The sequence below is a fragment of the Onychostruthus taczanowskii genome, unplaced genomic scaffold (genome assembly GCF_017590055.1).
Source record: "Onychostruthus taczanowskii isolate IOZ18803 unplaced genomic scaffold, ASM1759005v1 scaffold97, whole genome shotgun sequence".
In the NCBI taxonomy this organism is placed as follows: domain Eukaryota; kingdom Metazoa; phylum Chordata; class Aves; order Passeriformes; family Passeridae; genus Onychostruthus; species Onychostruthus taczanowskii.
Window position 1 is genome coordinate 1 of NW_024507768.1, and position 125,580 is coordinate 125,580.

At 43.9% G+C, this 125,580-nt stretch overlaps 4 protein-coding genes across 12 annotated transcripts; all 4 read right to left on the bottom strand.

The window, feature by feature from the left end:
• Positions 1 to 36: 36 nt before the first annotated feature.
• LOC121348044 (nucleolar pre-ribosomal-associated protein 1-like) lies at positions 37 to 21,937 on the bottom strand (the record flags this gene model as incomplete). Its single annotated transcript, XM_041427189.1, is given in 19 exon segments — positions 37 to 103; positions 106 to 246; positions 1,130 to 1,991; positions 2,646 to 2,825; positions 3,365 to 3,561; positions 4,084 to 4,105; positions 4,376 to 4,492; positions 6,745 to 6,864; positions 7,708 to 7,820; positions 10,547 to 10,669; positions 12,966 to 13,110; positions 13,341 to 13,478; positions 13,940 to 14,135; positions 14,436 to 14,566; positions 15,253 to 15,378; positions 16,909 to 16,994; positions 18,133 to 18,229; positions 20,152 to 20,284; positions 21,786 to 21,937. Coding segments are annotated over 19 exon segments (3,146 nt in total), but the record flags the coding sequence as incomplete, so codon positions are not given.
• Positions 21,938 to 23,800: 1,863 nt separating this feature from the next.
• On the bottom strand, positions 23,801 to 24,348 carry LOC121347942 (collagen alpha-2(I) chain-like). Its single transcript, XM_041427000.1, is given in 2 exon segments — positions 23,801 to 24,067; positions 24,070 to 24,348. Coding segments are annotated over 2 exon segments (483 nt in total). The 3' UTR covers positions 23,801 to 23,863.
• A 1,072-nt stretch (positions 24,349 to 25,420) lies between these two features.
• On the bottom strand, positions 25,421 to 78,497 carry MAGI3 (membrane associated guanylate kinase, WW and PDZ domain containing 3). Of its 4 annotated transcripts, XM_041427074.1 has the most exons (22): positions 78,114 to 78,497; positions 56,244 to 56,360; positions 54,689 to 54,808; positions 53,047 to 53,256; positions 51,588 to 51,762; positions 50,717 to 50,796; positions 49,266 to 49,323; positions 48,143 to 48,237; positions 47,364 to 47,552; positions 45,412 to 46,011; positions 44,358 to 44,389; positions 42,469 to 42,622; positions 41,870 to 41,961; positions 39,995 to 40,187; positions 39,104 to 39,289; positions 37,178 to 37,363; positions 33,624 to 33,717; positions 33,414 to 33,534; positions 32,765 to 32,908; positions 30,476 to 30,614; positions 29,122 to 29,212; positions 28,582 to 28,711 (listed from the first exon to the last, which is right to left on the bottom strand). In XM_041427074.1, the coding sequence occupies exons 1-21, from the start codon at positions 78,433 to 78,435 to the stop codon at positions 29,163 to 29,165; spliced, it is 3,357 nt and encodes a 1,118-aa protein (XP_041283008.1). In that variant the 5' UTR covers positions 78,436 to 78,497; the 3' UTR covers positions 28,582 to 28,711; positions 29,122 to 29,162. The 4 variants fall into 4 exon arrangements, with proteins under 4 accessions (XP_041283005.1, XP_041283004.1, XP_041283006.1 ...); XM_041427071.1 differs by lacking the exon at positions 29,122 to 29,212 and having other exon boundaries at positions 25,421 to 28,711; positions 42,469 to 42,619; XM_041427070.1 differs by lacking the exon at positions 29,122 to 29,212 and having other exon boundaries at positions 25,421 to 28,711.
• A 22,763-nt stretch (positions 78,498 to 101,260) lies between these two features.
• LRIG2 (leucine rich repeats and immunoglobulin like domains 2) lies at positions 101,261 to 125,574 on the bottom strand. Of its 6 annotated transcripts, XM_041426974.1 has the most exons (19): positions 125,406 to 125,519; positions 121,484 to 121,565; positions 120,299 to 120,370; positions 119,736 to 119,810; positions 119,133 to 119,267; positions 118,468 to 118,611; positions 118,195 to 118,338; positions 117,280 to 117,423; positions 116,903 to 117,046; positions 114,693 to 114,773; positions 113,807 to 113,878; positions 113,611 to 113,679; positions 111,605 to 111,768; positions 110,035 to 110,355; positions 108,687 to 108,968; positions 106,975 to 107,424; positions 106,353 to 106,502; positions 105,170 to 105,451; positions 101,261 to 104,284 (listed from the first exon to the last, which is right to left on the bottom strand). In XM_041426974.1, exons 4-19 carry the CDS (start codon positions 119,804 to 119,806, stop codon positions 104,091 to 104,093), a joined length of 2,847 nt encoding a protein of 948 aa, XP_041282908.1. In that variant the 5' UTR covers positions 119,807 to 119,810; positions 120,299 to 120,370; positions 121,484 to 121,565; positions 125,406 to 125,519; the 3' UTR covers positions 101,261 to 104,090. The 6 variants fall into 6 exon arrangements, 5 of the variants coding, with proteins under 5 accessions (XP_041282908.1, XP_041282909.1, XP_041282907.1 ...); XM_041426975.1 differs by lacking the exon at positions 121,484 to 121,565 and having other exon boundaries at positions 125,406 to 125,574; XM_041426973.1 differs by lacking the exon at positions 121,484 to 121,565 and having other exon boundaries at positions 124,119 to 125,540.
• Positions 125,575 to 125,580: the final 6 nt, after the last annotated feature.

A 125,580-nucleotide genomic window follows, 5' to 3' on the forward strand; every position in this document is an offset into this window, starting at 1 on the left:
TCCCAGGACAAACAGCCCTGAGGGAGGAACACATACACTGCCGACCTTTCTTCATTCCCTGCTCTCTCCAGAGCAGCAGGAAGGCAGCCCATTAGGTTGTGCAGCCTTTGCATTCCAAAGGTGGCAACAGCTTTGAAAGAATTTGCAGTTTCACAGAGGCCTCATGTGACGCCCCAGTGTCCTGAATCTCGGCACAGAGCTCCTTCCACAGGGCTTTCCTCAGGACAGGTGTGACAGCCGAGACAACTGTTGGGAGAGCAGAAGGCACAGGTTCCACCACCTGCAGGTGTTAAACAACAACACACTAATCCCAAATCACTTTCTAATCCAGGCCCAAACTACTCAAGTTCTAGGAAATGATGCTACAGCAGCTGCTAGTCTGTTACAGAGAAATGCTACACAGAGGCTCACTTCTTTGCCCATCCTCTACTTCCCAGGGTGCTGACAAGGTTTTATCATTGCTTATCCTTGCAGGTAGAGCTACAGCCGGTCAATCGGACGAAGGAAACGATAAAACATTTCTGGGCAATAAGAGAAATGAAATTAAAGTGATCCTGTTCTACCCAGTTGAACCCTAACTCATTGTTTTGCTGGTAGAGATTTAACACACTTGTGCATAGATGTAATGCTGCTGTGGGTTTGGAAAGTTCTGGACTGCCATCTTAGGAGGGCATTACTGTAGCCAGCCCACAGCTGGAGATTTGTTTTAGAAGAAATTTTTGGACTCTGTAAAAGTGAAAGCTCAGGTTCTGCAAAAACCATCTGGCTGTGGCATTGCACACAGGTCTGTGAGAACATAGGTACGGACTGCAAAAGGTTTTCCCTCCTGTACTAAACCAAGAGAAGCACAATGACAGATTTTCACATGCACTAAGCACTAAATAAGGCCTTCTAAAGAGAAATCTGGGCAGCAGTAAGTGCATTTGGCTTCAGTCTAACAGCCAACCCTCAGAACAGCTCTTCACCTTTACTGCTGCAGAGGTGCTTCCAAGACAGTCCTTAGAGGTCAGATATCTAAGTTTTATCACCTTTATCTATTATGTAAAGATTCCAAGACCTCAAGGCCAGCAGAACCTGAACAGGGAATTTGGCCTCCTGAATCACAAGCAGAGCTCAGCAGTGCCTTTACCTGTGGAAGGTCGGCTGAAGCCATACTGGTCTCTGCATTGCAAATACACATTAATGAGTGGAAGAAAGCTCTCCATGCGTTTCCTGAGGTACTTCCCAGTGGCACTGCTCAGACACCAGAGCTCAAACTGCAGCAGATGAGTCCTGGAGTGCTGGATCAGCATGGCCACGATGGCCAGGGAGGTGTGTGAGCACTGGGCAAGGCAGTGAGCTTGAACCTCGACACCAACTGCGAGAGCAAGGACTGGCTCACTTTGAAGAGCCTGAAGGAAAACTTCCTCCAGTTCTTTGCTGGCTGATGATGACATCAATATCCCCAAAGCTTTAATGTGCTCTGTGGATAGCAGAAATTCTCCTTGCTGGGGATGCCGTTGGTAGCTGTCTGTAAGGAGCTTCACCAAAATTTGTCCATAGAAGTTTAACTGCTTCCCTTTTTTAGGGGATTTTTCAGATTTCTGATCAGTCAAGCTCATCTCAGGGAGTTGCAGCATGGTTAGAGTGATCTCCTTCAGCTGAGCTGCAGTCATGTACATGTACAGCTCCTCCAGCGCCTGCAGCTGGTGAGACTTCCTGAGATAGACCTGGCTTCTGTCCTTCCCCACAGTCTGCAGCTCTTCCAGGACGCTTTTTGTGATAGCTTCGAAATACTTGGACAACACGTGTCTGTGATCCGTTGTGACGCCCTGCACCATGGGGGCACCTGTTTTCAGCAGCTGCAGCACCCCGGAATTGAGGTGAGCTGACAGGAGCTTCACAGTGACAGGGTTCAAACCAGGCTGAGGAATAGAGTGCAGTTCCAAGGCCAGGAACCACCTCTCCAGAGTAGGATGTCTGAAAATCAAGGTGAGTGTATCCTCCAGTGTCTGTAACAAACAGAGGTAACAGTATCAATGAATGGATAATCACAGTGCGGGGTAAAAAAATCCCTCAAAGTAGACGGATAAAAGGTGTCGAACCAAATATTACAATTATAAATATTACAATATTAAAATTATTGAACATGAAATTGTCTACTAGCTGGCCAGAAGATAAAAAATATTAACGAATTACAAACACATAAATATCATTCTCCCAACATTTATGCTGTTATACTGAACATTCTAAACATGTCTAAGCTCATCTCCAGAGGAAAACTGAATATTCTAGGGTTCATCAACACATTCTAATCTCCACAAATTCACAGAACAGATGAAAGAGGGGGGAAACTTCACTCCTCAAGTACATAGTTTTCACAACAAGGCTTTACACAGGGCTGAGGGAATACATCTTTTTCTGCAAAGGTGATCTCTTTCAGGACCTCTCCTGACTGTGTTCCAGCTCAGGGGTGAGACTGTGGATGACGCAGCTGGGTCACATCTCCAGAGAGTAGTTTTGCAACTGCTGGACCACATGCTCTATGCTCCTAAATTCTCCTCCAAGACGTCAACACCACCTGTCTGTTCAGCAAAACTATTCCGATCTCTTAGGTAGTTTAGTTTCAAATTTAATAGGTGCCTCTGTATGAAGGGATTTGATACCTTGTCATTTGAAGGCACTTCTGTCATCAGAGACTCCTCATCCATAAAGAGATCTGACTCAGCCTGATGCTCTTCCTGCTTCTGTTGCTGATCCAGCTTTATTTGATTGCCACGGCACAACACGATGCTCAGAATGTCCACATAGAGGTCAATGAGTTGAGGACCCACAGTTTTACCAACCTATGGAAATAAAGGCATCTTGGAAGTCAAGAAAAGAGGAGAATGGGAGCAGAAGGGTAATTATCCAACAGGAATAGGAGTTAACTAAGAATTACTTAGATTACAACCTCTCCTTGGGGAAGGAACCACTTCCTTATGTAGAAACCTGATAAGAGAAGTCTCCGGCTGCCAAATAAATACTGACAGATTTTCATTTCTACTGTGACATTTGGAGTTACACAGGCTAGTGAATTTTACTCTTTAGAAAGGCTTCTCAGGGAGATTCAAGAGCTGGATTAAAATCTTGAGTTTTATTTGCACTCACATCCATGAGTAAGGTAACTCATGCAAAGTAAATCCATCACTCTTCAATAATCAGAAGAACTGACATTTGTTTACAAATTAGGTGCAGTTTTGCATGGTGCTGTGTAGACTCAGAGCCAAGTAGAGAAAAAAGAGCTATAGAACTGGAACCTAAATTTTAACAGCCAAGTCATTTGTACCTTGTACCTTAAAATAAACCAAATATAACCACAATATTTTTACAATATTGCTCTTACACTGCTGAAGTTCTCCACTGTGGATTTCAGGTATAGCAGCACGTGCTTTACTCCCAACAAAACCTGATCAGGTGGTAGCCAGGAAGCCAGGTCTCTCAATTTTGCCTGAACACCATCCTCCAGAAAGGTATTGCTTCCTCTCTCATACGCTCTCTTTAGCAAAGTGGTAAATACAGAATCCAGTGCCACAGTAGGTTCTTCGGGTCAGGGAAAAAGGGCAGAAGCACCTACAGAACTTCAATGCCCCTCTTGAGCATGAAACACCATGAATCTGCACCTCCTTCTGCTTGCAGGGCAGATAATAAAATTTCTCAAGGTAAAAAATGATAAATGGTAAGAGATTATTAAAAATGGATAAAAATGATGGCACTCTCACTCCTCCAGTAGAAAAGTCACATAAAACCAAAAAAAATCTGTACCTGTTCCACGTTCAGACTGAAGCAACATTGTATTCCTGGCTCCATGTGCTAGAAGCAGTTGGAAGCTGGGCAGGTTTTAGGAGGACAAGTTCCATATTACTTCTGCAGGATTCCATCTACGATTCCTGCTCTACAGAGACACTGATGGAAAAGATAAATGTCCACTGCAATTTGGCATCTAGATTGCTACCACAGACTGAGTCCCTGGGAAGACCGCACTGGAAATGAATCACTGGGCATCCAACATCCTGAAGAGTAAACAGGAAGTGTCAGCCTTCCTTCTAAAAGATCACATTTTACTGAGGTCTGATAATTTTGGCACCTAAAGAGGAGATAAAAGCTATCCACACATACAACACATACCAACAATGCTGTCATAACAACTGATCTTTTTGGATTTAATTTTCCCACAAATCATTTTGCTGTCCCTCCCACTGAAGACAAGAATGATGACACCTTTGTATAAAGAATCCTAAACAATGCTTTTCTCAGAATTAACTCACTGGTATTTGACAGGTTTCTCAACAAAATCTCTAGTTTCCACTAACACTGTTCTTCGCACTGTTTATCCAGCTAATTTGAACACTGTTACCCTTTCCAAAAACTGAATCACTGCTTCCTTCTGGTCTTCTTTTGTATTATCCAAGTGTTCCAGCCAAATTGAAAGTTCCTTCCATGTGTACTCAAACACTCCACTGTCACGCAAAACCTGTCCAGGAAACAAAGGGGGAGGTGTGTAAATAAAACCTCAAAACACCTAAAGTACAAAACCCCAAGAGATACAGATCTTTTTGCATAGTAACTTCATGATTCCTTCTTTTGGGAAAGAAAAGAAGATAAGCAGGTTGATGAAAAGAAGGATCTGTCACTCTCCTCACCCCCTCAAGTTCAAGAGGCCTTACTCCCACTCACTAGGGGGAGTTCAACTCCATAGTGGACAATAAAAGTCTTACTTCTATAATTTCTGGAAAGCAGGTTATACTGCTTTCAGAGGGTTGTACATCTTTATATCATCACAGGCAGAAAAAAAAACCTGCCTCAAAATACCCTGTAGGGGACATTTAGAAAACTACTGATCTAACATAAAGGAAAATCACTGCCAGATTAAACCTAAATCAGGCTACTTGCACATAAAACATTTAGGCAGACGGATAAACAGTCACGTAAATGAGCAGTGGGTTGTGACCACAGCAAGGTCCAGAGAGAAGTGCAAGTTGTGGTGAGGTAGACCCAGATGTACCACAACCAAGAGACAGGCCTTGACATATCTAGAAATTTTTCCCACTTTCCTACTCTCTAAATTCAGGCCCTGACCTCAGGCACCCAATCTAGCAACTTAGTGACCCTGTGCTCCAGCTCTACAAGCAAGAAAGGAGGAGGGAGAAGAGGAGAGGAAGGAATCAAAGTGACACCATGGTTAAACTCCCTGCCCCTATCCACCAACAAGAGAGGAAACCTTGCTCAGCTTCCTGACTCTGGCATCCACAATACATAGGATCAATCTGTGCCTTTGCTCCTCTCCACATACAAAATAAAAGCAAGCCATCACAACACATTTGTTCTACATTTACTCTGTGCACAACACCAGCAACTCTAAAAATAACTGCTGCTTACATTAATCTGACAGGATAATTCATTTAAATAAAGAAAAAATGAAGGAAAAAGGATTCATTTTAATATAATTGACTATTTTTGGCAGAGTCTTGAAATAGAAATGCACTTGCAACTCTCACAGAAACAGGCAGGAACAGAACGTGAAATCCAAAAACAAGCCTTCAGTTACATGGCACTGCGTAGAAAAATAAGTCCTTACCATCTATTCTTAGTAGCCTTTCTGCTGACATAACTGCCCTAAGTTCCCTGTTCCTGCACTCCCTTCAGAGAAAATGCAATGGACTGAAGTGGAAAGTGGACACAAGAACAAGTAAGGCAGCCCATGTTCCCACCTGGCAAAAGAAAAACCACCAGAAAAACAGCACATTTTGAGCAGGTTTTGGTTCAGACATTCATTACTGGGAGACCAAGAGAACCTGCCTTTAAACCCTTGCAAGGGTCAAGGGCAACAAAACCCCAATTCAACCACTGCTACTTTGGTCAGGGGGACTGAATATTAAAATGGTACTCTCTGATTTGAGCTAAATGCAAAGATTCAGTCACAAAGCTGGGTACAAATTTGTGTGCCACGAATACTGCAGGACACTGGATGAAGAGCCCTGTCCAAGGCCAGTACAGCTTCCTGGATTTTCTCTTGGCAGGACAGTTTGGTTGTATTTATTCCTAATGTAAATCTCTATCCCTACTCAGGTAACTAAAAGATGCCCTCTTTTAATAAGCTGCTAGAAGCAACAGCCTCTGCTGTCTTGTGGAGTTGTAGTTTTTCTGAAAAGTCAAATAACTAATTTAAATGTACATAAGGAGATTTTAATTAATTTTTAGGACAGAAAGTACTCCTGGCATCAAAGTTTGTATCAGACAGTAGCAGAGAGGACTATCCTTCAGGACCAGAGCAAACCATCTAAGGCTGGAGTGATGAAGTACAGATTAAATAAACAATGATAAAAAATAAACCTCAAAAATAATCTCTTCTGGATCAATGTCAAGACCTTTTCAGGCAAAAATTATATTAATTTATGACAGTGCCAGAAGTAATTCAGCCTAAGAGGGGGGGGCGGGGCGGGCAAACATTAAAGACATTTTCCTTACTCTAAAGACATTTTCCTTACTCTTTCATCAACTGCTGCAGGGATGTTAGTTCACAGCATTTATTTCTACAAAATATTTTGTTAATAGCCAATTATCTGACAGAAAATTCCAACAGCAGTCAAAAGAAACGGGAAAGGAGACTGTTGACCACACAACCATGCAGTAAAGGTATCTGCTTTAAGAAAAAATTTTACAGTCCTGAAATTTCAGACCAGTGTGATACAGTGAATATCCTGGTATTTCAATTCAAACGCTTACCTTGATGATTAACTTTTTGGTGGAAATTTTCAGATGAGTATGGGTACTTGTAACAAACATTTTCATCAGTAAATAGAAGACTGATTTTTCACCAGATATCTTCTCTGTCTCAGAGATGTCCTACAAGAAAAATATATTAAAATTTGTCTGCTACAGCAACACTGTACAGGACTATGCTGCACTGAGACTGACATGTAAGGTATATATGTTATTTTATAGACCTGCCCAAAAGTCCCAAGGCCAGAAACAAATGGGATCATTTACACTACTTTCCATTTAATGAGCCAGGACCATTGTACTCACTTGTAAAATGCTCTCCTGGAAAGTGGAAGAAGACAGTAGTAACAGAAACCCCAACTACTACAAGGACCCAAGACAAAGCACCTCCCTCATCAATCATATTTTACTGCCCAATCATTCCACATCTATCCCTGTTACAACACTCCATGGGTGTCTCTGCTTCCCCTCAAAGCCTGGTCCACTCCTTTCTCCTGACACGACAAGCAAACTCTTGACAGAGCTCTTATTTTAAAAGCCTGCAGTAAAAGAGAGAGCTGGGGCCTTGATGGTTTCCACTAATTATGGGGAGCATTAAAAAATGTTGGAATCTTCCTTGGGAAGGGGTGGGATGGCTCCCATCAGTGGCTCATTTCCCTGGTCTGCAACCTCAGGCTTTCCAGACAACGGGAAACCAGCACATTGTCACTTGTGCTCCTCTCCAGAGACAAAAAGAGCTACTGGAACCTTCTCCTGTGCTCACCATGGAGGTAAAAAATATTGTCCTTGTAAAAAACCTTTCAGATCAGAAGGGATCTTTCACCACTGCTAAGAATGTAATTCCTGTTGGCTTTACAATAGGGTCACCTCCTAAAGTGACTGGGCTAATTTAAAACTAGGCAATGCCAGATGGAAAGATTTGAGGACAACAGACCAAGGAAACATCAATTTGCATTAGCCGCTTACCTGTACTTTGAACCACGCAAATTTATTTGCGGGAAGTTCCAAAGCCACTTTCAGGATATGGTGCTGCAGAAGAGGAGGGACCTCCTCCCGCAGGCCCTTTTCAGTGACTATACCTGAGGTGTGAAAGCAAGAAACCAACTTCAGTTTGGTCCATCTTCCTGAAATCTCAGAATATTCATGTTTCAGGGTTTAAAACACAACTGCGAGACAAGCGGGAAATTCAAAGATCTTCATATCATGGGATCCCCAGACGTACTGCAACTAAGACTGGCCAACCCAAGGTGAGAATCCAGCCCTCAGAGGGAGACGCCATCACCTGAGCCCAACAGAAACCATTGGTTGTGCACGGGAATATAAAATCTCTTTTATCAGTCTCAGCAACCCTGAAAAGCTGTGACCTACAGGCAGTACAAAGGTTGCACAGGAAAACACAGAACTTAAAGTCAACAGGAAATCGTAATGCTCACACCATGACAATATTTGCCCCAAAGGAACTTGACACTCGTGTACCTCCCTGCACCACTGTTATCACCAGCACAGGCACAAGCTCCCTTATTCTGGTCACAGGTCAGGGAGCTCCTGCAGTGCCATCAAAACCTGACCTGCTCACACCTCACCTGTAGGTAAGTTTCATGGGGACATCAAGACACAGCTTGAGTCTCTCAGAACCTGTGTAGGATCTTTGTGGCCACATTAGAGAAACAACAAAACATTTTAAACAGTCACCACTAAGGCAATCCAAGAGTAAGACCAAATGATTAAACCCCACAAGCTATTTAAAGAACATACTGCTACAAGGCAGAGAAACATGGTGCCTTTGGTGTCCATGTTTCCATCATGAGGATCAGAAGGAGGAACAGAACTCTGACACTGACACATCTGAGGAAACAAAGTCTCATGATTTTTTTACACCATCATTATCTCTCTTCAAAATCAATACTCAGGCTCACTTCATTACATTTGTTTGAGAATGACACTTTATTTTCCAGTCTGTTTAACTTTATTATTTCATAACGTACCAAAGAGACCCACAAAGAGATCTCTGCCTCACAAAAACATGTCCTGCCTTTTGTCCAGTTTGAAGTAAGCAGAGCAGTGCAAGAAATAAAGGGTATGTGATGTGGTAAGTCACCAAGCACAAAAATCAATTAAACATGCTTTGATAGAGGGAGGAAAAACCTCATGAATGAGAGGTGATTTAGAGAGGGATTTTGTTCAAAGTCCCTTTTTCTCTTACAGGTTAATTAAGGCATTTATGTAACTCCCATCCTTACACATGCCAGGCCCTGCCTAACACACAGACAGCTGCCCGACCTGGGTGACCCACAGAGAGTGGTGATGCCCAATCAACCCTTTGCTTACTCCCTCAGTCTCAGCTGTACATGGTCGCATGGACTGTACCACAAGCAGTACTGGAGGAGCTTCCCAAATCTGTAAGGCATGATTTGCCCTAAGTGAAGTCATGCTGGTTGTCACCAACCACCTCTGTGCTTTACATGTGCTTTAGCAGAATTTCTAGGAGAATCTGCTCCATGATCTTGCCCAGCACAGAAGTGAGACTGACTCATCTGTAGTTCCTTGGGCCTTCCACTTTTTCCTTTGTAAAAATGAGGGCTGTATATCCCCCTTTTCCAGTCAGTGGGAACTTCACCAGACTGCCACAAATTCTCAAATATGATGAGTAGTGGATTAGCCTCTTCCTCTGTCAGCTCCCTCAGGACCTGTGGATGGATCTCATCAGATCCTATGGACTTGAGCACGTTTAGGTTCCTCAGATGGGCTTGAACCTGTTCCTCTCTGACAGCGGGCTCAGGGTCTTCACTCTCCCAGTCCTGGCAATTGCCTTTCCCAACCTGGGAAGCTTGGCTGAAGCTGCCATTGAAGGCTGAGCTGCAGAAGTCATTGACAACCTCAGCCTTCCTCATGTCCAGGGATGTCAGGTGTCCCTTTTCCTTCTGGAGAGGGCCCACATCATCCCTGGGCCTTCTTTTGTTGGCAATACACCTATGGAAGTGCTTCCTGTTGTCTCTGACATCCCTGGCCAGACTCAGTTCTAACTGAGCCTTAGCTTTCCGAACTCTATCTCTAGCTTCCCATACAATTTTCCCATATTCCTCCCAAGCCACCTGTCCTCCCTTCTACCTCCTGAAAGCTTCTTTTTTTTCTCCTGTGATTTTGCTCTTCAGCTCCTTATCCATCTTTGGAAGGCTCCTGGCATTTTTCCCCAATTTCCTCCTCCTCAGAACTCACAGCTTGGAGGTGGTCCTTGGATATCATCCAGCATTCTAAGGCCTCTCTGCCCTTCAGGGCTCTGTCCCTATTGGACTCTACCAAGGCCAAATCTCTATTACAAGATTTTTCAGAGGACACTGGCAGACTGAGAGGTGCTGTTCTTCATCCCCATCCTGAAATTTCTGTGAATTATCCTGTTCAAAAACTCTTTACCATTGCACCTAATAAGAGTTTGGAAATAATTACTGATTGGATTCTTGACCAGGGCTAGAAGAAACTTCTTTCAGAGCTGAAGATAAACCTTCCTCAGAAAGATTAGAATTCAAAGCCCATGAAGACCAAACACTTCCAAGAATATGACACACAGACAGGAAGACTGGAGTGCAAAGTAGTACTGACAGCTGGGTGTGGCAGAGCAGCTGTGGAATTTAACAGTGCCAGAACACTGCAGAAAAAGCAATAAATGCCAACACAATGGAGAAACTAAAACGGGCTACTTTTAGAAAACAATTCTTATCTCCACAGAAAAGCAAACATTCCCTTCTGGTGTGGACTTTGTAAACAGCCAGAGAAAATAGTGGAGGAAATACAAATACCCATCACATACCTTTTATCAGCTTGCTAAAATCAAAGTTGCTCTGTGCTAACATGTGGGGCACAACCTTCTGATAAAGACACATGACCTGAAGCAGTGCAGCTTTCAGAAGCAGCGTCTCAGCATCATCGGAACCTGAACAAAATGTTTCCGTAATTAGTTTCTTCTTTCATAGCAAGAGTGCAGTGTCACACTTCCATTACCCAGCATGAGAATTAATAACTGTATTTCCAGGAGATTTGCCTAGGCAATGACGTGCTATCTTCCCAACAAGAAGAATGAGAAAAACACCTGTGGAATCTCCAGTTTCATTCCCCAGCATTCCTGTATGAATACTTTCAAAACTAAATCTGCTTATTCAGTGCTTAGATTGAGAGCTGCCATTTCTAATTAGACCCAGAAGTGCTCACACATATAAAACACAACCTGAGGACCTGAATACTCGCTGTAAGAATCCCACCCGTCCCCGCTGCTGTTTAAGGCTGAACAACAGGACAAAGTGAAGGAAAAGATATGGTCATGCTGCTGATTTCTGGGGACACTACTTTGAGCTAGTGTCAGGTAGGTTTGGCTGGTGAAGTGCAGGAGACAGTGCACTACAGTTTGATGCAAATTTATTATTTCAGTCAAAAACTTCCTTCTTCCCTTTTCCGAGTAACACTTTCTCAGTGTAAGCTCCTGGCAAGAGGCAGACAACAAATACCAGTATGAGAGAAACACCAATAGCACTTAAGGCAACTGTTTACTTCCTAGGAAAAGCCATCTCAGGTTTCAGTTGTAACATGAGGAGCCATAAAAGCTACTTTTCATCCAGTCATTAATGAAAGCAATCAAAGTATATGGGCAAAAATATTTAACACCTGATTTTTTCTTATTTACTTGGTCTCCCTCACTGAGTTAGGAAGAACTGGATGAATGCCATGGATAAACTCTGTTTGCCCGAGTCTCAGCTCCCATTAGAAAAGAACTCTCTAGTGACCACAACGCAAATAAAGCTGTAAAAAGTGAACTGGGAGTAAGTGACACAGCATTACTACCTCAGAATGCTGAGTAACTACAGCTACAGCCCTACAGAAATTAGCTGCTTCACTGCTTTCCAAGCCTTGCACTGTCAGTGCCGACAACATTTTGCTGCCCAAAGGGAGGCACAGAAGGACAGCCACTGAAAAGCCTTTTGCTGCAGGAAATCTCTCTGTGGAAAATGCCCTGTGAAGGGTAAAACTGGCTGCAGATTAACCTCTAGCCCACAAGGAAAACTTCACAGGCAGTTGGCCCAGATACAGACAATCCTGAGACTCCTCATTCCCTGCAATGGAACTGTGGAAGGAAGCCCTTCGGGAGGGATGCTGTATTTGAGAGAGGAAAACTGAGGCCTTCACTCCATCCCTCTCCCCCTCTTCCAACACTCATAATTCCACCCCTGTGTTATAGCAATACAAGCATTTGTGCAGCCACAGTAACTAACTGCTAAAAAAAAGACCTCCTGGTAAAATAACTTGGACAAACAAAAATCTCTCAAAAAAATTATTTTTCAGGCATATCAGTCTCCCTGTCAGTTTTATTTTGTGGCTGTGAAACAGCTACTAGCATGGAAAGGTTAAGGGCAGGAGGGCTGAGTTCAACAAGAGGAACAGCAGAGCCCTGCACCTGAGAAGGAACAGCCCCATTCACCAGTACATTCTGGGGGCCACCCAAGCAGAGAGCACGTTGCCAGGGAAGGCTCTGGTGTCCTGATGTCAGAGAGCTGCTCCTTCCTTCCTCTCAGCACTGGGGAAGCCAAACCAGGAGCTTTGCGTTCAGGTCTGGACTCCCCAGAAAATGGAGACACTGGGGAAGAGTCCAAGAAAGGCTCACAAAAATGGTGAAGGGACTGGAACATCTCTCCTGTGAGAAATGGCTGGGACAGCTGGGACTGTTCAAACTGAAGAGAAGGCTCAGGGGCATCTTATCAATGCTTATGAGCACCTGAGTGAGTGCAAAGACAATGGTGCCAAGCTCCTCCCAGAAGCAGCTGGTGGCAGGAGCAGAGGCACTGGGCACAAAAAAACAGGAACACTTCCAAGCATCAGGAAACACTTTTTGACTTGAGCACCCACACAGGTTACCGAAAAGGGTTCTGGAGTCTCCATCCTTGGAGATGTTCAAAAGCTGTGTGAATGCGGACCTGGGTAACCAGGTTTAGGCAGAGGTATAAGGCAAGATGATTTACAGAGATCCCTTCCAGCCTAACCATTCTGTGATCCTGGCACAGCCAAGTCAAACTGCTTAATCTTCGAGTAGCAGCGGCAGCCTATATGTTGAACTCAGGCAATTGTAATGGCCTGAAGAACTGAACAAAGAAAAGGTGAGCAGTAAATACACAAGTGAGATCTGGATTCTGCTGAAGTTAAGGGTGGGAAGAGGGTTTCTTAACTCCATCTGCTTTGCCTACCATGCTGTTCAGCAACTTCTGTCTCGGTCACTGCCTTCACAGTGGAGACATCACCTTCCTTCTCTGCTGGGCTGCCGTTGTGTTTTCTCTCTTGTTTCAGAAGGGACTGCCAGACAGCCACTACACTAGTCATGTCTGGTAAAACCTAAAAGCAAAAAGGGTAAATTGCAACAGCTCTCCTTTGTAAGACAAAGCTCCTGTGATAAATACTTCCTCAAACACCCAACAGGAAGATTTGCTGCTCTTCACAAAGGTTGGAATTGACCTTGTCAGCAATCAGAGAATGACCTGAAATCAAGCACTGTACTTCCACTTCTGCCTAATGTAAGTACTGGAAAGAACATTTTATTGAAAAGGCTTCCAGACTGCTCTTACATTTAACCCTTGGGTGAACATTGTTCTGTTGCACACTGCAGGGACTGTTGTTACCATCACCACAGAAAGCAATCTGGGAAGAGGAATAAATTCTGAAATCTTAAAAGAATTGGAGATCTCTGGTTGAGCCTCATAGATCTGAAAGAAAGGAAACAAAAATTTAAGCCCCACTGATACAGTTCCGGAGATGTCAGCTTCTTCTGGGGAGCATTTTATGGAAAGATTTTTACTTGTCGGAAGTAATGGCAACATTAAATGGCAATTTTTATGCAAAAATGTTACAGAGCATCCTCCAGACTCTTACTCAACTAAATGGACCCTCTGTATGCAACCAGCATCCCTGCTAAAGGCCATCCCATTTCAAGAGATTCCAGATCCTACTTGCCCACTTTAAGCTAAACAAAGAGGCAGTGGAACACTCACAAAGGGCAAAAGGCTTTTCTAGTTGAGCTTTGATGTTGCTGCATCTCAAAAAATATGTCCCTGATACGATGTTTTCCTCTGTTTCTTAGACCAATTCCTTCTTTACCAGTTAAGTTTAAATGTTTATAGAGCCTCCTGCTCTGAGCATGGGTTTTTACCATCACCCACAATCTTACCTTCTTAAGTAACTTCATGTTGTCCATCCAAGCAGACTTCACTCTAGGAACAAAGGAATACTGGGTCTCCTTGAAGTATCTGTTCAATAAATCTGGGCACACTTTGAGAATATTCACCATGAGATCAGCAACCATTTCATCTTCTGTTGCAGTTTTTAAACCAAGCAGGAAGTGCAGAAGTACCACATTTCCTCCCCTGTTGAAGACAAAAAAAAAAAAAAAAATTTTGAATAAGAAATCCTTATTTTGATACTTTATATAGGATGTGAACTCTGCAGCTTCTCTAAGTGTTAACTGGAGGTAAGATCTCTCACCCTCCTGGCAGAATTTCTGAGTTTATACTCAAAGAAGTAAAAAAATAATTTACCTCCACATTTTCTGCGTGACAAACAGTGAATTAACACCACATATTTCAGGGCAAACAGGATAACTAGTGAGGTCTCTTTTGCTTCTAGCAAAATAATCCATGTACAATCCCAGCTGCCCAATGACTTACTTGCCAGAAGTTCCAAGACTTGGATCATGGAACGTTATGCCATGTTTCAGAGAGCAGCAGAGGTCCATTAAGAAACTATGCACAAGTTCTCGTACCATTGCTTTTCCCACCTCCTCAGAACCTTGAGCCACCTATAAAAACCAAAAATGAGTAAAAAAGGCATATGAGATTTGGCATCACAGATATCAGCTTCACTCTACATTTTATACGGCTCCTCTTAAGAGAAATACTAAAACAAAGTTTGGCTTTTGTTCACATTAAAAAGAGAAGCTTCAGGACTTGAAGGTCCCTTCTAACTGAAACCATTCTGTGATTCTACGATTCCATTAACCTTCTAGATCCGGAACAACTCAAGATGCCTATGGATCAGAAGGCTCTTGACAACTGTGGCTGGGAAATCATGAATCATATGACTAATAGGGACTGCCAGGAACTGCAAGAACTCAAAATTATTCATAACTGAAATGCATGCTTATGAATGGGGTTGGAGATTTGCACAGCTCCAAGCAGATAACTACTAGAAACATATCTCCTCCAAAGGGTGTTTACAGTACACCAGGATGGGAGTGGCAAGGTCATAAGCATGTGGTAGAGAAATACAAGAGGGCACAAACAAAGGTGAAAAATCTGTAGCCAAAATCCAGTGAGAAGCAGCAGAAGTTTGGGTTTTATTTTTAAATAGGCTCAGTAGATTCCTCTTCTTGAGCTCATCAAGCTCAGAGCAACTGGGAGCTGTTTCAAAAGCTGTGGGCTGCAAGAGGAGGGGAAATAAAGGCAGCACAAGGACTAGGAGTAACAAAGAAATAAATGGCCAGACCTTTAAATCCTCAGGGCTGACATCAGTAATCCCATTCCAACGGTACAGTGAAGCGATGTGAAGCAACACTTCTGCAGTGAAAAAACGCACCTTCTGTGTCTTGCTGATATTTTTGTTATGAACCACCTGAAAATGAGAAAAATGCAAACTCTTCTATTTATTGCAAGCTGTACAAAATCATGGCAAAATGGCAACACACATCATTCTTCTAGTACACACAGAGCTGGCTCTCCTGACCACAGCAGAAGAAAGGCTCTGCCTCTCCTGTCAACACTTCTCTCACATGCTCCTGCTCCACCCTGACCCCATGCTAACCTCTCCAAAACCTGCACATCATGGACAGGACAGATGTTCACATTCAACTGAAGAGCACAGATCACGTTTAGAGCATCACGGCCACAGAGCAGAACCAGGGGAACCCAGGTGTAGACATAGTAAAGCTTACTACAAATGAAGTTTCAATGACAGGGAATACAGTGGAGAAAGTTTCTCAAAAGTTCTTCTGCTGTGCTTTACTGCTGGCGTTGTTTTAATTCTCATTTTTCTTGCTAAGCTGAGTCATACAGCGTGCTGGGGTCCACCAATAATGCAACAGCTCATGATGTATGATTCCCAAAGAGGAAAAGCTTCATTTGAAAAACCAAGTTCCAAGGAGGTTTATTTTACATTTAAATGATAGGTTTTTTATTATCCTTGTTTTTCATGTTACTGCAACAGCAAAATGAAAGAACATTTTTGGCTTTAACTGGTCAGTTGATGTGGAGGATTTTGTGGACAGTTAGCTAGCTGACAAAGGTCATGCTGGAATAATACCATTAGTTAAGCAAGGAGACGAGGACAGGAGTCAGCAGTCAGTGTCCAAACCTGGCAAGGTCACTATGCCCTTGCTGCAACAGCTGCATGGGGGAGAGGTTCGTTAGCTAGAAAAGTGAAGAAAGGATAAGAAAAGCCCAAACAGAATAACCACAAGAATGTAGAAGTAGGTGTAGTTAGCTGAAAAGAAACTAACAAATAATGAGCACGCTTTTTGCAATATGCATTAGCCTTATTAACACTAATATAAATATGTGGATCTATTCAATAAACTTTTGAGATTTGCTGATCACTCATATTGAGTGCCGCCTTTCTCCCACCAATCTCAACAAGTTGAGAAAAGCCCGAGTCTGAAGCAGGCTCTTATGGCTACATTCCAAATTTGAAACTATTTTTTTCTTCATTCTCTCAACTGTTCAAGCAACAGCTACACAACATTGCTACTACAGCTCAGAGCAGATATTAAAAAGTCATAGATTCTGGAGCTAAAAACATTTTTAAAGAAATAAAATATATCTCAGGTGTAGCTGCTCTACAAGCAACAAAAGCACCCTACGAAAGAGGCGGGGCCCTGCTCAGAAGGTGACAGAGCACAGGAAAGGCAGCCCCACTAAACCAACTCTCACACCTTTCAGCAATTCCTGCTTCCCTGTTTTCAATCCTGAGGCAGTAATATAGCCAAGTTACCAACCTCCAACACCCATTATCAGTCACACACACTGCAGCAGCACACTGCCAGCAGTCCTAAGAACTGAACATTGTGTGAGAAATCACTGCAGAACCGTTTTCAGCAGTGAGGAAAATAGAAAACATGACACAACGCATGTCAAGGGTGCATCATACCTTAGTTCTCAGCGTGGAAAGTAGAAGATTGACAGTAGAAACTCTGTCTTCCTTTATTTCAGAGCGAAGAATAGTTGGAATGAAATCTAAGAGGACATTTCAAATGTTAAGTCAAAATGTGAAAGCTCTTTTCATACTAAAATACCTCAGGGATTTCATACCCATTCCTCTTCCATGTCACATTACTTATCTTGCTGTTATATTCCAGGATGAACCAAAAGGCAGCAATCAGAGTTCAGAAGGATGATGTGTCTGTGACTATGGTTATGAGCAAGTGATGCTGCCAAACCTACTCTCATCTTGACTGGCCAATTTGCCAACTTGCAGATTAACACTGCTATAGCATCTTTCAACTTCAAATACATTTTGGACCTCAAAATGCCATATTAAAATTCAAGTAATTTCATATTCCTCCCATTGAAGCACTTGTAATTGTTTCACTGAGTGATTCTCAAAATGTTTGGAGGTTCCATCTCCAAATGCATGCATCACCTTTTGGCTCACCTGTGCATGTCAAAGTTAGACAATTTTAGTTTATAGAGAACTTAGGGCTCTTACAGGGAAATGAAAGCCATCTGTACTGACTGGGCTGAGGTGTGCAATCCCCAGCCCGAAAGAACTAAACAACTGCCAGCACCTAAAGGAAATCAGCAGCCCTGGGATAGCAGGAGCAAGAGAAGTAAATAATTACAGCCAGTTCTCAGTCCCCCGCCATTACTTGCTGCCAGCTAGTGGCTTAAGGGCTTTTTTTAAACAGTATTCCTAGATCCCTTCTGAATTGTCTCATAGCTTTTCCAAGGGTCACAATTCACAGGGCAGAAAGGCAAAATTTTCTTTTCAAAAGAAAATTAACACAACACATCTACTGTTACTGTCTCATGAGCAAGGCTGGAGGCCATCAATTTTTATTATTTTTTTGTTTATTGACTCTATGACCTCTAAGTTTTATATTAGATTTACGGGTTTTTTTTATCTGTGTCAGCAAAAACTTTATTTTCGCAAAGTTTTAGCAGACAGCATATTGTTCTCAAGCAGAAGAGGCTTATTTACTACACTACCAAAGAAGTTTAAAGCTTTTCAGAAAATAAGATTAAAAATATATATTTTGCTTCTTTCTCATTAGTGCTCTCTACCTGGTTCACATTTTTAATTAGGTCATATTTATTATCACCTATAAATGACTGTGCCTTAGAAACAAAAACCCAACAAGCAATTATGAAGTACCTTTTAATTCCAGCACCTGTGCCAAGATTGCATTGTCACCAGCAATGAGAAAGGAGAGAGCAAACTGAATATAGGCCATGCGGACATCTGGTCTCCCCTGGAAACATAAAAATATAAAATTTAAAAATGTTGTTAGCACACAACTGCAGAACTGATACTGCAACTGCTGATTATCCCTAGAAGCACCATAAATGGCTACATGAAACAAATTCTATAAAAATGTTGCATGCAGCCAAAGACATACATTTACATGCAATACATCCACAGTGTATTCAGCTAAAAAACTTCTTGCATTAAACAGCTCACTTTTACATAAAAAGAAAAATGTACTAGTTCATGTGGTTTTCAATTCTCAGTGTATGAGACCAGGCCACAAACTTAAAGAAAAAGGAAACACCAACAGCCATTTCAGGCCAAACCCTGCATCACTGAACTTCCTCACTTATTCACTGCTTGGTCAGTTCACAAAAATGCCCACAAAAAGGGGCGAATATAAAACTACCAACTCAGGCACAGTGGAAGCAGTGAAAGCTTTATCTGTAACAGCACCATAGCATATGAACATTGAATCACAAAATGGTTTGAGTTGGAAGGGATCTTCAGGATCACCTCATTCCATGCCCTGCCATGGGCAGAGACCCCTTCCACCATCCCAAGCCCTGCTGCTCCCAGTCCTGTCCAACCTGGCCTTGGACACTTCCAGGGACGAGGCAGCTGTTTCTCTGGACAACCTGTGCTGGACAGCATCGTGACTCTTGTGGCCAAGAATCTCCTCCCAATATCTAATATAAATACACCCTCTTTCAAAGAGTCATCCGTCATCCTACCACTACACTCCCTGACAGAGCCCTGCCACGATTTACAATTTTTTTTAAACCTGCAGTGAAAAGTTAAGCTGCATGTAAAGAAGCCTGAAAGAAGATTCTAAGCAAGCAAAAGCTAAGGCAGTAGGGACTCATGAAAGGGTTGAAAGAAGAAATAAAAAGAAACAAACAAGATTTTGCTGTAAGCTTTGGGCCTGGTATTTTTGTGTTAAAAACTCGCCTCTGATAGCCAGCTGTGACATAATTTCACTGAAAGCTGTAGAAGTCTAAGACCTTTTGGAGGCTAGTCTCCTTGTACCTTACTCATGTATTTAAGCAGCTTGTGGTCAAAAGACTACACCCAAGCATTTAAAATTAAAGGTGGAGGTACTACTGCAGACAACTCCTGCAGTGAGATCAAAATCCATGGAATCTGACAATTCCGGAACTATAAAAGGTGGTTCCAGGGAAAAAGGGATGTGTTTGGTTTTCTGCCTTCCACTTGATACCTTTATAAAGTCTGAATTTTCATCTCAGATGGCACAAACCCAACATAAACGTACACATTCACTCTGCAAGTAATCTTTAAAATCCAGGAACAATATGTCAACATTGCAAACAATACTGGATTTATTATACACTTGCATTTGGAATGACACAAATATTCTTGTTCTAAAGCACTGGTTTGGGTCAATCCTGACTATTTTTAGCAAATAAGGGAGGGAACAAGAAATAGTTTCTTCTGGAAAAACAGGAGTGACTTTTTCTCTTCACTCACATATTTTTCTTAAGGATTTCCAGCTAGAGATTATTTAGAACTCTTGTTTACGTTTTCAAATGCAGTTACTCTGTATTAGTACTGGGCAATATCCCTTCTCCAACTTCATTTATTTCAGTGGGACCAAACTGCAAAAAAAATTACTAGTTTTCAGGAGTTTACTATCACTTTCACTCTGCTTTAGACATTAGCAGGGCAGTTCACAGAAACTGTACAGTTTTATTTCTCCATAGCTTGTTGGAAACACATAAGGCATTTTCATGTGTCCAGTTAGGCACAATCAAGGACTTCAGCCTGACACAGCACAGGAAGTGAGAGTTAAGCTCTTGCAGATGAAAATACAGCAAACATTGGCAACAGCTTTTTTCTGAATAGATAGCTAAAAAAGCTGGCAGAGCCATGGCATAGCATGCCATAGCATGCAGCACCTTTATTTACCTGCTTACACCTTCTTTTCAACAATCCAGGCAGGTACTTGTTATTGAAATCAAAATGACTATATACGTCCCTTGCTGAATCTGGGCCCTGAGCCACCATCGCTGACAGCAGTGTGAGGCACCCTCGGCTCATCCTGAAAAAACAAAGCAGAGGTAAACCTGCAGGCTATTTCCAGGATGATGGTTATACAAACCGCCAAACCAAGAGATTAAAACTTAAAGAGAAAATAGAAGAGAAGTTAAACAAAGTAATTATTTTAGGCAGTAATAACAGCAACTGGGAAAGAGGAGCGAGGGAAGGAAGGAGAAGGAAACGCCTTTTTATATTCTTCCCCAAAATTAAGCTGCAATGTGAGGCTGGATATTCCCTTTATAAAGTAGTTTAAAAGGGAGAAAGTGATGAAATGAACAACTCGAAGATACTTGTTCATGGCAGTGGAGTTGGACTAGACAACCCTTAATTATTCCATGACTCTATGAACTCCCAAATTCATAAAGGTTTGCCATTTATTTCAACAGGAATATATCAGGGCCACTACGCACAAGACTGCAAACCTCCTCCATTGTCTGAACAGCCACTACTATGAACAGATTTGTAACCTGTCCATCATGTTTCGGTCATGGACAATCTGTAAAAAGCCACATGATTCAAGCAGAGATCCCATCTAGACATACAGTAAAGAAAATACCTCTGCACATCAAAGAGGTTGCACAGAAAATGCAGAGCATCTCCCACCAGAAATCTGCAGCCTCCTCCGTGCAGGTTCTAGAAGGATTTCTCCAGAACCCGCAATCTTTAAACACTTAATCAAAAGTGCAGATCTTGCACAGCTTCAAAGTTTGTTTCCAGTATACCTACTTGAGATTCTTTGTCCCGTTAAAATGCCTGCTGCAATAAGATCAACTGTGCAGTGCAGGAAGCACAATTGTATCTATGAACTGGGAAAACACAGAAAGCTTTTTCACTTTTGCTCAAAGACTGAAAGATGAGTCACTGGCCTTGGGCAAGCCAATTTCAGTCTGTTTTTTTCTCTACTTTCCTCTTGCTCCCAGGTTTGTACTGAAATGTTTGACATTTGCAACTTCTCTCCCCTATTCACATGAGCAATTTTTTGGTCCAGACTAGATAACACAATTATTGAACAACGTAAAATGACCTCAGACTTAAGAGACTGAAAAAATTACAGAAGAAAAGCCATTCTGAAAGAGAAAAATCCATTATAAACATGGAAACTTGACTCCAAAAAACACAGGGAAATAAAGCACTCAAAAGCAGCTCTTTTTGCCATCACAGGAAGACTGCCCAGCCCTGTTCCACGCAATACATTTCACCCACAAATCAAGCAGCATTAAAATAACAGGACTCAAGGTACCACCCACGTTAGCTCTCACTAGGACAGCCCCAACTGATGAAAACTACAGCTTCAGGAAAGCATCCTACAGGACTGGACTGTTTGATGTGTCAGTTTCCACTTTGCAAAGATTCCCACAGGCAATTATTTTATGGCAAGTGGAAAAGGATTATTAAATAAAGATGGATTATTAGCAATAAGTCAAGATGAATTTTGTAACATCTAGTACAGTCCCTCCTGATCAATTGACAGAGATTCTCCACCAGAGCACAAGAAGACTTACCTGTGATTTTCAGAATACAAAGCAGCATAGACCAGTTTCATATAGGAATGAATCAACTTTTTGACAATGTTCATTCCCACAACAGAAAAATGTGAGAGGTCGCTGGCTGTCCTCAGTAAAATAGCTTCTAGAGCTTGAAAGATTAACAGCATCTGTAGGATAAAAAAATTTTGTTAATATTGACAATATCAGCTAAGACTTGAAATTATTAGCTGAGCAAACAGTAATAACCACCATTAATAAAAAGAGTAACCCCACTCCAAGAGGAAAGCTTCCACATATGAAAGTGACATTAACTTCTAGATTCTCTCCCAAATGAATGCTTCCTCTTTGAAAAGACCACTTCTGAAAGCACGTAGTTTCAAGGAATCAACGTTTCAAGAGACTATTTCTCCTAAGTGAATAACGAAAAATTAAATGTGCTGGAGAAAAACATCAGGGCTGTTCCAATCTTGCAATTAATTCCTGCCAGAAGAACTCAGAATCCATACAGCACTGGGATTGTGCCCATTACAAACATCAGCCCCTCCTAGCAATGGGATATTGAGGAAAGGCTGACACTGAACATTACAGAGACAAAAATGATACTGAAAGGCAAAGAACAGCAAGCGATGGTTAAAAAAGCCACACAATACAATACTACATTGTAAGCGGTAACATTGTAAGCATTGTAAACAATGCTACAGTGAAAGCAATACTACATTGTAAGCCACGCTGCACCAACATTCACAGTGAAAAGTTATTGAACTCTTTGTTCATTCTTCATATTCTGATGAGGATAAATTGTGTCCAACTAAAATAAGAAAAATTAAGTCAACTTCAGTACCAGTGGCTTCCTAGAAATACTGATGTATCAAGCAGATATCTAAAAACATTTACTTTCACTAGACTACTTTTGTTTTGCTTTCTTAACTGCTTCTGTTGATGCCCTTATTTCCTAAAAGGCCTTTTGATAACACTTAAAGAACCTTAACAGCTTCATTTGGACAGGACTATTGGTTGCATGTGTCATTCCGGCCGCCTCAGCCCGGGCAGCCGCCTCAGCCCGGCACAGCCGCCTCATCCCGGACCGGCCGCCTCAGCCCGGGTCAGCAGCCTCAGCCCGACACAGCCGCCTCAGCCCGGCACAGCCGCCTCAGCCCGGACCGGCCGCCTCAGCCCGGGCAGCCGCCTCAGCCCGGCACAGCCGCCTCATCCCGGACCGGCCGCCTCAGCCCGGGTCAGCAGCCTCAGCCCGACACAGCCGCCTCAGCCCGGCACAGCCGCCTCAGCCCGGACCGGCCGCCTCAGCCCGGGCAGCCGCCTCAGCCCGGCACAGCCGCCTCATCCCGGACCGGCCGCCTCAGCCCGGGTCAGCAGCCTCAGCCCGACACAGCCGCCTCAGCCCGGCACAGCCGCCTCAGCCCGGACCGGCCGCCTCAGCCCGGGCAGCCGCCTCAGCCCGGCACAGCCGCCTCATCCCGGACCGGCCGCCTCAGCCCGGGTCAGCAGCCTCAGCCCGACACAGCCGCCTCAGCCCGGCACAGCCGCCTCAGCCCGGACCGGCCGCCTCAGCCCGGGCAGCCGCCTCAGCCCGGCACAGCCGCCTCATCCCGGACCGGCCGCCTCAGCCCGGGTCAGCAGCCTCAGCCCGACACAGCCGCCTCAGCCCGGCACAGCCGCCTCAGCCCGGACCGGCCGCCTCAGCCCGGGCAGCCGCCTCAGCCCGGCACAGCCGCCTCATCCCGGACCGGCCGCCTCAGCCCGGGTCAGCAGCCTCAGCCCGACACAGCCGCCTCAGCCCGGCACAGCCGCCTCAGCCCGGACCGGCCGCCTCAGCCCGGGCAGCCGCCTCAGCCCGGCACAGCCGCCTCATCCCGGACCGGCCGCCTCAGCCCGGGTCAGCAGCCTCAGCCCGACACAGCCGCCTCAGCCCGGGCCGGCCGCCTCAGCCCGGACCGGCCGCCTCAGCCCGGGCAGCCGCCTCAGCCCGGCACAGCCGCCTCATCCCGGACCGGCCGCCTCAGCCCGGGTCAGCAGCCTCAGCCCGACACAGCCGCCTCAGCCCGGCACAGCCGCCTCAGCCCGGACCGGCCGCCTCAGCCCGGACCGACCGCCTCAGCGCGCGCCTTTCCCGTCCTGCAGAGCCCCTCACCCTTGGCGGCGGCCGCGGGGTCCCGCAGCAGCGCCTTGAAGCGGGCACCATTGAACTCCTCGTCCCGCGGGCCACAGGCGCGCTTGGCCGCAGGTTCCCCGCTCCGCTCCCCGACCTCGGCGCTCCGCTTCCCGGCCATGCCCGATCCGAACCCGGCCCAGGCCCGCCCCGGAACCGCCGCCGCTCCCGCAGGAAGGGGCGGGCTGAGCGGGAGCAGCCCGGGGCCGTGGAGGACCCGGCCCGGCCTAGCAGGGAGGACTTCCCATCTACCCCCGCAGTGCCCCGAGGGGACCGGCCGCAGCCAGGGCAGGGGCCGCGGGCTCCCGGCCGGAGCGCCGCACGGAGCCGCGTATTCCCCGGAGCGCTCCGTGTTCCGTAACCTACATCTGGTAGGCCTTGGAGTGCCAAACGCCTCCTGCAAACTCTCATCAGGAACCTGGGCTGGTGAGTTTTGTTGCATAGGGAAAGGGGCCAGCGTTCATGTTCAGGGGCCTAAACCCTAACCCTGACCCCTAGGCCTAACCCTAAACCTAAATCCTTCCCCTAAATCTAATCTTAAACCTAAACCCTAAATCTAACGCTAAACCCTAATCCTAACCATAACCCTATTTAGGGTTAGGTAGAGAAGAATAGTAATGATATGAACAGTGTTACTCTCATTGGGATCTCTAATTAGGGTGATATAGATAAAAATAAGAAAAATAATAGACTCTTAAGTGGCGTTAGGTTTATGTGTGTGCCAGACTTACTCCTATACAAGATATTTGGTACCGGGGCAGAGGTAGAAGCACCCTGAAATGCAGATTTAAAGCCGTAAAATGCTGAAAAACGGAGAGCTTCCTTCAAGTGAACCCCTTAAAATGAGGAAATGGGGCAGTTACCTCCAGTTAAATTGACACAATGGCAAATAAATAGGTTCTGTCCTTTAATTTAGTCCTCCAAAATATTAGATAAACAGATGCTTGCCCACTTTAAATTTCTCATATGATGGAAAAAGGCGGATTTTCCCCCTCAATTCAAGCCCTTAAAAACCCCAACCCTAACCTTAACCCCTAACCCAACCCCAACCCTAACTCTCACCCTAATGGGGGGAGAATCCTAGCCCTAACCGTAACCCTAACCCTAATGACAGAACTAGGCATGTCCGCCAGACACTGGAGAAGAAAACCAGCACTATGGGCAGAAGGGGGAAAAAAAAAAAAGGAAACTTATAATTTCAATTTTTAAACAGATTTTCCCTGTATGTATCAGAAGTTTTCCTTCCGCTTTATTGTTCTACAATATCTGGAATGCACTGGCCTCACCATGTTATCCCATGCCATGTACAGAAAAACTGGATTAATGGGGCTGAATCCTGGCAGCTAGCACTGAAACCAGTAGGAACTGCTGTGGGACATCAAGCACTAAAGCCATACAAGAGCTTGCAGCTGGTACTAAATTGTTTACAGCTATTTTCTATACAAGGAAAAGTTGTAAGATGCAAAAGGAGATTACAATTTTATATAGCAAAATGTACAAATAAACCTACCGGATGAGTACTTCATCACTGTACTGTTTCGACAGGACTTAATGATTTTTATACTGTCTTTTCTGAACATTTGTTTTTTGAATGGGGGGAATCAAGGACTTCTAATAATAAACTGCATTAATTTTCCAGAAGAGTAGCATGTTTGTGGGTAAAACCTGCATCACACCCCTGAAAGCCAAGCAAGAACCTGGTTTAGACAATGCAGAATCAACAGGCCATGAACTGGAATTTGTTTTTAATATCTATATAAAAAATAATGAGCAATTTACAGGTCTCTCTCTAGTCAGAACCTCAGAAGTCTGTATAAAGGTGCTGTACAATATATAAACATTTACACCCAGTACATCCATACATTGTGTAGCATTCCAAGGCCACATGGCTAAGTTTGATGCGGGAAGTACAGATACAAGGTCTATGGAAGGAGAAATCACACACAGTTAAGACATTATCAGGTCACATGAACATATAGAAAAATAGAGAGGAGTTGATGGCAGGGAGATCATTTCAGTGGGGCTAATTCATCTGGAATTAAAGCACTGGATTTTTCACTGTACTCAGTGGTCAGGCTGAGTGCACACAGCTCAACATCAACCAACCTCTGGGCAAGAACACAGGGCAATATCTACACAGGCTACTTCAGAGTATTAAATATTTCACAGTCATATTCTACCCAGGGAGTATTCATACGTGTTATGCTACACAGCAACCCTGGTTGTCAGTGGCTCACCTGGTATTGAGCAGGTGAGCACAGTTCAGAGCTGCTTTAAAGCCTACTGAATTCCCAAGTCTTTGTTTAAAAGCTGTTTGAGCAGTCAGCTGTATTTGTGAAGAATTCCACTCAGAACTGCCTCACTGTGCTTTGTTAGCCTTCAAAAACATTTAACGTTTCAAAGCCAAAATGAGATATTCGCTTGCAAAGAGCAAATCATGTTTGTATTTTAAGTAAGTAAAGCTCAATGATTTACTCTTCTTTCTCCAGCAAACTGGACCAAGGGCATCCTTTCACCACTTTTCTGCAGTCATTAAAAATCCCAGATGTCTGGAAATAATCACTAAAAGTGTGAATAAAATAAACCACTTCCATTTCTATTGTTCTTACAGCTATAGGACTGATGTGTCAGTAGGTTCTGGTGGTAACATCCCTCTTTAAAACATCTCTGCCAGCCCAAACCATAGATGGTGTGTCTCCTGTATCCTGTTTGTCATCAACGCTTCTTGATCACACATGCACAGTAAATAGGGGAGAGTTCTAAAATATACAGGCAAGAACTTCACTGAAAATCTGTTCTGGTAGCTGAGTCTGTCCTACAGTCAGTTCTTACCCCTACAGAGGGGAAAAAACCCCAATTCCTAACTAGCATTAAATAATTAAAGATGGGACTTCAGTATGAGCTCCACACTGAGGCTGAGGGTGTCATGGTGCCATGCGTGAAACCAAAGGAATTGTGTTATTTAACAGAATCCAGAATTTTCTTTCCTCTCACAGATGTTTGCAACCCAAATCCCTGTGAATCAAGGAACTAAAGTGATTCTGCTGTGTCAGAAAAAGCAAAATTACAGAATTGCGTTAAATACCATATTTAGCTACAGGGTTTTGTATTAGGTATTAAAATTCCAGGAAACATATGAGCTGAGCAGCACCAGCAACTCATTTGCTGCCCTGGAACTGACAGAACCAACTCGGCCGTTTTCTCCCTGACCCAGCAAGAACACGTGAGTTTCCTGATGTAAACATGCAACCTGCTCTAGAGAAAACACCCACTTCAGCCCAAACCTGCCTTGTCTCTGACTGGAATCCATGTGGGAAGGGTTAGATTGACTGGATGCAGTAGATAGGTTGGCACAACAACAGGAAGTGAGTCTGGATCACATTGGCAATACAGGCATTAAATAACTTTGTTCAGAGTTCACAATACTCGGGGAAGCTGCAGCAGTGCAACACTGGGAGCAGCAGACATGGCCTGCAAAGGGACACGGGGACAGCAGCTCATGGAAGGGTTTCACTGAAGCAATCTGAAAGTCCTTCATGGAGCTTAGATAATTTAAGAACAAATGAAATACTTTCCTCCCTCTAACCAGTTTCTGAGGAAAAAAAAAAAAAAAAAAAGACAACTGTGTGAGAAAAAACAATGTTTTAAATTACCCTTACTGGAAAATTGATCAAAACATGCTCTAAAAACCAGTGTCTCTCAGTCAGTCACACCCCTTTTCCAGGCACCCCTGCTGCTGGGGAGCCCTTACAGCCACTGGGGACCTTCCACGGCCCAGGAGTTATCAGTGTTTTCCTTACTGGAGAATTCCTCTCAGGTTGGGAAGTTCCATCTTTGGTTTCATTGGGCAGCTCCATGTGTCTCTCTCCATGGTGTCTGTTCATCATAAGAGCTTCCTGTGTTTCTGCCCTTCTTTGTTTCTCCATGGAAAGCAGTGGGATACTGGAAAGGCTGGAGGTTTTGAATCTACTGGAACCTGTGTCTCCAGAGCTGGACTTGGTTAATAAATCATCCTCAGAGGCATTTCTCTTGGAGTCCCTAAAGGGAAGGCTATTCCCACCAAACACTGAGTAATGTTGGTCTGCAGAACACCCTTCTGTCTTTCCTGGTGCCTTCTGCTTCATTCTTTCTTTCCTGGTGACTTCTGGTTTACCATTCCCACCTTTCAACTGCTCAACAGAACAGGATGTTTGGATCCTTCCCACTGTTTCTGTGCTTCCTGGTTTGCTGAGATGCCTTTGGGGACTTGCTGACCTTCCTCGATTTCCATGAGAAGACTCCTGTTTGTCACTATTCTTCATCCCTTTTCCTGTGGTTTTACTCTCACTCCTGGAACTGTCAGATTTATGTGACAGATTGTTCTTCTCAGGATCCCCTTTCCTGGGGCTGTGGAATCCCATGTGAGGGTATCCTTCAGCAGCCCTTGTCTTCGCTGGACTGGCATATCTGCCCCTTCTGGTCCCTGCTTCTGAACTACCTTTAGTGATTCCAAATGCAGGACTTGAGGGACATTCCCATCTGTTCTTTGTTCTCTGAGGAGAAGACTGAGGCTTCCTCTCACACAGGTTTTCAGTTAAAGTGCTTATCTTGTCAGGCACAGTGTTCTCTGCTTGTTCCAGTTCCTCAGACAGCTGAACTCTGGTTAAAGCATCTCCTGGTACTGCTAAATAACACACTTCAGATGGGGAAGCAGAATGGGAAGATGAAGATAATAATGGTGACTGTTCTTCATATATTACATTTGATGAAGCAGGATTGTAGCTATCCCAATCACCTGGAAGCAAATGGCAAGAGATTTGATTAAACACACAAAAAGTAATAATTGGCAAACTACTGAGTTCAATTCAGAAAACATAGAGCAGCATACTTTCAAAGCTTTATTTAGCCAGCTTTCTGTACTGTGTTGTTCTACAATAATCCTGAGGATGTGATTTTGGAAAAAAAAAAAATCTAGTGCTCAGAATGCTGGACCCCTGCAGGACTGTGTCAGTCTTTGAATCAAAACAATTTTAGGGCCTACACAGCAAAATTTCAAATCAAAAAGTCCCTGACCTACATTGTTTAATAAAACCTAACAAACTAGAACTGTTATGCCTAAAGAAATCTGAAACTGTGAAAAGTGGGGTTATTCATAGCTTTGCACTGTAAAAACAGGAAGCGATGAAACAAGACATGCAGATTTACCAAGTCTTTAAGGAAAAAACCAAGAAAAGCACTGAAAGCCCTTAATGTTGCTCAGGTTTCACGTAGGGACACAGACTGGAAGGAGCCAAACCTGAAGGAGGAAGAGAAAAAGCCCAGAAGTACATACCAAAAAAAAAAAATCACAGACTACAGCAAGCAAGATTTCAATCAGAAATGTGGGATTAACAGCAAGGCAAGAGGCCATAAACCCTTCCCCACTCCACCACTTCCTTCACCTCATCCCAGGCCTCATTCTAGACAGAGGGCTGGCCTGGACATGCTCCAGAGGTTCCCTCTTGTCCGATTCTGTTTCTCCCTCAGGCTAAGGGAATTTCTGTGACCAGCAGGACCAGTAGTGATGCTCAGGACCCTTTTTTAGCTCTCGGAAGGAAAGAAATTGAGACAGTTCTGAGCAGATTTTACCCTTTGAGTGAATGCCAGTAAGTGAGTGAACACACAAAGTGTTTGGTAGCTCAAACTGTGTGTTTGGGATTTTGAAAGGATAAGCTTGGGGTTGATCACTGACTGAAAAACACCTTATCAGAAAAAGTGACCCTACAATTTAGGAAGTTTAACCATCAGCACTTTGGTGTCAGCATCAGGGCTTAAAAAGACTAAAACACATATATTTAGGAAATTATATGTTCTTTGCTTTAAAATGGTGCTGCTGCCACTGCCACAAGTCTCTGATTTGCAATCTTGGGACTGAATCAGATGCAAAGCCATCAGTTCTGAACTTTTTGGCTCCTGCAAACATTTGCTTTGCTGTCCTTCCTGGATTGTTTTGGGGTTTTGTTTTGGCCTACAAAGTTGTGGTTTCCTTTTGTAGACACAGAAATCACCTTGAATCAAACTGAATGCCTTTGGAGAGTAAAGTTGTCCCTTTCCTGCTTCCTGAAGTTTTGGCTTTGAAAAACGAAGCATTTCGTAATTTAGAAGGCTAAAACCAGAAGTAAATATGTACAGAAACAAACTTTTAACAATACTGAAGCACAGAGAATTTTCATTTAAATTAAAAGGCAATCAGGGTTAATCAGCATATTTTTATAGAAAAACTTGATTAGCTTGGATAGAGCTGAGGAACTAATTAGAAATATGGAATAATTTCAGACTGTGCAATGCTCCTACGTACTGTCATGTGTTAATTTTACCCCAAATATTCCTTGTATTTAAAAAGAGATATTTTATTTTTCAATTTTTATATTTTAATGTTTAGTTTAGTTCAGTAATAAATGCACAGCTGTCACAAAGGCAACTGCCTACTACTGCAGTGAACAAGTAGCAGAATCTCCTTATCCTACTTTAGTTCCCTGCCTTGTGCCCTCAACACCAAAAAGCCCTTGAGACAACGTACTGTGATCTGGTATCAATCCAGTCCCTGGTCTCAGCAGCAGCACAACTTTATTTCCTCCAGCCTGAATCAGCTCAATGGCTCGTGTGTGAGTGATTCCTTGGGTAGGTTCTCCATTAATTTCCACAATTTGGTCACCAACCTGAGGAAAAAAGAGCAGCAGATTAGTCTTTGGGAATCTCTGACACTGTGAACTGGTTTTTAATTTAGAAAGAAAAAATAATATAGGCAGATGCTTCTGTTTTCCTTCTCATGCTAAAATCCAGTGGGCATTAGTGACACCGTGACACCATTCCATGGATGACAAGCAGGATGTGACCCCAGGGTCGGGGGATTCAGAGGTGCGTGGAGGTTGTCTGCTCAGGAAAAGATTCCAGAGATCTTAACCATATATTCTTTTATTTACAAGTGATGAGACAGATACAGGATGTGCTTGAATATATTTTCATTGATTCTGGATCATGCTGTGGAGGGAGAACATGGATCAACCACATCACACTCGTCTGAGGTCACCTTATCCAGGGGAGGACATAGCACCTTCCCTATACCCACTGCCAAGCTGAACACGGCACAAACAGGTTTGATGTAAGGACAGGAACTGTTACTTCAGGATGGACAGATCAGTGGTGAGGTCTCAGAGCCAGTAAACAACTCTCACAGGTACCAGGCAGGTAATTTCAGCCAGCACTAACTTCCCTGGCTGCTGCAAAGGGGCTGGAATAGCATACCCCAAAAATAGTTCTCTTTTAGGCAAAATTGAGAAGGGAAATGGGGAAAAAAGGGAGTGGGAGCCTATCTGGCACTGCACACAGCAACCAACAGATGTCACTGGTGTGTAACATTAGCAGCTTAAAGAGGCTTCCTGGGCTTCGTTGAAGTCACTCTGCCAAAGGAGGTCACTGCCGGCTCCTCATGGACAGGCTGGGACTGAGACACACCGGGACAGCTCAGCTAGCTGGATGAGAAGTTCCTCCTCACACTGTTAAAGTATAACCAGAAAGAGACACCATATCCGGATGACAAGAAATGGAAAGTGTGAATAACCTCAGTCTGGGCGAGCTCAGCCCATCCGTGCTCTGGGCTGGGGACTTGGCACATGCCAGCACTGGGAGGGGCTTGGTGTCAAGGATGGGAAGATCAAAGATGTGGCTCTGCACAAGACACTCAGACAGTCCCATCCTGTGCCTGAAAGCACTGTCCAAACACTCTTTGAGCTCTGGCAGCCTTGGGGTTGTGACCATTCCCTGGGTAGCCTGTTCCACTGCCAGATCACCTTCAGAGGGAAAACCTTTTCCCAATATCTAACATAATCCTCCCCTGACACAGTTCCAGCCATTCCCCCAGGGCCTGCCATTGGTCCTGCCCCTTGGGAGGAAGCTGCAGACCGCGGTGAGGTCTGGCTCCTCTTCTCTGGGCTGAACAATTTTTTTGGTTGCTTTGCTCAAAAAGCAAAGCCCTGGAGCTCAGTGTGACACCAACTGAAGAAGGACTATCAGAAAAAATATTAGCACTGAATGCTACACTCATGTTGTCTCTCAAGCACATGGGGGAAAATGCTTATTACTGTGAAGAATACTAAGAATTCCACTTAATCCATTTAAGTCTCATAGCAAGTATCTGTGCCAGCCCCATTCTGCAAATGCAGGACAAAGAGAGGCAGAGCCACATGCCAGCAACAGGGAAGCACAAGGACTGCAAAGGATGGCATCTCATGGGCACCTGGCTCACCTTGAGGCTTCAGCCTCTGAAAATCCAACCCTGGGCAGTAGCCACAGAGTCTCACTTACCATCGTTCCTTCTGATATACCCAAGTACTTTGCTTTTACTACAATATTAGAGAGTGAATTCCTTACACAAAGGCAAGAATTAACATAGTATTTGGGAAAAAAATCAGGATTGTATCTTCAGAAATGACATAGAACAGTAGCAGCACAATTTACACACAAACATTCCTTAAAAATTAACTGACTTGGACAGTGATTCTCTTCCCAGCTCTCTGGTGCACTGTGTGCAATCTCTTGTTGGGGCTCCTAACATACCTACAAGTACCTGCTGCTCACACCCAGGGATGCTACTGTAACCCCAGCAAAGCGGACAATTCCTTTGGGATGGCCAGAGCTGTTAATGAACTTCTCATCCAGAAGTCCATGGCCACAGGGACAGCTGGAAGAAGGGCAAAGGCCCAGATGCTGTTCTGGGACCTTGTGCTTGTGAAAATCCAAGTTTGTTGCCACTCTGGGTAAATTAATGTATCAACTGCATCAACAAATTGATTAGAGAAGCCAAACCTACGTGGATTCTCCCATCCTTGACTGCTGGCCCGTCCTCAGCCAGACGGAGGATGAATAAGCCCATGTTGTATTCCTTTCCTCCTCGGAGGCTGAATCCAAATCCTCGAGGGCCCCTTTCCAACTCCACTGGGAAACAGCCAGCATTCTGTGCAGAAAGTCACAGGGGGGAAAAAGAGAGATGAATACCTGTAGGCAGATTTAACCTTCTGTTTTTCTAGAAAAATATCCCAATATTTCTATATTTTGATCATTTAAACAGCATTCATCCCAACTCTGGGGTGACTCAGGGTAATGGTTTTAATCTAAGTCCAAACATTCAGAACATCTTTCCTTCTAAGTCTGAGACAGGCACAAAATTCTTGAAGAAACTTTGCCAAAGAGTCTGTAGTCACTCCATTACAAGCATTTTTTGTTTCTTTCATGGCTATAACGAGTGTTCAAATACCTTAAGGAGATAATCACATTTGAAACATGAGCAAAAACATTCTGTGAGACACTTCAGTATGTTTTTATACACAACTGTTCTACCTGTATCCGACAGGGAAATGTTTTAACATTCTGCTTTTGAGAATTCTGTGGCAATGCCACTAGAGTGCCTTGATGGGTGAGTATTCCCTGTGTCTCCACACCCTCTGGATGGATTTTTGTACCTGGGAATGACGACTGCCAACACCTGAAGCAGCATCCAACTGTGCCATGTGCTTGTGCTCAGGCCAGGACAGCCGGTAACTATTAGAAACTTCTTTTCCAGCTTCACTTTCTGCAGCTCCCCTACAGAAAGGTGAAAGGACGTGGATGTTGCCTTCACATTAATCCCTCTGGCCAAGCTTTTCCCACCATTCCCAGCCCCTTTTCCTAACCTGTCAGGGTTGATCGGTGCCAGTCCCAGTGGTCGGTGCTGTGGGGCTGGACTCTGCCTGGCCGAGTTTGTTCCTGATGGAGGACCACGTTGCTCTAGAATCCAAAGAAAATCAACAGTCATGACTTCACACATCTGCAGCCAGGACAATGGTCCCCACCACTGCTGGGGGTACTGCTCCCAAGGAACTGCAGCCACGACACCCTGAGCCAAGCTCATGTGGACACAACAGAGAGAGGATTTTCCAAGCCAGGGACACAAGTACAGCTCAGTAAATTCTCAGGAATTCTTTTCTTTATTTTTATTCTTTCACTCTGCTTTTCCTCTGGAAATACCAGCACAACTGTATGGATCCTGACATGAACAGAAGGGATTGCCTGATTGCAACTTGATAAATGCCAGAGGGGATCAGGGCTGATCAGATCCATGAAATTGGTTCAGATATTCATTATCTTAAGATTTTTTAAGAGACGAAGAACAATGTCCATTTGAAAAATACCCCTCTGTAAAGGTAAGTGAATGAGGATCTGCAGGAGAAATGGGTATTTAGAGGTGAAGACCCCATCAAATAAAGGGAAATTGCCAACTCATTTAAGGCACAACAGTTTTCCATTGCCCAGCTCCAGGCAAGGTGAGGAACTGGTCTCTTGGGAGAAGGAGTTCACTGGCAGGCAATCAAGAGGAATGTTAAAAGTCTTTTGCCTTCTTCCAAAAGCTAAGTAAAAAATAAGGTTTTGATAAAACCATTTAAAATAACTCCTTATTATTTTCCCCTCCAGGGAAAATACTGTTAGTGTGCACTTTACAAAAAATCCAGTGCATTTCTGGAAAAAGCCCTGTGTTTCAGGATACAAAAATGACACTCTCACTTAAGAATAAAGAACCACAGTCTATGCAAAAAGCTGCCTCTTAGCTGGAACCTGAATGGCAAGCAGTGGCCCAAGATGGACTTTTGTGCTGAAATATAAACTATTAACTCCTTTTCCCTGAAAGGGTTAAAAACCAATCATTCCCAGCACCAAAACTAGAGATGTTCCAGCCCCATTAGGTGTAGCACACCACTGCATTTCTTAATTAAGAACAAACAAATTCCACTAAAATACAAAGAAGTGCTCAAGAATGTTAAGGGAAGATTTAAAATTTAAAGCATATTACACTGAATTTCTCAGGTATGTGAGACCTCCCGAGCCCTCCACACATCTGCTTGGTGCTGTTCTCATGACATGCCTTAAAGAGGTTTTTCTCTAGAGACAAAATGTCAACTTTTACTCCTGGTTTATCCTCAGATTTTTAATTTAGAAGCATAGGCAAGAAAAACGCCATCTGTTTGTACAAATCCTGCAGCCCTCTCTGCAGCCTCGTCTCATGTGTTCCCAGCTAATACATGACAAAAGCTGACAGGCTCCTGCTTTTGTGAAAAATGTTAAAGAATCTTTTCTGGCGCATGAAGGGAATTCATTTATTCCCATGAAAAGCAAAGATCATAGGCCTGTGAAAGCCTGGGGGGAGGAAAAGGGACCAGGAACAGGTTTTGTTGCCGCTCTCAGAGGACAAAGCTAGGGAACAGCAAACTCTTCCAGGGTTTCTGCCTTGTGAGGCTCAACAGCTTCCAGCAAAAAGGGCATTTCGTGTTTTTGGAGCTGTATTCTGGATTTTCCTGGGAGTGAACCAACCCTGTGAGGCTGAGCTCTCTCCCCGAGTGCCTGAAGCCCCAACTCGCCCACATCCATGCTGGATTCCCCCACTACACAGGGCTCTGCTGTGAGCTAAACTCTATTTCTTCAGCTACATCAAGGAGAATTTTAAAGTGGAGATATATTCCCACTTCAGAATATATGGAACTGGTGGAACTGGTTCTGTTTCTTTCTCCTTCATTGTCACAAAATTCTTTTCATCTCAAACGCACCAACTCCAGCTCCTCTGAGCCACAGATTTTCCCTGACTGATCTTTTCTCTGGTTTACCACCTGCTACTGAAGGGTTCTTTCCTCTCTTTGTTGAGTCTCCCCAGGTTGTGTTTTTCTCTCTGTATTTTGGCTCCAAATCTGCAATTGACTCAGTGAGAAAGGTTTTTACGCAAAGTCCATGTAAGGTCATATGCAAATAATGGGTAGAAATATAATATTCAGAAAACTTATTTTGAAAACAAGTGGAAGGTGCTCCTCCTGTCCACAGCAGCCCAATAGGCTTTCAGGTCCTGCCAACCCAAACCAGTCTGTATTTGATGACTAAAAGCTGCAGAGAAAACAGATCTAATTCAACCAACCCAAACTTCAGTTGCTTTATAAACATCACCCATGGCAACTGCTTTGAAGTGTGTCCCTTCAAACTGGAATGAACCAGATTTGATAAAAATAAAAATCTTAATAGAAAAATAACAACTTACAGAGGTCTCTGGTCTCTCTACTTCAAGCATTAACAAAAAGGAATATTAAGTCTTTGAAATTCTGTGTTACAAGCTGAGATGGCATGTTAAATATTTGCAATGAATGTGAAATTAGAGAATCATCTGCTGGCTTTATTCACAGCCTGGCTCTAGGTATTTCTTATTTCCAAGGTGAAGAAAGCCAGCTTTCTGGCAAAATAATGATAGGGAGTTTAATCAAACCCGTAAGCAGCATTCAAGAAAATACAGGGCAGGAAAACAGTTTTTCTCTCCAAATTACAGGACTGTATATTTACAATTTTGTTTAGAAACAATACCACAGTGCATGCAGTGTTACATGGGAGCTGTCATTAAGTCAGTCCCCAAAGATGGGACTTTGCAGTCCCTAGGATTCACTTTGCTGCTCAGGTGACACAGCAGGTTTTGCAGGTGCAAGATTGGCAGGAAAACCCTGTCAAGGTTTTTTTCCTGTGTGGTGAGATGTGACTCTTTTGCAAAGGGGAGCTTTGGCAGCCAGAACTGCAGCATGTTTCTGCTACAGGGATGCAGCATTAGGGAATTTGTGTATTTTAACATGGTAGAAAGCAAAAACTCATGGTTTAAATGGAGAGATTTGGAAAGCAGGAGTCCCTGTGGCCTTAGAGCAAGGACTGAGCATCCTGGCAGCACTGGCCTCATTGGGTACAGAGCTCTGGCAGCACCTGCAGCAACAGGAGCTGGGCACCTGAGCTAGGGAGAGAAGATTTTCTCACTAAGCATGATCTTGTGGCTGCTGCAGCCCCCTGAGGGGTCATTTCTCTTTGGCTGGAGAATACAAGGTCTGGACAGGATGTGTCTATGTTAGCAGCATTTTCTCTCTCTCACACATGAGAATTTCTCTCACTCTTCATTGTGTTGTTAATAATTTTAGCTCCTTTTTGGGTACAAGCACCTTGTTGTGGCAACTCGTCTCTCTGTCCCACCTGCCTTCAGCTCTTCCAGAGCAAACACATGAGCTTCCAATTTATTCAACTTCCAGGAGCTGATGATCCCCATGAGTCCCACTCAACTCAGGGTAGTCTAAGATTTACTCTCCTTAATTTCCAAACATCTTCAAATGCTCCATTTAAGCCAATAAACTTCAGCGGTGATTAATACCCAACTTTGATAGTGTGGTAGCACCTTCCTTACCTTCCTCAGCCACCACTGTGAGGGTCACCACGTTGCCTGCCTCCTTGATGAGCTGCACAATGCTGTCATGGGAGAGCTCCACAATGGACTGGCTGTTTACCGCTGAGATTCTATCACCCACCTTCAGCTTCCCACACTGGTCAGCTGGGCTTCCCTCGATAACCCGCCCGATCTTGTGAGGAATCACTAAGAAACAAGAACAGACACAGCAACACCGTAAGTATTCACAGAATTAAGGAATATCCTGAGTGGGAAGGGATCCACAAGGATGAAAATCCAAACCCTGGCCCTGCACAGGGCAGTCTCAAGAATCCTACCATGTGCACATCAGATAAGCATCACAGACCCAGAACTGCCAGTCACAGAATCACAAAATATGCTGAGTTGGAGTGACCCACAAGGATCATCAGCTCCTGGCACTGCAGAGGCCATCCCAAAATCCAAACAAATCCCACCCTATGCCTGAAGAGTGTTGTCCAAACACTGCTTTAGCTCTGGCAGACTTGGGCCTGTGACCACTTCCTTGAAGAGCCTGTTCAGTGCCCCACCACCCTCTGGGGGAAGAAGCTTTTCCTAATATTCAGCCTAACTCTCCTCTGGCACAGTTCCAGCTGTTCCCTTGGTCCTGTCACTAGTCACCACAGAGCAGAGATCAGTGTTTGCCCCTCCTCTCCTGCTCCAAAGGGTGAAACTGCTTGTACAGGACAAACCAGCAAATAATGAAGAATGCTTCATTGTGAGTGAATGGAGATACCAACCCAACACCATGGCCTTGTCAAGTACAGAGTGCTGTGCCTGAAGGAAAACAAGGGAAGGAAATGGATCACATCTGCAAAGGGATGAGTGAGAATGTGTGGCCCTGGAGTGCACAAGAACAATTTGTTTTACCATATATAATGTAGTTTTCCATTTCATGCATTGACCCTGACAGACAGTGTGGGCTCAGAGAGAGTTATGGCTATCCACTGTAACACAGAGATTCAGATGCATGGGCAAACTCTTCTTACTTGCAAACAAAAATTAACCCTCAGACACACTTCAAAAATCTATCAAACTTCTTCTGCCAGGGACTGATTCAGTCAGGTGAGGACCTGAGAGAGCCTGTGCAAGGCCAGCAAGGTGCTACATCAGCTCTGCACAGACCTGACCACTTTTCCTGGTCTCTGAGATGAATACACACTTGTAATAATTGTCTCAAATTTCCTCCAGCTCTCCTGCCTCGATTCCCTCAGTTCACCCCAGAGTGACACCATGCCCTGCACAGCCTCCTCCAGAAACCAAAGCTATGGGGCCAGAATGGACAGACTGGAGAATAGAAGAGATGTTATGAGAAGTAGAAGGAAAAAAGACCGATTTCAGTTCTTTCCCCAAAGACGAGCACAGAGGCAGAACTAGAGACAACTATGCCTGAGCCGTGTCCGTATCTCACAACTGCAATACCAGACCAGACTACTTTTTCATTTTGGTGATCTTTCTAGACAAACACACTCCAAGATGACAACAAGTTGTTTTCCACCAAATACTGTACACTCTACTTCCTCAGATCCCCAAAATAAGAATTTTTACCTGATTAGGTAATATAAAGTCAAGGTTGAAACTATACTTCTATTAAAATGTCAATGAATTAATGCAACATCACTATGGCCTGACAAATATCTACATCCTAAATGCTGCCCTGGGACAAGTGCACACTCTTGGGTATGGGTTGTATGAGACATAAATTCCCTTTTCCCCATTTATGTCACAGCTGGGTGAACAAGAGCATAAATATGAAGAAAGACAGACCAACACTCAACTGGCTGGGCTGTGCCAGCATGCGTGAAAGTTGACTATGAGGGAAACGTCAGCACTGCACGGGAAGAGGTATTTGTGGAGAAGCCCCAGTGAGGTTAGGCAGAGGCAGAGCCACCAGGACATGGGACTTACCCCCTGGAGGAGGTTTGTTCTTGGAGGTGAGAATGACAAAGCCAAATCCTTCATTCTCCTTCCGCTGCAGACGGACGTCGTAGACCTCCGGGCATTGTTGGTTGGCAAAGTCAACACGGTTCAGCCGAGGAGAGCTGTTCTGTGTCAGGACAGGTTGTGGCTCCTCCTCCTCTGCCTGCTTTTCCCCTTGCAGGGAATAGACAAACAACACATAAGGAACAAATCACACACAGCAACTTCAGCACAACCATGAAGCTCAGTTGTCAGTACCAGCACGAGGTGGCGACAGCAGTTGCTAATCAGAGCAGGGAGTCCTTGTCAGCTGTAAATCCCACCCCAGCTTTGTCATTCATGGAGTCACAGACTAATCTTCTCTAAAGTGTTGATTTGGACACTGATCTAAAACTGCAGCATCTCAAGATCTTGCTCTGAAACAGCTCTCATTTGAATACAGTTCATCTTCCTACACACTAATGCTGAAAGACTTGAGAATACAGCATATGGAAGGTGCCCCTGCCCATGGCGGGGCATGGGACAAAATAAGCTTTAAGGTCCCTTCCAACCCAAACCATTTGGGGATGTTGAGAAAACAGACTGCATTATAATGCAATTTCCATAGCACTAATGGCTGTTCTAACTACTACCTGCAAAAAGGTTTGAAGAAACCACCCCTGCATCATCATTTTCAGAGCCTTACCTGTGTGAGCAGTGCAAGCTAGTGAGCAACAGAGTCCAAGCCTATTAAATTCTGCTTTTCTCCATTTAATAGTTATAGCTGACCCTCCTCAATCTCAGGCTGCTCAGCCCCAGTGCAGTAATTAAGTTCCAGAGCAGCTTCAGTAGATTTGATTACAAGCCCTAAGTGCTCTTTCTAGGCAAGCAGACACCTACCACTGAAGAAGATCTTCCTCCGGACAGTGAGCAGCACCTGCCCATTCCGAGCGGCACTGGTCATTAAATCCAGAACTTGCTTGTGTGACTTCCCTTTCACAGGGACTCCGTCAATGCACATCAGCTCATCCGCTGCACGCAGCCTCCCGTCCTTTTCCGCTGCTCCCAATGGGATTATTGCTCCAATATAAATCTGTGAGCAGAGTCCAGGAGTTTGAAAGGGAACGTGAGTTCATCAGAACACACAGTGGTTGGAATCCAGGTGAATCTGTGCAGAAGAGGTCTTTTGGGGAAGACTCTTAAAGATTACCTCACTGTCCAGCTCTAGCAGAAATGCAGCCAGCAATTGTACTCTGCACAAGCTGATCTAGTGGAGACAATCTGGAGTCTCAAAACATTCACTAAATACTTCAAAAGTCTTTAATCTATATTTTAGTCAGTTCTTCTCTCTTGAGCATGTTTTCCAGTTTATTAGACAGCTCAGTTTTTGAAATGAGCACACACCACGTACTTATCATATATATGATTTCCTAGACATTTATGACACAAAAACCTCTGACGTTCATTCTATTTTTATTTTTTTTACCCAGAACTGAGGAAGAATGACTGGGGAAGAAATAAAAGCTTTTGAACAAACTCAAATTTATTTCTGAAAAGTTGCTTATAGACAGTTCCACTTTTCAAGATGCTTCAGTTCTCAGCTTTTGGTAATTAGATAATTAACTTAAACATCAACAGTTCTGCCTACCCCCCACCTCAAAAAGTGCTACTAAATATAATACAGAGAAGAACACCACACTCAATTTGACATTCTACAATGACTTTCAACTAAATTGAAGATTAAGGGTAACCACAGCTAGTACTGCTGGAGGTTAAGAATGGTGGGCAGTTCATCAGTACACAGCACTCAAGCCATCAGCTCCGCACTTCCTAACAGCTGTGAGTGTTATGGAAACCAAACACCACAAATGCTATAAAGTGCAACAGAAGTAACATTCTCTGGGTTTGCTCTTTACTTTAAATGAATGTTAGTGAGGGAGGAAGAAAAACAACAAAAAAAAAAAAGCTAGCACTGGATCACAGCTGGGAATGGAAAAACTGAATTCCTTCACTGTAATCAGAAAACAATCTACGCAGATCTATTCCAAAAGCTTTTTCTCTCCAGTTAAACAGCTTAAAGAAAGGTCCCTGATATACAGTACAAGAGTTAGAGCTTCTTCCCAAAGAGAAATGTATGCACGTTTGAAAATAGAGTCTCCCAAAACCTGCCCTTGGAGAACAGACCATCCAGGGGTGTTTGTTCTGGCATTTGCCCAACACTGCCTCTAACATAATGCATGCTTAAAAATCCAGCAGGAGAAGCAAGGAATAGACGTGGTGTGTCACCATCTCAAACCTCGTTTCACTGGGCTGCAAGGAAAGGAACAGCCTAATGAAATTTTGACTGGAGGAGCAACTGCTTCCTTCCACTCACCTGCTTCCCAGGATTCGCTGCTGTGCACAGCTCACCAATGACTGATCACCACTGGGATCAGGCGACAATGGGCAAAGGCTGGGGACCAGCACGGCCCTTCCAAGGGCTCCGAGACACACAACAGCTGTAGAAACACCACCAGTGTCCTCGGCCCGACAAAAAATGTGGCCAAGGACGGGCTCAGTAGTGGGAAGGGTGCAGAACCTTGGAGACTGGAGTCCACAAAGATCGGAAAAAATAAAGGAAATGGGGACCAATTCCTGATCTCTGAAAGGCAGGTAGCGAATCGATCAATTTTGCCATCACTGAACTGCCGGGATGGGATGATGGGAAATGACGATAACAGAGTAGGATCATTCCAACAGCAATGCTATGAGATAACTGTGAGCAGTTTCACTTACAGGCTGATCTGGTCCGTCCCCACCAAGCACCCGGAAACCAAAGCCTGACTCTTGTTTTCTCAGGAAAACATCTAAATCTCTTGTGTTTGAAGCTAAGAAAAAAAACAGTATTTCAAAATATGTAAGGAACTATCTTGTATTATTGAGGGATTCTTGAAGGATTATGCTTTGGTGGTACACTCTTGAGTCTTCAAGTGACAAAACACAGTAACCAGAAATACAGTGATAGTCTCTTTTCAAAACGGTATCATTAATTTTCAAAGCAGAAATCTCAACTACATCTGTGCAGCAGACCAGGATAAAAGCCACTCTGTAACACAACTCAGAACTACTTTTATAAGCAGGTTTGCTGCAGTTTACTTCAGAACCATCCTTGACATTATTTCTGCAATTAACTGTTTTACTAAAAATACGGTTGAAACATACTTTATCTTTTTTATTTTTCTGACTGCTGTTTGAATTATGCATTACTTGAAATGTTTTATCCACAGCAGGCTAACAAACTTAGCAACAAAGTCTCAGTAGTTTTACTGCACATGCAACAAAAGAAAAAATTCCTTCATAATTGAGTATTTTCAAGTTGAATATGATGTACTTACGTTTGTCCTCATAAATTGTCTTAGACTTCAGGTAGACTTCAGACGGGTCCAGTTTAGGAGAGCCTGGTCGCACAGCAGAGGGTGGGAAGGGCATCGGCTGCGGAATGGTATCACTGACAGCTTCCAAACTCCCAGAACTGTCCTGCTTGTCCTTCTGAAACAGTCCACAGATTAAAAAAAAACCCACATTAAATAAAGGCATGACTACACTTGTGGGTGCAAAGACAATTAACACCATGCAGAAGAAAGACACAGGAAGAAAGGAACAAAATTACAGCTTTTCCATTGGATATGTCTGACCAGAGTACTAAAGTCTTTCTCACTGGTACATGAATTTCTACTGGAGACTAGGCTTGGAAAGAGTTTGAAGTGACTGATGCTCAGAGAGGAGTGAAGATGGGCAGATGCTGGTAGTTACCAACACATGGGATGAAGCAGAGCATAAAGGACCGATAACATTTGGAGAAGACACCGAATCCTCGTCAGGTGCCTGCCAGGCTCTGGACCACAATCCAGCACCATAGGCACACACTGCTCCACAGGCACTGCCTCCTGTCCTCTGCCAAGCTCCTCTCCACAAGCACCAGAGGTGCTCCCGGCATGAGCTGTTTGCTGAAACAATATACATATGGGGCAGGAGGACACACCTGGGTAGGGTGAGGTATTAACAACTCGCTATTTGCCTTTGCATGATCTGACAGCTGCAACACTCTTGGTCATGAGGCAAGGACACCAAACATCCTTGTGATCCCTCATCTAAATCCCCAATCAATTATGCAACAAAATAACTCTAAACATTTCTTCTGAGCTGAAACCCAGCCTGGAAAACTGGCACATGGCAGTGCATGCTAAACCACAGCAGGAGCAGAACAGACGTACATCTGCCCTTTCACCAAGAGCAGAAGAAACTGCCCAGAGCCATTCAGCAGTCTGACACTTCTTGTATGTTTATAAACACAAGAACTTGCCCTTTTAAAGTTAATTATTTTGCCACGCTGCTTAATGCCACTGAGCATCGAGCACTCTGTGGGCTGTTGCTGCTGTATGTGTGCTGGAATAGAATGCCAGTCCCCAAGTCCAAACTATTTTTAGCACATTGCCCTGGGATCCATGCTGACAGGGCCAGGGGCCTCCAACTGCAGGGATTTCTGCTCTGATTTATTCAGTGCAGGCAGGTGGATGCTTGCAAGGAATTGAATCTGAAGATCTTACTGAGCACAGTCATCTCTGAGTATACTGAACATGTGTGCTTGTGTCATTCCACTGCTGGAATACAACTAAGGTTGCACTCAAACAGCAGGATAAAGATAGAAAGAGAAGTTACAGCTATGTTCTGATAATGGGGTTTTCATAAATTGCCCTGATATGTTCTGTACAAGAAGCATTTTTAAAGAAGTATCTGTGTTTGACCAGCCTAATTTACAACAGAAACCTTCATAATAAACATAAGCATTAATATCACCAATATTAAATCAGAGGTTGTTCTATAAAGACCAAGAATTCTCTACTGAGCTAATATATATTAAAGATGCCCTGACAGATCAAACTTCCAAGAGCAATGAGTATTGAGCTAGGAATGTACAGCTCCATAGAGACTTGCTGAAAATATGGATCTATGAAAAGCATTTCCAGCCCATTAATTCTATGTGAGGATTGAGAAGAATCAAAGGATCATAAACTTCCTTTAAGAATGAAAAAAATAGGTGCCATATTTTGTTTCCCTTTTAATGGGTACTTTTAACAGCAGGTACTTTGACAAAGAATTTATGCCTACCAAGCAGATGTGGTTTTGCTAAACCATCTTGCAGGTTATCACAGGGACTAAAATCCAGAGGAAATGAGATTACAAAGCAGGTCAGAAACAAGTTAAATACATCACCAATACTCACTCCTTTGGCAGCTTTAGTAGGGGAGGGTGGACCTGAAGAAAATAGAAAGTAGCTTTAACAGCAGGTTACAAGAAGTTTCAACAACATTTCAGCAATATAATTCAGCCGCCTCTGGGGTGAAAATAACTGCAGCTGATTCACCATGCTTTTAAATGGCAAAGTGACCAAAACCATCACTTTAAGCGAAGTCTCAATTAGAACTGAAAGCTGTACAACAATGAAAAATATCTATTTCTCTTTCTTCTAGAAGCTGGTCAACCAAGTCACCCCTCAGTTCATAGGATAAGGAGACTCATGAATTTGTCTGAAGGAATTTCACTTGCCATAAAGAAATCTAATTATTTCCTTAGCTGATTAAGGAACAGTAGTATTTATACAGAAAAGGATCCAGAGATTTTTGCAAATGCCAGTGGCTGAAGTCAGCGTTACAATAAAGCCTGAAGGGACACTGAGCAGCCACAAGCTGCCTCATAATCCATCCAGATTCAGCTTCCTTTGAAAGACACACACTATCTACCACGGTTTCTGGGGAGAAGATGCATTCTGGTCTGTGACTGACCATGAAGGAAGAGGTGTGAAGATGCAAAGGAAAAATCTGAATTTTTTCTGCTATTCCCAGTGATGAGCTCCACCTCTTTGCTAAAGCTTCTTCCCATCGCCTGCAATTCCCTGTTCACTACAGACACAGTTACTAGAATATATTTGGAGAACCTCACAAAACTCAGTCCATCATATGCTTTGCATTATACTGGAGACCACGTGTTTGCTTTAGCACTCCCCAGAGACTTGGAAGAGACAGTGCATAAACATGTCACCATATAATTGTTGAGGAAAAAAAAAAACGCAAAGAAAATAACTGAAACTTCGAACAAAACCCCAGCAACATGCTCTCACCCTAAATGGTCAGGGGTATAAATCAAACTTAGAACATAATGGCTCAGAGATATAATGAACTGCTGCTTAGCTGTCAAGACTGGACACTATTTAGATATTACAGTAAAATAGGACTTTTAAAAGCTTATAACCTGTATGACAACTGCAATTTTGTCTGTACCTCCTCTTAAGATAAGCAGGGGCACCTCCGCTCCTACTGGAAACTGCTTGAGCACCTCCACCACCTGCAAGTGGGTCAAGTTCTGCACATTCTGATGGCAAATCTCCTTGATGACATCCCCTTTCTGTAGGCCTTGGCACCACTGGCTGTCCAAAATCATCTTCACCTTCTGGCCTGTGGGACTGTCTGCAATGGCAAACCCAAAGCCTTTAGGCCCTTTGACCAGAGGGATGGTGACCAGCTCCGGCTGAGAGCCTCCTGAGGAGGCAAAGGAGACCCTCTGCTCTGCTGAATCCACAGAAGGGCCGTTCAGGCGACCGTTGACCAACACTTTCCCATTCTGGTCCAACACAACTGTGGCTGCTACTAAATCTTGGCTGGACATGGAAGCATCTCCCTTGGCCACCGGCAGGCCATTAATGACAGGTGTGGCTGTCATGATATCCACCATGGGGTCTTCGTTGTCATCAGGAAGAGGGTACCCACGGCACAAAGTCATGTTCACATACTGATTGATGGGAATGAGCTGAAACATCTGGACAACATCTGCATGGGTATGGCCAAGGACACAGCTTCCATTAATGTCCACAATGACGTCGCCTGTTACAAAAGAAATTTTGACGGTGTCAGAAACAGAAGCGGAACCTTCAACAAAAGCCCACCTTGAAGAAATCACAGTGCTGTCTTCAAATTAATAACTAGTGTCTGAGATATTACCTCATGGCTAATATTGCCAAAAAGCATAAAGGATTTTCTCTTTGCATTTATTCTATTTCATCTCAGGACACAGTGCGCTAAATATATAAAGTTTAATCTGCAGCAGATTTAAAAAATGATACTGTACAGTCATGGGAGATGAAGCAGAGCACACACACTACAGCCAGCAGACGTCTTCTACTTTAATTCAAATTGCAGAGCATCCTAAACCCAATGCAGAATAAATAGGATTTTTTTGGCCCCGTGTTTATTTTAGGACTGGCTGAACTTAAGCTAGGATTGTGCACACACACATGCTCCATACTCTTACAGCTGCCACATGTGACTATGAATGCATTTCCAAAATGAAATTACGTGGGCTTCAGATCCCAAAACCTTGTTTCATGTTTTCATAATTTTGATGTGAAACTTTGCATGTGAGGTACAGTATGTCCTATCCCTTTAATGCCCAGGCATCAGTAAAACAGGATCTCTCTTATTCCATGAACTACAACCGGAATAGCTGCACATCTTCTCATTCCAACAGTTCTGCAGGATTGTTTTCATTTTTGCAGAGGTGGAAAATGAACCACATACAAAGAAGTTCAAACAATACATCAGCAACAAAACAGGAAATTGTTCCATTTTGTAAGTAAAATACTACTTATCATTCAAAGTATGAATTCTTTTACCTATTTGAAGAGTTTATGTTATACGTAAAGAAGCATTTTGCCCTTTCTAATATGCAAACCAGATGTTATGGTAAGGTTATAGGTAACTTAATTACACACGTAATAACCATGAAAAAATGCGCAAATCTTCATGGGTTGCTCATCCCTCTTCTCTCCTCACTTGTCCGGCTCACACAACTTTGCTTCCTCACTCCTGTGGGCTTTTTGCAGTTTTAGTAATCCGTGTCATGGTTTTTGGTAGCAACAAGACAAAACAGACCAGGATTCAAACACACTATTTTTACTTCACTTACAGAGAGGAAAACCATTCTATGAATAAACATGAAGACCAGTGTCTTTGCTAAAGCAGAAGTACTGAAACCTTCAGAAGTGCCTTTAAAGTCAATTTTTATCTAGAATGCTGCTTCTTTTCCTTTTCAGCCACTGCTCTGCACAGATCTTTCACAAATATGAAAGTATTTTATTTAGTGAGGATGTGGATGGAGTTGTCCAACCTCCTGTGCCTCAAAGCTGTGTTCTCCAAAGTATCCCAGGAAATGGAAGTTTACAGAAATAATACTTGACCTGGAGCAATTCTTCCATCTTGTGCAGCGGGTCCATCTTTTAACACATTCTTCACCTGGAGAAACTCATCAGGCCTGTCCCCTCCGATGATTGTGAAGCCGAATCCCATGGTACTTTTTTTCAGGGATGTCCTTATAAGTGCTCCAGTAAGCTGGGATGGATCTTGAGTGAAGACAGACCTCCCTGGCCCTTTGGAATTACGGAATACAGAGTCAGGAGGGCAGGAAACCAGGGTTAGTTCTGGTAAATTTTTTGTTTAAGGTGTCACAAAGGTTAATTTGTTTATTGTTGCTCAGCTTCTGAAGCAGTTTTAATGGATAAACAGACAGGAAAGTGCTACACTCATTTTCCAGCTGAATTCAGTGAATGGAAAAGAGTTTTTCTGAACAGGTTGCAACAGAGCTGTATGCAAACCTCCCACCTCAAATTCCCAATTTTTATCCTTGAATACCAAGCTTAAAGTAGATCAAAAGCATACAAACTCCAGGTGCAGCTTTACCTGCACTTCCAGATGGCTCTTCTAACCCTCCGTATATTCCAAAGCTGTTTATGACAACCAGCTTCAGAACAACCAAAATTATTTAAAAGCAGTCTTAGTGCCTTGGTTAAATTTTAACATGAAAAAATCCCTCAAAAAACCCAAAATATATTGGAGGGTAACACTGTAATGGCTAAAAAAAGACAAGGCTGAGGCATTCATGAATTCCAGAACTGGATTTTTACAAAGCATACTTGCAGATAAAGATATATGTGACAAAGAACACAATATTCAGTGATACCTGATTTGGAAGGGCCAGCATCAGTCTGTCCTAGCTGCTTTTTCCTTTTGGCTTCCAATACTGGATTTTCAAACTGAGTTTTCTGGTTAATATGACTGCAGGCATACAAAAGGTAGATCAGGATTTCAACAGAAAACATTCTGACTACTTCCCAAAAAAGACAACCCCAAAAAATACATCTACAAACACTACTTTTTATTATGTCAGATGAATGGTCTGGAGAAATGAATGAAAAACCTCTCATAACCAATACTGAAAGCATGTTCATTCTTTCAGCAGCTTACTTACTTTGAGGCAAATCAAATTTTACTTCCTTTAATCACCAGGCAGAGTTGATCTGAGCAAACCTGCTTTTTCTCTTGACCCTTCTACCTATACTGTTTACAAACTCAGGCATCAACTTTTCCCTAGTAGATGACAGAAAAGTACAGCATATGAGGGGAAAACCAACAAATTTGAGCATAATTCAAATACCTTGGCTTTGCTAAGTACAAAATGTTTGCTTGTTCTCTGAAGCTACATTTTCAACTCTACCATTTTTCTTCTCCATGGTTAAGGAGAGATTTCATTTCCTCTGGCTGAAGGAGATTCAAAAGAGCTCCTGCAGCAGTTTAGTGGTTATTGACTTGGCTCTTTGAATACAGCAATGATCTACAAGTTATTTTTACTCTTTTAAAGTTATCAGGTGCCATTCTTAAGTCAAGTGACTCTGTTTTTGTTAAGCTAAGAAAAATGACATCAGCTCATTTCCATCTATAAATTATTTTGGTTGCAACTTGCTTTCCTTCCCCAAATGAAAAACAGTCCTGAAGTCTTTAAGTCTGTGGATTTTCCCACATGCCAGCGATACCAGAAGTTTGTGCCACGAGTTTGCGACCCCAGAGATGTTTTTTCTGGATATATTTAATAGTTTCACAGAATCACAGAATGTTTTGGACTGGAAGGAACCTGAAAGCCCATCCAGTTCCAGCCCCTGCCATGAGCACGGATACTAGACCAGGTTGCACCTAGCCCTGTCCAGCCTGGCCTTTCACTGCATTACAATCTCTACTTACTGGGGATCAAGGACTTCGGAATTTCATGCTCAATATTTATGTATGCCAAATCAATAATTAGCACTTACTCAACGTAATATGTCCCATATTGAGGGTCTTCTATTTTCTCCCATCCATAAGGAAGTTCTGCAATCAGAAAGACCGAATTCTCCATAACAAGGGAAAACTATCCACAAATATCAGAGTTCTTATTAAAGAACACCTATGCTCATGAAATATATGAGGAAAATACAGGTCCCATTTTCTTCCCTGATGAAAGGTAAAAGCCTGTTCCAGGTAATCTGAAGCCCAGCAACTCTTACTCTTTCTTGCACTAAATGATGAGCCTTGTATTCAATGAAATCACACCACTTTAAACATATAAGAAACTTAAAGACCTGTTTGTACTGAAAATTACATCCAAAAGGCTCCTTTTTTATGGCAAATTCAGCATCTGGTAAGAGAGACCAAGCAGCTCATGACTGACTGAAGGCAATAAGCAGTTACCACAGAGGTCAGCTTATCAAGTTTATTGTTCTAGTTATCTTGACCATGGAAATTTAAATATTAGAATAATTAATATAGTCAGCCAGACATTTTAAGGATAAACTTGCCCTGCAATCTTCTTTGAGGCTGCCCTAAGTTTGACAATAACAGGATTTCCCCAGCATATGACAGCATATGACAACAATTACTAATACCAGTATTGTTCCACAGGGTCTGACTAAAGACCCAATGGGTCTATTAATTTAACTATTTGTTTATCTGGATATCCTGCATCTCTATTTAAGGAGCTGCATGTATGTTTAATAAGCAGCAGTATGCAGCCATTACTCCAGCTGGCTTCATTATGGATACATGGCTGTTAGGCTGGGCAATTTTGGAGGATGACAGGTCATTCTGAGGCTGCTTCAGCTTTTGGAACATGTCAGGCATTTGCTGAAGACAGACGTACCTGATACTCTTTTCTAGCAGACTAAATTCGCCAACTGTGTAGCAAATGGTTGCACAAATTGCCTGCCTGGAGGCTACTGACCTGGAAGTCTTGAAGGCATTTAAATCAGTCAGATTGTTCCCTTAGCTTCTGCATTTAAATACTATGTCACATGCAATAGTTATCATTAGCAATATGTATTTTGCCATACCTTCTTTGTTATTCCTATATTCTGTTACTTATGGACCTTCTCCTGCTATATTCCACCTATACAACAATTTCCAATGAGATCATCACTCATGTGAAGCTATCTCCTTAAGAATGACACTTACTGGAACAAAACATCTCATATTCTGCTCAGGAATGCAGATAAACCTTCCATCTGGCCAGATTCTACTACTCCAGGGAAAATACACCACAGACTTTCCTAGTCTTATGTAAATTCCTATTGCCACCAAACAGGGGACACTCAGCACTATGCTGCCAGCTCCAGAGTCACATCTAGCAGGGAGAAGCTTCTACCACAGAAGTAATCGACTGTATCCAGCTGGGATAAACTCATACATTTATCAGTGACAGGTGACAAATGCATTCTGAATATCTCACCTCCATCTTCACAATCTTCAGGAGCTTTGGCCTTCTTACAGAGTCGGGGATCAAGCCATGTGGTTGTCTTGGTGTTGTGACTGTGGAGCAGAACACATGCCAGTAAGAGAACTCCCTCACACTGAAGAAACTTTCCTTCAAGTATTTACTATTGTAGAAAACTGTAGGCTTCAGATAATACAACCTTTATTTGTGCCTCGGTCACATAATAAAATACTAAAAAGAAAAGGCACCAGCACACTGGAGACTCTCCAGGGCACTCAGGAAGTGTTAGAGGCACAGATCCTCCCCCCAGCCCCCAAAAGCTCATATGGGAATAGCAGCTGTTTCTACCTGATAGGAAAAAAAATATTTTTAGCCTCCTCATATGCTAAACTCTCAGGAAGGTTTCTGTTTCATTTTTGCCTTAGGATTTATAGATGAGGCAGTTTTACATGTGCACATATGAGCTACTTTTCTATCCTGGACTTTCATCTGGGCTATTTGTATTTTGAAACATCCATTCCCTTCCAAGGAACACAAGCAGAGAAGAAAAGCTAAACAAAGTCTCAAATTTCAGAGAAATTTGACATAGAGAAGGTTTCCATGTCACACTTCCCTTAGCAGTACTCAGCCAGCTTTGTATGTGTGAGATACAAAACTTAGAACAAATAAACTGAATTGCAGGTGGAACCATAGGATCTTCCTGCACAATTCCTGGCAATTGTACTGAACACGCAACATTGAGGACTATGAGTAAGGAATGTAACAGCAGGAAAATAGCAAATTTCATAAAGAAATAGACGCAGCAAGAGAAGAAGAGAGGTGAAAGAGCAAGCTTTCCAGACTGCAGCCACCAGCACTGCTCTCCTCCAAGGAGCGAGTTACTCACTCGATGAAGTAGATCATGCCAGTGTCCGTGTAAGCCATTTCCCAGTTCTTGGGTAGTGGTTCCAGGGTCTCATCCCTTGACAAATAATTTCTGAAGTCCATGTTGCTGCTTGTCTGGTTGTAGCTGGGAACAGGTTTCATCCAGTCAGGAGAATCTGAATGTTTTTCTTTGTTTTCTGCAGTTGTTCAGGGAAAGTGTTTGTCAGATGCTTATGTTGTTTCTCACAAAGAACCACCCTCTTAATCTGGCTATGAGTGGATGTCTAACATGTCCCTGTATGTGATGTGCATTTTTTCACTTTTTTTTTCAGCTATGAACTTTGAAAAGCTGACATGAAAAGACTGAACTCTGCTCTTCCCCTGCCAAACAGAATTAACCTTGTATTATGTGTCTGAGCCGACTTTGAAAAATCAACACTGGCAGAAATCCAAGTTGACTATGCTCTGTTGCCATTTCTACAGAGAGAACAGTGTTTGTAATGCCATAAAGCAATAAAAAAAAAATTCTACTAATATTCCCCAAAGAATCAGAAGGAAATGTAGAGAAGACACAAACTGCCAGTAAAATAAACAACACCTTCCTACAAGCCACAACTAGCAAAAAGATCCCAAAAATTCCTGCAGGAAACTTTAAATAGAAGCCTCTACCCTTCAGAACCGAGGTTATGCTTGATACCCTCTGTGACATGATGATGTCCGTGACCTTCACCCAACCACCAGCCTGACCACTGGCCCCTCTGTGGTGTTGCCAGCCCTGAAGATTACAAGATTAGGTCAGGTCTGGTCAGTGTAACTCTGTCCTAAACAGACACACAGGATCAGCTGCAAATGCAATGTGACAGTTCCTCTCCACCATCAATTCTCCCCCCTCCAGATGAGTAACCATGACAGCAAAAGGAAAAGGGCATCTTGCCAATCCCAGAAAGGTCCTGCTGGACACTGCTCCAGCCTCAACACGCTTGGCTTTGATTCTCTCCACGAGGTCCCCCTTAGGTGGTTTCAGGTTGTGTGATAGTTCCCCTATGCAAAATTATCTGAAAATTTTACAGTATGAGCCAATGTTGCCCCTTCTGAACCAATCACTTCCTTAAAATCTCCTGTGTACAAATTCAATAGTTGCCTCAAAATTCAACAGTAACATTTGCAGGGTATGAATTCTACTCTGTGAAGTATTCTGTTATTTCAAGAGTGGACAGATTTTTCCTTCCCGCTCATGTAACTGGCCCACTTCCAGCACCACATGTTCTTGACCAAGCAGTGCATTTTATGATGCAACTGCACATCTGGCTGGGAGAACAGCTGGTTCTTTTTAAAAGGTCATCTCAAAATCAAGTAGAAGCACCAGCCTGAACAGAAACTGCCTTCATACTTCACCAAAACTAAGGAAGCATGAATGTTTTTTGTACAGTCCTTATCCATTCATACAATACTCCAGGGAATTTCTCCCCTTGTCAACCAACCTATCCCTCCGCTGCCATTAACTGCTTCCTTTTCCTCCTCTTCCTCCTCTTCAGGGAGAGAGCTTTCCATCCTTTGCATTTTGCTGACAGATGTGGTTCTTTTCCTCTGCGATTCAGTATCAAAATCATTGTCAAAAAGAACTTGATCCACTGGATCTGGCTGAAAGGGGCTGGGCTCTGCTGGAGGCTTTGGAGTACCATAAAAATTACCTGAAAATGAGACAAAAGTCAGGATCACTGAAGCACTGATACTGCTGAAGGCACTAGCAGTGGCTGTTACCAGTTTAGTGCCCACGGAAACGTATTTTGGTGAAATTTTAAAGCCTCAAAGAAGACATCAGCACTACCAAAACCCAATCAACAACCAAAGCTATTTATTCATACACTGACTTCTTGCTAATGCATCACTAGCTGTCAGAAAACAAGAGGTTACATGAGAACTATTATCCTGCTACAAGTTTCCTAAAGAAAAAGATGGATTTGGAGCAACAGAAATACTGAAGTCAAAAAGTAAATTAATTTTATGCAGACACGAGATATTTATTTCCATAAAACCAGTTAACAAGTAATTTATTTTTAACACTTGCAATTTTCTACTGACAATACACTAGCGAAACAAAGATGTTGATATGGCTTCATAGCAACAGCTTCATATCAATATGTTGATATTTTTACTTCAGAAAAAGGAACAAATTTTTTCCTTCAATATTTTAATCTAAGCTACAAAGGAATCATCTGCTGTTTTCTGGAAAAAAATTTCAGCAATTGACCTTTCTCCTGACTGCTCATATGATTTTTATTAGGGCATTGAGCACAAAGCAAGGAAGCTTCCCAGAATTCCTGCTGGGGTAACTTTTGGAGCCTGGATATGGTTTTGACCATTTAAATACATGTAGAAGGAAAACCCTTCTGCAAATATCAAGCAAGGGCAAGGCTCAGAGAGGGGAGAGCCAGATACAGTACAGCTCAGGAATAAAAAAAAAAGAAACTACTAGTTTAGCCTAAATTTGCTTAGGAGATTTCCACAGACCAGACAATATTAACAGATAGTGTCGGATAAGGAAAACAAGAGGCACAGAGCCTTTCACAGGATCGTCTACTTTTGATATCTTCTTTTTTCACCATCTTCATTACAATGTTTTTCCTCACCACATTTAACAAACCCAGCTTTCGTACAGATTTGGACAATCTGGTCTAGTGCTGTTCAACTTCTCACTGAAAAATGCTTTTGTTTCCCTGCTGCGTCAGAATTTCTCTTGCTTTCTGTCTCTTGATGCACATCTGAGAGAAGAACACGGCTCTGTTCTCTGACATGTACACAAAATTGACTAAGTTCTCTTATATTTGTACCAGGCACAAACAAACCTTTTTAGAATGCTTCCCAAAAATGCAGCGGTGAAAATAATCTGGTGGGATTAAGAGTGGTTGAAAGGACAATCTGCAGATTATGAGAAAGCTTTAAAACAAGATCGCTCCTCCTCTTCACAGTAACCTAAAAATAGACTAACTATTGTCTCTCTACTACTGTCAAGACCGTCAAGAAAGCAGGAAAACTGGTACCACAAGGAGCTACACTTGGACTAAGATCCTGGACACAAGTATTGGGTCCTTATTCCCATTCCATTAAACATCACTGACATACCATCATATGTCCCACTTTCTAGTAAAGCTCCACTTTCTTCCAACGCTTTAAACTGCTCAACAGGAATGAAATTATAGTCTACCCCAGGGACCTCTCCATCTCTGGGAGCCCTTGTAGTGCCTGCAAAGACAAAGAAAACACTCTTGTAAGACACTTAAGTGCTGCTTGTTACCAAATGCCGCCTGCTGCACAGTTCAGTAAAAACAATGTATTTTCAAATCTTTATACAAAGATGATGTCGCTCCAGTAAGAGTTAAAACTGGTGAGCAAGTGAACAATAACGTATAAAAACTGAGCCAGTAAGTTACATAGGAACAACACTTCTGGTATTGGGGGAGGAGGAAAGAAGCAGCTAGGTGAGGTGGCAATTAAGAGAGAATTTTTTTCTTATAGTCAGTGAACCAAAAACAACGTTTGTGGCAGCTGACAACAACTGGGCCACGCAATCCCAGTCTGGGATTCTGGGAACAGCTGTGGTATTTTATTTTAACCCAGCTGTAAGAGTGCTGCATCTTTCCCTATTTCCACCAGCATCAACTCTCTAATTTTCAATGAGGTCATTATGACTAAGCACATTTGATTTTTGGGCCACCAAATCCATAACTCAGCACAGAATTTATTTTTTAACTTACAATGCAGAGTGTAATTCAACCACACTCCAACTCCTGGCTGTAGGTAAACTTCATCAGTAGATTGCTGTATTAATGCAGAGGTTCTCAAAGTGTTTTGTCTATGAAAACAGGCCTCCCATAGTTACAACAGCTTAATTAAAGCTCTCCTGAAAGGACTTCACTGATTCATTACTATTCATTACTGCCTACAACCTAATAGCAAGCATGTATCATTTTTTTCAGGCAGCAGCATGAAAAAGAGCTAGTAAATAAAAGCTAGTAATAGTGAAATGCAGTTTAAGAAAGCCACAAACTCTCAGTTGTGCTCAGAGAGAAGACAGCAGAATTCCTGTAGATACAAAAACGTTACTTGACAAAGTAAGTTTTTAGTGCAATGAATATTTAAACAGCCAACAATGAGCCTCTTTAATCAGTCTTCTCAGGATGAGCAAACGGTCTGCCTGTACATTCTACCACTGTCACCCCTTCTGCACCCAACCTCTCCTCCCACCCTCCTGCCAGCTGCCCTGTTCTGCCAAATGCACTTGACACTCAAGGTCTCAGTTTGCTCTTTGTGAAGAAAAAACCACAACACATTGACAAAATTCAGGATGTTTTGGCACTGCTTGATCACGCTGAGAAAGATTTATTTCTTGTGGTGGCTGGGGTCATTCTAACAACTACTGACAAACTTGTGAAGATCAACACACAGATATTACTGAAACAATCTGAACTTTGAATTCTCAAGTTTTTGCTGGTTTTCAGTCCATACTGGCTGCACCAATTCATAGCAACTTCAGATGTGAAGCTACTGCTGCAAAGCCAGAAGTCTCCACTACAAGGTAAAACGCTAAATTATATTAAGAGAGAAGGCATTTCAAACTCACAAATTATGTGGGAGTTAGCGGGAACAGATGAAATGAGGCTGATCTTTACATACTTACAAGGGATGGTTCTCAAATAGAGATTGTCTCTGATCACTTGCTGGAGTTTGTGGTCTATCGAGCCCTTCTGGAACTGAAGGCTCAGGTAGTGGCGCAAGTCCTTGTTGATGACTTTTCCTTAGGGAAAAAAAAAAGAATAAATTAGAATAATTTGTAAAGCAGGATCTCACAATAAGAATTGTGTTTCACTGCTATGGAAGTTTCAGAAAAAGCATGGAGTTGGAAGAGTTGCGTTGTTTTAAATACAACAGCCTTGATGGAAAATACCATTTTGTGCTATCAAATCACAGAATCCCAGAATGGTTTGTGTCAGAAAGGAACCTTAAAGCTCATCTTGTTTCACCCCTTGCCATGGGCAGGGACACCTTCCACTATCCCAGGTTGCTCCAAGCCCCATCCAACCTGGCCCGGAATGCTGCCAGAGATGGGGCAGCCACAGCTTCTCTGGGCACTCTGTGCCAGGACCTCACCACCATCACAGGGAAGAATTTCTTCTGGCACAGAGGTTTTAAGCAGAGCTGACTAACAACCATTCCCCCTCATCTTCCGAACAAGACAGTGACAATATTCTGGAATTGTCTGAAAATCAATATAAAGTATTAAAATATAAAACCTATTAACAAAATTCAAAGTTTCTACAGACAAACTATTTCACTGTATTTTGAAGTAGTTTCCATTCAATTTACACCTTCTCACCAGTCACCTGACTTCAATATTTTGTCACATGGGAACTTGCATTCTTCAAATTATAAAAAGAAAATATTTCCTTCTTAAAAACATTGCGTAACAGAAGGGAGTTATGTTTTTTTACGATTACTCCTTTGCAATACTTCTGTCAGGTATCATTAGTGAATCTGTCACATCACTGGAGAACCATGGCCCTTCAGCACACAAATAACTGAGTTCTTGTATTACTGCCTCATCCTTCAGACAGGAGGGTACAAACCAATCTTTTGTACCCTGTCAGCCTACCAGAAAACACAGTAAATAGGGTTCAGTGACCTTGGTAAATTTAAGTTACGTACTTCAGCAGAACACTCAGGGCTTTAGGGAAAAAGCGCAACCTTTGTCTCCAAATCTAGAGCAGGAGATGGGCAGCAGCAGATGGATGCTGGTGTAGCACAACAGCAGGGAAAAAGGCTGGAACAGACAACTGCTCCTGTAAAATTACATCACCAACAGGTTACGAAATGCATAAACCTGCCTTAGAAGCATTGCTGACAGGAGCCTTTGAAGCCTGTGAGCTCAAAGTTGCTGAGGAGACCACTTCACACAGATCACAGACCGCCACAGCAGTCCTCATACAAGGCCCATTCACCTACATCTTCAATCAATTACCGTACTTACATATATGTCAAATTTGGAAAAAATCCCAAACCATCAAAACCCTCCCACCACTAACCAAGTTTTCCCAACACGTGTCACTTCTGCAAAGCTGGCTGCATGTTTTGTTGTGGTAAGTTTATACTTTCCCTTCCCTTTTAGCCAAGGTGAGGGCATTCCACATCTTGTTCTCAACTCTTAAACAGGACCTCAGCAACCACCACTCACCAACAACAAACTGAATTTCAATCTGCACCATCTTCCCTCCAAACAAAACCGTGCCACGATGAGTATTCCAAAGTGGAACTAAGATTACCTATCAGCCCTTCAGAGAGGTCAGTGATGTCCACAGATTAAGCAAAGCACACACAAAATCACCTTAAACCCTCAGGCAAGGAGAGAATAAGCCCAGCACACCCTCTGAACAAGCAGCAGATCCTGTGCTGAACACAAGTCCTGAACTCCAAATGAAGTCAACTTTTCACCAACTTTAACAGCATCATTTATTTAAAAATTACTTCCAAACACACAAAAAACATTTTTCAGTATTAGGACAACACCTCAGCATTGTCCCTGTGGCTGTCCAGCAGTCACATAAGCAACAGCAATTCCCACTAAGGCAGATCTCCACCCAAACCCCTCCCAGGAAGGCACAGCAACTCCACAGTCCACACCTCAATTCCCTGCTTTACCAGCATGAACTGTTCCTCATAAAACTTTGGATTTGCTTCCTGCAGCACAACAAGCACAACATGTCATGCAATATGGAAACAAATGGGGTAATCTCCAGAAAGAAAAGTATTTTCCATTTGTTACTACAAATTACTTTACTCTTTGTAGACAAGATAGTTCCTCAACATTAAAAAAATGTTTTGCTGCTGAAATGGTCCATTCACCTCCTTGTCAAAGCCAGATATGCACTTCAGCAATCCCAGCATATTTCACTTAGGCAGATCAATACACTTATATTTTGCTGAGGCAGATGGATCTGTTCATCAGCTACTTTCAGAGTACTGCACATTGGAAAAATCAGACAATATGTGAGAATCTGTTCTGGGTGTAGAATTGCAGACTTTATTTACTCACTGATCTTTCCCTCTTCATGTTTAAAATTTTAAAAGCTTATAAACCCATTTCAGTAAATATCAACTCAGTTTAAAGACAAAATAAAGGCAAGGCTGCTACTAAGGATACACCAATACTGAGAGGTTAATATTAAAAGCTTAGAGACTACACTATACTGTGAGACCAAGATGACTAAATTGAAGACTGACAGGATTGCCTAAGGAAAACAGAGAAAAGTCAAACAAAATAGTGAGCAGAGGAAAAGTTACAGAAATTCACACAGAGAATGGTGTGCATTAGAAAGCAGAAAAATAAAGTAATAGTAAGGATGGTTTAGGCAACCTCTGGCAAAAGTCAGATTATTTTCCTGCCAGGAGCTGAACATGCTTCTTTTACATTGCTTCACGCAGGCTTTTAGGAAAACCTCATGTACCAGCCTCTCCAAAATGACCTGATAAACGATGGGTTGGTGTCTGTTGTGCTGCTGAGCCGCTTCTAAAGGATGACACCGGCAACAAAGGGATCAGTCAAGAGGAATTATATACTTTATACCACTCAGGTTCTGCCAGATGAACAGGCAAAAGCCTCTTGTTTTCAGTTTTAATTTAAATTAACAAAAATAACCTGTTTGGATGAGGATATGCACACTGGAGTTGGGGGAGGAGAATTAAATGACTGCAGAAAAAAAAAAAAAGGCTCAAGTGCCACTGCAATAATACACAGCATTGCGAATTAGGGAGACAAATTAAAGGGAGAAGGCGGGTTGGGGGTATGGCTGGTTTCTGGGTCCCAGTGCATGTAGCCAGGGCACGTCCAGCCTCTCATCCACCAAAAATAGCCCCCACAGTTCGAGGACCGGGCAGGGAGGAGCTCTCCCAGCCCAGCCCGCAGTGATCTGCCGCCATCTCCTGCTGATCCCCTTAATTCCACCCCCCAAGTCTCCTCACTCCCCCCCCCAGGGGAGTTTGAACAGCACAGGGTGAAAATTGCAGATATTACATACTGCGATGCAATTTTGTTTTCTTAGAACATAGCAGAGGAGAAATGTAACCAGAGTATCATCACATACATTCAGAATTCCACACTGTGAACAGAATCCCAGAGTATCCAACAGCTCCGCTCAGCTCTATGATGGGTTACATAAGCTGTGGCAGCCATAGGCCACCGACTAGGAAAACTCCAGTGAAACACATATTAAGAGCTATAAAGCAGCTCCAATGGCTTCACTCACAGTCTAACTAAAATAGGAATTCTCTGGGCTCATCAAGTAGAAAACAGTTACTGTTTAATTAAACTGGGCTGTCAATACACCCACTGAGACTAAGTGATTTTTCATGTGACTGAGCAACAGGCATTTAAAGAAATGTTCAGCTCCACAAACCAGGGATGCAGTGTTAGGAAAACCAAGCCAGAATTAGTGTGTAACACATTAGCTTTATTATATTCCTCAGCAGCTATTAACATACGATGATTTCACATAAATTCCAGATCTGAGCACATGCATTCAATGAGGACAATGAATGATTTCCAAGCATGCAAGAGAATCACTGTATTCATGAAATGTGGAGAGGCTGGAAAGACCCAGTGGTGACACAGCTGTCAGTACCTGCCATCCTTCACCTGCAAGTACTTCACTGTGACCTGGCAAATACACACCTATGCTCTCAGCACAAGGAGAAGGTGGGAGGTTCACATTATTATACAACTAACACAGAAAAGAGACTAGATCATTTTGAGAATGTCCAACCCAGTCAGCAGGCGCTTCCTCATTTTGTGGGTTAGAAGCATAGATGGATTCCCGTGCAGAAGCCTGCTTTTTCTTCAGGAAAGGGGGCCCACAGCCCTGGGATTTCTGAGGAGAAATTGCTGCTAGTCTCAGCCTGCCTGGCAGCTTGTGTCCCAGGCCACCAAGGGCTCGCTCCATGGCATGCTCACACTCAACACGTCCCTGTCTCCCTCCCAGGTAATGAAGGTAGGAATCCAAGTTGGGACTCAGCCTATAGAAAAGAGGAGTTCCCTAAGAAAATCCAGGCCACTTCGGGAGGTGAGGTGACAACCATGCCTGGACCAGTGACCCATGCGGGAAAAGAGATCCTGGCCCCTTTATGGACCCAGGGTAACTTCTGCTCATTCCCTGAAAAACTGCAGCTTCTTCAAAATGCAGGCAAGCTCCCTGTCAGGTGAAGCATTACATTTCAAGGCTCTTCACAGCCACATTAATCCATTAAACCAAACTCATTTACTACCTTGAAGCTGAGAAATATTAGACAGGGTTATGCCGAAAGGCTTGTTTAGTCATAGTCTGCTATACACCATCCAATAAATTCTTGGTAATATAGTCTGACTTACAGAAATTATGGTAGAGATAAGCATTACAGTATTAATAAATCATTTACCAGACTGCTCAAAATACTGACAGGGTGTTTACAGTACTAGTGAAAGAAATGAAAACTTGTTTATCCAGATTAAGGAAATAAGGTTACCACAAACTCCATTACAGAATGTACATCCCAGTTGACTTTGGGGATTTTCTTACTTTTGTCATTAAGAAAATCGACTCCAGAACCACCAATAGCTATGAACTTTGACTTTTTAGGCCCCCAGATTTAGATCACCCATTACTAAAAACTAAGAGGTGTTCCACACCAGCCTTCACAGAATAATGCCTTCACATCCTCAGTTGAGGTTGGTGACCAATTCAGAGAGACAAAGTTTCTCATTCCACATTCTTGAATATCCCAGCATTCTGTGCTGTTTCCTTGAAATCTTACAGGGTTGTAAAGATTCTCCCAATAATCCTGGCCACTGTAAGTAAACCGGTGGAAAACTAATATGATTGTGTTTGCTCATGAAATTCCATCATTAAAGCATTTCAAGTTCTGAAGATAACGGAAATATCCTTTGAAAGGCACGTCACCAAAATGTATTTGAGAAACAAAAAGGAGTGGCAAATCATGCACTGTTTATTTCAAAATATACCCGGAGCTGAGAGGGACATGTGAAATGTAAACAGTGGGAGCTTGGATGCAATCCTCCTGGATTTTAGTTCCATCTGTATAGAAAGAGAAAAGTCAACCATAACAGAAGGCTCTAGAGCGTGAGTATCTATGGGTGGGTCCCTGATCTGCCATGAAAAAAAAAACCATCTAGCTAGAGCTGTCAGTGCCATTTGGGCGGTGTATGAAAATAGCACTTGGTACCCAGTCAACACTTGCCATTGTTCACAGATGAACCAGAACCACTGAAGCTTGGAAATGAATAAGCCTCAAGTGCAGGACAAGGGCAAATGGCTTCCCATTGCCAGAGAGAAGGAATTCCTCCGCGTGAGGGTGCTGAGGCCTTCAGCACAGGTTCTCCGGAGAAGCTGTGGCTGCCCTGTCACTGAAAGTGTTCAAGGTCGGGTTAGACTGGGCGTGCAGCAACCTGGTCTAGTGGAGGGTGTCCCTGCCTACGTAATGAGACAATCCTTAAGGTCCCTTTCAACCTGAACCATTCTGGGATTCTGTGATCCAGCACTGCAAAACCAAGAGGTTCTTAACCTTTGGCCACCTACCTTGACCTCATTTCCCTGCCTGCTCCAGCACACCCACGGGCAGGGTGGGGGGACACTCTCCTGCACCCACAGAGGGCAGCTCTGGTCAAAGCACAACCAGCAACAAACAGCTTTTCTTTAAAACCACCTAAACACACAAGCACTCAGCTCACATGCCAGCCAGAAAACATTCTGAGCAGGGAGAGCATCAGCAGAGCTCTGGGCAGATGCCTGCCCCTTCCCTTCCATCTGCTCCTGGGACACAGCCATGCCTCCGCAGGGCATCCCCAGCCAGCACATGGCAGGGCGGGGTCATGCACCACTTCAGAACTAAGGAAAAAGTAGGAAATTGAGACCAGCAGCATTTGGAAACCCGTATGTAGGGCAGCAATACTACTCAGTTACACAGCTATAGCACAGATCTCTACTTTTCTTCTCTGTATCTTGTTACATCTGTAATGTTCTCAGCCTATGCATGATTTTCACAGAAAGGTAGCATTTTAAGTTGGTTTTATGCCCTGCACCAGCAGTAAAAAAATCTTGCATAGCCTAATGAATTGCCTACAACCTTAAGGATTTTTTAAATGAAAATTATATTTAGTAAAGTAGTTCCAATTTTCAGACTCCAGCTTCACACACACTAGCATCAGATATTATTACAGTAATACATCACACACACACAAAAATCCATTAACCATGGGAATACAGTCAGGAAAATTACCAGTGACCAGGGTTTACTCTGATAATGCCAAGTATTTTAACAGGAGAACAGCAAGGCTCAAAGGTCTGTGCAGCTGTTTCTGATACAAGATCAGACACTGAAGGAGACATACATAGAACTCAAGTAATTCAAAGTAATGAACGGGTTTCAAATAAAATGCAAACATAACCATTTCCTTCAACTTAACAGTAGGGAAGAAAAATGCAAAAGAACTTTACACAAGAGAAGTTTGACCTTTTTTATTATACAAGGAGACTTTCTTCCCTTTGATATTTTCTTGAGAAGTGAAAAAACATTGAACAGATATAACAATGTTTTGCTATTTATAAAGATTTGCTGTTTTTTCAAAAATGGGGTAAACTGGTCCATGATTTCCATTTCAAGTCAGATGCATTGACAGTGATGGTAAAGAACAAGAATCCAGATAAACTGCACCCTGTGAGCCTTTGCCACTATCAGGTTTGAGACAGAGAAAAGGATTTACAGGGATGCTTGGAAAAATCACTGAGCCCAGCCTGGGAGCTTGAAATACCTCACAAAAACCAAATGTAATTCGCAAGATCTAATTATGACTCTCAAAGTGACAAAGGGACATAAAGCACAAGAGGAAACAGGCTTTTGACACCACAACAGCAGATGAATCAAATACACTGACCAGAACAGAACACGGCATTGTCAAGGTTGGAAAAGAACTCTAAGGTCATCAAGTCCAACCATCAACCAGCACCCACAATGTTCGCCACTAAACCATGCCCTCAAGTGCCACATCCACGTTTCTTAGAATGCTTTCAGGGATAGTGACTCCACCACTTCCCTGGGCAGCCTGTTCCAAAGCTTTACAATCTTTCCCATAAAAAATAATGTCGCAACACCTAATATAAACCCTGCCTCCAGTGTAACTTGAGGCCATTTCCTGATCATGATCTACTCAAACCACCATGCAAGTGATGGAGCTAGTATGGCAACACACCAATGGGTTCAAACGTGTTAAAAGGATGTTACAACACTCTAAAAGGTCAAAACAACAATCAGACACATTGTAATACAAAAACACATTAAAAAAATTAAAATACAAAATTGTTTTAACAATAGCACTTGATTAAAACTTCTTAATTATGCACTCAAGGCCTTGCTAAGTTTTAATCACTGTGCAGCTCAATACACTACAGACGCTACTCTGGGTACGTAGTATCTGTCGCTGCTACACTTGTACTGTGAAGTCAAACACAGACGCTTACAGCCATGAAATAAGAGTCCTCTGTAGCTGTCACAGGTTACAGTAACACATAAATCATTTAGTCTGCTCTTAATTGAAAAGTGGAGCACCAAAACAAAGACAAGTAACCTGAACAATGGAGATGCTTTTCCTAGGGCTAACTATGGCTTGTTTTTCCCAATTTATAAATAATCTTCTATTCATTCCCTTAAATTTACAATGTGAGGTTTTAATTTATTCACACTAGAGAAAATGCTTTACTGAGACAGCAAACAAACCCATTTGGTCTGGAAAGCACAATTAACATATCCAACTGAACAAAATGTTACTTGAGTCCCCAGACTGTTCTAATATTAATGCTTCCCTTTGGAAATCTCCAGCTTATGTGCAAATTCAAACTTACTGACATTTAATATTATTCCATGTCATACCACAACAAGGGACCGCACACAGGGCACCTGTGCAGGTTAACCTGTCATAGTGTTTGGCAGAAACTGCTAATCCTTTTGTCTGTCCAGAGAGTGCATCATGTTTCAGAAGTGACGTATGTCTAACATACCACATCTCATTGCTTAAGCAGCATGCAGCTCTACAGAATGACACAATTCAATCACATCCCCAAAGAAAAATGTCCTTGCAGCTGCTCTCTGTTACACAAGCCATTTAATCTACTTGGGAGTTGGCACTGCTTTCCCAACAGAAGGGTACATGTTCACATGCCAAGACCTTTTTTGAGTGTTCAGATCAGAATAGAATTTATGCAAATCACAGACAGGTTTATTTTTAGCCTGCTTTCAATAGGAAGCAAGATATGCAATTACACCCTGCATAATTTCTAGGCCCACTAACCTATTTCAGTACCGAGTTTGGGAGGCCAGGAGTCTGACAAAGACGCTGCATGCCTGTTCTCCTTTGAGCAGACAAACCTGTGGGGTGACCATCCACCATGGAAAACAGAAAATGTTCCCAGCAGAGGTGTTCCTCTAGCTGTGTCAGTGAGCAACAGCACGTGGACCGTTGTAGCTGGACCTATAAACTAATTTACACAACAGCAAATTAGGCTTTTAAATACCAGCCCCATCCTGAACATCGCTGCTTTGCAATGCCTACAAGTATAACACCTTTTGTAACAGATCATTCCCATACAAGAATGTCACCCAAGGGCATTTTAGTGGCTTCTCGATGCCACTTTCCCATGAGACGCCCCCCAAGGTCCACCACCACAGAGGCCCCCTGAGCACAAGGGTAAAGGAGCAATTCCTGCTCCGACAAACATGAGTCATTATGCAACCTTTATGAAGGAATTAGAGCTTCCTAAAACCAGCTTTTCAAGGAGCCTGGGAAATCCCAGCACTGCTGCAGGGTGGGCTGCAGCATTCCCCAGGGACAGCTGATGCTTCAGGCTGCAGATTGCACTGCTGTAACTCACCACACTCTGAAGGACTCTCAGGAACCCGGAATCACTAAGATCTATGTGCCAGGGCAGCACTCCTCTGATCAAACCCACAGAAGTGCTGTGTTACAGCAGTATTGATTAGGGACATCTCACAGTTTAATTGGAAAACAACCCCCCCACAGAGCTCACTGCACAACAGGGGCAGTCAGTGAAATCACTGGAACTCCAGATGTGCATCAGCCATGACTAATGTCAGTGCTTGACTCACACAGTTCACACGGCAATTCTACACCAAGGGATGCTTTACTCAGTCTGCTGCAACACCCAAGGGCCAGGGGCACACCAGTGTGCAGCACAGCATCCCACAAAGAGCAGAGACATTGATCCACATTGACCTGTCACACCCATGAATCCCTCTGGTGTCACTGCATGAACTCCAATTCTATTATAACCCTATTTTGCAGGGAAGCTTCTGTTTACAATCTTTATCACAGGCTGTTGTTTAAGTAGTCAAGTAAGAGAAGACCATTTCCCTACATGCTCAGTTAATCATCACATAATATAAAAAATAAAAGGAATTTCTCTTTCTGTTTGCACAAGATATCCTATTATTTCATCACTATTCATTTAATAAGACTTATTTTTAGTTATGGAACCCAGGATTTTCAATTAACTGTGAAAGAGTGCTTTCTCCAAGGAGTACACATGTGAGGAGCCAGATGCCAGCAACAGAGGAACTGCTCAGCCTCTGAGATCCAGCTGCTTTCTAGTGAAGTACAAGCATGCTGGACTTGCCCAGGCAGTGCTGGCACATCCCATCACAGCCCTTCCCAGCAGGAACCCAGGTCACAGCAGCCAACCTGGCAAAAATACACCAGAGGTGCTGACTGATGAGCTCCAGCGTATGTCTGGGAGTGGTGCAGGATCCTACTGACAGCCACAGCTCGTTCAAAGAGCTGCCAGAGGCGCTCACCTCACTATTTGGCACAGTCATTGGAATTTCTAACAAACCCAGCCAGCTGAGGCTGACAGACTTCTCCTCATTACTGATGCAGCACTTAAGTTGAAAATCCATGCACTTCCCCATCACCAGTTTGCAGGAAAACATGTCTAAAACCAGATCTAAAATCAGCTCGGCTGACCTTGGTGTGACTTACCACAATACAGTCAGCTCTTCAGGAACACAGGTGGTTGAACTGATGCTGCCAATGTTTAATGTTCAAAAATTTCTTCTTTTTTTCCCCTAAATTAATATTATTATTTCCGCATGCTATATTTACTGTTTTACGTATGCCTCTGTCTGCCAAGGAATTGTTAACTAATCAGCATGATATTCATTTTGCTAGCACACAGCTGGGAACTTAGTCTTGCAACATCTGTTTCTCAGCATTTCTTCCTCTTATCCATCTGTAGTTAGCAAGAGAAGTGTCTCAATGGAGGACGTCAGTATGTGGATAAAGAAGCTGGTAATCAACAGCTATTAAAACATAAACCTTCATATTAATAACCAACTCACAGAATCACAGAATATCCTGAGCTGGAAGGTACCAACAAGGATCATGAAGTCCAACTCCTGGCCATGCACACAACCACCCCAATATAACAGCAATATGGTGATCTTCTTTCTAGAGATACTTCTGCAATAAAGTGTTCAAAACACTTGTCTTCAAGAGATTGGAAGATTAAAAATGGGCAAATGACCTATTCATTAAAAGGATAAATTTGATTTTCATAATCGGAATTTACTGAACATTAAAAGAAAACTTGCTCTTTCAGTGGTCAACTGTATAACAAATTCAGCTCTAGCTGGCACGTGTCAGTAGCTCCTCACCTATGGAGAGGTCATTCCACATGGGGAACACCACAGCTGTATTTCCAATTATTTTTAACTTCAGAGCAAACTTCTTTCACTACTCTATACAATAAACTAGAACTACTCAAAGCAGAGAAAAATAACATGGGCAACAAATCCATAGTAACTTCATTTTCACTCTATGATTTCCAGCATAAGCCATGTACAAAAACACTTCAAAAACTAAACCACCTGATTTTAGAAAATCCTGCAGGGCCACGGTGGTAGTCAGGGTACAAATGGTACAACCACTCATGGCCAGTTTCAAAGATACCTACTAGCCCTTCTCCAAGTACAATAAATGACAAAATAAACATTTCAGCAGTGAACAAGAATCAAAGTCTAGAGAACAGGGCAGCAAACAACTGCTCCCCAGCAGATGTCTGCGACAACTGTCTGGCTGATACGCCATTAAATTCAGTGACTAACTTGCACCAGTTGCGTTGCTTCAATTAAGCCTGCCCAGAGAACTGCTGGAGTCACCATCCCTGGAGGTGTTTAAAAAACATGTTGATTTAGCACTTGAGGACATGGTTTTGTGGTGCTGGTTGATGGCTGGACTTGGTGACCTTAAAGTCTTTTCCAACCTTAACAATTCCGCAATTCTGTAACTTAATGTTTGCACAACCACATTTGGCACAAGGTGATTGTTGTAAGCAAAATAATTATGTTGTTTAGGTCACGAGACAGAAAGAGTCCTCAGTTACAATAACAGAAGTTTCAATGCATTCAGACTGCAGTGCATTCCACGAGGGAAACTCGCCAACCAGCATCTGTATGGAGCTGTCTCCAAAGGCTGGAGTCACTTGTATTTGCTTAAAGAGCTCACTAAATTAAAGACTGACACAGAAATGGAATCCTTGAAAGAAAGCACTTCAAATAAAGAGACAGCTTTGAAAGCAAAGCCAAATCCAATTTCTGTTCACAATTCGCAATCAACCAGAAGGCAGCTATGGCTGTGCACCCCAACAGGAACACCCAAACTAACAGCACAGAGTTTGTTCCTGTATTTATTGCATCATTCCTTTCCTATCGCCTTGTGTGACTGTATAAGTTCTGCAGTAATCTCTCTGAAATGCTCCATGATCACTAGAGCACAGAGCTTGTTACCCACATAGATGGTTCTTTTTAAAACACTCCATTTTCTCCTCACTTCCAGGACACACACAAACCTGAAGGTAAGAGTTCTAAAATGTTCCATTTTTGTCTGAATACCAGTATAAGTCATATATCAACTGACCAATGTAATAAAACACTCACCTAGGTGATAAAAACCCACCCTGCACCTACAAGCGTAAGAATTACACTGGACAAATCTGACAGCAGGCACCTGTCCTAACCACATTAATCATTTCATAAAACTGCCACTGGAATGTAGTCAAGATCCTTCCCAATTTTACTCTTCATATTGAGTCAGAATCAGTCAGCAATTACATAGCGAGCACTTGATTGCTACTAAATAAATCCATTTAAATTCCCAAATTCATTGTTCAGTGCCCATTGGCAGATCTACAGCAACAGCAAAGAAAAGGAAACAGACATCTTGCTGTTCAAATAAATCATGGGATGAAATAGAGATTAGCTTGTCTTTACCTGCCAGTTTAAATTCTTATTAAGAGACTTAACGAGCCTTTCCCAGAGGCACTGTCAGAGCAATCAGGTGAAGCCAAGGCTGTGCTGTGTGTGCAGCACATCCTCACCTGCCCAGCGCAGGGCACCCAGAAGTTTTACAGTGCCAGGAGGGTCTGACTGGAGAGGGCCAACTGCATCATTTGTTACCCTAAAAAATAACAGTGCAAGTCCAGATGCCGATTAAGAATAGTCTTTGCACAGAAAAATTCCAAATATTCTCTGCTTCTCAACATAATTTGCCACAGCACTGAGGTCCAGCTAAGCCTTGCAGGCATTGCTCAAATTTTCTGCGTTTGAACCAAATGCACATTGTTACCTCAAAAAGCAGATTTTATTTTTATCTCCGCTTATTCATTAAATAGGAAAAGCCTCACACTTTGCATTTAGAATTTGAGAAAAGTCTTGCATTCGGCATTTAAAACTTAGACTGCCAAGTAACAACGAATGCTGAATCTTTTCAGATCACTTCAGTCTGAAGTGAGCACCCAGTTCTTGTGTCCCAATTTCAAATTCTTTAGATAACACCAAGTTCTGTCGAAGAACTGGGTGGTTTTTTTGAAAACACTGTTTCTGTCCTTAATATCCAGCATCTCTGCAGCCCCACACCAGGAAGAGCAGCAGACCTCTTAAGAACATAGTGCAAATAGAAAAAAAATATATGTATTTGCCAAAAGGCAGTAAATAAGGATTTCAAATTAATTTCCTGCCACCCAAAGGTAATTCAATAAAGCAGAAAGTGACTCAAGTCCTTTTTCTTTTTGCTGCATTACATCCACTATAAGAAACAGCTCACAGAAAGAACTTCCTAATGTAAAAGCTTTTTTACTATTCCTACAGCATGACACTTCACATTAGAGATCAGGTTTTGATGTCTGAATGGAAGAATACCCTATTTTTAGTAGGTTTTTCACTGAGAGAACAATTCGTAGTTCTGAATACTTTGCAACTTCCCTGTGGACACACTACCCACACTTGTGTACAAATACAGACTGATGAAAAGGTTAATGAATACCCCGAAGATGCCATCCTCCAATGCCCCCGACCGTCTGCCAATGTCTGATATCAAATAATTCCATTTTAAGCAGTGTCCAACACCACAGTTTAAATCGGGGCTCATCTACACGATAGTTTTCATGCTCCCTCATTTCAGGTTCCCTCCCTCTGCAAAGGCCAGAGAAAGTAAATAACCTCCTGATTCGTACCAGACACACCTGTCTTGCCTGTATTTTGTTACAGAATTTGTAGTAACATCTGACTGTTGCAAAATCTATTAAAGCTATGCAAATCACAGCATGGTAACAAAGTTTTCCAATATCCACAGAGTTCCAATTCTCAGTATTTCAGATAAGGAATTGCTGGAGTAACACAAATGCTTTCAATGCTTCTTTATGAGGCAAGTGCCAGCTCCAGTGTCAGACAGCTAGCAGCTGGAAATGAAGAGCTGTGAAAATAAGTTTTAAAAAATGTGCTAAGAACATTGTTTCAACAATAAAAATATCTCTGATTTACAAACAGTTGTAGCTTCAGGTTCAAACCACAACTTGAGTTTAAATAAACCCAGGGCAGACCCTGAATTCACCAGATCTGACCAACATCCACCAACAGGGAAACTCCAAAGGCCAACCTGAGCTGTGGCCACAGAGCATCTCACCTGCTCTCTGGGCTGCTCTGGGGTTCAAGGTTACTTCCAACTCCAGACACACAAACCTGCACATCAGCTTACAGGTGGTGTTATTTCTGCACTCCTGTTGGCACTATGTAGGGGCCCTGGGGCACAAAACAAGTTGTCACCATGCTCACCAACACCTTCTGCGAGCTATTTACTATGGCAGAACAATAACATGAAAAATTCAAATTAATAAGGCCATTTAGCCACCCAAACGAAGTCACAGTGAAGTGTTCCCAGTGTGGTACCTTACGGCTGAGCCGACATATGTAACTTTTCTCCTAAGTTCCTCATTTCCATATTGACAAAGTGACAGGAGATTTAAGAGATTTATGCTATAAACCTAAACTTAATTTTGAATCTGGACACTTTAAAGAGGTTAAAAGACATCCTTGGCTGTGGAGGACCACATATTCTGAAACATTTTGCAGAACAGAAAAATATACACACAGTACAATGCAAACAACATTCACTTCACTGCATTTATTTGCTATTCTGATGAAAACTACAAGTCCCGCTCTAATGAATTCCTTTAGGTACTAGCAGCTTCTCCTAATGAGCATTAATTAAACTTTTCCAGCATCTCTACCTTCACCACAGAAAAGTAATTACTCACTGCTGCCCTACAGAGAGGGAAATAAAATCCACAGGATTAGGTTTTTTTTAGAGTGAGTAACTAGGGCAGAGAGGAAAGCCTGCAACTTAAGAGTCAAGTTGTGTAGTCCGTAATTCCACAACATGACCAATACTTCAGGCCCTGGATTGAGTAAAACTGTTTTCCTGCTGCCTGTAAATAAACCACTAAACAGGGTTTAATAATAGTACCCAGGTTTGCCAAGGACATAACTACTTGCCTTTTTCAAAACGTATAAGAGGACACAGCACAAACTATTACCTCAGCTGTTCCGCATGGTTTAACCCCCAGCTGCACACACCCATCCACAGTTCATACCATATCTAGCAGGGAATACATTTAAAAAATATATTAGTTGTACATATGGCATATTGTTGCCATGTAAAACAAAAAGTATAATTGGCATCTGAATGCATAAGTGGCATGTCAGATCTTAAGTCATAGAACCATAGAATCATTATAGCATAGTCTGGGTTAGAACAATTTAAAAAAAAAAATTTTTTAAACAAGGACCAACACTCGCTATGAAAGAAAACCACAGCAATTTTGTTGTCAAACTTATGTCATGAGTATTTTTTAATACGCCAAGTACAATTCATTGAAGTTCACATTCCAAACATCATCTTCCAAGGAAGCACTGTCAACTAGAAGGAAAGCCAAGGCAACACATCTCTCAATACATTCCTTAGCACTGGAACACCACATTTGATTACTTACTGGTACTTTCCCTCAATGGCACCCACAGTACCAAGCAATTTTCACAAACAAGTCCTCCCTGCACCAAAGCATTTCCAATCTACTCTCACTGAAAAGAAGATTAGTGAAATTACTGAGAGATAATAGTTGCAACAACAGAGGTAAAAATACTTCCCTGGTACTTTTGGTCAGCTGGTTTTTGAGGAATTCTTTAGAGCAATAAAGGATGAAACAAGCCATTAAACATAATTCCCAGGGCTCTGACTCTCTTTTACGTAACAGGATTCTGAAATTCCTCCACTGCCCCCCCCCAAGTACATGCATTACAAGGAAATCATTTCTACAAACCTAAAACTTTAAGGCTTAGTTATTTCCTGATAGTTCTGTGGTTTTAGAGGAAATAAACTGGATGTTAATCCTCTTGCATTTAATGAATAGTACCAGCAGACTCTGCTGCTTTTTGCTGCAACAAGGTCATGGCAAACCTGGTGTGTAACCAAAGCAAAGTTGCATCTCCAGGCAATGAAATCTCAAAGCGGGGGATGGCTTAAGTAGTTTGGGTGTTATTGTTGTCTATTTGGGGAAAAAAAACTTGTCAAAATAATTTTTAAATCCATAGAATTAAAATTGTAGAAACATTTCATAGATTTTTCATAGAAATCACTTAGAGGCAGGAAGTACTTAATCAGCATATCAACTTACACCAAGTTCAAATTATTTATCAATAGGTTTATGCTTTGGTTTTTAATAATGTCAGCAAAATAAGTAAGTTACATACATGCACCTCTATACTCAGCTGCAGGACAGAGCTGGTAGGCAAAACCAGCTGCACAAACACCAGAAACGTGCCAGACACAGCACATGGCCCTCACTTCTGCTCCAGTTACACTTTTGCTGTGATCTTCCAAAAACTCCTGTAGGGAAAAGGAAATCTTATATGAAAACAGGCACTTCTGCTTTGTGTTGCTAATTGGTTTTTAAGAGAGTGATTCAAGAGAGTGATTTTCCTGCCCAGACTCACTAAGTTTTATGCTGAACATCCTTCCTCTGATACACGTTGTGTGTCCAAAACCCACAGTGCACACCAAAAATACCTAAAGTTTGACTAAACTACACAACTACTGAAGAGACACAATACTTTTACAGGGATTACTAAACTAGACAGCAAACCACCCAGTCATCTAAAGATCACACCATACAATCCTGAAAGTGTTTGGGTCAGAAAGGAACTTGAAGCTCATCCAGCTCCACCCCCTGCCATGGGCAGGGACATCTTCCACTAGACCACGCTCAAATACATACTTCATTTTCTCATCTTTAAGTTAACTTTGTGAAAAACATCACACAAAGAAAAGCACAAAGTTGCCTATCTGCTGCTTTGTCTATTTCTCTATAACTTTTACTAACAGTCTTAACCACCACAGGAACTTCATTCTCAATGACTTACAAGACTATGTTCTTTATTCGTAAACCCAAATCAGGTAATTTTTGCTTAGAATACCAAGAATTAAAAATCATTTAATTATTTGGATTCACCCAGTTGCCTGATTTCATGAGCTAAGAAAGACATGTTTACAAATAATCTAAGACCTAACTCAAATACCTTAAACCCCATTATTTTAAAATGCTTTCCGGGAATATTTTTGGTCATTCTGAAGGTGCCATGTTGAAACAGATCAGAGTACATACACTAAGATAATTTTGTCTCTCAGAGGAAAGGCATTACCCTAATTCTGTGTTTCTGTAGAAGCTGGCAGTGGTCTAGCTCCATGATGGAAGAGAGGAATGTATTACTCAGGAAGCCTGAGGAGCTATGCATCCAGCTCAGGTCCCACAGCCCTTGGCAGACGTTGGGTAGAGGCTCTGAGTGCTGCTGTGGCAAACTGCCCTCACTGCTTGAGAGTTAGTGAAGAGCCAACCCGTTCTGGACTGCAGAGGAAAGCCTGAGTCATTTGACCATGCTACGAAAAGCTCAGAGCATACAGGTCCACTGTAATGAATGGAGGTATCCCAGTTTCATCAAATGATGCTGTCTTGAAAAGGAAAACTGAAGGGGAAATGCTTTCTGCTGGAGGCTGTTGTCTCTCTAAAATTGTCCTGTATCAGTCTGGGAGCTGCCTTGCACAAAAAGCTTGCACCTTAATTGTATGGACACAGAGGACTATTAAGCTCTATTACCACTGGCTATTAGGATGTTCATGTAATTGATAATCTTGCTTCTAAAATTCCTCGTTATATAAACGTACTCTTGAGCAAGATCCTATTGCCTTTCCCTTTCACATACTTCCGTGTTTAAATTTTACTGTGATGAGTGCTGTGGTAATGATTGCACCAGCGATGCCCTCTAATGATTCTGCGCTCTTTCTTGGTGTGGTCATTTCAGATGATAAGGAGGCCTCATGTGGCTTTTGCGACTAATTTGTACTTTTTTGTTTCCTTCAGGAGAGCAGTTTTCTTCTCTGTTTCGATCCTTGATGTCTCTCAGGAGAGACCCTGTAGGATAGTGCATTTATCTGGAGCTGGTGGTGGGGCAAGTAGTGCTGTCTGTGTTCTCTAAACCCACCTCTTTGGCTCCCCTGTTTTAGGGGAATCAGATCTTCACCGGGACTGTACAATCAAGTACTTGTATTCCAGATATTCCTGGAAAGAACTTTCCTTGTGCAGGCAGGCAGTTTCAATTGAAATTCTTCCATATATGTTTATGCTGGGTTTTTACTGACCCTCACCAACCTTAGGTGTCTATGCCAGTAGAGATCTTGCTTAAAACCCCTGAAGAGCAGTTTGCTGCTACTCTGCAATGGCAGGAGGATTTTATCTGTGAATGAAGTCAAGAATGAACTAAAGATGAACCTTTATTAGAAGTCATGATTTCAACTGCAGATTTAATCTCAATGACTTTTGTCTAGGTATGACTCTTCAGTTCTTGTCTGGATTTAATGAAATGCTAGTCAGTTGTAGAAAATGGCTGTGTTTTATCTCAGAAGATACAATAACCTTAATTTTTTAAAGGAAGTTTCATTTTGCATTGATAAAACAAAGACACTTTGAAACTAAACCATCTTTTTGAAAACTTCCTAAAGTAAGCTAGTGATGCTCATATAACTTGCTATGCACTGTGCTCTTTTATTATTTAAGCATCTGCTTCAAGTTATTTTTCAGCTGCAAAACTTAAAAAAATAGAATTTTAAAATACGACAAGGATTGTACATTCACATTGACAGGTGAAAAAATTACTCTAGTTTTCATTACTGCTGTTTGAAGATCTTTAAATTCATTTTTCTGGTTCTTGTTTTTAATTCACAATGCTTCCTTTTAAGAAATATATTGTGTTCATGGACTGTTAGTCAAATTGCTTCTTGTTTCCTGGATGGGAACAATTTTCTTCTTCAAAGCAACCGTATTCTTGAGAATACTAGATTTGAATTCAGAAAAATAGAAGCTCTTTGTATTTTTGAGTAAATTCTTTATGTAGTTCTGCTGAACAGAAAGTGAGAGGAAAAATGCAATAGGAAGATTGCAGACTTGTGCTGATCTGCTACATCATCACAAAAATCAGAACTACTATCAGATTCAAGGAGACAAATCCCTCACTGTCAACCCCTGACACTGGATCCCCTCAGACTTCTGTCCCAATAGCACCCAAGCCTGAAGAACCATGGGGCATACAAAGGTCTGCTGGCAGAGCACTCCATGCCTTTCAAATGAGATGGTTTCAGTTTTGACTGAGGAAAATCATGAACACAGGACCTTGAAATGAAGTAACACAATCACATGTCTTTGAGAATGCCTATCAGGGACCACCAGCTCCTGGCCCTCACCTCCCTCCATCTCAACCACCCACATGGTCCCATGCACCTTCCCAGACATCTTCCAGAACTTGGCAGGTTTGGATGGCTCTGGATCAAAAGGGAAGCCAAATTCAAAGTCATAGGTCTTCACAGAGAATGCCTTGTCAACAACTTTCCTAATTACATATACCCTGACTGGAAAACTGCCACTGAGCAGCTGTGGCAGTCTTGCAAAAAACAACCAAAAACTAGTATGTTTTAAAATACTGTATTCAAGGACACTAAATCTAACAGAGAAAATGACTACAAAAATAATCTGATGTGGTACATATGTTTCAGTATGGGAAAATTTGCTGGATCTGAAGATTCAGTTTGATCTGTTCCAAAAGTTACATAAAATCAGCACAAAAATGCTACTTCTCTTTGTATAACTCACCAGCATTGGGTTTACAAGCTCTGGATGACTATGCTAAATAGCACAGGTCCTTACAAGACTCCAGCAGCAGTTTTCCTCTGTTTAAAAAACTATTCCTCTGTTTTAACCAGTTACTAAGCCACAGGAGAATTCTGCTCTTGTATTTTGGCAGCTATGCTGCCACACCATGCTCACTCAGCAAGATCCTCATCCAAGTCAGTGATACCTTACTGAAAGCCGACTTGAAAATCCACCTCACCAAAATACTCTGATTTGATTAAACCAGCCAGTGAAAGCAGCCCACTCTCCTCATTAAGTGGTATCAGTTCACATGCCCAATAGTCTCCTTCTCTTCTAAAACCCAAATTTTAATCAACTTGCTGGAATCACCAACCAGCCTTTGTTGATCTTCTGGACCCGTTTCTCATCAGTATTCTATATTCCCCACTCCCATTCCTTCCACACCACCTAGAATTTAAGAAACAGGTAACACACTACTGTTAACAATCGATATCTGGAAGTCCTCATGAACATCATCTGGTTCTTGCCATTTTCTATTGCTAATTGCAGCAATTACTTCTAAATATTTTCTGCCAATTTTGACAGTTTGACATTGCTGTTATAGAAATTCCCAAGCACAAGAATATTCCTATTTCACTCCATAGGACATACAAGAAATCCCTCTGAACTATAGTTTCATCTTCCACAAGCTTTCTCTTTTAAAAAGAGATTATTTTCTATCTTAAACAATTTGTTCCTCTTTTTAAAATCCTCTTACTTCACATCTAACTTGCAGCAGTTTGTTCTTTTCCATTTTCTCCCTTCAGAAAGGATTTACAATTTTGTAAATTAAGACCTTTTTCAAAACCTACCAGGCTTCTGTAGGTGCTTTTAAGATGCACGTCTGTTTCATTTTTTTGATTGTTGTTTTAATTTAGCAAGCTATATGAATCAGGACCAACAGCACAGTCTCTATATGGAAGATGACTTTCCATTAGTGGGCAAACAGGGAAAACCTGACTTAAAATACGTATTACGTGAAGTCAAATAGCACCCACCAGTTACCAAAGAAGAACAAGAGAAGTGTTCAGCAAACAAGCTCCATGAGAAATATTACAGACCCCAATCATAGAAACACTGATATCCACTGGGATTCAGAGAAAAATATTTTTTTCCCTAGACACCTTCTCATAAGGCAGTAGGCTCACATCTGGGTTGCCTGACCAAGAAAGAGCTCATGAATTAACTCATGCAGCTGCAGGTGCCACCACTCAGCATTAATTTGACATTTAACAGGCACGTTGATAAACATAATTTTACCACAAGCATTAGTTAATTGAAGTGTACTCAGAAATAACACAAATCTGTGGAAAAAAAGAACAGCCGGAGTTTGTTCTCAGGGTTCTTTATCTCTGCCAAATGGGAAACCAACAGGATGAAGTGATGGCACTCCGGTGCTCCATCCCGGCCATTCCCCCACCCACCCTCGACCTCTGCAAGCATCGGATTATATAAACACCACGGAAAGCACCTCCGAGAAGAGGACGCAGGCACCGGACCCTCAGAAGGCCGTTGAGTCACCCGGAGGCCCGCGAGGGTCATACCCGCACAAACACCGCATCGCAGCGGCGCGAAGCTGGGCATTCCGGGCGGGGAGAGGACCCTCGGGGGAGGCCACCGGGACGAGCGAGCACCGTCCCGGGGCCGCCTCCTCCCTTACATCACGCCGCTCGGCAGCGGCGCCTTCCCGAACCCGCGGAAACTTTCCCAGCGGGGCACCCGCGCCCCGGATTCCGCCCGGTTGCCTCCGGGCGCCGCTTCCCGCCGCGGCCCTCCCGCCGCCCCGCAGGGCGCCGGCGCGGCCGGGCCTACGCGCGGCCGGCTGGGCGGCGGCGGGAGGGCCTCGGTCCAGCTCGGCGGCGGAGGGCACTCACCTGGGCGCACGGTCTTGAGGCGCACGGGCTCCCTGAAGTGCCGCACCACAGCTAGCGTGTCGCGGTGCGTGAGGCCGCTCACCGGCGTACCGTTCACCTCCAGCAGCACGTCCCCCGGCGCCGGCGCCTTGCCCGAGAGCAGCGCGGGGCCCGGCGCGCCCTCGCCGCCCGCGGGCAGCCGGCCCGCCAGGTACGGGAACTCGCCGCGCTCGGCGCCGCCGCGCAGCAGATCGGGGTCGGGGCCCGCTGGGCCGCCCCAGGACACCACGCACTCCTGCACCTTGCTCAGCCAGTGCCGCTTCTTTCGCAGCGTCTTGGACATGCCGCAACACGGGGCGACGCTACCCACCCCGCGCTGCCGCCGCTCCCGCCCCGGCCGCGGCTGCCGCCCGACTGCCGCCCCAGCCCCGCCTCGCCGACCTCACCCCTCCAGGCTCCGCCCTTCCCGTCTCCGCCGCGGTCTGCCGGCCTCACTGGCCGCGCCCCTCATGGCCTGCCACGCCCTGGACACGCCGGTGGCGCGAGGGTGCTGGTCACAGGCTGTTCGGGGGCCGGGCCGGGCCGGGGCATATAGGGGGCTTAGACCCGACCCACCGGGATCCCCTAGGAGCCGCGGCACGTTCCGGATGTGGCCCCCTGCCCCGGAAAGAGCCCCTCAGGCAATGCCTGCCTAGGCCGGGATATCCCCTCAGCCAGGAGTTCCCCAGCCAGGAGTTCCCTTTTGCCGCACGGTCCCCTCTCAGCGAGGGCTAGCGTTGTGTAGGATCTCTCCTCAGCCAGGATCTCCTCAGTCAGTGCCCATCCCAGGCTGGGTCTCCTGTCAGCCAGCATCTCTGTCCGGATCTCTCCTCAGACAGGAGCCCCCCTCAGCCAGGGCCTTGCTCAGCTAAGAGCCCCCAGTCAGCTCCCGCCTAAGGAAGAGTTTACCTTCAGCCAGGGCCACCCCTTAGCCAGGAGGCGCCCTTGGCAGCTGGGTTTGAGATAGGTGTGAGAGCTGAGGTGGGGTGTCCATGGTCCACTCTCATGTTTGCACTTAGTGCCTGCACAACCAGACAGGCAGAGACACCACTCCTGTGTATTCCCAGCATTCCTATGGCTACTGCTGCTGGAACCAGTTGGTTCAAAGTAGCTTGAGCACCTCAGGCCAAAGCATAGCTCAGAACAGTGGGTACAATTTAAATATAAACAGACGCAGATACTTTTTCAACTGGAAAACACAAATCCAGTAGGTTTTCTCTTCATATGAGCCTGTTTATTTAGCTGTGATTCACAGATCTCAGCACAGCAATTAACTCATGCCAGGTGCAGATTACACACCAGGTATGCGACATGTACATCCCAGCATTTGGGAGCACAGCACAGCACAGCTGCTGAACAAAGAAAACACTAAAAAGTATGAACTACGGGAAAGTTCATTCAAAATCAGTGACACTGCTATAAGAGCTAGAAATTAATTATTTGAAAGCTTTCTGGTTCAAATTGCAAATTTCATTGCCCAGTCATCACATTTTTTTTTCTCTCTTAATCAGAGGCTGAATTTCCACTGCAAATCTCTTGTGATGTCTACAATGTTTTAGGAGTGTCTTGAAGGCTCCAGCTGTGCCCAGTGGGCTGAAGTCCTTAAGGAGCAGCAGGGCTGCAAAAAAACCTGAGTCCTGAAAAAGTATAACCTTGCCACTGTTTGCAAATAAGGAGGTATGACTGGAGTGCTGCTTTCCTTTCTGTAGGAGGAAGTGAAGAAGCTGGTGCCTGCAGAGCCTAAAGAATATTTGCTGAGTTGTAAAACAATGGATTTTTGTTCCCATTGCTGTGTCCCTGTGTTCACCTCAGTCAGGACAACACAGTGTGTTAGAAGTATCAGATTTCAACACTGAATTTTGCGACGATAAATAGCAGCAGGTGGAACCACTAAGAAACCTGCTCATAAGAAAAACCAACAGCTGCCCATCCACTCTGCTGTTGGCATCAGCACACATAGAATGCCACAAGAAGAGGATGCTAAGCTCTGCCACATCAGAATGAAGGACTTAAACTGCTTCAAGGCAGCACAGCTTTTGGTAAGAAAGGAAACAAAGTTTGTTTATCACACTGCCAAAGTTCAAAGGCAATCAAAACAGCAAAAACATGTCAAAACACTGTTTAATTAGAGCATGAAGACACTTTCTCAGAGTGGTTAGAAAAGGAATTGTGGTGTTGTGTTTGAACTCCTCTGAAGTCCTTTTCCTCATGCCCAGTGCCTGCTATGTAAATCTTGGTGTGATGTGTATGTAGGTCAGCAGTCCTGTGCTTACAGGGAAGAGACCCCCACATAGGCAAAACACTTCACACAACATGTACAAACACAAAATAAGAACATCTTCATCCTCAGCAAGGATGACTTGAAAGCCAGTTGTACTGATACACAGCTGGCATTTGTTTATGCAGAAGAGTGTTATTTCCTATTTTCCTGGTGACTGGGCACACAAGAGGTCTGTCTGTCTCACAGCACCACTACCTGACCACAATGTTTTTACAGCTTTTGGGAAAACCAACAAGTGATGGTTAACTCCACTGTATTAACTGAAAAAAACCTCAGTTACCAGGAAGCAGCAGTGGGCATAGTGTTCTTCCCTAATAGAGCCCTCATCTCAAACACAGGGTAACAAATTATTCAGGAAGCTCCATATCTCTGAGGAAGCACAAACAAATCACAGTTGAGTAAGAGTGGTTCAAAGCCAGGCACTTGCTGTTCTGTTGACAGACATATCCAGGACTGTCTATTTGAAAATTGTGTGACCCTAAGAGATATTTATCTGAAGACAAGCTTTAGAACATGCCATAAATTAACTTGTACAGGAGCAGAAGCTGCCAAGGAACCAAACCTTACCAGGGAATTTTGTAAAGCTTAGAGAATAAACCCAAGCCTCAAGAGAAGCCTGTGTCACCTGGGCAGACTAATCCCTGATGTCTGTGCTCCTCACCTGAGAAACGAGAATGTATCAACCCAGCAGGCTGTAGATGGGGATCAATGCATGCTTCACCAGTGCAAAGCTGCACCATAAATCTGCCTGTATTTCATAAACACATCAGCACAGCAGGCAAATGAGAGGCAGTACCAGCAGGAATAGCATCCACACAGTGGTATATCCTTCTTTGCTCCTCTTTCACAAATAAATAGCCACTCTTGAGCCCTACTACAATGCTGAGAACTACTCATCATTGCATATAATAGAATCAGGGAAGCATAGAATATGATAATCAAGTCCAACTCCTGACCCTGGACAGGACAAACCCAAAATCCTACCATGTGCCTGAGAGTGTTGTCCAAACACTCCTTGAGCTCTGGCAGCCTTGGGGCCATGACAACTGCCCTGCTCTGAGGAGCCTTTTCAGTGCCCAACCATCCTTTGGGGAAAAGAACCATTTCCCAGTATCCAGCTTAAACCTCCTCTGACACAGTCCCATGTTGTGCCTTCAGTACTACTATCACTGGTCACCAGAGAGCAGAGATCAGTGTTGAATGTCTCCTCAGTACTCCTGTAAACAGCAAGAGTGCTGGGCTGGGAATTTTAGATGTTTCAACCAAGATTTTACAGTAAATCAGATAGTAAATAACGATCCTCTGTATGCCGCAATTTTCCAGCTGCATATTCAAAATCATTTTTCACCTGAAATATCACAAATCCTTTTAAACTAACACTCATGAAATGAAAGACACCTCAGCTGAAGGAAGCTCTGTAACCCTGCGACAGAGAGTATGGGAAAAAACTGACAGAAAATGGTTTGTTTGCTCGACACAAACAACTGCCAACAGGTTAAAAGCTTGGGCAAGGGATGAGTCTGCCCCTGACCTGTATTGTACTGCTTTGTACAATGACAGCAGTGTTCAGTTATCCTCAAGCTGGCCAAAAAAAAAAAAAAAAAAAAAAAAAAAAAAAAAAAAAAAAAAGGGGGGGGGGAGGAATATGACAAATAAGGCACTTCTGAAACAAGGGGAATAATTTCCAAGAGCAGGTGTCATGCAGTGATCTGCAGGACATACAGTCATATACTCTCAAGCACTTTTCGTCTTTGATGTTTCCTCTGTGCCTCACCCACAGGAGTCAAAACTTCCAGAGTAAATTTAAAAAGTAACTACAAAGATTGCTCCACATTTGCCTGCTCCAAGTATGGTTGGATTCTGTGGTAGAGTTAATGAGATGAACTAAAAGGACTTGTCAGTGTGAATAAAGAAGCATAAAGAAGCAACCTACACAAATACCCCTCTGCTACTTGCTCTGGGATGCAGATGATGTGATCAAGCACCGCTGATGCCAGTGAATGCAAAGAGGAGATAAAGGCCCAGTCAAACACTGAGGGGAGGAGAGTCACACAGTTGTACAGAATTACAGCATGTGTTTGAAGTCTACATATTGGATTTAGAACCTAAATGTAGTAATGGAGTTTAAGTCTAAATCTAGAACTTAATGCTTTGAAGAATAAACAAGGCTGGAGAAATGCAGTAAAGTGCATGGCTGAAAGAGGCAAGCAGAACTGAATTATTCAGGAAGTGAGGACTGAGTGTGCCAGGACCAGGGGACCATTGGCAGGGATCTGCAGTGGCAGAGCCACTGCTACTGAATTACAGAATCACAGATCACAGAATGGGTTAGGTTGGAAGAGACCACAGTGGGTCATCTGGTCCTACCTCTCTGCTTCCAGGGTTATACAAGATCACATGGCACTGGATTGTGTACAGGCCATTCATCATCTCCAGTGAGAGACACTCTCTCTGTGCAATCTGTTCCGGTGCTGCGTCACTCACATATAAAGAAGTTCTTCATATTCAGGTGGAACTTCCTGTGCATCAGCTTCTGCCCATTGCCTCTTGTCCTACTGTTGGGCACCACCAAGCAGAGCCTGGTCCGTCTTCTTGGTAGGCCTCCTTTAAACACTTATAGACTTGGATGAGCTTCCCTCTTTGTTGCCCCTTCTTGAGGATGAACAGGCCCATCTCCCTCAGCCTTTCCTCATAAGAGAGATGTTCCAGTCCCTTGGTCAACTTTGTAGCTCTAAATTTAATGACTGGGAATGGTCTGTGCTGGGATAAAACCCTGGCTAATTGGTGTCACAGGCCAACTCTCCTCTGCATATGCAACTGACTGGCAAAGTACGCTATTCATCCATTTATTAGGAATGACAGAAGCTGTTGGTTTGGTGATGTTTAACAATTTTTACCTTCCATTCAGCCATTTCTCTCCACTTGGATGTGTTTTTTATCATCACCCACTAAAATCCTTTGTTTGACCTTCCCCTTGCTGTCAGCCTCCTTCACCAGCAGTGAGTTAGCATCTGTAATGGTGGTTCATCTCTGTCAGTGGTTTTACATCTTTAATAGGATATGAAATATCTGCAACAGCCTTGTCAAGTTTTATAACCCTGTTCACAGGGATTTGGGATAGCTGGCATGGTCCAAAACCCTGTCCCAGTCTGTCTCATAAGAGTAATCCCCAGCTCCTCTCTGTTCCTGCTCCTTTTCACCAGTCACTTTCTCTTCACTGAATATCAGCTGCTTGAGCAGCCTGGGGAAACAAGGAGGACCAGTGAAAGCTCGCAGAGCAGTGCTACCAGCCCTCTGTGTCTGTGCACAAACTTGTCTGGAGAATGCAAAAGGAAACTCAATTTTCTTGAGAGCTGATGCCCACTCCTGTCAGTCATCACGTCCCAGCCTGAGTCCTGCACATGAGGTCTGAGCTTGTCTTTCATAGATACCTTGAAATATCTGAGTGGACTAGAACCAGTGACAGAGGACTGAGGCGTTATCCTGCCCTCTCCAGTTCCACTAGCCCTACTGACAGAGGAGAGAGGGTCTGAGCTGCAGCGACAACACACTAACAATTCTCTTGACTTCTATAAAAGAGGATGAAGGAGGAGCAGTGGAGTGTTAGGAAGTGAAAAACAAGACTCCTTCCCTGCCCCTACATTTGGAGGGAGCACTAGGGTTACCTGTGTGTACATCAGTCTTCTCCTGGGGTCACTCCCTGGTGTTTGAGGTGTGATTTCAGACTGACGGAGCCAGTCTTTCTTTGACTGCTATTGACATCACTGACTTCATCACTTTGTCAGTCTTCCAACTGCTTGTACCTTGCAGAAAGCCTCATTTGAGCAGATCAGCCTTGCCTAGCATAAAGATGACTGCCTTCGTTATTCTGAGCAACAGCTCATGCGGATCTGGTTACATTACTTGTATAAATCTATATGATTAATACATTCCTTGTCTTTCCATGATAAGTATTTAAGCAGCAGCATGCAAGGGTTTACACAGAGTTATTTAGAAAAGACTGTCCTCATTCTTCTTTTTGAATGTTAATAATATAGCTGAAGTCTTAGTAGATCTGTCATAAAAAATATTATCAAAGGAACCAAGATAAGTGCAGAATTATTTGCTGTTTAGAAAATCCCGACACATCACAGAAAGCAATAATAACACAAAATAACTTTGATAAAAGTTTTACAGAGAGCATTTTTTACAGCCCCAGCTGAAATTACAGCTCATATTGAATAAGCTGCTTACAAAGGCTTTAAGTTAATTTACATTTTAGTACAGAAAGTAGAATAATGCACTCTGACAGAAAAAAAGTTCACCTCAAGGCAGAGGTCACACAGCTGTGGCTACAATAGAGGCAGAACTTTGGAAAAAATATATACCTGGGGTTCAGAGTTGCTTTGGGTTGGCAACTCAGAGCTCCCCGTGCTTGAGATTTGAAAGTCTCCTTATTTTCTGTTACTTCCATAACACTCTTGCTGAGAGGTGCCATGGCTGAGCATCAACTGAAAAACTGTCTTCCCACTGCACTGTGTCCAGTTCTGGATCAGCTTTCTCCCTTTCACATGGTTTTCAGCACACTGCAGAGGCAGTCTCAGAACCAGAGCTTAGATACCAATGTCACCCTTCCTCTGAGAACACTGGTGACACACCTTTCTCTATGTTACTTTTTTGTTATTTTTTCCTCCTGTATCAGTAAGACAAAAATCCTTCCACTACATTATGACATCCATAATTCTGGAGCTCCTGTCCCGTTATAATTTAGTTATTAAATTATTGTTCTAAATACAGGGAAAGAGTTTTTCTAGATTCTTTTTTCTCCTAGCAGTGTTTGTACAGCAACACATGTCACTGTAGCCAAAACCTGATTAATATTGCTGGGTTTTATTAATAGGTTATTTGCAAAGGACCATTTGGGAGTAAATGGAATCTAATAGAAGCTTCATAGGTTTACCATTATACTCCACCGTTATCATTTAGAGGCAGCTTCTTTGTAGTCATTAATGAATAATGACAATATGATAATCTTCAAAGCTCACCATTCCAACCTTTTCTCTGACATATAACGAAGATGTTAAAGTTAATTTCCCTCTCACAAAGCAGGGACCTTTCTTTCTTTGCTGATGCATCTGTTTTACAGATATCACTTCTCAACTCCCACTGCTGGGCTCAACATCACTGAAGGATGAGGAAAGGGAGTACACAGTGCTTCATCTTTCACTGTCAGCCCTCAAAAACAGTTTTGCAAAAAAAGAAAAAAAGAGTGTGTCCTGTTGTTAGATGGCTCCTGTGGGTTTGTACACTATCTGTTATTGACATAAGGGTCAAGAATCATAAAATCATGAAATCATTTAGGTCAGAAAAAACCTTTATGACCATCAAGTCCAACCATTAACCCAGGACTGCCAAGACGACCACTAATCCTTGTCCTCAAGTGCCATATCTACATATCTTTTCAATGCCTCCAAGGATGGTTACTCCATCACTGCCCTCAGCAGCCTGTTCCAGTGATGGACAACCCTTTTGATGAAGAAATTTTCCTTAGTATCTCATGTAAACCTCCCCTGGTGCAACTTGAAGCCATTTCCTCTCATCTTGCTGCTTTACTTGGAAGAGGAGAGAATCATTTAGGTTGGAAAAGACTTTTGAGATCCTTGAGTCCAATGTCAGGATCTTTCACTGGTCTCCAGAGTATGGTGTGATGCTTTTCATTCTTAGGTGAATTAAATAAGATCCCTTAGGCAAAGCTGTGCTCCCTGCATGTTAGACATACTGAAATGCTTCCATTCAATGCCTTTTGATATGTCTGACACCCAGACTCACACTGGGCCTGCCTAAGTGTCATCCTCAAGAATGACCTTGTCCCTTTAGACATTCATGTGCTTTTGCTTCTGCTCATGTATTTTTATTACTAACAGGTTTCCCAGCTGATAACACAGCAGTGAATACATTATTCAGCCTGGATTGCTGACTTTACTGCTGGCTGTCTCCATTACAGGAACATCCTCCAACACTTATGAGTAGGGATCTCAAGATTCATCTGAGTGTCCTGGCAGAATGTGACTGATGCTGCAGGGCTTAATGGGGAAAGGCAATGGGATGGGACCAGAGCCAGGAATCTCAGACCAGACTCCACTCAAACAGCAGAGCACAAAAGCCCAGCTTCTCCAGTCCCCTGTGAGACCCAGGAGATGCAGGGGAAGCAGGAGAATCTTCTTGGGGCTGAAATGCCATGTGTTACATTACAGAGCTGCTACCACTGTGCCACATTCCTTTCCCTCTTCTCTCACATGAACAGTGAACAGAGCAATTACCTCTGAATCGCACTGGGGGGCTGTGAACCTTAATTAATTTGTGGGTTTCAGTTCTTTGTGCTCTCAAAATTCAGTGTGCTTAATTCCTTCATTACTTCCCAGTTAATAGCATTATTTATTTGAGTCAGGGTAATCCCCACCAAGACTGTGCAATGGTGGGTTCCCAATTCCACATGATATGCTGGGCAGGTGCAGACTCCCTGTCCTCCCTAACACTAACTAAAACAGGAAACAATTAGGTTAACTATTAGGAAGTAGTTCTTCCCTGTGAGGGTGCTGAGGCCCTGGCACAGGTGGCCCAGAGAAGCTGTGGCTCCCCCATCCCTGGAAGTGTCCAAGGCCAGTTCGTACATGGCTTGGAGCAACCTGGGATAGTGCTAGAGTTTCCTACACATGGCAGGGGGTTTGGAATGAGCTTTATGTCCCTTCCAACTCCAACCATTCCAGGAGTCTGTGATCACCCACCAGTGGGCCTGCAGAGACCCTCCTCAGGTGGGTTTGTGTCCATGCATAGCTGTAGGTTGGGGGAAAGACGCAGGAGCATGGCCATACCTGCATGCACTGTCATCCATGTGGAAGAGGAATCCATGTTCGATGAGTGGGGTGATACAAGAGGAAGCTGAATTGCAAGCAGCCTTCATGTCCAGCTGCTTACAGAGACCAAACAAGACAAAAATTAAGCAGGCCATTAAGCAGCACTCCAGTGGATTAACATTGTCTGTCTCGCTTACGCTGCAGGATTTCAAAATTCCTTTGAAGTTTGCATATTAGAAAATCACTTTCCAAGCCACATAACTTTGAGGAACAGCTGACTAATCCTTTAGGATTTAATGAGGTTAACTAACATGCACAGTTTTTAGGGAGCTGTTGTTTGTATTTTGGTAGCAAACATGAAAAACATTGACAAAAAGTAATGTTCTGAAGAGCCATCATGGAAGCATGGCATAATTTTGGTAACTTTTATAGAAGCTTCAGTTTTCTTCATGGAGCACAGGTTGGGCTTCTGATCTTGTTCAATTATAACAATTAACAGTTAACAGAACTGTTTGCTTTTAACTCTCACTGAAGTCAATAGGAATACACTTTTCTGTTCTCCAGGTTAATTTATGGTTTTGTAGTTTCTTCTCTGACTCTTCGGGAACTCCTTCCATGGACTGGCAGAACATCAGCAGTGTTTTGCAACAGCTGGGGCTGGTGGCAGGGGGTGCCCAGCGCTGGTCTGGCATTGGAGCCCACATCCCACTCTTTGCCCAGCAGAGCCCAATTCTGTCCCTGGCAGGGTCTGACCCTGAGCCCTTCCCCATCTAAGCTCCTGGAATAACTATAGAATCATAGAATCATTAAATTTGGAAAAGACCTCCAAGATAATCAAGTCCAGCCTTCTCCATTTGGGAAGCTGGTTGTGGACTGCTTGTGCCTCAGGTGCCTCAAGACGGAACGATCAACTTAATTTGGTGTTTACAGAACACCAAAGTTGCATGTAACAAGCTGACACAAAATTCATTAGGATGCAATTACAGCGATCAGAATGTAGGCTACTCAACTATTTTAGCAAGAACGTGTAATTAACTGCAGGTTCATGTTGAGTGCTGCCTGGTACCATGAAGCAGGTTCCAAGGATTGGTTTGCATGGGTAAACACAGCAGCGGGATGTTCCCAGAGCACAGCCTCTGGCTGAGATGCAGACTGATGGAAAACAGCAGTGGCTGGATTGGTGGGAGACAAGGCCAAGCAAGACAAGAGGAGCAGAGCATCTTGTCCATCACCTAGCAGCCCAGCTGACAGAGCTGGAGCCTCTAGAGATGTGAGCTCAGTGCATCAAAACTCATTGGGTATTATCGCTGCTGCACCATTGCTGCCTCATGGTTAAACAGCATGAATATTAAAGGGTTCTTATAGCTTCTTTGAAAGATCTGCATGCTATGGCTTATAGATCATAGTGGTGCTGGGAGAAAATAAAACGATGTCAAACTTCTTGCCTGTTGCTTATTTGTAAATGTCTCCTTCAGCTCATGGGAGCCTGGACACTATTCTGGAGAAATAGTTTCCTCAGCATCTCTTCCACTTATGAATTATTTAATGGGAAGCTTTGTCCTAGTAATGACTGGAAAATTCAGTGTGCAATTAATATTTGTCACCCTCAGGCCTTCGTAATCCTTGTCAAAATATACATTACACAAGTAAAAATTCCATACAGAGCAGCAGGCAGAGAGGTGGCTGTTCAGGGGCTGTGCATGGAGAGAAGGAAGAGAAAAAAGACAGGAAACCTCTCAGGATTTACAGCATACACAAAGCAGGAGAGCATCATATGCATGAGTGGCACAACAGGACCTGGGAGCTGTGGCACAGAATCCTGTGTGGTGAGGAGCAACCTGGCCTGGGAAAGGAGTCCCCGCCCATGGCAGGGGTGAGGGAATGAGCTTTAAGGGCCCTTCCAATCCAAACCATTTCATGATTCTATGAAGTTAATTTTGATAATTGCTGTCCCTCATTTCCAGGGCAGTGCCATGGGGTGCATGAGTTTCATGTCCCTGGTCCCATTCCATTATTTTAGGAGGAAGCTTCTGCAAAGAGCCTGATCTTCCCACAACTCATTTCTAACTGGAATTTAACAGACCCCCGTCTGCCAAATAATAAATAAGAACCTTTACATGCAACACTCTGTTGGCTAAGCAGAGCTATAAACAAAGCCTAAATAGGAGCTGATTTAGGGAACAAGTTCGGGAAGGCAATGCTGCCATAGCTGCAGCACATGGGTGGGATGAACCACACAGCCCCATGTAGTCAGGTCCCCAAAAACCAAGCCTAATGCCAGACTTAAAGAGCTGGCATCAAAAGCTTTCCCCTGTAGCAGTGAAGGGAAGACACTGAAAGATTACAGGAAATGCCTTATTACAGCAAAATAGTGTGGCTCTGGTTTTCACTACCACCACTCTGTGGGGAAAGCCTGATGTGGTGAAGCTGGTGGCACAGCAAGGGCAGGACGAGCACTGGCAGCTGTGTCGTTCCCAGAGAGAGCAGAGCCTGACATGCTCACAGACTTCCCAGGCCAGCCTGGGAACTGGCATGCACCAAGCCAGGACAGGAGCCCGTGCACCAACTTGCCGACAGCCGGAATGGGGCTGGCAGAGACAGGAGAACCGCAGCACCTCCACGCAGTGGATCTGTGGGCTGCTCTGAGCTCTTTACACACTACTAACTCATGTATTTCCCTGCTGCATAATTCATACCTTTTTAGCAGAAGATAAAACTTCATAACTGTTAATGTGCAACTGTTTATTAATGTGAGTCTGCCAGGCAGCCCTTGGATTCGGAAGGAGCTCTTGAGAAAGAGCCAAAGTCTGTCCTCTGTAAGCAGATTTTTTTGAAAGCTCAGAGGCTGGTGGGTACCAGCCTCTGAGCTTAAACATTTCTCCAGTGGCTGCTGAGCTGCTGCTTCATCCTGGTTCCCCTGAAGAACTTGGAGCATCACAGAAGATGAAATAAATAAGTAAATATTTTCCTTTACACAAGGCGAGGTGCTGAATGTGCTGTATCATTCATGTTTCTCTCCTGCAGTCAACAAAGCATGGAAAGGAGATAAGAGCATTTGTTCCCACAAGGAACGGAGAGGATGAAAAACAAGGTTTCTGTTGTGTTCTGTGCAAGGTTGTTTATAATGCCTGTGACTATTTTTAAGCCTGAGAAACGAAGGGCTGCCAGCTGCAACCCGCTCTTGAGGGAAGGTGCATTGTGTTCTGGAGCACTGTCAGGTGAAGCAGAGCAGACACTGGTTACCCGGCAGCCAGCACGGGCACATCGGTTACAGCATCCTCCCTGTCCCTGTCCTTGGCAGGAGCCTGGCTGCAGGCACTGTCCTGGCAGGTGGCACCGCACACTGCCACTGGGGTGACACGCCAACATTCACAGGGACAACATAATTTCAAAAAACCTTCCCAAAGACATTGCTGGGGGGGAAAAGGCAGTCTCTAGGTCTAGAGGATGATCAAGGTCTGCTGTTGCTGCTGCCTGTTCTGTAAGACCATGTCTGGTGGTATGGAGACATGGGCTGGCTGAAGGCACGGGCGGGATGAAGGCAGGACAGGATGGAGGCACAGATGGAATGGTGGCATGAGCAGGCAGGAGTATCCTGCACCTGCTGGAGCAAAGCAAGGATAGCTGCCTGTAAGGCTGCCCCAGGGGCCAGGGATGGAGAGCAAAGCAGAGAACATAGGAGATACTCCAGCTCCTTTGGCAAGATGAACAGCCAGCCTCTTCCAACCTCTCGCCCCACTGCTGGCACACAAGAATTCTTGGATGCTGACAGCAGCTATTTTAAACAGCTTCTGACACAGTGAAGTGAGAAATCATTTCCCAGAGCCAGAATCTCTCTCCTGAGTGTTTTGGAGAGATCTGAGGCCACCCAAACTCATGCTGTACAGTATCATGGACACTGGAATGGGCTCCCCAGGGAAGTGGTCACAGCCTGATAGAACTCATTGAGCATCTGGACCATGCTCTCAAGCAGATTATGGGGTTTTGGGGTTGTCCTGTGCAGGGCCAGGAGTTGAATTTGATGATTCTTATGGATCCCTTGCAGTTCAGTATTGTATGATTCCAGGATCACTTCAGTGCCTCAAACAAGCTGTACCTCTGTAAAGAGCCTCCCCATGGCAATCTCAGTCACCACCAAGAGAGCTCTGCCTGGTTTCCCTGAGGAACTATTCTGTCATTTCCTGAAAGTTTGATGTGTGTTCATCAAATTAAGAGAGATTAAAAAGAAATGAGTATCATAAATACCCTAAGCAAGTCAGATCTATATTGCATACTGTCAATAAAGATAACATTATTTAAATAATAAGTTCAGAACTTTCACCTGTAAATTAAATCTTATTTAAATATATGCTGATTATGAGGCTTTGTTCTAATTATCTTAATCATGGGCTTTTCATGTCAAGAATCTGTAGAAATGAAAACACTCATAAATGACAGCATGTTACAGCAATAGCTGCACCTGCTGGCACTTGGACTGGGCTGTCAGGGTGAGGAATGAACTGATTCCTGGGGAGGGCATGGTCAGCGGTGGGTGTGCAGGGAGGCTGTATGGCTGAAAATGGTGTCTGCACACACCTGTCACATGAAGTGATGCTGGTAGCTTGGACAAACTCCATTCATCATTCCCATTTGTATAGCTCCCACCCTGGGAGCAGCCACAGCTGCTCTGGGCAACCTGTACCAGGGCCTTAGCACCCTCACAGCCGAGAATTCCTTCCCAATATCCCAGCTATCCCTGTCTTCTGGCAGTGGGAAGCCATTCCCCCATGTTCTATCCCACTGGGTCCTTGTCCAAAGTCCCTCCCCAGCTCTCTTGGAGCCCCTTTGGGCACTGAAAGGGGCTCTAAAGTCTCCCTTGAGCCTTGGAGCTGCTCCCTTGGAGCCCTTTTTGTCTCCAGGCTCAACACCCTCAGCTGTCCCAGCCTGGATCCAGAGCTGAGGGGCTCCAGCCTTTGGAGCATCTCAGTGGCCTCCTCTGGCCTCGCTGCAGCAGCTCCACATTTTTCTGATGTTGGTTCCCAGAGCTGGAAGCAGCTCTGCAGGTGGGATCTCATCTGAGCAGGGCAGAACCCCCCCTCCCCTGCTGCCCACACTGTGCAATCAGCCCAGGGCTCAGGGTGGTTTCTGGGTCCCAGCACATGTGGCTAGTGCATGTCCAGGTCCTTTTTTCCACAGCTACTCCATGATATTTTGCAGTGACACTCATTGGGATGGTATGTCACTGGAGTGTCCTGCCTGATCCTCAGCGCAGTGTGTGCTCAGCTGTCCCACTGCCTTTAGAAATGCCCCTGGAGAGGGTCTCTGCTATGCTCCCAGCCTTGCAACCTGTTTTGGAGAAAAGCAGTGAGCTGAAGGGTAGACTGGCAGGTAGATTCAGGTTGTTTTTATTTTCTAGCTGGACATGTGGATAGAGGAAATCTTTAGAGACCTTGAAAAGGAAAAGTACCTCCTTTTGCATTGCTAAACCGATGCTGTGGATAAGAATAGCCTCTGAAGGGAGAGGGAAGATGAATGACATGAGGCATTCAGCACCTTTTCTTACTGTGCTATAGTCTTGAAATTTAAAAAGTGAAATATCAAGGCATGTGCAGGTGAAGGGGAATGGCCAGTCACGCCGAGGACATTTGGAGGAGTTTGTTATTATGTAAAGCAAACTGGGGAAAGGTTAGCAAATACCACTGCTTCCCTGGGGACCCCTTTCTTGCCAGAATCATTAGTGCACTGGCAGGATAACAGATCCTCTCTGCTAATTCCCTAGGTCATAAGCAAATTAAGACAGAAAAGCTGATCTGCTATCAATCTACATTAGGCACAGGAGTCCAGCTCACCTGTCCAGCAGCTGCTGGTTTATGGAAAGTTTAAGGCTGAAACATGAAAGTCTTGTCATTAAACTGAGCCCATTTTCCTCTCACCTCTGGCAGGCTGGGCATGGAGCTCTGGAACAGGGCTGCACAGTTCTGGCACCCCTCAGGTGAGAGCATGGCACAGGCAGAGTGATTTCACCGAGGGTGCCCCAGGACCTCCACCAGTGCTGCTTCATCTCTTCAGGGAAATCCATGGCCATGGTGTTGCAGCTATGGTCCATGTCCAGGGGCTCTGGGGTTGCAGCCCCACAGGGAGGGCTTGGATTCAGCCAGCTTGTGCTCACCTCAGAGTCTTGATGCCAGCTTGCAGTAGTGCAGCTTGTGATTTGGAAAGGGACAGACCAGGGAAATGTTGCTCATGGGATGTGGGAAACTCCTTCCCTAGGCAGGAAGGGGTGAATGAGGGGAGGAGGAGGCAGAGTTTTTGTTAGAAGCAGCCCAAGTATCTCCCAGCATAGGCCAAAATAGCTTTTGATGTCCTCAGTATAAACTGCTTGGTGAGATTAAAACAACCCACTCCCAGAGAGGATTCAGCCCAGGTTTGGAGCTGCTCCCTCCATGGACACACCAGTCTGTGGGTGAGTACCCTGGGCATGGCAGGTGCTGGGAGAGTGGTCCTCTCTGCCAGGGCCATTCCATGGGTGCTGGTTTAGGTTTAGGCTGGATAGTAGGCAAAGATTTTTCCCCACAGGGTGCTCGGGCACTGCCCAGGCTCCCCAGTGAATGGTCACAGCCCCAAGGCTGCCAGAGCTCAAGAAGCATTTGGACAATGCTCTCAGGCACAGGGCGGATTTTGGGGTTCTCCTGTGCAGGTCCAGGAGCTGATCCATGCAGGTCTCTTCCAGCTCAGGATATTCTGTGCTTCCATGATTTCAAACAGAAATGGTGCCAGCAAAATCTCCAGAGTCACATTTGCAATGAACAAAAACACCCACCTGCACACAACACAGCATTTCAAATCCTGCCTTTAATCTCAGGTTCCAGTAACAACCTTCTCATCATCCAATTACTTGTCTTACAATTGACATAGAAATATTAAATTCCTAAGAACTAAAGCGCTTTGAAAGTATAACCTACTTTTAAAGCAGACAAGATTTATAGTGGAAGCATTTACTTTCTAGTCCTTGACGTTATCAAAGTCACTGATGCCTCATCAGCAGCTCCATAAATGAGGCCTCCAAACACAATGTCTGGTTGCCATTTTCTAGGCACTGTTTGCTCGCTGAGCCCCTCTGACTGTGTGGCAGGTGACAGCCCTGTCACCATCCCCTATGACTCTGAAAGCACGTGTGACCGTGGTGTGACCGTGGTGTGCGGTCACGCGCTGCCTGGCGCAGTCGGGTCTGTCGTGCACCTCTCTGACCACTGCTGAGTAGCAGAGGCAGCCGCTGGCACTGTGGGCTCACTGCTGCCAGCCACAGCATCCAGAAAACAGCTCAAATGGAAACTGGGCAGTCTTTGCACTGGAGCAAGCACCAGGCTTCTGGCAGCAGCAGCAGCAGCAGCAGCGGCAATGGTGCCCTGGTCCCCACCTCTGCCTGGCCCTAGCGCTCATCCTAAATTGTGACACTAACCTACATGGAGAGGCATTAACTTTCACTCCTGAAATAAGGTGCAATTGTTTCAGTTGGGCATATAAGGACACCAAGTGATGCTAATTACTCTCTAAAATATGAATAGAATCAAGCTAGAGAAGCAGAAAATTACCTTTGTGGGAGATCTGCTGCAGTTTAACTGAACAAGGATGGTAGCTGGATTGGCAATGAAGAATTTGTCTTTTAACACCAGTACACAAGCACCTTGACTATCACCCTGGAAATCATCCAGAGTTTTAATTAGCCATTAACTCTTCTCTACACATTCAGTAGTGTTCAAGGAGACCATTGTGCTGGTTTCACACCCCTCCCACAGGCTCCTCAGGCTGCCTCAAGGCACTTTGTTGATCAGTAATTGCTTCCAATAGCACATAATTAATCACTGATCAACTCTGCTCCTCGTGGCCTGCCCAAAGATCATAGAATCACAGGACAGTTTGCATTGGAAGCACCATCAAGCTCATCCCATTCCACCCCCTGCCATGAGAAGGGACACCTTCTGCTAGACCAGGTTGCTCCAAGCCCTGTCCAACTTGGCCTTGAGCACTTCTAGGGATGGGGCAGCCACAGCTGCTCTGAGCAGCCTGTGCCACTGCCTGTTCCAGAGATGGGCAGCAGCTTTTCTGGGAAGTCATGGTTCCTGGAGCTTTGCCACCAAACCAAGCCCCAGCCCCACTCCTGGGGTGTTTGTGTTGGTATTGCTCTGTGCCAGTGCTCCTGCTTTGCAGAAGGCCCCAGGTCCCCACCAGATGTGATGGTGACAGGACTCACGAAACAAACTGGGATCTGCCCTAGGTTTACTCCCCTGCAGCCCTGAGGAAACCTGTTCATCAGGACGTGCTCCAGCTGCTATGCAGTCCAAGCACTTTCTGGCTCCAAATCCTTCCCTTGCACAGATCTCTTCTCTGGCTCCTGCACCCAAAGAAAGCTGAAACATCTGTAGAGGAGCTAGAAGCCAAACAGGACAGTTTTGGGGGTCTGTATGGCTAGCATGTGCACAGGGATGTGCCACAAGCAGCCAGTGACAACCTTCAGCACAAGTGATTTTCAAGACTGATCAGCCATGGTGATTTGAAGTTCTCACCCTTCAGATCACAGCACTGAGCTCAGGGCTGCACCCAGGACAGACCCTCCCCAGCACAGCCCACTCAGGGCTGGGCTTCCTCTCAGAAAGCTGGAGGTGATGGGATTTTATCCAATGCAAAGCCACACGTATCCAAGACCTCAGGGAGTTTCTACCCCATCTGTTCCAGGCAGGTAGGAAGCACACAGTACTGTGCAGCTCCTGGGACTTTTAATAGTGATTAACAATCTGTTCTACTTGAGCATTGGTGGTAAGAGGTTAGGAAAAGCTGTCTGTCAGGATCTGGAGCAAGAAGGCCACCAGGATGGCTCTGATGTGGCTGCAAATGCTCCTGAAATGAAAAAGATCCATCTCTCCCAAGGGCTGTTGCCTCAAGAACCTCCTGCTTTCCCTATTGCTCTCTGAAGTTCACATCTATAAAACCTTTTTGTTCCCATCAATGCTACTCCTGGATTTATGCTTATGTGAAAAGCTCATGGAATGTGCTGTGGGAACTGAAGACTTTTAAAAGCAATTTGAGAAGCAGTGCAGGGAATGTGGTCCCAAGAACTGCCGCCACTCTTCTCCCTGCTGTGCAGGACTTGCTGTACCTGCAGCACTGGCTGCTTGTTCCAGCCTGGTTCCAGCTCTCTTCATTTACGAGATGCATTATTTACCAGCCTGACATTTAAAAATCAGCTCATTTAAAAATCAGATTTATCAGCAAAATAGTAGTGCTTGCTGCGGTGGCTTCCAACGAGAGTATTTTGCTGGGTTTGTGTTGACTCGGCAGTTTTCTGCCCAGTTCATTGCCAAAGGGCGCTAGCACAGAGCCCTCAGCCCCTTCCCAGCCCGGGTGCTCTGCTCACAGCACCACTGGGATATGGACTGCCTTTGGCTTTGGACTTCCACCAGCAAGCCAAGCAGGAGGAGGCCCGCACCAAGGGAATGACCTTCATGGAAGCACAATGAACTCAGTGCTGCAAAGAGCCTGGATCCTGTTTGGGCAGCTGGATGCTGTGCTCAAGGACCATCGATCTGTCCTGCCCCACAATACCCACAAAGCAGGGTTAACAGTTTGTGATGTGTATCAGAGGCAGCAGCAGGGGCTGGTGGAGGGTCCCAGAATGCAGCACTGGCACCAGGGTTGTCATCCCTGTGCCCACTGTTGGCAGATCCCTGTATGGCTGCCTGGGAGAAAGGCCAAAGGAACAGCTGAGCACTGTCCACGCTCCTGTGCGGCACAGGAGGGTATAGATATGTCTGGGAAGATTCAGGCAGCTCTTGTAAAGCTGCACCCCAGAATGCACCACCTGCCCTGTGCCTCATGGATCTCCGAGCTGCCACTTCCCACACCTGGGAGCAGGGTCTGCCCTGCTCCTCTTGCTCTGCAGCAGTCCAGCAGTATCTGGTCTGTTGTACACAGCTTTGAGGGTAGGAACAGCTCCCACCAGCTGAAGCATGCTGTGGGAACTGTCCTGGTGCCAAGGACTTTTTAGCACATCACGGGGCTTGTCTTTGAGCTATGCCTCCAGGTGCCACACTACTGACCTGCAATGGGGACCAGCACAAAGTGGGAAAGCAGTTGCCTTGCTCCCTGTGAGGTGCAGGAGGAGAGGCTGGGATGCTCCAGGCAGGATCAGACTCTTTCCAGCAGTAGGTTTCTCCTCCATAAGAGGTGCCTGACAGGAGTTTCCCAGCCTCAGATCCATTTGCTGCAGCATTGCTTGGTTCTTTTTGCCACCTGCTCAGGCCAGGGGCAGGTTCACTTCCCTTGGAGCACCCACAGGCACCGGCAGGGCTGAGCATTGCTCCCCAGCTCCTGCTCCAGCTCACAGTGGAGTTGTGTCCTCCAAAGGCAGTGCTGCGTTATCAATAATAAAAGGCAATTTCCCGAGACAGAGCTAGGAGATTACTCAGCCCTTCATGCACTTCATCTGCAGCTGACAAGATGGGAAGGACTTTAGGAAGATGCAATTTGACAGTAACACAAAACAACAACAGCATTAAGGGAAGAATAATGGCAAAGGCATCTGTCAAAAACCTTGTGTTCCTTAACCAGGAGCAAGAAATCAGAACAGTCAGACCCAAGCAGAAGCTGAAAGGGAGGGCAGGAGCACAGCAAGGAGCCAGGTGCCACCGCCCATGGGGCATCCCGGCCACTGTAGGATCTCAGCTTCAGGATGTGGTCACAGGGAGGATGAGAGGACCCTGGTGTCACCTCAGCCAGCTCAGAAACTTGCCAGCTCCATGGCCACAGAGCCCAGGGGAGGGAAAACACCACTGTGCATGACACAAGTAATGTTCCACATCCATCAGGGCAGGACCTGGTGCCATGAGCCCGCAGGATCCGTCCCGTTCTACAGAACAGTTCCTCACTGAGTTCAGCCAGACCTTTCCCAAGCCACACATGCTGCCAGGGATACTCTCAGCAGGCTGCTAGCTATTAATGGAGCAGGGCACATTTATTTCTGCATCTCAAAATCCCCTTTGGCAAATCACAAATCACAGCACTCTGCTCAATAGATGCTCCTGCAGCATCCAGCATCGGGCAAATGGTGTCAGTGATAAATCTGTGCAAGGACAGAAGAGATGTTTCCAACTGCTGGAGCGAATTACATTCATAAGTCTTTAGAAGATACATTAAACCTAATGTGAAATCAAACCCTCCAAGTGATGAGCAGAGCAGTTATCCTGGGTTACATGCAAGTTATGTGCAAGAGGATCTTGTTCAAAGATGATCTGCCTTTGCCAAGAGAGATGAGCTGGAATGAGAGTCCTGATCCAAGAGAGAGGATGCTCTGATCTCTGGTCAGGGCTCCTGGCATGGAGCTTTAACCATTCCCTCAGCCCAGCTCTGCCTCGTGTGTGAGAAATCCTGATGTGAAACATCACCAGGAGATGGAGAGGGCAGAGCAGGAGCGACCCTGCGGCTGTGCCTGTCAGTAACCACTCAGAGTTCAATCAGTGCCATGTCCCTCACAGAGCAGATAAATGGCAACTCACTGGGAGAAAATGAGATAAACAGTGGACTTAATAGCGCTCCATTGCCCTCCAAATAGCAACCCCAGCCAGGACTGCCTCTGGGCACAGCAGGAAAAGGCCCTTGGATTAAAGGACACACTCTGAGGTTGTCCCTTCTCTGCTGTGCTGTGTTTCAAACCCTTTTCCATCCTGGTCAGCTCAGAGCAGATTCAGAACCTGACAGGCAAAAGGGAAGGTGCTTTAATGAAGCATCCAGTATTAAACCACTGAAGGATTAAAGAGAGGAAGAACTAGGATCCTCCACAAAAACCCAGTCATTAGTGAAGCCCAAGGGTAAATGCAATTGTTTTCTGTTTTTTTCCTGTCTTTGATGACCCAGTTTTTTACTCTCATCAGCACAAGGCTTGTGTTAATTTTTAAATATGCTTGGGTAACTGAGAACATTAACTATTCATGATCTTATCTGCAATAGCTGTTGGCTCTGACACTGTGCTAGGGAGAGCTGAACTTGCCTGGGAAGGCAGTAGCTGGTTTTTCCTGAGCATCTTGTTGAAATGATCACAGGGGTGGGGTTCCATAATACTCCTGGATAAATCAGGGCTTGTGGGGCTGGTTAGGATCATCGAGGCCTGCAACTGAGGTGGCTTGAAAATACTTAAGAGGACACAAAAAGCTGGGATCTGGGGAATACTGTGGACACTCTGAATGCTTCAGCTTCAGGGAAACCCAATATGGTTTATAAATATAAGGGGGTCCTCCTGAGGTGGCAAGTGACTCTGCTGTCCCCTGCCCAGCCAGGTAGTGTTCTAGTCCAGGCAGAGGCTGAAAGAATCCTTGATTATCAGGAATGTGAGCTGCTAAATCACAGAATCATGGAACGTTTTAGGTTGGAAGGGACCTAAAAGCTCATCTCGTTCCACCCCCTGCCCATGAGAAGGGACACCTTCCAGTAGACCAGGTTGCTCCAAGCCCTGCCCAACCTGGCTGTGGACACTTCAAGGGATGGGGCAGCCATGGCTGCTCTGGAAAATCTGTACCAAGGCCTCAGCACCCTTACAGGGAAGAACTTCTTCCTAATGTCTAATCTAAAGAGCTGAACTTGCCTGGGAAGGCAGTAGCTGGTTTTTCCTGAGCATCTTGTTGAAATGATCACAGGGGTGGGGTTCCATAATACTCCTGGATAAATCAGGGCTTGTGGGGCTGGTTAGGATCATCGAGGCCTGCAACTGAGGTGGCTTGAAAATACTTAGGACACAAAAAGCTGGGATCTGGGGAATACTGTGGACACTCTGAATGCTTCAGCTTCAGGGAAACCCCATATGGTTTATAAATATAAGGGGGTCCTCCTGAGGTGGCAAGTAACTCTGCTGTCCCCTGCCCAGCCAGGTAGTGTTCTAGTCCAGGCAGAGGCTGAAAGAATCCTTGATTATCAGGAATGTGAGCTGCTAAATCACAGAATCATGGAACGTTTTAGGTTGGAAGGGACCTAAACACTCACTCATCTCGTTCCACCCCCTGCCCATGAGAAGGGACACCTTCCAGTAGACCAGGTTGCTCCAAGCCCTGCCCAACCTGGCTGTGGACACTTCAAGGGATGGGGCAGCCATGGCTGCTCTGGAAAATCTGTACCAAGGCCTCAGCACCCTTACAGGGAAGAACTTCTTCCTAATGTCTAATCTAAGCCTTCCCTCACCAGCTTAAAGCCTTTCCCCCTTGTCCTGACACGGCATGCCCTTGTGCAGTCCTTCCCCAGAATAAACACGGAGGTCAGTGTGTCTAGGGTGGGGGGGACAAGGCACATGCAGCTCTTGGGAGCTCTTTCCCTGGCTGTAAACATCTCTGTCAGCAGGAGCAGGGCATGAGGCAGCTGCAGCTCAAGTTAACCTGGGAAAACCTAGACGGTGCTGAGATCTGGGAACAGGTACAAGAGTGAAGATCACAGGACAGAGCACAGGAGAACAAAGGTGATTAATTATCAGAACATGAACCAGCAGAAGAAGGCAGGGGGAGAGAGAGGGAGTTATTCAAAGGAATAAAAAGTTCATGCTGGTTCTCAGGAGGGATTGGGCTAGCAGCATCTCCTGCAGCTGGCATATGGGAGATGCTCCCACCAACTTGTGCTAACAGTTCATTGCTGGAAAGAAAATCTCCTTTTCAGAGGATCCAAAGTGCAGGAGGGCAGCATTGGAAAAGCAAGAGAAAAGTGTGGGGAGCACAGTGATCTGCAAGGCTCCTGGCCCAGAGTTAACAATACCAGGGAAGAACCACCCCTCCCCTGTTTTCCAAAAAGGGTACAGGTACTTTGTGCAGGAAAACTGAAACGAGAATCACAGATTCAGAGAATGGTTGAGATGGAAACACCCTCCAGAGGTCACCTTGTCCAAATCTCAGAGTCTCAGGACCATGTCCAGTTGGCAAACTTTACTCTTTTTCCCCCTATGAAAATTAAATAACATAGGACAAAATATAATTACTCAATTTGCAAACTAACAGAGTTACACTGGATGCTCAATGTATACAGCATTTTATTGTTTGGACATATGTTACAATGGACAAACATATATTACATATGCTATACAAAATATACATTCTGCTGTGAAAAAAATATAAATAGACAATAGGAAATAGCAAGAGGGAACACAAGCAGTTTGCTCTTGCTGCTTCTGACCCCCCTCAGTTCCTGTCCCGGTAGCGCTTTGGCATTGATTGAGGCAATTGCTTGTTTTTACCGAAAAAAGAAAGGCCACTCTGTCCCTCTGCAAAGGGGAAAAAAAGACACACATGATTTTCTCCTCCAAGTCTACCAAAGAAGTTTTACCACAGTACAGCAAAGTATCACCTACTTACAAGCATCAGCTATTTACAACCAGCTTATGGATTTTAAATGCTCATGGAAGGATGTAAATGTCTTAATTCAGGATTCAGCATTTATAGGCCACTCTCTCACAGAAATCAGAGCAGCTTTAGCTCTCTGACAGCCAGCACAGTCCCGGTGCAGACAGCAGTGATTTTAAAGCCCTGGCCCAGGACAAGCAGGTCTCACCTACCTAAAGGTGAGGAATTCCCTTGATCCAGGGAGTTGTACCCCAAGTACTCTCAGGGTCTGGACAATGCCAGCTGCACTGTGACAGATCTGTGTGAGCTCAGCTCCCACGAAGTGAGAGAGGAATGAAAGAATTAGGAACAAGGCATTTGCCAAACGGCGATGAGAGAGCAGCAGCAGCAGGGATGCAGTTTTCCCACTGCTGGGAATCACAGATGCCAGCAGCACTTTGTCCCAGTATCCTGAGTGACTACTGGCTGAGAGAGCAGCCCAAAATGATAAGGCTTTGCTGCTGCTGTAGTTTCATGGCATGACCCTTTTCATCTGGACTTAAACTGATTTAAAGTGCCTAGTCCCTGCAGCAGGGATCACTTTGGATTCAGAATAAGAACTGAATAAGCACTGTGCCTTAAATGCTGTCTGGGAAGGAAAAAGTCTGGAGGAAATAAAACCAAGACAGAAATGAACTGATAATTAAAAAAAAAAATCACCTGTCAGAATCCCAAAATTTACAGACCTATGTTTCTCTCTATTTTACCCAAAGGTCAAGGACAATTGCATCCCCTTCCCAATAAAGCTGCTATCTACCAAAGCAGCCATGCTGGCTTTGAGAGTATGGGAAAAGGCCTTAAAATATTTACTCATTTGCAACAACTTGACTATTATTCCTGTCCAAAGAGCCATGGGAAAAGCAGCATTAGTCCCAGTGTTTCCCCACTCGTGTACTCAAATACTTCACCACAGTCTAAATTCTGCTGTGATCCTGCACAACTAGACCTGACAATTGAGTTGCAAACCTTTCAGTCCAGGAATAGATCAATGGGAATTCTCACATACCTACAAATGAGCTGGGCCAAAAAGGGGTTTCTGTCTTTATAAAAATATCACACAGATGGTTTTATTTGGGTACAAATCCTACAGCTCCAAAGCAGGCAGCAGTGACCAGGAAGGAAGCACCTGACTCTAAAGGCATGACCACAGAGCACAAGGTACCTGCTGAAAACCCATCCCTGAGGAGTCTTTTACCACCTTCTAGAAAAAAGGGGCATTTTCCGCCAAAAGGAACAACTTTCCAGGAACCCTTTATAATGTCATTGTTCTTCCTCATTTTCTCACTCACATCTCACTGAAACTATGGAGTCTGAGCTTCCTCTGTGTCAGCAAAATTTTTCAGTAGTGAGGGGTTCCCTGCATTGTATCATTTCCCACCTGTCAAATATTTAAACATTTTGACCACACTAAGATTTAAGGGAACTATTAGTTCAACAATGTAGCCTGATATTTTACAACAGAAAAGGATCAGTGTTTTAGACTCCATATGCCTTTGGCTATGCAGAAGAAATAAGTACTCATCAAGTGCTCTCTCAATTTACCTCGTGCTTTTCATCACCAGATTCTTTTAAAAAGTTCACTTAACTGTCAGCTAGGAAACATATGGAGACCCTCTCAGCAGATACAATACAAAGGAGTTTTTTATAGATAAAAGCTTAGATAAACCTTGAAATTCTGCCATTATCATGAAATGGATCAGCTTGCAGCCAGGTCAGCCAGGCACACAGTTGTAGGCAACAATGAAATTCATCAATATCACAGTTCTACCACATATCTATAAGTAAATGCACTTTTCAAAACAGACAGCTCTATTCCCTCACAAACAAGCTTTTGGTCCCCCCCAAGCTCCCCATATGGCTTGATATGCAGCTGTCAAGACTAACAGTATGATACACACTTTGGCGCAATAAAAAATAATTTACATTACAGTCAACACATTTATATGCTCATTGTATACAAAATATTTATAAATGTGAGTTTATTTACAACTAGAGTCCATTATTCATAGAAGAAAACAAGCCCCAAATTTAGACTGGCAACAGACACCTGCCAACAGTCTAAGGAAGGAAAAGCTGGCCAAGAGTTTTACACTTTCCGGGGGAATTCCTTGAGGAGGCCCTGATGGTTTGTTTCCAAGCAGACAAAGCACTGTGAAATAGCTACACACGTTCTTGAGAGCTTTCCAAAACATGCACCACCACAAAGACTGCTTCCAGCATCACACAATCCATGTTTTAATACTATTTTTGTAAATGGCACTGATTTTCCATGTGTTCCCTGGCGCACATTCCCATTTCCAATGGAAAAATTGCAGAAAAAAGGGCATGTGCCATCTCTTCCAAGAGAGTCTGACTATTTAGTACTTGCAGACATGTACACAAGCATCTTTGGCCTTGGGGTTAGTACTGAGGTAGTAAATACAGTCAGTCAATGTGGATTTGCTTTCAAGGCTTTGTGAGTGTTTTATGTGGTTTCACTGTGTGTCCTGTTAAAATCAAAACTCTCCTCCCGGAGCCGGCGGCAGGGCCGGGGCGATGCCCGGTCCCGCTCGCCCCGGAGTGGCTGCGGGGCCTCGTGGGCCAACGGATGCTGCAGGAACTGCGGGCGAGAGCAAGCCAGGTCTCTGCTGCCTCCCCACAGAGGAACCTGCAAGGGCTCTGAGGGAGAAAAATGAGAAGATGAACAGAAGCAAGTTCATAGAATGAAGGCATATCCTAAGTTGGAAGGGACCCTCAAGGACCATCCAGTCCAACTCCTGGCCCTGCACAGACACCCCAACAAATTCCCCCCTGTGCACGAAGAGCGCTGTCCAAACACTCTTTGAGCTCTGGCAGCCTTGGGGCCATGACCATTCCCTGGGGAGCCTGGGCAGTGCCCGAGCACCCACTGCAGGAAGGACCTTTTCCTGATACCCAACCCAAACAGCTCCAGCTGTCCCCTCAGGTGCTGTCACTGGCACAAAGAGCAGAGATCAATCACACAGATTTTTAAAAGATTTGAGCTCTGTGACTCGGCAATTACAATCCTTCTGAGCTGATTTTCTCTGGTTTTGAGAGTATATTTTACTAGATGCTCTCATTTTCCAGCTATCTCTTACAGTAATCAGGAGCACACAGAGCTTCAGTGTGAATTTTTAAAAAGCTGATCTGGAACAAAGTCAACATAAAAATAACCAGTTTAGGGAGTTTTTTGAACTTCAGGCCAGCTCAAACAGAAAGGCTATTTGAATTTCATATATGAAGCTCCAACATTTGGTTAATACATGCCCTTGTAGTATAAGCAAAGGCTCACATTCCACAAACTTACACCTGCAAATTAAGAAATTCTATCTTTTTAACATCATCCTCTTCAATCTCAGGTACTAGATGTAAGCTGTTGCTTGCTGATGCAACATGGGCATTTGGAGAATAAGTGGTTAATAAACGTGAGTTATTCCACAAACTACTGGCACTTGAAGCTGTGTGTCAATAGTGAAGGGCAGCATAATGAAAGCCAAAATGACCAGGGAATACAAAGCAACAAAAGGAAAAGTGGACACTCACCAATAATCTGCTGGGAAGAGATTTTCTTATCAGTTTTTTTGTCATGGTTGGTAAGGAAGACAGGCACATCTCTGTCCACTAAGAGATTACCCAGAGCACTGGTTTCATTCTGGGTGCATGCTGTGTACGTTTCCTTGGGTATCTGCACCATGAGATTCGGGAGTGCTTGGTCCAGGGGGTCCTCCTCGGTGATGAAGGCATAGGGACAGTACTCTCGGGTCCGGGAGTAGATGTTGGCATTGTCATAACAATCTGAGCAGATCACTAATGGTGCTGCACCACCTAATGAACACAATGGAAAAAGAAAATACTCTCAGAGGATGAGGATGCCAGATTTCTATAGGCTTTATGTCCTGGTATGATCATTTATTACAGCAGCACAGATTGAAAGGTCTTTTTACACTTAAACGAGTAACAGAGTACTCTGCTTGAGAGATCACATGAGAAACCCCCCAGGTTCCCACCATCCAAATTCTCCACAGCAGTCCCCTTTTGAAGCTGACATGGGGAACAACAGACATGTTCCCCTATTTCATGGGCAAAAAAGTTCAGCACAGATCCAGCCAGCTTGGGTGAAACAGCCTAGGGATTAAACTGGGATACCTGCCCACATCCATCTTGGACCTGACTTGCCCCTGCCTGCCCACCCACATCAGAGCCAACCAGTCACTCAGATGAGCTGCTTCTCAACTCCTTCCTGATACAGACCCTAGTGCAGTGGGACTGCACTGGAGGGATCATGGACAGGTGTCAAAAACTTACACTGAGGATCAATTTTCAAGCCAGCCTATATAACGAGTAATGAGTCCTCAGCATTTTGATGGCAAAGAAAGCATCTCTGCACGCTCAATGACACAAACATCCAGAAAATGTTTTCCCTACCTGTCCTATTTCCCTACCTGTCCAAACAAGGTAGGGAAATAGTGCAGACCCCTTAGTTGCAACAAGCCAACCAACCTTAAAACAAGCCAACCAACCAACCAGCCAATTTTATACCGAGGATAGGAGTCACAGCTAGTCATCTTCCAATCAAAATCTATTTCCACCTCTTCTGCCTGGGCTCTTGAGATGCCAAAGGAAAGAAACAGGATAAATATCTATCTTGACACTTAAGCTGTGAGGATGAGACTGTGCATTGGCATCCTGATGAGGCACTGGCAACACACCTGAGGCCTTTGCTTACCATCTGTGCCTTTGTGCATGTAGCTGCCAGCTGGAGGCATCAGCTGCTGATGGCTCCCTGCCTCCAAGTTACTGTAGCCTTCCTGAGGCTCAGACAGTGTTCCTTGGGAGGACAGGTAGCTGGGAATGTCAGCAGGTAGGTTCATCTCCTCTGCAAGGCAGAATTAACATTGGCAGCATTAAACAGTGTGAAGATTTCAAGATATTACCAACACTATTCCTCACATTAACAAGAATATCCAGAATTTCAATTCACGTGTAGGTATCTTTTTTCTGCCCCAGTAATTACAAATCCAGACGGCCAATTCAAAGCTGACAGAGCCAGAAAGAAACTTTACACCTATTATTCCAGGCCCTGAAAACATTTCTAAGTTTATTAAAATATCTACTTCCAACTTTACTGTTTTTCCTCAATGTAGGGCAAACCTAGTGTATAAGTAATAGAATTAGCACACTTCTGGTATTTAAAAGAACTTCTAAAATTGAGGAATTTGAGCAAAACCCTGAAGGGATTTTAGAAGGAAATCTTCAGTTCTTTAATCTTATCCATTTGTAATGAATCCAGAAATTTCAAGTGTTTTGGACTAAAAACAAGACCAGAGACTGTTGATTTGACACTTAACCTGTGTTAGTGATGCTGTAGTCTTCATTCTTTCTCCTCATGTGGTAGATGACGATAACCCACACCAAGGATGTTCCCACCACACAACACACAACAACGATGATCACAATCCCTACTGTTGTCCAGCCATCCTCTTCATGGACAATGGCACCCTGGGAAGAATCACAGTTGGGGGACGCCAGGACATTTAGGTAAATATGGCCACGCTCAGTGCCCAGTGTGTTGGACATGATGCACGTGTACTTCCCAGCATCCTCCAGTCCTGCATCCACTATGATGAGGAGCTGATTTGCTGCAGCAAAGAAATGCCGCTCGGTGACTGTCAAGGGACCATCGTCCTTGGTCCAGTTGAGGCGAGGGGCAGGACTGCCACCAGCTATGCACTGCAGGACAGCAGTTTCACCTCGGGTCACTGTCCTGTCCTCCAGGGGCCTCATGAAGGAAGGAGTTTCTGGGACAAAAAGAGAAATTGTAAGATAACTTCAAAGAATCATGGAATCTAATCTATAATGGTTTGGGTTGGAAGGGACCTCAAAGATCATCCTGTCCCATCCCCTCCCATAGAGAGGGACACCTTCCACTAGACCAAGTAGCTCCAAGCCCCATCCAAGCATCTCAAGCACTTCCAGGGCTGGAGCAGCTGCAGTTGCTTTGGGAAACCTGTGCCAGTCCAATTCTACATTTGGCCATAATGTTAAGAGTCAGTGTCTTCAAAAAATGCTGTACTCTGGAAGAAACTGACCTTCCATTATTACTCAGCATAGTTCACAGAATGGGTCAGCTTGGAAGGAACCATAGTGGGTCATCTGGTCCTACCTCCCTGCTCAAGCAGGGTTATCCCAGAGTACACGGGACAGGATTTCATCCAGATGGTTCTGGATCATGTCCAGTGAGGGAGACTCCACTCTGGGCAGCCTCTTCCTGCACAGTAAAGAAGTTCTTCCTCACATTCATGCAGAGCTTGCTGTGCATCAGTTTCTGCCCATGGCCTCTTGTCCCATTGCTGAGCACCACCAAGCACAGCCAAGCCCATGCTCTGACCCCTCCCTGCAGACATGGACACACGTTGATGAGGGCTCCTCTCAGACATCTTTTCTCAAGGTTGAACAAGCCCATTCCATAAGCCTTTCACAGAATCATGAAATCATTTAGGTTGGAAAAGGCCTCTATGATTATCAAGTCCAACCATTCACCATTTCCTTGTAAGAGTGATACTCCAGTCCCTTCATCATCTCTGTAGCCTCTGCTGGACTTGCTCCAGGGACTCTGCATCCCTCTTGTCCAGAGGAGCTCAGAACTGGACACAGCACTCCAGATGTGCCTCACTAGGGCTGAGCAAAGGGGCAGGATCACCTCCCTGACCTACTGGCAATGCTCTTCCTCATGCATCCCAAGATCCCACTGGTCTTCTTCATATCAAGTTTGTTACCTGTAACAAAATTTGCTATAAGGCAACACAAATTACTTGCCTGATCGACACTGCTGGACTAAGATATGCCCCTCAGCTCCCTGCAAAGATCATGCTAACTCCAACTCCACCAGCAGCTCTGCAACTCAGTTCCTAAAGCTTCCCTGTGTAAACATCACACCAAGTGCTGCTCTTTGTGTTTTAACTTCATTCTCCACCATTTCAACTTGCTAGTTATAGCTAAGCTACACTTCCAGTGCAGATGTGCAGGGATCCATGAGCCAGCACAGGCCAGCCACACTTACCCAGCACAGTCAGGGTGGCATTGGCTGAGAGTCCCCCTGCGATGTTCTGGGCCATGCAGCTGTAGATCCCCATGTCTTCCATCTTCACATTTGCAATGAAGAACACATCATCCTCAGGCATGACGTGCATCCTCCTCTCTCTTGCAGCAGGGAAGTCTGTGCCACCATCTTTCTGCCAGGAGATCTGTGGGGGGGGGTGGCCCTCAGCAGCACACTCCAGCCGGGCCATTGCCCCGGTGCGGATAGTGAGATCCATGGGAGTTTTCAGAAAAGAAGGGAGCTCTGGATCAAAGGGGACATCGAGTCAGCATTTTCATTATCAGGTAAAATGCAGCAAAAGCTCCACAGCAGAGAGGAAATTTGAAAACATATGTGAAACACTCCATAAGAGAGAGCAACAGATTCTTCTGAAGAACTGCACAAATTTTCAGTGGTTATTTCTAAGAGCCTTTCTCCCAAAATTTAAATACAGTATCTACAGTGTTCATAGAATCACAGTATGCTTTGGAAGAGACCCTTAAGACAATGTATGCCCAAGGGCAAGGACACCTTCCACTTCCCCAGCTTGCTCCAAGCCCTGTCCAGCCTGGCCTTGAACACTTAGAGGGATGGGGCAGCCACAGCTTCTCTGGGCAACCTGTACCACAGCCTTGCCAACCTCACAGAGAGAAATTTTTTTCCTAATATCCAATGCAAACATACTCTATTTCAGTTTAAAGCCATTAAGTTCTCTAAGATGATGTGAACATGATGATTTCTCATGGGAAGAATCAAGGGAAAAGTCTTTGCCACATTTTTTTTTCTGCTAACAGGGAAGGTAAGCTTCCATCTCATCACCTCTGCTCTGAGATACTGTGAGGACCAGTGGTCTGCTCATTGATATGAACATCGTCTTCTTAGCTCCCCTTCCCTCAAAACAAACAGAATTATGATGACTAAAAATAAAAACAAACTTCACTTTTGACTTTTCAGAGTTTTTACCACTTATTGTCTGATGAGTCTTCCCAGTTTTACAAACATGTGGGAAAGGTGCTGAGTTCTGAGGAGACAGTAGAGGGAGCTTTTAGTTTAAAGAATTCCATCTCCAACTAATGAGATGAGCAACTAATTGTGTTCTAACAAAGCACGGGAGATAAATGTCACTTTCAAAAAGTGAACAGAGGCTTCTCACCCACAAAAAAAAAAAAATCACTTCTTCGCAGCTTTATAAAATTATGCGTGATATACCTAAATCCCACTGATATTTGCAAGAGTATTTTGGGCCAGCTTTAGTGAAAAATAGACTAGCAGCTACTTAAATGGAGTTTTAGATTCAGAGTGTTTCTCCTTTTTTACCACTATCACTTACCATTGACAGTCAGCTTGGCTTTGTTGGAATAATTGGAGCCAAAGTGATTGGTGACAATGCACTGGTATTTCCCTTCATCAGTGAAATTCACATTGAAGAGGTGCAGGACAGTGGTGTATTCCAGCACCTCCCCACTTTGCTGCTGGTACCTGGCAAAGCTCTCAACGTCGGCATCGTAGAGGACCTCGCTGTCTTTGCGCCAGGCCGTGGCCATGGGAGAGTCACTGCTGCTCACAGCAGTGCACATCAGGGTCACATTTGTGCCTCGCAGGGCCACCGTGGTCTCGGGGTGGACTCTGATCTGTGGTTTAGGGAAATTATCTGAAAAGAAAAGCACCGAGATTAGCTACTTTCCTCTTAAACTTCAATTAATATTGCAAGAAAACTCACTCAAGAGACAATGTAAGCAAAACCAAAACGTTGGGAACAGATGTTTGAGGGGCACAAATTCAGCTGTTTTGAGCTGGAAATCAAGCTGTGAAGGAGGCAGAAGAATCAGCATTAAAAACAATCAGTGTGGAAGTGTAGTGCCAAGCAGCCCTGCCTTTTGTCCAACTGTCTGAAACTTGCTATATTTAGATCACACTCAAAAATCCTGCTCAGCTGAAGAGCCAGGCCACTTTATGAAGGACTGAGACTTACTTTCAGATAGCTTAAATACCCTGAAGAGCCTTGAAGTTCTACAAGCACAAAGCATAACAAGCCGGAACTTCACTAACTCATCCCACTCGATGAAACTGATTTCCATATCCACAGATTTAGCAAAGACACTCTCACAGACACGTGCAGAGCTCTGTCAGATGCCACCGTGGTTGTACTGGAGTGGAGAAGTGGGTGTGTGCACCTACATGATTGGTGGCAAAGGCTACAATAACAAAGCAATGAAAGAATTGCACATACACAAATAACTGTTATAAAATTGCTCACCAGGAAAAGGAAACATCAGGCCTGCCACAGGCTTCACGCAGACTCTGGGCAAAGAGTTTGAGACCACCATAAACATCACAGTTATAGAGCACCAGGAAATGTGCCAGAGCCTGAACTACTCTAATTCTTGCCCCGAGCTGTGGCTGTCCCATTCCTGGAAGAGCTTATGGCCAGGTTGGGCAGGGCTTGGAGCAACCTGTTCTCATGGAAGGTGTTCCTGTCTATGGCAGGGGTTGGAACTGGATGATCTCTAAGGTCCCTTCCAACCCAAACTATTTTATGATTCTGCAATATTCTGCTGGTATGGGCAAGAAGCAGGAAGAAAGTATCAAACAGACCTTACAAAGCTAAAGGTAGTCATAAGCAGGGAGAACGAAAGCATAATCCCTTCTTACTAGTGAGCTAAATAAAAAACAATGCCCAACAGCACTACCTTCGGGTTAACTCCAGTGCTCAAACACCACAAAACAGAGCAAAGAGATGCAGAATTAAACCCCAAACTCACAGCAGACTCAGAGATGTACATGGGCCCACATGGGCACCACAGCCAGGACCAAGTACCTCCCCAGCAACCACAGCTTGATTTCAGCTACAAGACTTGTGTTACTGTGCTTCTGTATCAAAAGTCACTAGAAATACAAACCGCAAACAAAGGCATCCAGGTCCACACTGAGAAGGCTTTGTCCTGCCAGCCACTCAGGGTGAGCACAGCTGACACTGACAGTCTGCAGCAAATGGCTCTCACTGAGCCACTGGGGCAGCCATTTCAGCTGGCAATCACAGAGCAAACTGCTTGTGTTCAGCACTCTGCAGAAACAGGGCAAAACAAAAGGGTGAGTGAAGTTTATTTCACATGCTGTGATTTCACACAGCAAAGCAACTTAAAGCATACACATACAGACACATCAGATTTACAGTATGGGTATTTATTATAAAATCTTGGGTATTTATGCTCAAATCAGTCCCTCTATGTCAGCATTAAAACCTAACATTTCATTTTAATCCTGGAGAATAAAAACTCAGTTTCAACTTCTAAAAAAAAAAAATCCCAAAACTACTAAGCCTGTCTTTACAATTATCTCATCCCCCTTTAGAGCAATTAAAAGAACATAGCATTGCAGCACAGCTCCATGTTTCAAACTAAACACAACTGCCATTATGAAATTAGCAGAAGCCTCAATTCTCATTTTAATGCCAGCTGATAAATATTTAAGGCCAAAAGTGATTTGTTTCACACAGATACCAACTGCAGCTTGTTTTCTCTGCTCCACAGAAAACCTACCAACAGAAAACAACAATGGGTCTCTTCTTCCCTACCATCTGCTTTCAAAATTTCCTAAGTGTTATACTCATTCACTGGAGTGCCAGACCACCTCTGAACTGACTTCAAGACAAGGGGGACTGAGTTTTGTTTGCCATACTCCAAGTATGAGTTTGACTGACTTGAGACAGTCTAGGATTTAACAAGAAGTGATCTGTCCTAAGATGCAGCCAGTCATGGGAGAAAAGAGGCACCAAACAAGCCAGGATTCCATCGTGCTCTTTGCCTGCACATATCAATGACTCATCACTTTTAAAATACATCAGAGAAGGCAACTTTAACACCTGAAATTCTCCTCAGAGCGGCAGATCTTACAGACTAAGTCCATCTGACCAAGGTTAACTAATGGAGGAACAGTTTTAGACCAGATTACAACAGTGCTTTCAAAATTTCCTAAGTGTTATTACTCATTCACTGGAGTGCCAGACCACCTCTGAACTGACTTCAAGACAAGGGGGACTGAGTTTTGTTTGCCATACTCCAAGTATGAGTTTGACTGACTTGAGACAGTCTAGGATTTAACAAGAAGTGATCTGTCCTAAGATGCAGCCAGTCATGGGAGAAAAGAGGCACCAAACAAGCCAGGATTCCATCGTGCTCTTTGCCTGCACATATCAATGACTCATCACTTTTAAAATACATCAGAGAAGGCAACTTTAACACCTGAAATTCTCCTCACAGCGGCAGATCTTACAGACTAAGTCCATCTGGCCAAGGTTAACTAATGGAGGAACAGTTTTAGACCAGACTACAACAGCCAGAGACTTTATCTCACAGAAAATACTGCGTTACAGTAGTATTAGTCTTGGGTGTGAAGGTCATTTCACATAATATAACTTCAGATGTCTGAAGACCACAGAAGACCCTATCAGCTTAAACATCTGCCGAGCACATACAAAATCTTGTCTAGCTGTGAATGGTAAAGCCCTTCCCTAGCCCCCCAAAATAGGAAGAAAAACACAGAAAAACACAAGGATTTGCTAATCCCCAAGAGATTACTGATTAATTATTTGTTTTATTTACTGCCTACAGACAGCGCTGAGCTTGCTACAAAACCATAGGATAGGAAAAGCTCAATGGTTCAGTACTGCAAGAAAAAGTTAACTCCTCCTAATTGCAACTAAGGAAATGCAGTTGAAGATTTTATCAAACCTTAAATCAAAATATTCTGCTACCAACTTTGAGTTGATACTTTACCAGCATTGCTGCAAATATTTCATGATGAAAGCAGACACACTTCAGACAACTTCAAACAACCCTACAATGGCTGAGAATTCTTTCCAAGGTAGGGCTTGTAAAGAATCTCTAAATAATTGTTATGAACTTACAGCTCCTTCAGCTGAGCATGGGCAAAGGCATTTTCTTGGATGGACATTATTGCATTGTTGCTTAAATCTCTGTAAGTTAAGCAAAGCACAATGAGGAGTCAGTGTGATTTCATATGCTGCCTCCAGTTAAATCTCACACAAAATACAAGACTGAAGTTGACAAATAATTAGGAGTTCTACAAATTAAAATACTTACAGATGTTCAAGTCCCTCGAGACCAGAGAATGCTTTTTTGGTAATTGACTTAATTTGGTTTCCTTGCAAGATTCTGAAAATAAAGGCCCAGAAACCAGTCAATGTCAACATCAGGTCACAAACAAGACCCAAAAGAAATACCCTATGATGCTTAACTACTTTTTTTTTTTCTAATTCTAGCTGAGATACAGGACTAAATACTATTCTTTTTAGCTTAAAGGCTCAACTAATTTTCCTGAGAACAGGGCTTCTTTTCTATTTTCAGCTTAGAGATTTGGGTTAGAAGATAATTTAAGTCAGGAGAATGAAACAGCAGTAAGTAGAACTTGAGAATGAAGCAGTAAGTTCCTACTACCAACCTGCTACCAGCACACAACTTCCTGGACTGCACCCTCACATCAGGCTATTTGAACAACATTTCTAACTATATGGGATGGAGCTTCCTACAAAACACGTGGCACTGGATGAAAAGTGCACAGTCAAAGTATCAAGAATTTTGTTAATGCAATAGTGTTTCAAATTTGCTCAAAATTACTTTGTATTTTGGGATTGTTCTTTTGATAAGTAGTAACTTTTACCCAAACCAAAGAAGCAAAAAAAAAGACAATCATCACACAGAGGGAGTGAGGTATTCAATGATATATGCAGTCAAATACTTATGCTTAATCTCATCAAATTGGTGCTGTAAGGAAATGCAGTGCTACATGGATCTGATGCTCCTGAACAAGGAACCCAGGACTACATCAAGTGGTTGTTACACACAAGTGGAAACACTGTGAGAAAGGCTTTCTGCCTCATGTCATAGACTGACAATTACTTAATATTTTGCACTCTCCCTCTCTGCATGCCTGGGAAGTGCTGTTGTTCCCCTAATGTGTAATACATACAGTTTATCCAGCCTGCTGAGTCCCACAAAAGCTTCATTTGCATCTTCTATGGCCCAGGAGATCTCATTGTTCCGCAAGTCCCTGCAGGAGAAGACATTTCTCAGAAAGAAGACTTGGAACATCATTGTGAACAGGGCTAGTGGTGAGCTAGGGAAGACAGGCCAGGTATGGGGCTCTGGCACACCTGGAAAGTCTCAAATCTTTTACAAAACTAAACTTGTCAGGAGATTAATTTCTCATTTCAGAGGGGCAAAAGGGAAAACTTCATGATAAGTGCTGCAGTAAGCACCACAAACAAATTCTGCAGCACAACTTCTTGATGTGGCATTTAAGGAAAGCCCCGGTCTCACCAGCACTCTTCATGTGATGGACTACTTGCCAGGAGCGGGGAGAGGCTCCTCAAGCAAGCTGGGTCATGTAAGGGAATTAACCAATACACCAGCAGCAATCTTCTCAAGTAACAGGCTTATACCAGCGTTAGCATATTAAGCAATTACACCCAGGCTACAGTGTAGGCCTGCCAGGCACACCTTGATGGCTTTTCAAGATGAAGTTGATACTCTGCTCACAAATCTTATTAGCTAATGGTATTGCTGATTGACCTCAGCACAGCACTTCAGCCCCTCATGGAGAACAGAGGTCTAAACAGCAAAAGCAATACAGTTTGGAGCGGATTAAATGCTCTTCAGAAAGAAGATGAAATAAGTGCACTTGCATTTTTACTATGAATGGCATGGACTGAGCCAAAAGCATCTGTTTTGATACCACTATGCACAGAGTGTATTTAAAGGAAATCCCGCTAATAAAAAATAGTCCACCCTGTGTTTTACCTGATACCCTACGCAACAGCTAGATGAAGCTTCCAAACGAGCCAGCTGACACAAAACTAGCTGCATACACAGGCACCTGTATAAATCACTCATATAAACACCTCTTTCCCTGTGCTAATGAGGGGAAAATGAAGTATCTACTTTCCCATTATGTGAGACTGTAAACTGTGTAGAACACCATTGTGGAAGAGACTGGGATCAACCTCCAGGATACCATCAGTGGTAACACAGTTTTCTTATTTTTCTTACTTTGAAATATAGAAGTCTTGTTAAAACCACACACAGAAATATGTACACCAGCTGAGGCACCAAACAACCAGCACACAACCAACAATGGAACTAAAACCACATGATATCTCTTGTTTTTTGAGGTATTTTTACACTCCACTACTCAGACCACTCAGCAAAATGAGTGAACAGTCCAAGAGAAAAACCCTCATTGTGTGAGAGAGGAGTTGGCTCCTCATGCCTGGCTGGGCACTAATGCTTGGAGCCTTGTTAATCACCACTGCTCTCTATCCTGCACATTCCAGCCCCAAGGCAAAGGGCCAGGCCCTCCCTCACTGTTGACACCCCTGAGAGCCCAAGACAACCTACTAATTGATCTGCTCTTGTTCTTTTTCATGCTACTCTAAATCTAAGAAATTAGGTTTAATTATTTCATTAAAAGGTTGTATTAAGGTTAACAGAGTATGACTGCTTACATGAATCTCTCTGGTGAATTTGCTTATTTAAGCATTTATTTAATGAAGTGACAGAGGGGTTATGAATTTTCACTCCTTTCTCAAGTACTGACATTTAGGACAATTACAACTGTTCAGATCTACTTGGGACAGGACTGGGTGTCTTCAGAAATATCCAAGATCTGCCAGTAAAGGTCCTGGCAAGTGCAAAGCTGTGCCTTCAACAGCAAGAAGAAACTCTACACCCCCCTGTTATGTTTGTGAGGTCAGCACATACGCAAGATGGCCTAAACCAAACCTTCTACAACACAAAAGGGTTCAGTCCTTGGTTTCTGAGGTTCCAAACCTAAGGAAACCCTCCAGAAGAAAGAGCTCCAGGCTATTTGCTCCACAACTGGATACACAAGGTACCAACACCTCTCAAGCCACAGGACACACATCTGAGCACTCAAGGTCACCAAGTCATTGTTTCTTACTACCTCTACAATTGAGTGGTTGGCTTGTTTTAGCTGGGCTGGAATTCTGTCATCTTGGCAAGCCAAAAGATTATCAGCCCTACCACGCCTGCAGGCAAGGCAGCACCAGCAAGGATCTCGGGCTCCCACAGTGCAATATCCACTGTCTCTACTTACAAAAGCTCCACTTAAACTAAAATTGCATTAAACTGAAACTTCTGTTTGAAGTTTTCTGTACTTACAAGGTTTGAAGATTTGTCAGACCTCTAAAGACACCATCAGCAATGTGATTAATGCGATTGTCACCCAGGTTTAGCTTCTCCAATAAACCAAGTCCCACAAAGGCAGATTCCTTGAGGCGAGTGAGCTGATTGTATGACAAGTCTCTGAAAACATTCAACAAATACTTTAAAGGCAAGCAGGGGGATTAATTATTAAGATACTATCTGACTTGATTAACTATTGTTTTCTAATTTCCCTAACAGAATACTTATAATTAAAATACATCATTACCATGGGCCTAGTAAGAAAATTGAGTACTTCCTTCAGTAATTCATTCTTGCTAATCAATAATTGCAACATTTCAAAAATCCCCAATGAATAGCAGCCCAGGACTTACAGCTCAGCAAGTCTTTGGCAGAATTCCCATGCATCTGGGCTGATCCTGGTGATGGCATTCTGGCTAACATAGAGTTGTTGCAATGTCCGCAGCCCATACAGCCAGCCCTTGTTTACTTCTGTTAAGTTATTATGTTCCAGTTCTCTAATGAATTAGATGGGAAAAACGTTTGCCAAACAGATAATCAATGAAACATCTAATTGCAAAATTTCACCTTTTGGATCTCAAAATTATTTACTAACTTTAAGCCTTAGACAACACAAAATGCATGATTCTTTCAATCCCATTGAATTTTAAAAATGACCTGAAGCATATGAAGAACTGAGTAACCAAACACCAGCTTCAGGGATTGAGTCACAGAAACAAAACTATAATCTCTATTCTCAAAAAAAACTTTTTTAAAACAAAGTCTCTTGCTAACATTGCATCATACATCCTTGTGTTCACACTGTCAAAGTCACGGAGGAAAGAACAACCCCATATTATGGTGACTGCAAATGGAAACCAGCAAAAAGCAACTACAGAGGCAAACATTCTTCATCACCATGTAGGAAGAAAATGGAAAGAGGACCAATATCATGGATTCACAAGACTGGTTTGTGTTGGAAGGGACTTCAAAGATCTTCCAATTCCAACTCCCTGCCATGGGCAGGGACACCTTCCACTAGACCAGGTTGCTCTATTCAACCTATTCAGCCCTATTCTACCTGGCCTTGAACACTTCCAGGAGTGGGGAAGCGCATCTTACCACTTCTGAAGTAACCAGATATGACATAAAAATAATGGGGAAATACTCTATTCCTATGATTTCATCAATATCTCAGCATGGCCTTGACGTAAGGGAAACCATACAGGACACAACTCCCCAGAGCCATTTTCTTTATGCTAAAAAATTCCACAGCCAGGCATACTCACAATTCCTCTATATTACCCAGGCCAAAGAATGCTCCATCCATTAGTCTGCTAATCCCATTGCGCTGCATTTTCAAGGATTTTAAGGATTCCAATCCTTGGAATGTAAGACTCTCCACTATTTTAATCCGGTTCCTTTTCAGTTCCCTTTCATAAAGATGACAGTCAAATATTAAGACACCTTGCAACAAGCATCACTGTGTGAAAGTCAAGAACAAGTGAGATTAACAGCTCAGCTGTAAATGTTGTTTGGATGTTTTCAAGACTGTTACTTACAGAAACTGCACATGAGGCAATCTGAAGATCTTTGGTGGAATCACACTAATCCTATTTCTGTTCAGTTTTATCACCATTAGTGAGCTAGATAAGTTATCAAGGCAACCTGCTTCTAGAGTAGTTATTCTGTTGTTGCTCAGATTCCTAAGGAAGAAAGGAAGAAGGAAAGAGGCCTTTCAGAACACAGAGAATTTGAGGAACACAATGGCACAAGCACCTCAGAGGAACCACTGATTAACAGAACCCAAGACCCTCGCAAAGTCACATGAGAAATCTAAATCACCAAGCTAAATCCTGTTTCCTAAAGGAATTGGTGGAGGAGCTGATTTTTACTGCATGTCCATGTTTCAATAAGAAGTGGTAAACACAATGTCCACAGTGATCTACTCAAACAGGGCGGAAATTATTCCCTGTCCCTTATGGCTTACAGATCTGCATTCTGACAACAGCAATTGCTGTTTTCCGTGTTATTTGGGAAAATACAATACAGATTGGTATGAAAACTATTTTATTTCAAGGACATCTGTAGCTCCATTAAGCACTGCTACCAGTTCAAAGCTGTGTAAGGATGCCAACTTCAAGACACTAATTATGAGTAAATGAGGTCTCCAACATTATCATTGTAGAGCCAGGAATTCCAGAGACAGCCGAACACTCATACTTACAGGTACTTCAGCTGCATTCGTGGAAAGGAAGAGGCTTTAATTTCTGAGATAAGATTAGAACTAAGATCTAGATTTTCCAATGAAAGGTAGACCTGGAGTTGCTCAGCATTTATTTCTGGGATGGTATTGTGCACCCTGAAAAAGACCAGCAGTAAATATAATTATCACAACATCACATCCTTCTGGATGCATAGCTGAAACAGCAACAGGAATCTGTATATCAAAGTAGTAGTGAGCTTCATGAATGGGACATGCACAACATGCTTCCCAAAGTGTTAATTCCTAAAGCCATTCTGCAAATCCAAGAGCTATTTGCCACCATGACATATGAACAGATGAGCTGGTCCTTGTGGGAAGCCCCTGGACTGAATCCCACCCCTTCAAAGCCGCATACCTTGGTTGACTGCATTTTATTGGTAATTTAGGGTGACTTGATTGTCTAACTGATTTGTATTTCTTTAAAGAGTGCTTACATATTCCCTGATGCTCCTCACATGAGCAGTATTTCAAGAAAAAATATGTTTTCCTGCAATTTGATAGCAGAACTCTAACATGGTTCTCCCTTTTGTTAAGTAAGAAAAAGGCAGATGAGCTATTACTTACAATGAGAGAAGAGTTATATTGGAAGTTGTTTCTCCAAAATATGGAATTTCACTTAGCTCATTGTAATTCATTTTCCTTAAATAGAGGGAAAAAAAAATTACTGACACTTCAAAGAAGAAAAAAATCCTTCTGTACACAGCAGAAATAATTCATATGAATGCATTTAGAAATTTTACTGTATTAACAATATTTAGTAGCTGACAAAAAAGATTCCCCAAGAGCTTAAATACTATTAATTTAAACAATTTGAACAGTGAAACAGGCTAGCTTTTCTTATTTTCATTGAAACTATTACTTCTCTTTCATTTAAAAAATCAGCTATAGCCAGAATAAATACTCCTCATTTCTCTTTAAAAATACTGTTCCTCTCATCTTTCATGGGAAAGATTTCTGCTCACAACACAACAGTTTTATACATAAAATGTGCTGCCACCATAAACTTTTAATTAACTTACACTGAACATTTCTGCAAGACAGACCAGGTATCTTGACATGCAATAAAACGTTCTAATTAGAATTAGGTAGGATATCTTTAGACTTTATCCTCATAAAAAACAACTTACACTTCTTGGAGAGTATGGACAGACAAATCAATGCTCCAGTTGGATGATAATAAATTATTATGACTTAAATCCCTAGACAACAGAGAAAAAAGTTATTTAGTTCCTGGAATAATAATAATAAAACCTCAACAAACCCCAAACATATATACTTTATGCAATCTCAAGTCTGAAACTGCATTTATGTATTTTATACAGTTGCTCCTTCACTAAAGAAAAGAGCTTGTTTTAGTGGTCATTCACAATTAGAAGTCTAAACAGTTCTGTTTCTCTGTTTTGAATCAAAAAACTTTGGTTAAAGCTTCTTGATAGGAAGATTGTACCTGACCAGAGAATTTTGGCTTTAATCCAGAGCTTTATTAACAACACTTGTCTACTGAAAGAAGGAAAAACTTCGCAGGGACATGAGAGTAATTTCTTACAAAATGCCTGTTATTGAACTGCTTCCTGCAGCATGATCCCCATTTTCTCAGCTTTCCAAAGATGCTAAGTAGCCAAGGGAGGCTTATTTTAAAGGACCAACATACACAAAATTCCCAAACAAGCTGGAGCGGAGAGAACCCTGCGGCTGGGAATCTTACAGACAGATGCTTTAGCACCAGTTGGTTTTACTTATAAGAATCAAATGCAGGAGCTGGACTCTTTCAATGGGCAGGACTCATTAAATCCAGCTTTAATGCTCACACTGGGTGTTGGTGCTATTCCCATTGCTGCAACTTTACATAGTATTTTACTTTTGCCTCGGACTTGGCGCATAAATGCAACAGATGCATCCATTTCTGAGCACAGGCTGCCTCTAGTCATGACATGAGGCAAGGATGGACCAAAAAATCAGGTTTGTGATGGAAACACAGTCTCAGCCACACCAGAAAGGATAGGCAGATGTCAGTCCAAAAGGTGAAACCAACCCAGTTGTGTGACATTTTGGTGGTTCACGTCCAGCACCAGACATGAATCTCCCAAAGCTCACATCAAGAGCCTGAGTCATTGTGTCTGAACAGACCTGCAGAATAAGACTGGTGCCCTCACCACAGCTGGATATCTGTTGGTGAGGGCAGGAATAACTAGACACAGCTTATGTCTCTGAGCTATGAAGATGGTGAAGGGTCTAAAGGGGCCATACAAGGAGTGGCTGAGGTCACTTAGCTTGTTTAGCCTGGAGAAGAACAGACTGAGGTCAGGACTCACCAGGGTCTGCAGCTTTCTCCAAGGGGCAGCTCTGATCTCTGCTCTGTCTGAGCAGTGACAAGACCCAAGGGAACAGCTGGAGCTGTGTCAGAGGAGGGTTAGGTTGCATATCAGGAAAAGGTTCTTCCCCCACAGACTGGTTGGGCACTGAACAGGCTCCCCAGGGGAGCAGTCAGGGCCCCAAGGCTGCCAGAGTGCAAGGAGCATTTGGACAAAGCTCTTGGGGATAGGGTGGGATTTTGGGGTGTCCTATGCAGGGCCAAGAGTTGGACTCGATGATTCTTTTGCACCTCTTCTAGCTCAAAATGTTCTATGCCAGCTAGTTGTTCCAGCCTAGCAGCAAGGCACCATGCTTCCCTCCCCATGTCCAATTCTGATGTCAAGGAGAGCTATAACAAGCTGTTTTCAGCAAAGCGGTTCCCCTCCCTATGAGCTCCTCTGGTAAGGTCCTGTATCACTGATCATTTCATCATTGCTGCAGTAGCATTGTATGTATTTATTACAGTTGGTTTTAAGATTATCAGGCAGGCAGCAGCTATGCTGATGCAGGAGACAAAAATCACACTTTGCAACCAAAACTGTATTTGTTAAAATTAATATTAAAATGCGAATGAGTATAATTAAAAATATTTCCATTGACAGCCAGGTTTGGACAAGCCACAGCATCCACAAACTCCTTTGTTCCTGCAATAGCTTTGGGCCTGTGTTTGACTCCAAATACACCGAGGGCCAAACTTGATCCTACAAAAATCATTAAGTTCAATTCCTGGCCCAGAACATGCCAACCCCAAAATTCCACCACATGCCTGAGAGCATTGTCCAAACACTCCTTGAGCTCTGGCAGACTATTTTTGATCTGTAAGACCACAACCTACTAAAAGACAAAATGGACTGACAATTGACAGACTACAGTATATTATAGTTGTTAACTTTCACTCAGGCTCAGTGTAAAGATTCTGCTGAATTATTAAAATCCTGGGTGTCATGGCAAGTCAGGCAGTTGTTAATGTATTCTTTTAATTACACCAAGATGCAAATTATACCGATAGAGCAGTGTGGGTTTGGAAACAATTAAAAAAAAAAATCAAGAGAACCTGGAGAGGAGAAAAACTGCAGCCAGCTGCAGAACTATTCTGCAGCTCTGCTTCCTCAGTACATGTGGTAATTAAGCCAGCCCTAAACACTAGCAAAAACACAAAAACAACCAAGCATGAGCTGCTCCTCAGCAGGCTTCCCACCTCAGAGGGCTGAATGCTCAAGACAGTCTCTGCAGCTGCCCACACTCCCCTGAACCCCTCTCAGCCCCAGCCTCTGGGCATCACAGGAGCCTGGCACAGACAGGTGGAGGGAGATATGATCCCAAACAACAACAGTAGACTTTCCTGAATTTTTCAAACATGCAAGCACCCAGCCAGTGCTGGCAGTCTAATCTTGGAGCAGAGTTTAACCAGAGCAGGAAGTACTAAGCCATGCTGTTTCCAAAGAACCAGTGCACAACAGGCAGAGGAAGGAGACAACGGACACAGAAGATAACAATGCACCCCTCAAGGTGTGCAGATACTCCACCAATGAGCAAAACCAGGCCAGGGGTTCTGAGCCAGACCGACCCGTGTGTCAGGCACAGCTAGCGGGCACTGACATAGATCTTGGAAGCAAGATTAATACACATAGAAAACTGAAACTTGATTTTTCTAAGGCTTTCAGAAAAACTATAATAGAATATGTTAGCTGGGTAGGGAACCTACAACAACCTTCTAGTCCACCTGCCTAACTACTGCAGGACTGACCAAAAGTTAAGATTATTCGGGACACTGAATTCCTCCAAATTCCTCCTAATCACTGACAGCCATGGGGCCTGGGTGATGAGGATGTGCTAACATCCAGCTATCCCCCCCACCCTGCAAAGCCTACTGTCTAATTACTGAGTTAGAAATTAAGATTTTAATTCAGAAAGCACAGGGAAGTATTTTTCTATTATTACTCAGATTTGGACTACAACAAAGTTTTCATTACAATAAGTCCTCTTTCAAGGAGTTGGGTAGAGTTGATATTTATAGTGATTCTAACATTATTTATATCTACATTCTTTTACTGATAGTTTTCTTTTTCAAACAGACCAATTGATCACAAAATACAGAATGAAATACATTGGCTGATTTTCTGTGTTTAGAGATCATTCACAGAGCTAAGATTCCTGCTATTCTGGAGAACAAGATGCCATTCCCTTGTTCTGGAAAAGCCAACAGGAACCCACCCTTTATGCAGCTTTTGCAATTGGGAGGCCCAAGCTGTGCAGACTACAGAGCAAACATGCAAAATTTGTATTTTAGAGATTCATCTGGTATTGTATATAACATCATCTAAACATTCATTTTGAGCCTAAGTGGTACTCATCTCTTAAGTAAATAAAACAGAACACACATACCAAACCGATTATGGCTGATGAAGAATGATCCTAATTCAGCCAAGCTGAGCATACTGTGGCACTGTAGAGGTGGTGATGCAGAATGCAGGCAGCCAGCTGAGCTCACCCAAAAAATCTACTGTGAACGGAACTTACTGAGCTAATGAACTGATACCTGAACTATTTCTATTCATCATCTCTCTGCTTACCAGGATATATAAACATACCTACCACTACGGGACTAGAGGCAGCGACCACCAGCATTGTGCTTCTCTTTGCCCCCACACACAGGGCGGGCATTCCTTGCTCTGAATAAACTAATGTTAAGGGGCAGACATACAAAAAAAAACTTCCTAAATCCCTAACTTCACAACGCTTTTCATCACCCACCAGGTTAGCCACAAAACATATATAAATTCATAGGAAAAATGAAGTTAGTTGCCTGAGTACTTCCATCATGAAAACCAAGTTCTGCTCTTCTGGCTTTATTAAAAACAAAAAGTGAAAATAAAACCAAGCTGCACACACACACACACTGGAAGCACCACCTGCAAGTAATTTGAGAATTAGGAAAAAAGAATTTTTAGTCCTCAGTGCCAGCTGAAATGGTATCACAGAAGTAATAGGGAAAAGCATATGAGGGACTTGATCCTGTGAGAAAAATTAGGCTTTGATTAATTTTAAACAGCTGGTATACATTATAGCTCATTTAGATTCAGAACTGCTAGAGTAGTACTAGTGAAGAAAAAACATCACCCATGCTTCATGTGCCAAAATCCTGAAAGCCACAACAGAGGATAGACACAGAATGGATTGAGAGCAGCTCTGGGGAGGACTTGGGGATGTTGGAGGATGAGAAGCTCAACAGAAACGTGCATCTGCAGCCCAGAACACGCCCCTGAGCCCTGGGCTGATCCCCCAGCATGAGCAGCAAAGGAGGGAACGATTCTGCCCCTCCACCCCGCTCAGCTGAGACTCCAGAGACCTCAGAGCTGCCTCCCACCCTGGGGCATCACTGCCGGGGCCGCCCTGCCCGCGGCGGGCTCCGTGAGAACATCCCGCGGACAAAATCACACAATCACCTCCAAGATCATTAAACCCAAGCTATGACCAAACGCCACCTTGTCAATCACACCATGGCACTGAGTGCCACGTCCAGCCGCTCCCTGAACGCCGCCAGGGGATGGCACTCCACCCTCCCTGGGCAGCCCCTTCCAACGCCCACCACCCTTTCTGTGAAGAAATTCCTCCCGATGCCGAACTTGAACCTCCCCTGGCACAGCTGAAGACTATGTCCTCTTGTCTTAACGCTTGCTACGCGGGAAGAGAGCCCGACCCGCACCCGGCTGCACCCTCCTGCCAGGGAGCTACAGAGCGAGACAAGGACGCCGAGCGCCGAGCCCTGCCGGCCCTTCAGCCCGGGCCTCGCACCGCCCCGCCGCCGGGCCCGGGCCCGTCCCGCCAGGCCGAGGCCTGCGCACAGCCCGCCGCCCGTCCGGCCCCGCCGCGCTCACTCACAGCCCCGTGGTGCCGGCGGGCAGCGGCGGAATCCTCCGCGGGCCGGGCCCGCTGGGCAGGCGCTGCCGGCTGCAGTCCAGCAGGCCGCGGCGGCACGAGCAGGGCGCGGCGCAGGGCTCGGCGGCGGCCGCCCGCGCACACAGCGCTGCCGCCGCTAGCAGCAGCAGCAGCGGCG

Coding starts and splice junctions, on each gene's coding strand:
- MAGI3 (XM_041427070.1), bottom strand. CDS start 78,435: ATGTCCAAGACGCTGCGAAAGAAGCGGCACTGGCTGAGCAAGGTGCAG. Junction 46,012..47,363: donor AGATGGAAGAATTGCTCCAG/GTCAAGTATTAT, acceptor CTTTTGTAACAG/GCGACGTCATTGTGGACATT. Junction 28,712..30,475: donor TGGATTGATACCAGATCACA/GTACGTTGTCTC, acceptor ATTTGCTTCCAG/GTGATTGGGATAGCTACAAT.
- LRIG2 (XM_041426975.1), bottom strand. CDS start 119,806: ATGAATTACAATGAGCTAAGTGAAATTCCATATTTTGGAGAAACAACT. Junction 113,879..114,692: donor CTCAGCAGGCTGGATAAACT/GTATGTATTACA, acceptor CTTTATTTTCAG/AATCTTGCAAGGAAACCAAA. Junction 111,769..113,610: donor CATGCTCAGCTGAAGGAGCT/GTAAGTTCATAA, acceptor CTGTTTCTGCAG/AGTGCTGAACACAAGCAGTT.